General features: G+C 36.1%; 1 protein-coding gene, 1 long non-coding RNA gene and 1 pseudogene across 2 annotated transcripts; 1 reads left to right on the plus strand and 2 right to left on the minus strand.

Annotated features, from left to right (window-relative positions):
• Positions 1-20,291: 20,291 nt before the first annotated feature.
• LOC101038793 (high mobility group protein B3 pseudogene) lies at positions 20,292-20,891 on the minus strand (annotated as a pseudogene).
• Positions 20,892-41,411: 20,520 nt separating this feature from the next.
• Positions 41,412-115,609, plus strand: LOC141580839 (uncharacterized). The gene is made up of 3 exons (XR_012513214.1): positions 41,412-41,705; positions 111,793-111,828; positions 112,723-115,609. It is a non-coding gene; the product is annotated as an uncharacterized LOC141580839 (long non-coding RNA).
• Positions 115,610-130,920: 15,311 nt separating this feature from the next.
• On the minus strand, positions 130,921-131,905 carry LOC101039098 (large ribosomal subunit protein uL30). The gene has a single exon (XM_039470325.2). It carries the CDS (start codon positions 131,795-131,797, stop codon positions 131,171-131,173), a length of 627 nt encoding a protein of 208 aa, XP_039326259.1. The 5' UTR covers positions 131,798-131,905; the 3' UTR covers positions 130,921-131,170.
• Between the last annotated feature and the right edge of the window lie 12,274 nt (positions 131,906-144,179).

The raw sequence follows: 144,179 nt of genomic DNA on the forward strand, positions 1-144,179 counted from the left end.
TTTCACTGAATAAGTATCTCAAATATAATTAATTTATTTATTTATCAACACTGGCCCAATAAAAAAAAACTTTGTATAATTTATTTGGAGATAAAACCTTCATGAAGACAATAATAGATGTAATATCATTGAAATTCAGAATCTGTGGACTTACTTCTTGTCAGGGTTAGATCTCTTGTATAGTAATAATAAAAGTGGACTTAGTCCTTGTTTTTAATTCAATGAGAATCATGAATTCTTGAAACTTGCAGGAATATAACAGTCTTTGGGAGAAACTCAAATAGTAGATTTTAGGCCTTAGTTTTAGAAAGTACATAGTTTGTACACAGTTGCTACGCAATATATATTGTTTTAGTGGATTGAGTTACCCTTGAAATACGTAATGTACATACAAAATTAAATTAGCATTGGCTGATATTGGGAAGCTGCAATTGAGGGTATTGAATGGTTGGTGGAATAGCTTGAAAACTGTTTAGAAGCTTTAAATATGACAAATTCTTGGCAAGTGGGTTTGAAATGGATGGAAGAAAAATAATCAGATAGGAATTCATCTTTGGGGTCTGTAATATATACCTTTTGAATGGTTTTAGTAGTGAAAATACCTAACAGCAAGGATATAGAAATTAATTGATAAATTGGCATTTACATTGTTTTATAAAGTAACTCTTATGACAGTTTGTAGGTATGTAGATTAATATAAAAATAAAACGTTTAGCTCTCCCTAAATAAAGTTAAAAATTGCTAAGTAGCTTAGATTTCCACACTGAAGACTCATACTCAATTGTAGTCTGAAATCTCAGTTTGCAGATATGACATGGGATTCCAGTGATTTAAACAAAACAGTACAAATACTGCACATATTTCTGCCAAATTTGTCTCAGATGGACTAGCTGCTAAGGAAGAACCCATAGCATGACTGAGCTAACAGAGAGTGTGTTACCTCTCCAATAGGTAATCCCTCCATTTGCATGCTGTGCTCAATGACAGGAGATAGGACTTGAATTTCTGTCATTTTTCTGGACTTCAGCTTTAAGGTTTATATTGTCAGTTCAAAATACATGAAGTGAACACTTTTTTTGTTAGCCAATAATTATTATTAAGATAAAATTATTTTCTTGGCCATTGAAGATGTTTTGGCTTTATTTATTAAAAGTTACTAGCTTTATTTATTTCATTAGAGATTGTCTAATTCCATTTTGCTTTTTCAAATTGCATTTTATACTCTAAGGAGCCCTTCTGCATAAAATACAGTTTGAAAAGAGAAAAATATTTATGCTTTTATCATTTTAAGTGATCAAATACTGTAGTGCAAGATTTTAGAATATCATGCGCATCACTACATTATTAACTTAATCTAATGCTCGGAGTCATTACCACATTCATGGGTGTCTTTCTGATATCTCTCCAGTCCACTGGATTTTGAAGTGTGATTATGTAAATTTTCTACTGATAAATAAATGACTATAATTGTACTTGAAATACCACTCAAATTCTTAAGACCATGGCATCTAAATAATATATTATGCATTCCTTAATTATTTATCAAGACTAATTCAAAATAACTGTAGGGCAAAGCATTTATTTTTAAATAGCCATCCCCTTCCCCAATTTTTTCTTTACCAGGTTAAAAAATATTCCAGATGGTGGAAAAATAGGGGATGAGAAAAGGGTTGATGAGTGCAGTGTGTAAGCAGCAAGTTTATCCTTCAAGTAAACATCTCTGGTTTGCCCAATAATACTGTTACCCTAATGCAATTTTTAAGGCATGTAATCTTAATGCCAGTTCGGTAAGAGTATCTGATGATAGAAAAAAAATTTTCAGTGTTAAACATTAGTCCAGAAAATTCTTCACCATTATTTGACAAGGAAAAAGAAACAGCAAACAAAACATTTTACACATGGTTATTTTTTTAAGTTCTTTTATAAATACTGTAGGGAAATTGTAAAATTTCAGTAAGGGTTATGCCGATCAAATACTAAGTTTAAAGTATGGCTTTCCTTCATTTAATTATAGATGTAAAAAAAATCACAATAATTGAATGGTGCCTTTTCATTGTTCAACAATTGCAAGGCTGTATTCAGAACTCTTGTTGCACTGTGCCTTTAAAGGAAGCACGTGTGTGTTTTACCTACATAAATTGTAATTGCAGAATCCACTCTAATCACCACGTAGAAATCATATGAAGCTTCATAAGCTCATGAGCTACACACTTTTCTTTTTTATTCTACAGACCACACCTTATCTGGTTGCTAATGAAATACAGGAGATTGATTGCAGAAAATCTTCAAGGGAATATTTGCTGTACCACGTATAGTAAGCTCCATTTGGTGCATTAGCATTTAGCCATTTTATGCAAATTTAGAGAAAATGACTCATGTATATGATTTAATATGCATCAGCGATAACTCATATCACCCTTATAAGAAAACAGAAATTAAAAATTCATTAGAAAACTAGACTAGTGTCACTACATGGTTAAAACATTATTAAAGCATATTTCAATGTTTTGCTTACACTAGTGTTCTCATCATGGTGCCACCATTTCATGACAAAGACCGTAGAGGAGAAAACATTCAACTTAAAATGTCTGCTGGCACACATCGCTGGATTTGTGTGTCACTAAACAATGAGCGAGCATAGCCTTGAATACCAACTATTTAATTAGCACTTTTGGAAGCCATGCATAGAAAATAGCTCATTTACATGCATCTGCTTAGCGATTAGTCCCATACAAAGCTACCATTTCTTTTTTTGTTGTTTAATATAGCGAGCATTTTACCATTCGGCCATGAAAAAAAAAATCAAAACATATGTTATTATTTTCAAATACTGAAATTCAGAGATTTAATTAAAATGGGCAAAAGTCTTCACATTTCTCTTCAAGGTATATTTAAATTATTTAATTTAACCTTAAGTGTACCATAAAAGGCTGGATACAAGTAATAATTAAGAACTTCAAAGGGCAACAGAAACCCTCTAACAGTCCTTCGTTTAATTAAAGGCTATTATTAGAAAGCTCTTGAATATACAGTTATATTTAATGACGAGTGATGACTAGTAAAAGCAGAATTTGAAAGTTATGAGTAGCTTATTTTAAATACTATTGATAGACTCTAGAAAGTATTGCTATCATTCTGTTTTGAAAATAATTGACATATATTTCTTGAAAAATCAAATCGATAACATTAAAAACTGTTTAAGATGTTTTGCCTTTCATTAATTCTCTAGTCTACACACACCTGTCATAATCATACATTAATTGTATGCTTTGTAAAAAGTGTTTCTGCCTATTTAAATGACTTTAAGAGAATATATTTTTCTAATACAGTGGAGTGTATATGAAGGCATGTATACAATGTATATGGATGCATTAACAATAAAATGGGGGTTTACTTGTGGCTTTTGAAATATAACATTTTTTGGAATGTAAATTGATATGTAATGTAACAGTAATAAATTTTTTTAGAACTTTCTATTATTTAACACATTTGTGTGAGTAGACAATTGATCAAAAACCCCAGGTGATTCTAAATAAATTTTGGAAGGTGTATAAACCATCTGTCAAACAGGAACAGACTATTTACGTAAAATTTGCTCTTCTATTATTAGTACTTATTGGACTATTTTGCTTTATTTACATTTATTTCTACAAGGAATTTGGCTGGAATTTCCATAGTTAAAATTCAGGCTAGATGAACGATTGGTATATATATACATTCTCAAGTGAAATTGAACAAATATTTAAAAAATTCATTTAGAACATATTACTAATTCTGCTTATTAATTATTTTTAGTAATTGGCTTATGTATATCTATAATAAAAAAGTTACCTACTATTAAGCATATACAATTTTACCTTTGTGAGTAATCTATCATTTTGAAAATGTGACGCTAATTCCTTTGTTCACATGGGATGTGTGATCTTGGAAAGATTGCTTGGATTAAATATGTGGATACAAATCTCTATCTATCTAGCTTATCCATTTAGTTAGCTAAATAATGTATTATATGTATATAGTTCACTAAGAAAAGTGTGCACCTGATGGGCTTTTTGTATAGCATGTCCTTTAACTTGAAATTGTTTTGACATCAAATTCTTGTTCTATCTGCCTTGCAACCAGTATTATTCTTTATTTGCCTATCATTTTCCCCTGCACCTCTTCCCAATGCTTAGACACTCATAAGGCTTGTAGAGCAGGGGACTTACCTGTCTCATTCACTGTTAAATATGCTATATCTAGAACAGTGTCAGACACATAGTAGATGCTTAATAAGTATTTGTGGATGAAAGAATGAATACATTTAAATGAGATATTAATCTTTCTGAGACAGCTATTACCCTCTAGATCTAAGGGCTTGATTTTGATAGACAGACTGTTTCTCCCAATATGGGAGTCCTTTTGATGCTGCCCTGCTTTGTTGAAGGAAGAGATTACCCTTCCTAGGTAGGGTAAGATCACTGATTTATTTGCAAGTGAGTATGCAACTGCAAGCAACCTCTAAGCTAGCTTTCAAGACCATTTGTAGGATATATATTTGAGATCCTATTCTGGATATGGGGAATAGTCAATAGCCATGGAACAGGGCCAAGTTAAATGGACACATGGGAACTAAATCCTAGAACATGGAAATATTAATGTATTCCAAACAAAAATATTTTGTAAGTAATTTTAATATTTTTATTTCACCTTGATTAAAATATCTAACTCATGGAAGCATGCTGCTTATAAATTGCCTAAAATACTTATAATTTTAACTAATGTTACAAAAACTAAGAGTCTTCCTGGCTTAAACTTCTCCTTGAAATTAGGACTATTTCTGAAAGCTCCATTAGTTCCAATTTTTGAAATCTTCTTATTTCATAAATCCCTTGGGAATTATGAATAAAGATACAGCTCATGTTACTAAACAGTATTCCTGTGACTTAAAAGTTAATCTCTCTAAATGTCTAACCTAAAATCTAAGAGTTACATGGAGAATTTATATCATTGGTTGCATTTTCAAGGAGAAATTAGAAATATGATATAGTAGAAACAGTGAAAGTTTGTCTTTTTCTCATTTCACACAACATGGGTTCAAAATAACAAATGTAAGATGGGCAACTCAAATGAAATGTTTTTTGGGTTCTTATTAAGTTCCCACCAATAAGATCCTAAGGTTCTTAAAAATAACCAAACAGTGAAATGTTGAGTTAATAAGCAACAAACAAATACATTCTTAAGACCAGGTGGTAGAAAAATGAGTCATCAAAACGTGCAGCCCTTTCCTATTTCTGTACATGGAGAGAGAATGTTCTTGATTTGGAAGTTGGGCTAAGCATTTGATTGACCTCATTAACTCTTTCAAGATTATTAAGATACTATTTTAGTCTATGAATGCATTTTTTGAAGCTACAGCGAATTATCTTTTGATGCAAAAAGTTACCAAATGATACCCTGGGACATACAATGGGCTTTGCAAGTCATGTGTAATGTTCACCAGGGTGAACATTGTAACTCACCCTGGACTCTGGTAAAATTTGAATCTACAGTGCCATCGTCAACAGACTTTATTATAAAGCAAAGCAGAAAATTCAGATTAAATACCTTATCTGGGTCACTTTCAGGCTTTTGTCTTTTAATTACAAAAGAAACCTCTAATGTACAAGTGGCCTTACTGCTTTTTACTACATTTAAGGTAGAGATAAATATGAGGAAATCAATTAAAATTTCTGAACCAATATTAAATCTACTAACCAGCAAGTATTTATTGATTACCTCCTATGAATATACAATTCTAGGGGCTATTTACATGTTTGGGAGTGTAAGCTTGAGAGACAGAAAGCCTTGGAGGAGGACTTAGAAAAAGTATAAGAATCTCATACCAGGTGTGGTGGCTCATGCCTGTAATCCCAGCACTTTGGGAGGCTGAGGGGGCAGATCTCTTGAGTCCAGGAGTTTGAGACCAGCCTTGCCAACATGGTGAAACCCTGTCTCTTCTGAAAATACAAAAATTAGCAGAGTGTGGTGGTGGGCGCTTGTAGTCCTAGCTACTTGGGAGGCTGAGGCAGGAGAATCACCTAAACCCAGGAGGCAGAGGTTGTTGCAGTGTGCTGAGATGGTGCCACTGCACTCCAGCCTGGGTGACAGAGTGAAACCATCTTTCAACAAATAAATAAAGAAAAGAAATGATGCTTACTTCAAGAAACCTAAGATCAGGTTGGAGTGATGAAATTAACTAATTGCGGGATACCTATTAAGGAGTATATTATTGAAATCCACAGTAAAGATAAGCCAGTATCCAATGAAGAATTATTTGGAGAAAGTCACTTTGGGTCAGAAAAACAAAATGCTCACTGCTGACCTGAATGCATGAAGTAGCCAGCATGTTTTTGAGCATGAGAAGGCAGACGTGTTTTATATTCAGTAATGATGACTAATATTTGTGGATAGGTGTGATAAGGCCAGATTATTTATATTCTTGAAACTTGGCCAGCAGAGAGACTTGATGATGGAAATTCTGGATAGTTATTTCAGATTTCTTTTTTCATATATTCAACAAATATTTATTGAACAGCTACTGTGTATGAAGTATTGCACCAAGCATGGGAGAACAGTGGTAAACCAAATCCAATTCATGCCCTATCTCATGAAATATTCTAGTGGTCAAGCTAGACTTTAAACAACCGTTACACAATTTATGAACGAATTATGGCTATGATACATTCTATAAAGGAGAAGTACAGGAAATTACGAGAGTGTATAACTAGTCTGGGACAGGGACTGGATTTAAGAAATTTTCCCTTAAGAAATAATATTTGACAGGGTGAACTAGAGGAGGAGTAGATGACTGAGCAAAGGGTAGGGGTTAGGCAGACCTTTATAGATAAGGAGACAGCACGTGTCAAGGCTCCGAGGCAGGAAGAAGGCTTTCATTTTGAGGAACTTTAAGATCAGTGTAATTCGAGTACAGAAAGACATGGAAATCAAGGTAGGATGGACTCTAAGATGAGGTTAGAGAGGTAGACAGACTTTGTGGGGTTTTGGTCTTTGGCCTAAGTATAGTGGAAAGTCACTAAATGATTGTAAGCAAGGGAGTGGAATGTTTGGATTTATTTACACTTTAAACAGATCATTCTGTCTGAAGTATGTAGAGCAAGCATGTCCAACCCATGGCCCATGGGCTACATGTGGCCCAGGATGACTTTGAATGCAACCCAACACAAATTTGTAAACTTTCTTAAAACACAATGAGATTTTTTTGGTGATTTTTTTAAAAGCTCATCAGCTATCATTAGTGTATTTTATGTGTGACTCAAGACAATTCTTCTTCCAATGTGGTCCAAAGAAGCCAAAAGATTGGACACCCTTGATGTAGAGTAAGAAAAGTGTGGCTGAGGGAAAAGTAGTTATGACGCAGAGATAATTGTTAAGAAAAGATTATAGTTTGGACTAGGGTAGTGGTAGTGAATTTTAAAGGTGTTTATGAAGGAAAATATGACCAAAATAAACAAAAGGAGGTAAGCAGCATTTAAAGAAGGGTTCATTGTAATCAATATTCAGGTGAGCCACAGTGGGCCTAGTAGGGAATTAGGGAAACAGCTGGAGACTGTTGAAATAATCTGGGAAGGTGATGAAACCTGCAGTTGGGAACAAAGAAGAGAACACATGTGATAGAGACGTTTTAAAAAGAAGAACATATAGATTTTTCGATCCGAAGTTTTGTCTTAGTGACTGTAGTGGCCTTGGTGTCAAGAAGAAGAAGGGTGGGAAGAAAAACAATCAACTCCTTTCAGAAGTGTTGAGTTTGCAGAATCATGCAGCTAATCAGAAAGTCCAGATATAGGAGTCTGATCTATTTGGAAGGCCTAATAGACATTTGTGATTAGACTAGAATAATAAAATGTGTGGAGTTTGCCAAAGAAAGTATAAAGAGAAGAGAGTAACAAGCCAAAGTATGGACACTGAAACTGGGCGAAGGAAGAAGCAGGTGTCACCCATGGATTAGTTTACATCTGCAAATGGTCACTCTTTGCAATTCCCTTTCAAGGACACCTGAAATTCTAGCTGTTTAGTGTGTGTTCAGTTACTAAACTAGTAACTGAACAACTAGTCCTCCCAAAATATCTGCAGTTTGCCACATTTAAGAATATGTTACTGGCCGGGCGCGGTGGCTCAAGCCTGTAATCCCAGGACTTTGGGAGGCCGAGGCGGGTGGATCACGAGGTCGAGAGATCGAGACCATCCTGGTCAACATGGTGAAACCCCGTCTCTACTAAAAAAATACAAAAAATTAGCTGGGCATGGTGGCACATGCCTGTAATCCCAGCTACTCAGGAGACTGAGGCAGGAGAATTGCCTGAACCCAGGAGGCGGAGGTTGCGGTGAGCCGAGATCGCGCCATTGCACTCCAGCCTGGGTAACAAGAGCGAAACTCCGTCTCAAAAAAAAAAAAAAAAAAAAAAAAAAAAAAAAAAGAATATGTTATGTTGAAAGAATGAAAGGGAATAGAGACTAGTTGAAGAGTGTTCATATAATTCTAGAAATAATTGGAATTTAAGTAACACTTCATAAATACTTAAAAACGACTGTCAACTTATCCATTATATGCTCAAGTTCATAGGAATTCCTTTTAAAAAAAATACAAGCTTATTTCTTCATTCAAAAAGTCATTATTGAGAACCTGGTATTATTTTTGGTCCTACTGATTTCTGATTATGGAACCTAATTTTAAAGAGGAAAGATAGTCAATAAACAAGTAAATAAAATGAAATATCACATAGTTATCAGTGTTATGATAAACAAAAGATAAAGGGGGACTAACTTCAGAATGGGTGGTCAGGCAAGACTTACTTGAGGAAGTAATGTTTAAAGTGACACCTTACATGAAAGCATAATGATTACATTTAAAAAACCTACAAAGATATATATATATATATATATATATATATATATCTGTCCATCAATTTACATTAGATTGATGAACCTATTTGGGTTTAATAGGAGCAAAAAATCTTGACTTGATTTCTTTCGGTTCTCTATTCAGGACTATAAAAGACAGATGGGTAGAGAGCAAAACACTGTGATATGAATGTGATCCTTTACATGCTTCACTTCCATAATTATACGTCCAAGTTCAAAGAGAAAGCTACAGAAAATAATTTCTTTTCTTTTTTAAAAAATTTCAATAGGTTTTGGCCGGGCGCGGTGGCTCATGCCTGGACTTTGGGAGGCCAAGGCGGGTGGATCAAATTTGAGGTCAGGAGTTCAAGACAAGCCTGGCCAATATGGTGAAACTACATCTCTATTAAAATTATAAAAATTAGCCAGGCATGGTGGCAGGGGCCTGTAATCCCAGCTACTCAGGAGACTGAGGCAGGAGAATTGCCTGAACCCAGGAGGTGGAGGTTGCAGTGAGCCAAGATGGTGCCACCACACTCTAGCCTGGGCAGCAGAGCAAGACTCCATCTCAAAAACAAACAAACAAAACAAATATTCAATAGGTTTTGGGGGAACACGTGGTGTTTGGTTACATGAATAAGTTCTTTAATGGTGATTTCTGAATTTTGGTGTGCCCATAACCCAAACAGTGTACACTGTATCCTATGTATAGTTTTTTATCTTTTGCCCCCCAAACCTTTCCCCAAGTCCCCCAAGTCCCTTGTATCATTCTGATGCCCTCACATTCTCATAGCTTAGCTCCCACTTATGAGTGAGAACATAAAATGTTTAGTTTTCCATTCCTAAATTACTTCATTCCAGGAGAATTGGTCTTCAATTCCACCCAGGTTGCTGTGAATGCCATTATACAGGAAATAATTTCTTACCTGCATATTTGGCTTATGTTTTAGTAGTTTTTGTAGAGACGGGGGTCTGGTTCTGTTGTCCAGGCTGGCCTCCCAAAATGCAGGATTACAGGTGCAAACTTTTAGAAAACATTTCCTGAATAGGCACTGACTGACTGTCATGTGGCCATAATCCCACCTACATGGGAGGCTGAGGCGGGATGATCACTTGAGCTGAGGAGTTAGTGTCTAGTCTGGGTAACATAGTGCGACCCTGTCTCTAAAACATAAAATTTCCTTTGAAATTTTATTGATTTTTAAGAGTCCCTTAAAAATGTCCATTTTACTACAAATAGCATTAGGCATGAATATAGAAATTTATATTTTTGAATTACTATCACAAGTATTGATTGATAGAGTTATTCAACAGTAATGATTGGAACTGGGGCCAAGAAATTTTAGGTTTACCATTAAGAAGGTAATAAACAAGAAAGGGAGGGCTTGAGATATCAATTCACTGTTCTAATTTCTTGTTATGTGCTAACTACAACTCTATAGAGATTGACAGGGTAGTTCCTTTCACAGCTTATGGTGTTTTAATTTCATTGTATTATAAAATTTTTAACCTATCAAGTAAAATTTGCTTTTTCTTAATTGCTTATATCATATAGTTTTGAGAAATATTGGTATTTGAGAGTCATATATCCTTAATGTAGTTTTGAGAACTCACATTAAGTCTTGAAATTATTGTTTAACAATGACAACAAAACTTTTTTTCAGACAGAGTCTCACTGTGTTGCCCAAGTTGGTCTTCAACTCCTGGGCTCAAGAAATCCTCCTGAGTAGCTGGGAGAGGCTGGGATTAAGGCATGTGCCACTTGTTTAACAATTTTAATTAACTAAAAAATAGTCACACATGGACATGTTTGGATTTTTTTGAAATTTTATGTTTTAGAGACAGGTTCTCACTATGTTGCCCAGACTGGACTCTAACTCTTGGGCTCAAGTGATCCTCCCACCTCAGCCTCCCGTGTAGCTGGGATTAAAGGCTAATAGTAGTAACAGTCAGTGCCTGTTCAGGACATGTTTTTTTTTTATAAGCTTTCACCTGTAATCTCAGCAGTTTGGGAGGTCAGACTGGACAGCAAAGCCAGACCCCGTCTCTACAAATACTACCGAAATATTACCTGGATGCTTTGGCAAGCACCTGTAGTCTGTTACTTGGAAGACTAAGCTGGGAGGATTGCTTGAGCCTGGAATTCCAGGTCACAATGAGCTGTAGTCACCATTACAGCAAACTGACACAAGAACAGAAAATCAAACATCGCATGTTCTCGCTCATAGGCAGGTGCTGAACAATGAGAACACATGGACACAGGGAGGGGAGCACTACACACTGGGGTCTGTTGGGGGGAAATAGGGTAGAGACAGCAGGGGGTGGGGAGTTGGGGAGAGAGAGCATGGGGAGAAATGCCAGATATAGGTGATGGGGAGGAAGGGAGCACATCACACTGCCACGTGTGTACCTATGCAACAATCTTGCATGTTCTTCACATGTACCCCAAAACCTAAAATGCAATAAGAAAAATGCTAAAATGGAAAAAAAAAATCCAGTCTGGTTGACAGAGTGAGAGGCTGTCTCAAAGAAAACAAACAAACAAAATCAAAAAACAATAACAGTTTCACAGAGACTGAATGATAAAAAGTAAACTTCTTGCTCTTCTGTGTTACTCTCTCCAGAGATAACCAGCAGTTTCTTGAAGGTTGCAAACTGTTTTAAAATTAAAATTAAAATTAGTTTGCTTTTGTGAAAGTTTTCCAAATTACAGTTATATTGGGCTTGGGAGCATTTTCTACTATTTTACAATTTTCTGAAAATACAATGTCAAAGGTATGTAAAAATTGGATTAAACATAAATCATTAAGTATTTTGGAACTTTTGAGATTATCTTTGGCCAAAAACCAAGCTCAGTAAATTAATATTGTTTATTGTTTGTGAAATATTTACTTGGGGGACTTACAGGAAAGTAATGGACACTTTTCCTCCAAAGGGTATTTATTTTTGCCTCAAAGGATTTAATGAACTTTGTTGTGAAGACAGAGTTCACGATTATGCTTTACTTTACAAACTCTCTCACAACCTCATGTACTTGACCAACTTTCAAATATGTGGTTCCCCACTCAACAAATTAGCCAGTCTCTAAACTGTAGCTTGAACCAGCAATAAGCTTCTTGTCAATTTCCAAATATTTTGAATCAGTTAAAACTTCAGGCAAGAATGTGCTCATGGAATTAGAAGATGCTGCCTAATCCTTAACTACTGTCCAATGAGCTCCTGCAACTACAACAAGAACAGCAACAACAGTAGCCTAATGATCAGTCAGTTATTCTGTTAAGAGAAAGATTAGTAATTGCTGCCTATTCTGAAATCCCTGTCATCCTTGCTGTTTATCCTCGTCAGAATTTATGTTAAATCACACATTCTGTGAAGCTGTCAAGTTCTTTCTACTTCCAAAGCTAGCCCTTCAGTTTTATCATCCGTCTTGGAGCAACTGTGGCTGCTAAAGGAAAATTTTACAGCAGCTTAACCATGAAGTGTCTCCTGGTAACATGAAGATGGAACATTATGCAGTTAGGTAAGTGAGTCTTTGGTTTCCTCAATAGCATATAATGAAGAAAACTCTTAACATCAAATATTTTGTTAACCAGTACCAAACTGGGAAATGAATCAGAGGTGTGATTGAGCAAACATTTTTATCATCCATTAAAATTGTTCTGTTCTAGAACTGACAAGAAAATGAGAGGTAAGAAGAAAAGAAATTATTGAAACTAAATGAAACCACTGTGCTGGAAGCTTTGCAGACATCATCTCATTTAATCCTCATGAAAACTCTGTCGTTTATGTTAGCCTCATGTTTTCGAGGCAGAAACTAGACTTGGAGAAATTACTTAAAACAAGTAAAGAAAAGAAGGGACAAAAGGAGAAATGCTTAGATATCAGAGAATCAGGATCAGAATAAGCTTATATTTAAACAAACAAAAACTCCAATTAAAGAACATTATGATTTATTTGTCTATCTCAATAATTAAGATGGGGGAAAACACATCCTAATGTCTCCAAAATGAATTGATTTCATTTTGCATTCAGTTGCTATGGTATATGTAGGCACAATTTATAAATATGCATACCTGCTGCTTCAAATTTTACACATTTAAAAATTATATCTACATTTATGATGTTTTCAATATTTGAATTTCTTGACAAAAATACCGATTTTTATGTGTGAAATTTTACCTTTAATTTTATGGAAAGAAAATTTGCATTGAAATTCTGTTCACTATATGTGATATTGTAACTATCTAAACATATTACCCCTAATGTTATATATGTGACAACTTTGCTTTACCTTAAGTCTAAATGTGTGGGAAGAGGTGTCTTTGGTGAAAAGAAAATTAAAATAACATAACTCAAATTTAGCACTCAACCTTGCTTCAATTAAATATATGCTAACTTTTTTTAAGCCTCTGAGTTTAAGAACAAAAATGAATTAATGGTTCTGTGTGCTCTGCAGAAGAATTGAGCAGGCTGTGTTGCTGCAATTTCACATTGCCCAGTTGCATGAATGGCAAATTGATAGTGCGCGAAGTTGTGAAGGGAGGGACATTTATATCTTGTATTTTAGTATTAGACCTTTTTGTTCTGAGCCTTTTACCTTCACAGTTGTTTTCCTTTTTTTACACCCTTTTTCCTTTTAGAAGATACCTAATTTTTTCTTGTCCTCTCCGATTTGGCCGTATTTATCCTTGCTCTAGGGATAGGATTAAAAGATACTAATCCCCAAAGTGAAAATTAGAGTTTAATGTCTGTCTTAGTCCATTCCTGCTGCTATTATAAAATAGCTTAATCTGTGTAATGTATAAACAATAGAAATTTGTTTCTCACACTTTTGGAGGCTGGGAAGTCCAAGATCACAGTGCCAATGATTTGGTTCCTGGTGAGGGCTTGTCTTATCTATGGCCCTTCTTGAGGGTGTCCTCACATAGCAAAAAAGGCAGAAGAGGAAAAGGTATGGAATGACAGGCACCTCTCTGAAGCCTCTTTTATAAGCGCATTAATCCTATTCCTGAAGGAGGAGCCCTCCTAATTTAATCACTTCCCAAAAGGCTTCAGGTTTTGATACTAGTGTGTGGGGGACTAAGTTTCAATATATAAATTTTTCAGGGACATATGCATTCAAGCCATAGCTATGTCATATTTCTTATAATATACTGTAGGTTGAAGGAATGAAAATTGTGTTAACATTCACTCACTATTTTGTGTGTTTTATAAACATTAACTCATTTAACCCCTCATGATAACCTATGAGGTAGGTTTTTAATTGTGGAAGTTCAGGTAATCAATCAAGAAGGGGAAAGCTCAAGCCGGGCGCGGTGGCTTAAGCCTGTAATCCCAGCATTTGGGAGGTCGAGGCGGGTGGATCACGAGGTCAAGAAATCGAGACCATCCTGGTGAAACCCCGTCTCTACTAAAAATACAAAAAAATTAGCTGGGCATGGTGGCGTGTGCCTGTCATCCCAGCTACTCAGGAGGCTGAGGCAGGAGAATTGCCTGAACCCAGGAGGTGGAGGTTGCGGTGAGCCGAGATCGTGCCATTGCACTCCAGCCTGGGTAACAAGACCGAAACTCTGTCTCAAAATAAATAAATAAATAAATAAATAAATAAATAAATAAATAAATAAAAGTTGGTGGGGGGGAGCTCAAGAAGCAATTGATCCTTTTATCTTTGAAATCATATCATAAAACAAAATTCTGTCTGTATGGCTGTATGGCCAGGCCATTTGTTACTCCCATGACAGCAATCCTGAGCCAAGGCCAATCAGGCATAAAATAATCTTGTGGTCAGTGTGATGTGGGGCACTGATGATAGGACTTAAGGTAAGATTCCATTAGAACCTCAGGACAGGGGATTTTATTGACTTATACTACAAGCAGAAAGGCTCACATCTAAGTTTAAAGAATTTTTAAGGAGATATGCCAATTCTTGAATTTTTACTGTAATTATAGTTGAAATGTTATATTTTGTTATAAGTAATGTCATAAACATTTTATATCTAATATTTTGATATGTTAATATTAAAAGTTAATTTTTTAACTTTTGGAATATCACAGTGATTTTAACTTTAAAATAAGTTATCCATAAATAATAGTTGCTTTCAGTTTTTAGAAGTATACTTCTTAGAGAAGCCTTTCTTCATAAAAATAAGATTCAGTTCTATTCATTCTTTGTTACAGAGCTATAGAGTGGTATTATTATTTTTCTAGGATATCATACATTGCTTTTATTTTATTTAAGTCTGTTTAATGTGTGACAGTATTTAAATGTGAAAACATAGTCTCTTTAACTACTAATACTTTATCAGGATTCTCTAAAAATCTCCTATAAATATATAAATGAAATAGAGGATTATATATTTTAGTTAAATTTCTATCTTACTTTTTAGAGTATACGAAAGAAATACTAAGAAAAAAATGTAAACAGTAAAAACAACAAAGAAAAAAGTGCTAATGAGATTGATTTTAATTAAGTATAAAATTTTAACAGCAAAAATTGTTTAATATTTTTCAAATCTTACATGAAAAATTGACTGATAGGAAATATGTCACTCTGAAGCTGATTATTATACAGTAGTTCAACTTATCCTGTGATTTCTCAACTGATAATTTCTTAAAGAAATCTTTGAGAAAATAGTATAATTTTTTGATTAAGGTCAATACAGATGTCTGTATTGCAGTAGTTCTCAACCTCAGTTGAGAAACTTTTAGAAACTACCAATATTGGAGCTCAACTCTTAAATTTTCTAATTTAGGTGGGGCCTCATCATTTAAAAAAATAATAATTCCCAATATGAATTTAATATGCAGCCAGAGAATTAACTACTGGATTACACAATTTTTATACAATTATTTATACCACATAATTCTGTTTTCTGAATGGATTCTTTGCCCTTAAATGTAGAAATTTTAATATTTTGTAATGCCTCAGTTATGCTACTGTAGTCAATATCAATTTGATTTAACATACTTGAAATGTTTAATGAAATATACTAAACCTTTTACAACATAAGTTGATATAATAAAATAGTCAATTTACAAATTAGAGATTATTCATTGTTTTCTACTATTGTGATGGTTGAAGTAGAGCAAAAAAAAATTTGTATAACTTGATACATTATTACTTACTTAAATGGCTGAGTCATATTCTATGAAACATTTTTTTTGACACTGTGACATTCATGACTCTCAGGGAACTGGATCTATCCAATATCTAAGTTCCAGAACAAAACCTACAGATTTGTAAGAGTTAAGGTTTCTTTTATGAACATTGTTTAAATTTAGAAAAGCATCTGTCTTGCAAACCCACTTTGTGCTTAAGAGATACAGTTCTAGAACTAATTTTTGTGATTTGTGTTTTGTTTTAGTTCTAGAAGTAGTATTGATGCTTGCAAACTTACTATTTAGTAAAAGTTGAATTCTAGAGAATTCTTTTTCTTTTACCTATCACAAGGAATTAGAAAGAAGGGAAATAAAAAAAAAATCCATTTACTGTAATGCGATAGCTAGGGAAAAGATGATAGGCCTTGTTCTTTTCTCCCAAATAGCTGTAAATTTAGGACAGTAAAAAATAATTTATACAAAATCAAAGTGGAAATTAAAATGCTCTTTTTTTATCTAAAATCAGAATAGAGTCAATCTGTGGCTTAGCTACATACAAATTCCTTGAAAGGCAGCATATACTTGTTGGTTTGAAATAAGCATGAGATTTATCACTTAAATGTTAGTTCTCAGTCACTATACTGGACTTATTACAATGTCAGAAAGATGCTTTTTCAGTGATTCACATGAGAGTTTATCACATTTCAAAACATTTTTGCGCCGGGCGCGGTGGCTCAAGCCTGTAATCCCAGCACTTTGGGAGGCTGAAGCGGGTGGATCACGAGGTCAAGAGATCGAGACCATCCTGGTCAACATGGTGAAACCCCGTCTCTATTAAAAATACAAAAATCAGCTGGGCATGGTGGCGCGTGCCTGTAATCCCAGCTACTTAGGAGGCTGAGGCAGGAGAATTGCCTGAACCCAGGAGGCGGAGGTTGCGGTGAGCCGAGATCGTGCCATTGCACTCCAGCCTGGGTAACAAGAGCAAAACTCTATCTCAAAAAAAGAAAAAACATTTTTGCAATTTATTACTAGTCATCCTTTATTATACAATTATTGGTATCAATCACATTTTACAGATTAGGAAATAAGTTGGATATATACTAAATAAAGTGGAATGATTTTCAGGGCATTTTATAAAAATGGGATTTGGGGTTGGTTTGGACATGTCCTTAGGCTTGAATAAAATGATGAACTTTGTAACAATAGGATATGAAATACTAGCAATCCATGGTGTGTTGTAGCATCAAAATTAATTAAATTATCACCTATGGTTGACTGTAATTAAGTATGTTCTGAAACAAGCATTTTGAGAGACTAAGCATATGCCACTCTTGGCCACTATGGCTATGTTAATAACTAAAAGGATCTTGGCAGGGGATGGATTCTTTTGAATAACCTGGAACATTTATAGAAAGCAAATGAGAAGCACAGGTTTCTAACTCTTGGTTTAAAACATGGCGAGAGAACCTGAGAACTTCTATGTTAGCCTTAAAATAACCTTATTTCCTGTTGCCTTTTCATGTCTAAGAGTAGGCATCTCCTGATTGAAAATCCTCTGATAACCCTACCCAGGGCAATTGTTTTGCAAGGGAATGACCTTTCTTTTCAAGACCCACCCAATCATTCTTTGTTGTCACTAGACTCATTGCTAGGGTCATATCTCAGTATGTTCCAGGAATACAAGTCTGAAGTTTCACCAAGGAGGAAATAGCACATACACCAAGAGAACTGCAGAATTTTGCTAATATATCTTGGAAGAAATCTGGGAAATACAGGCAGGAATGAATTCTTAAGGGTATTGGACCAAGGAGGAAGCACTATAACATTGGGTTAGGCCACACTTATTGGTATGGATACTCGTACCAGAGATTCTGAATTTAATACATTAGCTTGTGCAGCTGGAAGTGACTCTAACAATTTATTTGGTTGACTAAAACTTAGACTCAATGGTGGCATATATATAATGATGAAAATATGCCAGAATTTATTTGGAATAGTAGAAGTCAAAGGTTTATGGATATAGGAATATTGGAGTGGACTTACCATGCCTGTTGTGCATAGCTATTACCTATCTACCTCACCTCAGACAGCCCAGAGGACACACACTTTACGAAGGCTTAGAGAAGTGCATTAAGGAAAGGAGTACCTGCATCCTTGAACAGCTTTCTGGTGATTGTCTTTTCTAGGTCAAATGGCAGGACTTAATTTCCAAAAACAGGGCACATTTGTTGCAAAGGGCTGCAGCAACATAGTGGTAATTAGAATGTTTTGATCTACAGGAATATTTGATGAAAGGCAATCTTTCTAGTGGGTCGAATTTCAAGCTGTCCATTTAGCTATCCATTTTGTCTGACTTGAGAGATTAGTAGAAGTACATTGATGTAGTTTACTAAGGCTGCCATAATGAAGTACTGGAGACTGGGTAGCTTAAACAGTAGAAATTTATTTCCTCACAATTCTGCAGACTAGAAGTCCGGGATGGAGGTGTCAATAGCATTGGTTTCTTCAAGGTCTCTCTCCATGGCTGACAGATGGCTATCTTCTCCCCGTATATTTATATGGTCTTTCCTTTGTGTTTGTCTTTTTCCTAATCTCCTCGTCTTATAACCACACCAGTAATATTGGGTTAGAGCCCACTCATATGACCTTAGTTTACCTTAATTATATCTTTAAGGGCACTATCTCCAAATGCAGTTACATTCTGAGGTACTGGGGCTTAGGGCTTCAACATAACGAATTTTGAGGGAACACAATTGCACCTGTAGGATACATATCCACATGAATTTATGAGCAGTTGAAAATGGTTTGATCAGATGATCAGAGACTCAGAAAGAACTGGACAAGGCAGTCTGGGGAAATGGTACCTTTCAGAATAGTTACAGGATATAAAGATATTTATGTCCCACATGAATGCTCATAAAAAGTTATCCACTGCAGAGAACACTCAGTAATCAAATAGATAGATTTACTCCTTTATTGTTTGGATGTCAGACAGCCTCTTTCCCTAGTCATCCTGGTTCTTACTCAATCAGTTGATACTCTAAGTGGCCATGGGTGGCAGGAATGGAAGCTCAGCATGGACTCAACAACTTCCTTTCTCTAAGGCTGATCTTGTTACCACTACTGCTGATTGCTTAATACTGTATGCTAGCATCAGATGTAAGTAACAGTCACCAGTCAGAACCAGGATGGCTGGTTCTCCCCAAGGACTCAGTTTTATTTCTAATTTTGTCCTCACTGGAATAAGAAATGCATTCTAGGTATAGATTTAGTTTCCCTGCCAGCACCATCAAACCTGGTCTTGGAGAAAGCCTTCATGGTATTCATGGTCATGGTGTCCTCTACAACATTCTTCCTATCAGAAAGAAATCATTTCATGGTATTATAATTGCAGGGATGCCCAAGGATTCAATGGTCTTACTATATATCCCATCATCTAAAAACAGTTGGCCCAATAAAAGTAGAATTGCCTGCTGAAGACTACATTAGATTTCAGATGAGAGATAACACCCTGAAGGATGGGGCTTTACCTTAGGGAATGCGGTATGTGCTTTGAATCAAAGATCAAAATATGATACTTTGCCTTCATAGCCAGGATATATGGGTCTGAGAATTCAGGGTTGGAAGTAGTGGTGTCTCCTCTAAAATTACATTTAAAACGCACTTCCAGAATTTTTGCTTTCTGTTTCCACAAACAGAAAGCAAAACTTGAATTTGGAGTCCATGCTTCCTAAGGAAGGAAGGTCTTCCTCAGAGGAACCATATGGTTTCATTAAATTAAAAGATGAAAATTTCACCTATTTTGGGCTTCTCAATTTGCTGAACCAATGGGCTACAGTGATAATTTCCAAAGTATCAAACAAAGAAAAAAAATGTGCAGAGCCAATTTGCTTTAATTTCTGTAACTGGTCAGAGACAGTAGCTGATAGTTATAACTTCCTTCTCTCATTATCTACTCCATGTTTCCTTTGCCCTTTCTCAGCCAGGACCTCAGCTGGTCAAAGTCCTTTACCCAGATTTTCATTTGTGATGGGTCTGATTTCTGCCCTTTTCCAATTGTAGCTTTTTATTAACTTTTACTACTGGACATGTTAGCCCTAAGAAGTGCCCAAAGAATCCCCTGCGTTCCAGACATGGTCTCCTGACCTTGTTGGATAGTTTCAACACAGTCACAATTAAGAAAATGAACATATTTGTAACTCCAAAGAATTTCCTTTTGCCCCTTTATAATTCTGCCCTCCTGCCTCTCCCTGTCTTCTACAAGTTACTCAGGTAACTTTTTTTTTTTTTTTTTCAGATAAACAGTTTTTTTACTCCTCCTCCTCCTCCTCCTCCTCCTCATCTTCCTCCTCATCTTCTTCATCTTCCTCTTCCACCTTTTTCTGGGCAACTTTAGCGGGACCCTTTGCATCATCAAACTTTCCTTTCAACTTATAGTCAGCAACGTCCTTCTCGTACTTACCTTTCAGCTCTGCCGCCTTAGTGATGGAAGGCTGCTCTTCGCTGCCATTTAGGTTCTTCCACATCTCACCCAGCTTTTTTGGCCACACCTCCAACAGAGATGCCAGGGTTTGTGGATTTGATCTTGGGGCGGAATTCTGAGCAGAACAGGAAGAAGCCAGACAGTGGTCTTTTGGGGGCATTAGGATCCTTCTTCTTGCCTCCCTGAGCTGGTCCATCATCCTTCATTTCCCGATCATAGCACACTTTATCCACCTTTGCCATTTCATCAAATTTAGATTTTTCTTTCCCGGACATTGTCTTCCACCTCTCAGAGCATTTCTTGGAAAATTCTGCAAGATTGACAGGGTCCTCTGGGTTTTTCTTCTTATGTCCTTCTCTGCACATCTGCACAAAGAAGGCATAAGCATAATCTTGCCCTTTGGTTTCTTGGGGTCACCTTTAGCCATCCTGACTGTATTTTTTGCTAGTCTCGTTACTCAGGTAACTTCTAATCTTCCTAAGTATAGGTTAGTTTGTGTTTTCTAGAATTCTATGTAAATTTGATCACACAATATGTACTTTTTGTTTGTGTTTGGTCTAGCTTCTTTCGCTCAGCAGACTTATTTTATAATTCATCTATGCTGTTCAGTGCGTCAGTAGTTCAGTCCTTTTCATTTCTGAGTAGCTTTACAATGTATAGATCTACCATAATTTGTTTATCCATTCACTTATTGATGGAGATTTGGATTATTTCCAGTTTTTAACAATTAAAGTCTCTATAAACATTTGTATGAACATAGGCTTTCATTTCTCCTGGGTAAATATCTAGGAGTGAAAAGTTTGGATTATATGGTAGTTGTATGTTTAACTTTTAAGAAACCACCAAACATTTTTAAAAGTTGTACTGTATTATATGAGACCTCTAGGTTCACATCCTCAGTACCACAGTTTGTCCAGTCTTTTAATTTAATTTAACTTTGTTTTGTTTTTGTGAGACAGGGTCTCACTTTGCTGTCCAGCCCGGAGTGCAGTGGCGCAATCTTGGCTCACTGCAACCACCGCCTCCTGGAGGTTCATGTGATTCTCCTGCTTCAGTCACCGGAGTAGCTGGGATTACAGGTCTGAGCCACAACACCTGGCTAATTTTTGTATTTTTAGAAGAGATGGGGTTTTGCAGCGTTGGTCAGGCTGGTCTTGAACTCCTGGCCTCAAAAAATCTGCCCACCTCAGCCTCTCAAAGTGCTGGGATTATAGGTGTAAGCCACTGGTCCTGGCCCTTTTTAAGTTTAGACATTCTAGTAGGTATGTAGTGGTATCTCGCCATGGTTTTCATTTGCATTTTCCTAATGATTGAGGAAGTCATCATCACAATCAAGGTCATCAATATATCTATCACTTTAGAAAATTTTCTTTGTATGTGCTTTAGTGCCATTTATATATCATCTTTGGTAAAGTGATTGTTCAAATCTTTTGCACATTTAAAAAGATAGATTGTTGGTTATAATGTTAAGGAGTTTTGGTTTTTGACTTATTTATTTTGGGTACAAGTTCTTTGTCAAATACATGTGATTTGCCAATATTCTCTCCTAGCCTGTAGCTTTTTTTTTTTTTTTTGTATTCTCTTGAACATATCTTTTGAAGAGTAAAAGTCTTTAACTTTGATGAAGTACTAATTTTTTCTTTAATACATCACTTTTGTATCTATGAAATCTTTGCCTAACCTAAGTTTACAAATATTTTCTCTGTTTTCTTCTAGAATTTTTATAGTTTTAGGTTTTCCTTTTTGGTCTATCCTTCATTTTGTTTTTGCATTTGCTTGCAGTGTTAGCCATGAATCAATTTATTTTTTGTACATGGATATCCAGTAGTTCCATACCATCTGTTGATAGCTAACGGTTCTTCATATTAAATTTTTTTTTCAAGTAACTGATGTGGACTCTGTCTTATGATTGGACGCTGACTGACACAAACTGTTTCTTGAATTGTGATCTGGATTTCTAAAGTATTTTAAAATTTTTGCCCAGATATTCACAGCCTGATATATAAATAGTGTTCAAATGGGATCTTCAAGACAGACTTGTTGGCAATAGTATTTATTTTGTTGTGAAAAAATTTAAAAGATCTGGTTACCCAGTTCCTCATGATAAAATATTTTAGGGGAAAATGAGTGGTTTTCTTAGTCAGTGCTCTTACATATTAAAATTGGACTCAGATGCATCCAGGGGCTTGAATTTGAGTGACTATTTCATTAAACATTAATATAACACTTAAGTATTGAAAATAAATGGCTATAAATTTGTTTTTCTGACGAACAACTCTGAGCATCTGGTCTGAGTTGAGTAATTTGGGCTGGAGGAAACTATCCAACAAACCAACTAACCAACCAACCAATAAACAAACTGATGCCCAAACCCCAAATCAAAACAATAGAATCAGAGTAAAAGGGCATATCTAAAATGAATGTATAAGAGAGTTTTGTACCTTCATGGCAACTTATTCATTTTCTTGTTTTGTGTGTGTTTTTTTTTAAACCATAATGTAGATAGAAAAAAGAATAAATGTAAAGGCGTAAACAATTTAGAATCTCTTGATTGTTTGAAGTTTCTTGTCATTTAAGCCAGATTTTGTTTTAGTTACTGATTGGCAGCAGAATGTGGAGATTGTGAAGCACCAAGTTTGTACCTTTTTTTTTTTTTTTTTTGAGACAGAGTTTTGCTCTTGTTACCCAGGCTGGAGTGAAATGGCACAATCTCAGGTCACTGTAACCGCTGCCTCCCAGGTACAAGTGATTCTCCTGTCTCAGCCTCCCAAGTAGCTCAGATTATAGGCATGTGCTACCATGCCCGGCTATTGTTTTTGTATTTAGTAGAGACGGCGGGGTTTTATTATGTGAGTCAAGCCGGTTGTGAACTCCTGGCCTCAGGTGATCCACCCACCTTGGCCTCCCAAAGTGCTGGGATTACAGGCATGCACCACTGTGCCTGGCCTTCAAGTTTGTACTTTTAAACCAACTGCACTCTGTGCATTCACCTTTACAACAATCCCAGGTTTAGGATAAGTTGTGAATTAATGAGTATCTGTATGGTTATGACCCAGCTTATTACTTTATATAGAAAGGGTATTCTTTTCAAATGAATGGTTTGAAAATACACATACCATAAAAGTGAATCTTAAATTTTGAACCTAAATAAATAGCCAGTTACACCGTCTCTTCTGCAACTGGATTAGCATTCATTTGCTATTGTACAATGAGGAGGAAAAGGGGTTTGTAATATTGAGAGACTTTGTAATGAGACCCCAAGGAGCCAGAATATATTTAAAATACTGACAATGAATCCCATACCAGTTTTTAGACCAAAGAATAAAGGAAGGGCTTGGCTGATAAACTACTCAAAAATAGAAACTGAGTTAAAGGTGATGTTTTGGCTGTTAGGCTTTCTTCAGGCCATAATATATAAAATTAATATTTTTATATTTCTTCTTCTGCCCAAGGAAGACCTCAAAGACAGATGTGGTGTTTAACCTTATTGTAAATTCCACAGAGCATTTTAAGAACTGGAAAAGTATTGCTGGAGCAAAAATGATTGGAGTGTTGAAAGATCAGAAAAACTCTATCATAATATAAAAAAATAAGCAGACACTGAGAACTTCATCCACAACATTATTCTGAATTCGGTGCTCTATCCTGGGCCTTTTGGTAAATAAATAAGACTAACTTAGAGTTCACTGTATTTTTGTATCTGAGTGTTACTTTCTTCTAGATAGTTTTACTGGAAACTTTATCTACTTTTCTATAGTAGTATTAATTAACTTTAAGTCAAGCATTGAATTGTAAGATGATTTTAATTGACAACTCGTTCAATGCATTTTACTTATATATCCCTTCCTAATAGCTTACAAATATTGTTCAATTATATGAAGGTATCTTCTAGAAGTTATTAAAGTCATAATATTTTATTAAATTTATCATTAAATTTTGTTTATACAATTTTTTGAAATAAATGAGTTAATAGGTTGTAAAAAATAGAAATGATAGAAATCAAAGCACTAATTCCAAAAACTACTAACAGGTTGGTCTTAATTTTTTTTTTTTCCTAATGAACAAACAAACATGATCTGAAGAAAATTTGTATCTTTGACAGATATGCCACGTTCATGCATAGATTGTGATATTCACCCAAGACTGTATGACATTGTTCTAAAAATATAAGTGTCTGCCAAAACCATCAACTGTGTTGGTTAGCTGTTAATATCTTTTTTTTTTTTTTTTTTTTTTTTTGAGACGGAGTTTCGCTCTTGTTACCCAGGCTGGAGTGCAATGGCGCGATCTCGGCTCACCGCAACCTCCGCCTCCTGGGCTCAGGCAATTCTCCTGCCTCAGCCTCCTAAGGGTTAGCTGTTAATATCTAAAAAAATGGAATAAACATCCATGCAGCATAAAGAAAGAGAGTTGCAAATGAGATACACACTGTTGATTGCCAGAGGCTGACTCCAAATCAAGTATTTTGCACATATTATCTTATTTAATCCTCACAGTAACCTCATAGAGATAAAGCAATTTGCCCATTATCATACTATTAGAAAGTTGTCATATCTAGCACTGATGTGCTTGCTCTCAAAGCAGTTCTTTCCACTACATAGTGCTACTTTACTTCTTAAATATACACCACGTCATAGTCATTCATTAATTTGGTGGAAATCAACAACTGTATAACCAGATAGTGTTCTATGTAATACTATGAAATGTATTACTCATGAAAAGTTATATATATTTAGTATAAACTTCTATATATTCTATAAAAACATGTAGATTTCATACTATTTCTTATTACATCTATATTAGACATTTTTAAAAATTCACATTTCATGTCAAACTTTACTTTTGGCTTCATTTTTATAATTTTCAGTGCCAATATTTTATAATATTGATGTACTCCATTTATCATATTTTTTTCTGAGAGAAAATGGATTAGTGTAGCTCAAATGACTAAGTAAAATAACAAGAAGTTCTTATGCAATAAAAATTCAGAAGCGAAATGATTTGCTGTCACTTTCAAATATTCATGGCAATTATAGTCTTTTGTTAATTTGCTTTTCATTCTCTTTAGTATTTAGTGAAGTCCTTTTTGAAAATTGTCACAGAAATGGTTTTTGTTTTGTTTTGTTTTGTTTGAGACCTCGTCTTGCGCTCTTGCCCAGGCTAGAGTGCAATGGTTCGATCTCTGCTCACTGTAACCTGTGACTCCCGGGTTCACGTGATTCTCCTGCCTCAGCCTCCCAAGTAGTTGAGATTACAGGCACACACCACCACACCTGGTTAAGTTTTTGTATTTTTAGTAGATACAGATTTCACTATGTGGCCAGACTGGTCTTGAACTCCTGACCTTGTGATTCGCCCGCCTTGGCCTCCCAAAGTGCTGGGATTACAGGCGTGAGCCATTGTGCCTCACCCCAAATGGTCATATTTTATGTTTTATTAACTAATAGTATTAAAGTAAACCATAGTGAGTGGACTAGAATTCAAGAAAGATTTTCAAATGGATTGTGATGGTTCTTAAAACTGGGAATCTTGTGCTATTTTTCACTACCATAGTTTCTAAAGGACAGCACAAATCTCGGGGACAAATTTCAACACAATTTTAGCAGCACATATATGAGGAATATATGACTTTGGAGTTCACTCCTCATATCATCTATAGGTGATTTACTGATAAAACCTACCAGAGCATGGCAAATATTTTCCTACTACTTCAGTTTAGAGCACTTGTTGAGATTTACTACTTCAACATAGCTGCAGGACACTCTGCTAAGAATTTGTGGCCTATAATATCAACTTCTGTTATCTCTCTGGGAAAATTTGTGCAATGGGCACCTTGAAGGATAGACAGTCTGTTTTAACTGTTTCTCTTGATGGGACCAAAGTGAAGAGTCATTTTCATTTTCAGTGAAGTTTGATGAAGAGATCACTAGATATATTTTCAACTGTTTGGGTCCGAGCTAAGTGACCAACACAAAGGGTTAATATTCAGAACTCCTCATCTGTCCAGTTCCTTCTAGTACAAGCAATTCTTGGAGTAGTGGTACTCAAACTCTTTAGAGCTACAGCACTCTACCTTTGTGGTCACAGTCCACAGCTAAATGAGCCATATTTTTTTTTTTCTTAGAATGAACAAAAATTTTGTTTTGAAAATGTAAAAAATTTTCATGGTACCAACTCACTTGGGAATATTCCAAAGAGTTCAAAAATAAAGGATAGGAATAAGTCACTTAAAGCTACACTGACAAAATAAATTATAATAAATTATTTCTTCGTGATGAATTCTGAATATGAAAATTCTGATATTTTTGTTTGTGACTTAATGGATCAAAAGGCTGTAAGTGATTACTAAAAGAAATATGAAGCTAACTTTGTAAAAAACCTAAATGTTTGCTCTAGCCACCAATGTTAGAGTAAGTGCAGTAGTATTTGCAGAAGACAAAAATGTACTTGTCAGTATGCTCAAACACTTTTTAATTGGAAGAAAAAATTTTATTAAATTGATACTACTTTTAAATACTTCTGTACTGAATTTAGTATTGTTTCTGTAAAATTAGTTTTTGGCAAATGCTTGTTTTCAATCATCCCTTTGATAAACTACTGATAGTTTTGGAACTTGGTAAAAGAAGAGAAATGTAGTATGTTGCATGTACTAAACTCCCTTGTCTGATTTATTTCCAAAATATTTGTTGTCCTCTCTAGGAAATACTTCAATTCATGATTATTGAACAAGTACTGAAGAATTAATTCTTAAGTGTAGACTTCCAGGGTCAAGTTAGATTGTCATCTGAATTAACATCATTATTTAGCACAAATTGAGCTGCTAATTTGCCAATCTATACTTCAGTATTTTTTTTTCTGCAGAGACAGTCTAAGCCCTTTATATTTGCATCTTGACATTTTTGTTGTATGTATTTTTTAAGTTAGAGAATTCCCTATTTTTCTTCATTTCATTAGACAAAATAAGATTTATAAGCAAAATTGAAGCCAAAAATGGCTTGGCTGAATAAGTATTTATTTTCCAAAAACAAAATAAAACAAAAAAAACTAACAATGCTGAGACATTGTGACAAATATCTGCTCCTCAAGATGTACTCCCAGATCCTCCAACCCAATCTTTAGTGACCCTGTGAACCTGTGGAAGCCAGGTAGAAGTGGGACTGAGGATATTTTATTTGAAGAACAAATTAAGAAGGTCTAAACAGTAAAGCAATGCTCTCAGGAATTGGTGATGGCTTTTGCATGAAGAAGCAGCAAGGAAAAAATAGGAAATGCATAAAAACTCTGCACAGCAGTTTTAAAGCTTTGATAAAATATAAAATGTCTTTAACCCCTTTGCTGTTCTTGCAAACGCCTGCAATTCAAGAATTTTATTATTCTGGGGCTAACGTATTTTAAACCTCAATAACTGAATGTTTCCTTTGGGATACCTTCAGGCAAACTATATATTGATTTTCTCAGAATGCACTGTATTTTTCATTAGTATCAGGTTTGGTGGATATCTAGTCATTTGTTCACCAAATTCCTCTGAAAATTAAAATGGACTACTCCATTTTGGCTGTGGAGCCTTTGGAGCATGGGCATTAATTTTTTCCTTTTAAACACTCTGCCAAGGTACACTATTTTGACATTCATCTTGTTCAGGACATATGATACCAAATCACCACTTTAGCTTGGTCTGCCATTTTCTTCTAAATACCATTCCATATTTGACACTTGGGTTTGTTGACGCATTTGACATAGATAAGATCAGAATGTTTTCCTGATTTATCTTTTTAAACTATAGAGCTATAGATTTGCCTATATAATGCAAACAAAGTAGAATCTTCTCTGATCATACTTCCATTTGAATTAGGAAATTTAGTTATTTTAAAAGGCAAATAATATTGACTTTGCTCAATATTCATTGTTTTATTTATTGGTAGAAACTTAGTCCGTGATGTAGATAATGTGGTTTTCATAGATGGAAGTAGAATTACTCAAGTAATTTTGGTGTGCTTTCCATTCTCATCTTTTATGAACCACTTCTACTTTCCTGAGTAAGGACAGATTCAGCTTTTCTTCAAGGCTACATTGCTCACCAAGCTGGGTATACATTAAGAAATCATGTATTTGGAAGCTTACCACTTATTTTGTCATACTTTGTTGTTGTTTTTAAATGAGAGTCTTGCTCTGTCGCCCAGGCTGGAGTGCAGTGACGTGATCACAGCTCATTGTAACCCCAAACTCCTGGGCTTATGCAATTTCCCTGCCTCGGTCTCCCAAGTAGCTGGGACTACAGGTGCATGCCACTATGCCTGGCTAATTTCTTAATTTTTAATTTTTGGTTGAGATGTTGCCCAGGCCAGTCTTGAACTCCTGGCCTCAAGCCATCCTCCCACTTCAGCTTCCCAAAGTGCTGGGATTACAGGTGTGAGCCATTGTGACTAACCTATCTTACACTTCTTGGTAACCAGCACAGTTTTGATTCTACCAGCCATTACTCCCAACCCCACCCAAAATGCATGATTTAAAATAGTAGTTGATTCCTTATATTTTTATAAGCTGTTGCCCAGGTTGTAGTACAGTGGCACAATCTTAGCTTACCATTGCCTCAACCTCCTGGGCTCAAGCAATCCTTCTGCCTCAGCCCCTGAGTAGCTGGTACTACAGACATTCGCCACCGTGCCCAGCTAATTTTCGTATTTGTGGTAGAGACAGGGTCTCCTCATGTTTCCCAGACTGGTTTTGAACTCCTGGGCTCAACTGATCTGTCCAACTTGGCCTCCCACAGTGTTGGGATTATAGGCTTGAGCCACCGCACCTGGCCTTAGTAGATACCTTTTTTTGCATAGACATTTAAATTATGCGGTTTGCCAGTGAGTAAGCAACTGAGCCCTCTGCATCCACAGAACATGGATTTGATGTTCTTCCTTAATTTTCATGACAACCTTCTGAAGTAGGTGCATAGTAGTGTAACAGTTTTACAATTGAGGAAGCTGATGAAATCGTATGCTATGGTCTGACTGTTAATTCAGTGATTTTGAAGGAAGTTGGGTGTATCCTTTGGAAATGTAAAATATTTACCATGACAGGAATAATTCAAGGAGCCAAGGAAGGAATTAATGCAGACGTGTACTTGCTGTTTTATATTTACTATGTGCATTCTCAGATTTTTTTAATGCCATCTGTGAATACAACACTCAGTATTTTAGGCATGGGAGATTCAAAATGAACCATACAGAAAAGGCCTCCACTGTTATAGAATTTACCTCCAACCAGGGAAGAAGGAGAGAGAGTCAATATAAAAGGAACCAAATAAATAAACAAGATAATTTCAGGTAATGAATAAAGGCTTTGAAAATAGTAAGTCAGGGTTACATAACAAGAAAGACCAGAAAGGGTAGAAGTTGGCTGGGAGTGTTGAGAGCTATTTTAAATTGGTTAGTAATTTCACTAAGGAAGTGATGTTTGTGTTCAGGCCTGAATCATATAGAGGCACTAGCCATGTGGAGGTCTTGGAACAAGGGAAAACAAATGAAACGACCCTATGCTGGTGATGACCTAGCTTGGTGATAACCTAGCTTCCAAGAGCCTGGAAGAAGGCAAGTGTGGCCAGAGAATAGAGTGAAGTGGCAGCATCACTTAGTATGAAATGAGGTCTTTACCCTGGATTAACCAAATTTGTAATTTGGCTATAAAGACGTGACTTCAGGGTTCAGAATTTAGAAATCTTAGGTGAAGGTTAGTGTTAATTTACAATGTATTATCATAGGATTTTGGATCCAGTGTTCTTTAAAAAGAATTCATGTGAGAATATCTAAAATGCAATCTATAGTAGCAGGGAAAAAAAAAACAATTTAATGAAGTATTGAGCATGTCTATGTATCAGACCCTGAACTAGGTAGAAGCAGATGAATAAGATATGATCATACATGATCCTGCCATTAACAACGTCTCTGACAGGTAAAATGCAGGTGAAAACTATTACCTATCAGATGTATGAAAGAAAAGTCAACCGACTTCAGAAGGTATACTCTTGTCTGAAATTGGACAAAATTACCTTCTCAGTTACAACTGGAATTTCTTGTCCAGTGTCCATTGTGTTTAACTGAAATCCAGTTTAAATTTAAGCAAAGTAAATTATACATAATGGGTGCTTCTTAATGGTTGATTTATTCATTTTATTAGCAACACTTGAAAGATTCAATGTATATAATTTATATAAACAATTAGTACATCAATGCTATAATCATAACAAATGAATAAGATATAAATGCAGATGTTTAATCCACTTCTTCAAACTGTTTCCACATGTCTTATCAGTTACAATAGTATATACATCTTACTTTCTAAATCTGACCAGTTATTTTATTCTAAATTTTCATCTGAATTTCTAAAAGTAATTCATTTTAGAAAAAATGTGGGCTGACAAATTAGTAGAGCCCCTTATTTTCCCTCCTATTATGTTTATTAAAAGCAAAACAAAAGCAATGCATGCTTATTGAAAAGAAAAAAACAAACAATATGAAGATTCATAAAGTAAAAATTCAAAATCTTAATATACTGCCTCTCCCAACTCTGATCTCAGAATCCAAAAGGCAGCCATAATAAATAATTTGGTGTATATCTTGCAGATGTCTCTTCATACTGACGCCGTTCCTTCCCTACATGTTTGATTTTTTTGTTTATGTGAATTGATCATACTCTATATGTTCTGTGACTTGCTTAGCAACCTATCATTGATATAATTTCAAGTTAATTGCACATAGATTTACATCATTCTTTTAGAGTGATGTAAAATTTCATAGACTCAGTACATCACAATCATTTTTTTTTTACTTTTTAAGAGTATTCATATTACAAAATATTCAACATCCAGACAAGAGTAGAGAATAAAGAGATGAAAATGTGGGTACCATATTTAGTATTTGGGCAGTGAGTAAGTACACTAGAAACCCAGTCCCCACCAGTATCCCGTATACCCATGTAACAAACAAGCACATGTATCTCCTGAATCTAAAATTTAAAAAAAGTAATGAAAATAATAGAAACCTGTGTCCACAGCATGCAACTTCATCATATATTTAACAAGTTCCTTATTGATGGGTCTTTGTTATTGCTAGTTTTTCAGTATTAAAAAAATATTGCAACAAAAACATCTTTGTACACCTAACAGTATGCACATGTGCAAATTAGTTATGAAAGACCAAATTAGAGGTGGAATTGTTGGAACAAAATGCATGTGAATTTGAAAAGTTGAGAGTCCCAGTAAAATTGTCTTCCAGAATGGTTGTGCTTATACTGCCATCAATAATAGATGCACATGAAGCCTCTTACTGGAACATAGTACACTTGCAGAATGAAGAATGAAAAGTAAAAAGATCTTAATATGAAAGCACAATTTTTAGAAAAATAAAATTAAACCTCCAAAATTATATTATCAAACATAGAACTACCGAATTCTCGTACCTTTATTAATTTCATTATCTGTTTTCAGTACCTAAAGTTGCTGTCTGTTTGCTCATATGCTCAAATTAAAAAATATATATAGAAGTATTTCTGAAAAGAGCAAATAAACTTCATTTCAAAGAGGTGCTACTGATATTTTTATTTGCATACTGTTTGCACCTACTATTGTATTTCCACTGTCTGAAGTATTCTTATGTGGTATTACCACCCAATACAAGAGATATCAATCAGGTTTTTTTCTTGAACTATTATAATTGGAATAACTCCAATATTGCCTTTTCATCTTGAAGAACTAGGTGAAAGATATTTTCCTTGGTTATAATTGCTTTTTCAGAAATTTCAGCATTTATTTCATTTACCTAATCACTTGGAAATGCTGAATTTAATCAAAGTTACAAACCTATAGTTTAAACACAGCAAATTCTAATCAGATTTCACCTAATTTTAACATAAATTTTGCTTACTGAAGAATGGTCTGAAAATCAGGTACATGCCACTCTTTATGAGGTTAATTTAATGTGGTGATTTAAGTGGGCCAAGGGATGCCCAGATAGCTAGTAAAACGTTATTTCTGGGTGTTTTTATAAGGAGTTTTGGGAGGAGATTCACATTTGAATCTCACATAGACTGAGTGCAAATGATCCTTCCTCACCAATGCAGGTAGGCATCATTGAATTCATTGAGGGCCCAAATAAAACAAAAAGGCAGAGAAAGAGTGGATTCGCTGTCTTGTATTGATCTAGAACATCCACATTCTCCTGCCCTCAGACATTGGTGCTCCTAGTTCTTGGGCTTTTGGACTCAAACTTGGACTTCTACCATTGGCTCCCCTGGTTCTCAGTCTTTTGAGTTTGGACTGACACTATACCTTTCCTGAGCCTCCAGCTTACAGATAGCAGATGATGGGACTTCTCAAAGCTCCAGAACCTCATGAGCTGATACCACACACACAAAAAATCTCTTTTTATATATCTATATCTCCTACTTGTTCTGTTTCTCTGGAGAACCCTGGCTATATACTCATGTACCGTGGAAAAAATACCACACACAAAATAAATAAATAAATAAAAAATAACTTTTTATTCATACACTTATTTCAGGACTCTAGGAGTCTTTTAAAATTAAGGGGACCCTATAGTAAACTTATTTTAAGAACTTTCTTGAACCATTTTCAAGGACAACAGAATAGTTAAGAATTTATAAAATGAATTTATGATGTCAAGTCAACAATTACTTATTGAGCTCTGCTGTGTACACAGTACTATGTTAGATACTGTGGAATTCAACAATAAAGGAGACAGGCTCCCTGAAATTCAAAGAGCTTGTACTTCTGTCAAAGGTGGACTTTGAACTCTATTCTAGGTGGACAGTAGTTGCACATTCTTTGCACTTTTCTAACTAAGACAGTAAGTTTTAAAGTTGATTGAACCAATACTTAATACTATATAAAAATAAACTACTCATTGTTCCTGTTTTATACTTTCCAGTGAAAATCTTCTGTTGAAATAAGGATTAGGAAACTTTGCTTTCAAGGTAGCCAGGGGTCTAGACTAAGATGGGTTGTTCACTGAACAACACTCTTACAGGTTTTAATACTTTTGACTATGAGGAAGTGGCTTAATGCTAAAAAAAAAATGGGCCTTGGGAGGCCAAGGTGGGTGCATCTCTTGAGGTCAGGAGTTCAAGACCAGCCTGGCCAACATGATGAAACCCTGTCTCTACTAAAAATACAAAAATTAACCAGCCGTGGTGGTGTATGCCTGTAGTCCCAGCTAACGTGGGAGTCTGAGGCAGGAGAATCACTTGACAATGATTCTTAGTTTAATGCTAAGAAAAAACATGAGAACAGAAATTAGCCATAGTCTGGTGAATTATCAGATAGATAATTCAATGAATCACTATGATATTTGGGGTTTATGATTTTCAGTCTCCCATTGTTAAAACAGGTATATTCATCCTCACCTACTTACAAAATTTGTGTTAGAATTGGTTTCAAAAACAAAAGCCAGTCTCCAAAACCGGCACTCTTTAGATAAACTTGAGTCTATAGGATGCTTCAGTTGTAAATAGACTAAATAATCTTATGTTCACAGAATACATTTGTATGAATTAAACATGTTTTTATGAGTCCCAGGTATCATTTATGATAATATCATTACTTGCTAAAAGCATATAAAAAGAATAAGATGAAACAAGGCCGAGCACAGTGTCTCACACCTGTAATCCCAGCACTTTTGCAAGCCAAAGGAGGAAGATCCCTTGACTCTGGAAGTTCCAGACCAGCTTTAGTGACATAGTGAGATTGGTACCATAGTCTACAAAAAATGAAAAAAGGGAAATTAGGCAGGTGTGGTAGTATGCACCTGTAGTCCTAGCTACTCAGAACGCTGAGGCAGGAGGATGGCTTGAACTCAGGAGCTTGAGGCTGCAGAGCTATCATCTTGCCATTGCACTCCCAGTCTGGGTGAGACCCTGTCTCAAAAAAAGAATAAAGTAAAACAAAGTCCAAGAGTAACTATAATGTTTTTTAGAAACAGCAAGTTCTAATCAAATTTCAACTAATTTTAACATAAATTTTGCTTCGTAGGTATGGCCCATGAGTGCTATGCTCAATAAAAATGCTCACAGTGGCCAGGTGTGATGGCTCATGCCTGTAATCCCAGCACTTTGGGAGGCCAAGGTGGGTGGATCGTTTGAGGTCAGGAGTTTGAGACCAGCCTGGCCAACATGATGAAACCCTGTCTCTACCTAAAATACAAAAATTAGCCAGCTGTGGTGGTGTGTGTCTGTAGGTCCACCTACATGGGAGGCTGAGGCAGGAAAATCACTGGAACCTGAGAAGTGGAGGTTGCAGTGAGCCAAGATCACACCACTGCACTCCAGACTGGGGGACAGAGCAAGATCCTATCTCAAAAAAAAAAAAAAAAAAAAAAAAAAAAATGCTCACAGCTATCAACCCAATCATACTTTTTGCTCCGTCCAACTCTGTACCCTAAAATTAAGCCATTAAGCCATTCAAATTAAACCATTTCAGGCATAATATTTTTTAGTCACAATGTTAGAATAGATGAATTCAAGTAAACTTTTTGGCTGAATTACAGTATACTGAAATTAGAACTAAATATTTTAAGTTTTTATGTCAAATCTTGTAAAAATTACTTTTCCTTATCTACGTGGTTTAGTTCCATTGTGAGTTCAAAGTAAAATGCCCTTTTTTATCTTTGTGAGCTTAAATTAACCTCAAATTAACCTTTATTATTATTATTATTTTTTATGCTCCTAAAATTACAGAACATGTTTGAGTATTTATCGCTTTCAGGACGCCGAATGAGATCCTGATCATCTGAGAGAGTTATATGTCTTGTGTAAACAAACATTTCTTTTCCTAGAGAGTTGATCACAACTCACTATAGCAGCAGTTCTGCACAGTTGTACGTAAGATTACCTGAGGAGCTTATTAAGAATTCAGATTGCCAGGCCTCTTCCCCTGTGATTCAGATTCAGTAGGTCAGGAGTGGCCTTCAGGAATCTTTATTTTTCTGTCATCCTTGCCATTCTGATGTAAGAGGTTGGGCTAAAGCTTGCACTTTAAGAACACTGCTAGAGGCCAAAGTCTAAAATAGATTTAATGAAATATTCGTAGTAAAACATAAATATTTCTTTCCTTTCTTTCCTGCTTTCTTTTCATGATTTTTTACTACCCCAAACTTAATGTATCACTTTCCCCATTGTCTTCTTTGCTCTCAAATCCACAATTAAGCTACGTGTCTGGTATCTTCCTAACAGCCTATGCTTTTCATGTGGAAAATATTACTTTATTCATTTTATAATCTTCTGGAAAAGTTTGTGCAGACACAACCGGTAGTCTTTATGACTAGAGATGGGGCTTTGTATGTTGTGTTTTTCTTCTGAATGTTTTCTCTCCGTTTTTCTGCCTAAGAAAGTGATAAAGAATTTATAACCTTATTAATAACCCTGCTTTGTAAAGAGCCAATTTTGAGATGATTGTGATTTTTCAGCAGGATGATATTGTTATTATTGTAAGGCTCTTTGGTTTCGTGGACATACCCTCTTGGCTTTTCCTTCTGGGTGTCTTTTTGGGAGTTGTAGTTTTCTGTTTCCTCTTTAGTACAAGCATGATTAAAATTAATATTCATTGTGTATTGTACAAATAGTAATTCAGTGTCTATTAAATGCCAAGCATTTTCCTGGGCCCTCGGGATACCACTGTGAGCAAAATGAAACTGCTCTTTGTCCTCAGGGAGGCTTCAGTCTAAATTATGGTCTGAAATATTTGGTAGTATTATGAGGTGGCTCAGGCTGCTAAAGTGAACTAAAGTTGACAGAAACAGTGAAACGTGGTTGCTGAAGATTTATAGAACTGAATGTGCCTTTAAAGATTATTTATTTTAGTCTTCTGAGTTTAAAGCTGACAAAATTGAGATTACAGGAGGTCAAGAGGCTTTTGCTAAAATGTAGTCGGGTGGTGAAACAGATCTTGAATTGAGCTCTGATAAAAATGCTGGAATTTTAGGTCTGGGCCTTGGAGATCATCTATTAAACTCTTCATTTTTAGGTTGAAGATACTGATCCAGACCCCAAAGCTATGTGGCTACTTTGTGGCTCAGTCACAAGCTGTAGCTGAGTGTTCTTTATGACAAGCAGAATCCTTGAAATAAGATCTTGGTGTTAACTATGAGTTCAGAAGTTTTCCATCTACATCTTCCTGTCTGTCTCACGGACAGAGTATTTGGCTGAAATTGCTAATACTTTTTAAAATAAACTTTAGATTTTAGAATGGTCATAGATTTACAGAAAAATTGGGACAGTAGTACTGAGAGTTCCCATATACTCCACACATGATTTCCCCTATTATTAACATTTATATTTATGTGGCCTATTAGTCAAAATTAATGAACCAATTATGACACGTTATTATTAACTAAAGTCTATACCTTGGTTAGATTTTCCTAGTTTTAACCTTATGTCCTTTATCTGTTCTAGGAACCCCTCCAGGACACCATATTACATTTAGTCACAATGTTTTCTTAGGATCTTCTTGGCTGTGACAGGTTTTCAGACTTTTCTTGTTTTGAAGACTTTGACATTTTTGAAAAGTACTGGTCAGGTATTTTGTGGTATGTGCCTCAGTTGGCTTTGTTCTGATGTTTCTCTCATTATTAGGCTGTGGGTATGAGTTTTGGGAAAGAAGACCACAGAGGTAAAGTGCCCTTCTCATCACATCATATCGAGGATACATATTATTAACATGACCTATCATTGTTAATTTTAACTTTAATTAGTTGCCTAAGGTAGTATTTGTCGGATTTCTTCACTGTAAAATTAAGCTTTCCTTCACCTTTCTGTATTGTATTATTTGCAAGACAGACACAATGTATACTCTACACTTAAAGAGTGAGGAATTATGCACCACCTCTTGAGGGTGGAGTATTTACATATATGATTTGAAATGTTTTCTCATGAAAACTTTATTCGTCCGATTTATTTATTTATTCATTAAGTTTTAATAATTTATATCAGTATGGTATGATAATTCAATAGTACTTAATTTTGTTGCTCAAATTGTTCCAGCTTTGGCCACTAAGCTCTTTCATTTGGCTCTTGTGTCCCTTTGACATAGTCCCATTAGTGTGTGCGTATGTGAGAGAGTGTGTGTGTGTAAAACTTTTTACAATCCAGAATGCAAGATGCTCCAGGCTCATCTTATTTATTTCCTAAGTTCTAGGATCAACCATTCCCCCAAGGAGCTTTGGTTCCTTTTATTGGAAATGGTATTAGAAACCAACATCTGCATACTAGGTGTGCTCGTCACTACTGGGATGTCATTGCTTTTAAACCCTCTCACCTGAAACAGCAAGGAAATATATGCATGTATGCTAACTCTTATTAATACACATACCTATGAATATTTCTGTGTATATCCAATCGGTGTCTATATTAAGCTAAATGAAAATTTATACTAATGTTTTTAATTTTCATCCACTGTTTATGGATCATTTTAGCCTTCTCCCTTTGCTTATCTGTAATTTCTCACTTCAGCAGTGAGAAACCTGGCTTCTACTCTTCGCCATCAGTTTATTTAATGTTTAAATTGCAGTATACATATATAATGGTTTAAACAACTTTATCAACTAGAGTACAGTGCTTGCATATACTTCCTTTTGCCTTTAGTGTTACAGACTCCAAAGTTAATTCAGTCAGCAACTTTTTCTTCCACTCCCTTCAGTAAAGTTGTTTTATACATTTGTAATATGATTTGATTATTTTGTCAGAGCCTGCATTCCTTCAAATGATTTTTTAAGTTCATTCTTTGTGATCTAAAGTTCCATTGGTTTTGACAATGCATAATATCATGTGTTCACCATCACAATAGTATCACTGCTCTAAAATAAATTCCCTGTTTTTCACCTAATAAACTCTCCTCATAGCCCCAAATCCCTGAGAACTATTGATCTATTAATCATTTCTATAGTTTTGCTTTTCCCATAGTGTCATCTAAATGGAATCATGCTGCCTGTAGGCTTTTCAAACTGACTTCTTTTACTTAGCAATATGCATTAAAGATCCATTCATATCTTTGGGTGGTATTAATTAATTTGTAATCAAATCAGATATTAAAATGTATTTACTTCACTGTTTGTGGCACTAATTGTGTTGGAATTAGTATTAACTATAATAATAATAATAGCAATAAGTAAAGAATACAATACTAATACATGAAAGCAATTCACTCTGTTGAGAAAGGTTAGGAAAAGTTTCACCAAGGAGGAAGAAAAACTTGGATTAGGCTTTCTATTTTAATAGTATTCATTGTAAAGGCAATGTTACAGACACACACACACACACACACACACACACACACACACACACAATCTTGCTACCTTAACAGAAAAGGTGCATTTATTTTGGTATATAGATTTCAGTACACATGCACTGTTAGTAAAATTTTATGTTTTTAACTTACTAATATTACTGAAATATTTTTCATGGTTACTGCTCTTCACAATTATAGTCTTGTATATGCTTTAAGCATATTTTAAATTTTTATAAAAATTTTACATGCCAACTGTAGTTAATTAAGTAAATACAAAAAAGTATGAAAAAGAAAACATGTATAATCTCATTACTCATCTGTAAGGCAACATTTTAGTGTATCTCCTATCAGACTTTAAATGGTTATATGTTTATTTTACCTAACATTATCATATTTGGTTATTTATGATGTTTACAATCATAAATTTAATGGCTGCATAACAGTAATCATTTGCATATTCCCCTATGCTCATTTTTTTTCCTTTTTTTTTTTTTTTTCCTGAGACAAAGTCTCACTCTGTCACAAGGCTGGAGTGCAATAGCATGATCTCAGCTCACTGCAACATCTGCCTCTTGGGTTCAATTGATCTCCCACCTCAGCCTCTCGAGGAGCTGGGATTATGGGCACACACCATCATGCCTGGCTAATTTTTGTATTTTTGTAGAGATGGGGTTTCACCATGTTGGCCAGGCTGGTCTTGAACTCTTGACCTCAGGTGATCTGCCTGCTTTGGCCTTCCGTAGTATTGGGATTACAGGTGTAAGCCATGGTGGTCAGCCATGATCATATGTTTCTATTCCATTATTGTAAAAAATTGTGATAATGCTGTAACAAACATCTTTGTAAATACATTTTCTTCTGTGGTGGTGTTTTTTTTTTGAGACGGAGTCTTGCTCTGTCACCCAGGCTGGAGTGCAGTGGCATGATCTTGACTCACTACAACCTCTGCCTCCTGGTCAAGTGATTCTCCTGCCTCAGCCTCCCAAGAAGCTGGGATTACAGGTGCCTGCCATCACTCCCAGCTAATTTTTGTATTTTCAGTAGAGACAGGGTTGCACCATATTGGCCAGGCTGGTCTTGAACTCCTGACCCCAGGTGGTCTGCCTGTGTTGGCATCCCAAAGAGTTGGGATTATAGGGCATGAGCCACTGTGTCCAACCTGTGAATAAATTTTCTATATATTTAAATTAATTTTCTCCAGAAAGACTCCTACAAAGAAAAATAAATTCCAAATCCCTTATCAGTTGGGGGTAATTTCAGCTGTGACAATAACTCTTAACTGAAAAAGCATAAACATTAAGAAATCTATTATAGCATATAAAAAGAAAACCAAAGTTAGATTCATGGTTGCTTCATTCACTGATAATAATGGTGCAATCAGGAATCCCTTTGTTCTTCTTTAAGCTCTTTCATTCTCAGGATTTTGGTTTTGGTTGCAAGCTTAGACCTTCATTGCTGTAATATGGTTACTGTGGTTTTAGGTATTATGCCATTACCCAAATGCCACCAGGAGAGATGAGGGCAAGACACCAGATACTAACTACCATGGTGAGGGCTTCGGATTTTCTTTCTGCTTGATAAACTTCCTTTAGCCATTCTTATAGAGCAGTTCTGCTAGTGAAAAATTCTTCATTTTCCTTACTCTGAGAATGCCTTTATTTCATCTTCATGAAGAAAACTTTAGCTAGTTATAGAATTATGGATTGATACTTCTTTTATTTCCTCATGAAAAAAAAATTTGTGCCATTTCCCCATGGTTTCTAATGAGAAATGCTTTGTTATTCTAAGAATTTTTCTAGTAAAAAGGAACATTTTTCTTTGACTGCCTTTAAGATTTTTTCTTAGTGTTTAGTTTTCAAAAATCTGATTATAATGTATTTGAGCCTGGGTTTTTAAAAATTTTATTGTGTTAGAGATTTGCTCAATTTCTTGAATCTGCAGTTTATGTCTCTTGTTAAATTTAGGAGGATTTTAACCATTATTTCTACAAATATTTTTTCAGCTCTGTACTCTTTCTTCTCTCCTTCTGGAAATCAGATGGCACAAACATTCTATTTTTTGTTATCATTCAGTAGGTTTTTGAGGCTCTGTTCATTTTTTGAAAAATCTTTTTTTCCCTGTTTTCAGATTGAATAATTTTTATCAATGTATTTTCAAATTCACCAATTTTTAACTCTGTCATATTCATTTTGCTCTTCAGTCAATTAGGCAAGTATTCAATTTCATTCTCAGTATTTTTCAGTTCTAAAATTTCCATGTAGGTCTTCCTGATATCTTCTGTTTCTTTGCTGAGACTGTGTGTTTCTTCGTTTGTTTCAAGAGAATTCAAAAACACTCATTGAAACATTTTAAGACGGCTTCTTCAAAATCCTTGTCAGATAATTTCAACATCTGTGTTTTCTCAGTGTAGGTGTCTTTTGATTGCTTTTTCTCATTCAAATTGAGATTTTCATGGTTTTTGCCATAATGGGTAATTTTATATTGTATCCTGAACATTATGAATACTAAGTATAAGACTCTGGTTTCTATTTAAATCTTCTGTTTTAGCAAGAATTCAACCTTTTTATATGAAGAATATACTTCCTAGCCTACTTTTGTGGGCTGTGATTCAAATGCAATTTAGATTTTAAAGCCTTTGCAGTGTTATTCCGGTCTGCCCCAGTTGTGTGCTTCCCAGAGACTAACTTGAATTCTGGGCAGTGTTTCAGAAGAGTGTTCAATTTTCAAACCTTTTGCTATGTTGTTTTTGGGGTTGCATCATAGGCTTCTGAGAAGTCTTCCCAAGATTTCAATAGCTCCTTTCTTTCTTTGGAAGGAGGAGTAACACCGCTTCATTATTGTATGGCAGAGATAGAAGATAAGGCTCTGCCCACAGTCTCCAGGCTGCAGCAACTGGTGAGAAAGGAAAGGTGTATGGCTGTGTTGCTTTTCTCTTGCTGTTCACCTGGAATAGGGCAGGTATGGTTGAAATGTTTATGTCCTCCTGCTGGGCTTCCTTTTTCCTCCATCCTTTGGATAGGGCTTTTTGTCCTTTTGGGATTTGTGTATGTGTGTGCATGCATGTGTGTGTATGTTCTTGCTGGTGTTTTAGGTTGTATATCCTTTCCAAGACTAGGATTTACAGGAGGCAAACAAAACAGAAAAAAAGAAACTAGGAGATTCATAGCTATGCCATTTTTCAAGTCCTGGGGTCCCTAACCAGTCTGCTTTCTTTTCTCCAGTTTTGTCTTCTTTCACTTATGTTATGAATATTGTCCAGGGCTGGTTTGTTTTGTAAGTAGTGGGAAGAATAGGGTGAATGAAATGTGTTTACTTTATCTTGTTCAAACTGAAAACTCAGGACTTTGGATTCTTTGGGCAATGGGATACATTTGGATGTTTTTGAGTAAGGAAGGGACATCATCCGAGTTACATTTTAGAAGTGATATGCTGCTTGTTGTTTAGGGAACTTGCTGGTGCAGGGGTACATGTGGAGAGGATGGTGCATTGGACTAGAGAGTAATGTGAGGGATTTGCAGAATTTTTACCGAATTTGCTGATAAGAGAAAGAGGAATCAGTTTTTCCAAGTTTTTTGGCTTGAGAAACTCAGGGAATGATTGGATCATTGACTAAGATAGGGAATTCCAGGGCAGAAGCAGAGTTGGGGTTAGACATGGAACTCAAGAATCCAAATTTTAGATGTGTTCAGCTCAAGATGCTTGCTAGGTACCCAAATAGAGATGTTGAGTAGGAGTTGGCCATTCAAGTGAAGAGTTTAGGGGAGAGTCAGGGCTGCTTATATATACATTTGTAAGCCATGAGTCAGAAGATGATACTTAAAACCAAAAGAATGGTTAGATTACTCAGTAGTGAGTGTAAACACAAAGGAGAAAAGGTCTAAAACATTGAGCTCTGTGTCTCCCTAACATAGTATCTGCATTGACACCTCAGTGGAATTTGTTGTAGCTCACTATTTCCTTGTTCTAAAATACCCTTGTCTCCTCATTTCATTGACATCACTTGCTCTCTAGGTTTTTCTCCAGTTTTTTAGGATGTCCCTTCTCCTCTTTATTGGCAGGTCTTCTCTCTGCCTTCCGGTAGTATCCCTTAAAAATTGTTTAATTTGGGGCTGGGTGCAGTGGCTCATGCCTGTAATCCCAGCCCTTTGGGAGGCAGAGGCAGGCAGATCACAGGGTCAGGAGTTCGAGATCAGCCTGGCCAACATGGTGAAACACAGTCTCTACTAAAAATACAAAAATTAGCCGAGTGTGGTGGTATGTGCCAGTTATCTCAGCTACCTGGGAGGCTGATGCAGGAGAATTGCTTGAACCCAGGCGGCAGAGGTTACAGTGAGCCAGGATCATACCACTGCATTCCAGCTTGCGTGACAGAGTAAGACTTCATCTTGGAAAAAAGAAGTTTTATTTTCTTTTGTTTTGCTTTGCTTTTTCTCCTATAGATTGTAGTCTCTAAATGCCATTTTCCACTGGGGCTTACCAAAATGGCTGATTCCAGGTCTGAGGCAGGAAATATATATAATACAAACCAGGTTTATCTTTCATGCTAATAGATAGGAAAGTTACTGATGATCACTTGGGTTATGTCAAAGGGACACAGCGTCTAGCTGGAAAGAACTCTCACTAGACATATTTGGGACAAGTTGAACATCAAAAATAATAATTACAATAGATTAAAATACATCAGGTATATTAAAATCTATGTGTGGATGATAGTACCAAAAAAAGGTCATCTTTCAGGGATGCCAGGAAATTGACTCATTCTGAAAACTGGTAAATAAAAGGGAAGAGTCATATATATTTTGTCTTTTATATAAGAACTGTACCTCTGGGTACTTAAAGATTTAATATGGAAAAATTCTTCTTTGTAGAAAAATTCCAGCTAATAAATGTGGAGGGAATAATACAATAGCACCATTTTACAAACCCTAATGAAATAATGGATTCAGGCAATGATAATAAATGGTTGATTAAAGATCAAGTTGACTATATCTGAATTCACTGACTAATTTAATACCATAAAAAGAAAGACAACAAGATATTATGTGTCTCTTGATAGGCACTAGCCACATGTGGCTATTGAGCATCTGAAATGTGGCTAATCGAACTCATGTGCTATAAGTGTAAAATAAACACTAGATTTTTAAGACTTGATTTGAAAAAAGTGAAACGTCTCATTAATGTTTTAAAATATTGATTAAATGTCAAAATGTTAAAATTTGGATATATTGGGATAAATAAAATATGTAATTAAAATTATTTTCACCCATTTTGTTTTGCCTTTTTAAGATGTCTTTTAGAAAATTTAAAATTACGTACATGGCTTGAAATTATATTTCTGATTTGTTCACAGTGAAATTTTCAGTGGCCAGTACAGAGCCTGACACAATTGTATAAATAAATGAAGTTGCCAATAGTTAAAATTATTTAATTATTTATGTGATTTCATCTGCTAGAAACTCAGCCCCAAACTGAGCAGTGGGGAATGAGAGTGGCGGAAAGTGTATCAGATTATAGCGAGATTTTAGGGAAAAGTAGGGGATATGCACCTGTAGATGTTCTGAAGTGGGAGACTGTAAGACTATAAAAATGCTTGTGTATTGTATTGGTTCATTCTCATACTGCTGTAAAGAACTTCCTGAGACTGGGTACTTTATGAAGAAAAGAGATTTAATTGACTCACAGTACTGCCGACCTAATCAGAAGCATAAATGGGAGGCCTCAGGAATTACAATCATGGATGAAGGTGAAGGGGAAGCAGGCATATCTCACCATGGCAGAGCAGGAGAGAGAGAGAGAGGGAGAGAGAGAGAGAGAGAGAGAGAGAGAGAGAGAGAGAGAGAGAGAGAGAAAGGGGAAATGCCACACACTGTCAAACTATCAGATCTTGCGAGAACACACTCACTATCGCAAGAACAGCAAAGGGGAAATCTGCCCCCGTGATCAAAACAGATAAAAACAGGCTAGGAGATTCATAGCTATGCCATTCTTCACGTCCCACTAGGTTTCTCCATTCACATGTGGGGATTACAATTTAACATGAGATTTGGGCGGGGCACATGAGCCAAATCATATCGTGTACAAACCAGGTCTGTCTCAACTCTCTTTCCCCACCTTCACTTTAGTTTACGTCTCTACCTTTCTTAGGTTTCTCACTTTTTCTTCACATCCTGTAATCTTCTGTGGGTTTTGTTGTTTGTTTGTTTTCTTTTTTATTTTAAAAAATCTGTTGAGCCACTAAGAATAAAGCATATAGCTTGAAATAAAAAGAAGCCTTATAACGAAAAGAGGTCGTGGAATTTTAGGCAATTTTTCTTTACCTATCCCTCTTTGTTTTAGTTTATTCCAGCTGCTGTAAGAAACTATCATGGATGGGGTGGCTTATAAGCAACAGACATTTAGTTCTCACAATTCTAGAGTCTGGGAAATCCTAGATCAAAGTGCCAACAGAGTCCATGTCTGGAGAGCACCCACTTCCTTAATTATAGGCAACCATCTTCTCACTGTGTCCTCACATGGTAGAAGGGGCAGGGGAGCTCTCTGGAGTCTCTTTTTAAGAGCACAACTCCATTTATGAAGACTCTGCCCTCATGACCTAATCATTTCCCAAAGGCCCCACTGTCTAATCACATTGGGAGTTAGGATTTCAACTTAGGAATTTGAGAGGGACACATTCAGTCTATAGCACGCTCCTTACCCTAAATTAAGAGGTTGGCCATTATGTTTTTTCCTGGTGCTTATTTTTGAATTAATGCTGTAATTGGCCAGAGTAGCTTGTGTGTGCATTTAATGACACTACCTAGCTACCTTTTCATACATATGAAATCAAAAGCCTATTAAAAGACTTTAACCTCCAATACTTGAAAACCTCCCTTCGTTTATTGATAATACGAGTAATATATGATATCATGATGGTAGCATTAAACATGTTTTAGGCTGATTAAAAAAATAGATATAAGTAATAATCTCAGGGGCATGGAGGTGGAAGCCACAAAATGGTTTGGGAAAGAAGCCACAAGGTGAGGAATGTGTGGGTGAATCATCTATCACCGAACCTGCACATTCTCACATTCAGTAAATATTAATCCACCTCTATGAGTCTTTCATGGTGTGACTTTATTAATGATTTGAAAAGTTTAGAATTCATAACATAGAATATAGCTTTTCACATATAAATATAAAATCATATTACAACAAATTTTGCAATATCCATTCTTTCAACCTCATTTAGAACTTATAACTTTCCCTTTCCTTTCTTACATGGTAATTCTTCCAAGCTTTGCTGGAAAACCAGCTGGATAATTAGTTGACCCTCAAATGTTGATGAGTATATTACATACTGAGGAAACTAATTTTTATTTTAGCAGGAGTCTTTAAACGCAGTTTTTTTTTGTGAAACAACACATTAATACCAAATTATTATTGGTAAGAGAGGTATTTTTGGACTGCTTTACATTTTGCCCACAATATTTAAAGGCACTGGTGTTCGGACTGTCCCATATTTACTGTCCCAGGCCTGACTTTATCTGATTAGGCCAGGTTCGTATGCAAGAAAACAACTATGTCTGCATAAAGAAAATGGGACTTTGAGTCCAAATGTTATAATGAGTTCTGTCACAGAAACTATGTGTAAGTAGAATATCCTGGTTCTGAGATCTAACAGTCTGGATTTGAATCTGGGGCACGTTACTTACTCTTTGTGTGACATTGGGCAAATTACTTGTGTCTTCTATAAAACTTGTAAAATCTTAACATCTGTCTCAAAAGATCATTGTTGAAATTCAATGAGTTAACACCTATCAAGTGTTTAGGATAGTTCCTGGCCTTTGGTGAGTGTTTAGTATCGGCTATTATTATATGAGAGTTACCAATAGGATATGTATAGATTTCTTATGTGGCTAGTCTCAGGTCTAATTCATTTATTTGTTCCTGCCACATTACAGTCAATTTAGAAGCAGTTTAAAACTTGACTCACATTAGGTATTATTCACACTATAAATGTTGGTTAGACATTTAGTTATAGTTTTCCAAATTATGCTTATGAAATTGAAATATTGGCTAGGGTATCTGGGTTATGATAATATAATGGTATTATAAATGGTTGAAATATACATTTTGGTATGAATTTCCCAGTGAATTTTAGAACTAAGGGTATGAAATCACATTACATGAAAAAAAGCAGCCCTCGATATTTCTGAAATAAAAATGATTATGAATAAATTAAAGTAAAACATTCGTTTTACACAATTATCTTTTTATATGAGTCAAAATATTTAGTATTGTTCCACCTTCTTTAGTTTCTTGCCTCATATGTAGCTGGGTTACTAGATAAGAATTTAATTACATGAGTCAGGACTCTTGGTTTGCCAGAAACCAAAACACAAGTCAAAATGGCTTAATTCAAAGATAAATGATTTATTTATTCATGCAACTCAGAAATCCAAGGGACTGGCTTCAGGTATGGTTGTTGCAATCTTTCAATTCTTTTTTCCTCTATACAGAATTCATACTGAAGTATATTCTCCTCAGGTTATGATTATATTCTCATGCCTAAAAAGTCATCGCTAAAAGTTCTTCTGAAAGTTCACTGAAATGATTTACTTTCAGCAGACTGACTTACCTCACATACCTATCTTTGAAAATTCACTATGGCCAGTGGATGGATTATGCTGATTTCAGTCCTAGGGTGTTTTGTCTTTGGAGTAGGAAAGTGTGAGATGGTGGGGATAGCACAGAGAGGTGTTTTTCCAAGGTAAAATCAGGGCCTTGGTATCAGAAAAGGGAGTACTGGTCAGGCAGACCCAACAGAGTCTTCTCTTACTAGGAGGTGGTAGATCCCTGGCACTTTCTCCATCATTGTTTCCTTCTGCATCCTTAGAAGACATCCTAAATTGGTCATGATTTTTTTTTACAAATCAGCAGACTTACCCTTGCAATCATTTTCAAGATGATACTCCAAGCGTATCTAACCTGTATATGTAAACTTACATTCTCATTGAAATCTGTTTGCCAGACCTAGTTTAGAAAAAGCAATGAATCAAGCTCTAAGTCTTAATATTTGATTTAATGGGCTTGTATTGCTTGCTGCCTTAGGCTGGGTTTCCTAGACAAAGATCCTGAAAGGAAGATTTGCATGCAGTATATTTATTGGGAGTCATCTTGGGAGGCAACTGTCCTTGTCGCAGGGCAATCCCAGATGGAGGGACACACTGTGAGCCCCCAGCAGCCAATACTGCAGGCAGTTGGGATTCTAAGCACAGCTGACTAGTAGAGATGAATGGGACTAGTTACATGGATTTAAGAATAATTATAAATTAAGATCTTTAGTGCTTTAATGAAGATATTATTTACCTCAACAATCAATGACTTTTTATTTTATTTTCTTTTAACCCAATAAATCAATTATATGATTTATAATCAGGCAATTTGAATAGAGATGACTTTGTCAGCAAATCCTCTGAAGTATGTTCCCACAAATGGTAATGTTAGATATTCTGTAGGCACCCATATTCCTTTGAGGAATTAAAAGTTATCAATCTCTTGTGAAAAGGTTGTTTAAGACTGAATAGACAATATGTACAAGTACTGTAATATTGGGGTTCAGGGTGCCCTCAGCTCCCCTGAGAGGATGTTTCTCCAGGTACTTGGCCTCCTGCCCTCTCAAGAATGAGAGAGGGGACCACGGCGCAGTGCACAGGAAATGCCAGACTCAAAAGTGTTTGTAGAAAGTGATTTATTTAAAGGAAGAGAAACAGGAGAAAGAGAGAGAAAGAAACAGCTAACTCTCACACTGAGAGAATCCAGAAAGATGGAATCCAGGAGAGGAAAGCAGCTTCCACCCTGAGTGGAAAGGAATAGAGAGAAAGATGGAATTTAGGAGGGGAAGACAGGCTTCCACGAGAGAGTGTTTGAAGGGGACTCCACGGGAAAATCCAGGATAGAGAAAAACAGCTTCCACGAAGGGAGTGTTCGTGGAAGGGGATTCAAACATGGAGTCCGAAGGGGTGTGAAAGAAGGGGACTTTTAACCTGGTAGGAACCCCCACCTTCTCTAAGACCCCAGGCCAATGAAAGGAGTTCCTTCCGCTAGAGTGATTGACTCTTAGTTTCTTCCTGTGAAATTTAAACATAAACTGTTCAATCTTCCAGACGGAGAGAGATGGGAGGGGGGCATGGTGCTAGGAAGTTCTTGTGCTTAAAACTACACCCCTTTGCTGACCCTGGAAAGAGAACACCTTCCCTCAGTACTACATAATAATAATATTGAAGGCAATCAGAATTACTGGGTTAGAAGGAGAGAATCAGGCATTTTTGATAAGAAAGCAGTAAAATTTTATGCAAGAAAAGATAAGAACAGTAAGAAAGAGGTTAAAAAAAGAAAAGAAAGAATCAAGATAAGTGGGATTGCTAAAGTCTAATTGCGTAGGGGGTGCCATGATACATAGTCAAAAGCTGCTATAGGTGTAACACTAAGTGTTGAACGAGATAAGTAAGTCTCACTATTATCCTAAATCTAAAAGCCAGTTAGGACTTTAGTCATCAAGAGTGATAGCTGCAAGACAGATGAAAATATTTAAAAGATTCTTCCCAAAACATTCCTAATGTGTCTCAAAGCAAGATTTTGTTTGACTAAGGAACAGCAAAACTCATCAGCTCATTACTAACAACAAACACCATTTTGTGTTAACAGAAAATGGCTATAAGTTAAATAGCATTTGTAAATTATAATACAAATAAATGATAGGTTTAAAAACAGAAGCATCCAGGAGCATGGATGACAAGTTTGATAGACTCTGATGGCATAAACAAAATAGTAACTTACAGTAGCATTTAGAGTTATACATTTTAGACTGTTAGGGCTGGAAATGGTCCCAGAGATCAACCAGTTCAACACTGCTGGTTTTTTAGCTGAAGAGAGGGAGAAAACAGGTCTAGAGATGTTAGATGACTTAAGATCACTAGTGGGAAAATCTGGACAAGGAAACTGATCACAGCTTGTCACTGTGCACTGTATAAAAGCAAAAGTGTACGCTACCTTTCCTGTCCTGGAGGAGCCTGAAATCAAGCTTGATCCTTGCCAGACAAACATGTATATTCATCTCAGGTTATGTGTCTCAAAAATTGAAGGAATGGCAAATTTGGAGGTGGGACAGTTATGAAATTATCTGTAGCCTTTTTATAAAAAATAGTTTAATGTATTTTCCTATCAAACTTACAGGAACAGCACAGATGACAGGCAACATTAAAAACATGTACTTGCCTTAGAAACGTTTGGTGAATGGATGGAATCTACTGTATGACAAAAACGCTACAAACACCATTTAGTTGCCATCAGTAAGAAATTTACTTGTTTTTTTAAAAAAATCCAAATATGGCATTGTCCAGAAAAATTTAACATGTTTATTTATAATTATTATAAAGTTGAACCATTGAAACTTGTTCACTGAAACGTTTTCATTTGCATTAATGCTTTGTGTCCCTGAATTTATATTAAAAATTCACATACAAAAATGGAGAAACTGCCAATCCCTGATTTCTGTCCCCTCTTCTTCCACTTGCAGTCATAAATTTAGGTACCTTCTCACCTCATGGGGGGAAAAAAATCTAACATTCAGAACTAATAAGAAGAAGAAGAAGAGAATTTTTTTGAGAATGAAATGTTTCCCATCATCATGGATTCTTAAGCATGTTCTCCACGTTGGCGATGTGTTAGCTGGATGTCTTTTGGCATAATTGTTACACGTTTGGCATGGATAGCACACAGGTGGATGTCTTCAAAAAGGCCAACCAGTTAGGCCTCACTTGCCTCCTGCAAAGCACCAATAGCTGTGCTCTGGAAGCACAGATCTGTTTTAAAATCCTGAGCAATTTCTTGCAGCAGGCTGGAAGGGAAGTTTGCGAATCAGAAGTTCAGTGAACTTCTGCTAAAGTCTAATTTCACTGAGTACCTCAGTACCAAGCCTGTTAACAATGAGGTTTATTCACCCATCCAATAGAGAGCTCACTCTCACGAATGGCTTTTGTAGTCAGTTGCTTCCCGGGTGCTTTACCACCTTACCACCAGTGGATTTGCTTGCAGTTCGCTTTGTAGGAGCCACAGTACAAAGACCTCCTTACCTAACACCCTTTTCGACTGGAGCTCCGCGAAGCGAGAGGCGGGGCTGACATTAGAAGGTGATGGTGGCGCTGTGGCGGCATTTGTAGTCTCTTAAGGTAAAAAGTGTTCTTTATAAACTCTCTTTCTGAACTGGGCACAGGAATAAAATTTGATTACCTGCAAAGTATTGGGAATTGATGGATATACATGGAATTTTGAATGTTTAAATATTTTTTTCCTTTCTTTCTGGATTCTTAGAACTCAGCATTCACCCAAAACCAGTCTCCCAAATTGGAATTTTCAAGAAATTCCAATTTCAATCTCTTGCTTGAGAAACATAGTGCCTTCAAGCTATCTTAATGCTTGTTCATGGTCAGTGAATTCTTAAAGTGGGAATGTGGGAGGAAGGATCATCTAAAAATATACCTGAGGAAAGAGAAGAGGTCTTTGATTTGTGAAAGAAAAAAGTCAGTAATTTATTTGAAGTGTTTGCATATAAGAATATTTTAGGTGCTTTGAAAATCAATTTTTTAAAGTTTGTTCATTCATTTATTTATAAACATTTAATAAGGAAAACATTTTTCTAGATATCAAGAACACAGCAGTGAACCAAATAGACATCGGTATCTTCCCTTGGTAAGCTTATATTCTAGTTGGGATGAGAGACACAATAAACAAATAAAGAAGTTATACATATAGTATGTTGAATGGTAACAAGTGCTATGTAATGAAGGGGATCAGGGCTTTGGAGGAGGGATTGCTATTTTAAATCTTGCATGAGAGGAATCTTTGCTGAGATGATGACATTTAAAGAAAATTAAAAGAGGTAGGGAAGCAAGCTGTGTAGCTCTCTGGGAGAGACAGCATCCTTGGAAGAAGAGTACTGCTGGCAGAGGAAACAGCATGTTCAAAGCTCCAAACAGAGCATGCTTAAAGTGTTTGAAGGGGCCAGTGTAGGTGGTGCAGAATGAGCAGGAGATAACATCAGAGGAAAATGGAGCATCATGTTCTGCAGGACCTTGAAAGTCATTTAAGGACTCTGGCTTTCACTTTTTTTTTTTTTTTTGGAGACAGAATTTCACTCTTGTCACCCACGCTGGAGTGCAGTGGTGCAATCTCGGCTCACTGCAACCTCTGCCTCCTGGGTTCAAGCGATTTTCCTGCCTCAGCCTCCCGAGTTGGTTTTTACTTTGATTGAGATAGTAAATCATTGGATAGTTTTGAGCTATAAAAATCACTGGAGAGGAATGATGTGGTCTGATCTTTATATGAAAAAGAACACTATGGGCTGTTGTGTTGACAATATCCTGTCCCAGTTTGGGGCAGAATCTGGAGACCAGCTAGGAGGCTACTACAGTAAGAGAGGTAACAGTGGCTTGAAGTCAACTGGTAGCAATTGGGATGGTGAGAAGCTGTCAGAGACCTGGACATATTCTGTAAATAGAGCTGACCTGTTTTGTTAATGGATTAGATGAGAGAAGTGAGAAAGGGAGAGGAGCCCAAGATAGTTCTAAGATTTTTGTCTTGAACAGTTATGAGATTGGAGTTACTACTTGCTGAGATGGGGGCTGGGAGAAGCAGTTTGAGAAGGTGGAAGGCTAGAAATTTGGTTTCCAAATTTGTTTTCACTTTGTCCTGAACTCAACAATGCTGAAAACCAAATTTCTCTTGTCTTGCTTTGCAATTAAAAGTAATTGAGAAAACCGCACTTACTTTTTCACCAACCTACCTAATATTTGTTGTTAGTGTGGCTTGTGATTTGCTGTGTGTGTGACTATGTGGAAAAACAGCAATCTTAACAACTTGAAATAAATTAACTTCATATCATTTTGACCAAAACACCTGTCAGAGGCTTTTATTTATTTATTCTTTTCCATTTGATTTTTAAATGGATATTTACACTGGATATAAAATTCTGAGTTGACAGAATTCCTCCAACACCCATCTGCCATGCTTATCAGTATTGTAAAGACATTTTCATTGTAAAAGCTTTTATTTATTTATATTTTAATCTGTAGAGTGTAATAAAAGATTTGGGAAACATTTCTTTACAATATTTAGTATTTACATTTAAATGAAAAGATTTATAATATATGCAAATCAAGGTCTTTAAAAAGACTCAGAATGCGAGGAAAAAATTTAAAATGTACAGTTATTAATGGTAAGATAGAAATAATAGAATAAGTTAAATGTCAAAGGGTTTAATGATAGATTAATTTTTATTGTATGATTTCAAAGTAAATCCCATATAGTATATCTTTCCACTCATAAATGCTTCTGTGAAAATGTTTATGTCTGAAGAACATGTTTTATTCACTTATTTATCTAGCTACACTTTTTAGATACTATCCGTGTACTACCACTTAGAAGGTTTTGTCTGTCTACAATGTAGGTATAAGAGATTCTTAAAGCAACACTTAAGAATTGCTCTAAGTCAGGGGTTCCCAATTCCTAGGACACAGACTGGTATACCCACCCCTCTCCACCTTCCCTGCCCCAGTCACCATCTGTGGAAAAATTGTCTACTATGAAACAAGTTTCTGGTGCCAAAAAGGTTGGGGACCACTGCTCTAAGTGACAACAATAAAGTTAAATAAAAATTCTTCAGTGAGGTTACACTATACATATTAAAATAAAAAGTTTCCTCATTCAGTCTTGTGTGAAGTATTTGAGTTTATGGGAACATTTATGTAAATGTAAGTTATATACATCTTTGAAAAAGTATAGCTTCTGCACAACTAATTGAAATGCAGCTCAGCCTATGTCTGCAAATGAACTGAACTGAGAACTTTCCTGGGAGATTAAAAATATTTTAATATTCTGTTTAAGAAAGCAAGAAATTTTAAGTGATCCAAAGAGAGATTTCTAGATCAGAGATATTTTAAAAATATTTAAGTGGAAGTGAACTTTTAGCTATTATACAACTTTGGAAAATTAAGAGATTACTTAAAAAATATTTTGCCTAATAGATTGATTAATGTGTATTTATCTTTCAGCTGCCTACAGAATTCAATTGCATAGATTATCATCACATTTATAAGACCTATAAGAGAAATTTGTTTTAGTCAAGAATATTCCAAAAGATATTGAAAGAAGGGCATAGATTTCAGTTATTCTCAGATACTTCAAACTGATCTTTGTGGTACATCAAGGATTTATTTTGGAAAGGATATCATAGGCTTGCAGGTCTAGAAGTGCCCATAAGAGTTCATCTGGTTCATCATGTCAGTCTAAGGATTATTAAAATTGCCAGATGCAAAACCAGTTATAATAGGCTGGTTTTCCAACCTGTGAACTCTAGAGAACTCTTCTAAAGGCAGAATCTCCTTTTCAAAGATATTAAAAATAGGGCTTTTCCTCATTTCACTTTTGCTGAGTCCCCAACAGTGGTGGTATGTTTTAAAGGGTCTCCTCACAATACTTTAAACCCTTAAAAGAGTTTAGAACTTAAACTTCAAATAATCTTCTCTTTGTCAATGTCTTTTGGCGTTCTTCAAATAATAGTCCTTTGTTTAAGAAAATCAGACTTAAACTTGTGCATTAAGTGATTAAAGTAAAAGCTCATTATTATGTTTTCCCTGTTACTTCACCTCTGATCTTTCAACTATGACCTCTGCTTTTGATCCATTTCCAAAGTGTTAAAATAGAACCATTATAAAGAACTAGTCTTTATAGTAGCACCATCACCAACATGTCCTTTGGCTATTTCCAATTATTCAGGCCTTGTTCTTCAGTTTTGAGACTACCTATAATTTTTTTGGTTCACTTCATGTCAGTGATTTCTCAACTTTCTCTCTCAAGGGACTCTTTCAGCATCTAATTACTTTGAATGTTAAAATCATTAAAACATTCAAAACATTCTGATTTTTACAGCTATACTTAGAAAATAAGCAAAAAAATAAAAGAGAAAACTGTGTAGAGGATAAGTGATTATTTCTAAAATATTCTTGAATATTGTTGCAATGTCAGCAGTCACAAATAAGTATATAAATGTATGTAAAATACTACAATGAATTAAAAATATCACACATGTTAAAATCTCAATGATTTTTAAAAGCATCCTCATTAGTCACTCTTGGGAACAAAGTTATTGTTCTGAAAACTGATCAAAAAAGGCAAAGAATTTTTAAAAATATATTTCTTAAATTAGAGAAATTTAAAAATGCCCTCTGTCAGTTTCCACCAAATACCAAAAATAAATTCCGTTTTCTTCATCTTTAGCATTCCACATGTGTTTTATATATGCCACAATTGTACTGTGCTGGGGCCCCAGGGTCTTATAAAATCAATTTTGGAACATTTAGGGACTTATTAAGAAACATTCTTATTAGTAATGTATTTCAATAAAACATTAGTGGTGCTACTTTTAAACAGAAAAAAAAGAAATGGTTTTCCTTAAAGGATATGTATCCATGGATTAAAAAAAAAGTAGGGCCAAATGTGGGAGAGTAAAGATTACACTGGTGTTTTCTTCCAGTGCTCACTAGACTCTTGAAAGGTAGTTTTCATTCCTTGAAGCCTAGTACCATCTCAAAATATCTCAAAATTTTCTTAGCGTCTTGAGGAGGAATGCATTTTAGCTTAAATTTGTAACAAATTCTAAGACATTAAATTACCAGGAGCTTTGGACTATGCACTCCATGGCATCATGGCATTTCTATACATTTTTTTTTTCTTTGTAGACGGGTAATGTTGCCGTGTCCTACTCCAAATCAAATCTACATTATGATGAATCCTGATGCAAGACATGTCTCTGTCTTAATCCACTCAGCTGCCTATACTTCCTCTTACTGTTCTCCTTGCTGGTTTTAGCTCTTATCTCAGTAGGAATTCTGTGGTAAACATCTTGCAGAACACATTTCTTCTTTAAAAAGAAAAAGACAAGCTCCTACTCTATTTTTCCCTGTCCTTGACTGTAAACACATTCACTTACATTCAACCAGCATATTCATTTAAAATATTTATGTCTGCAAACCTTCAGATGCAGCTAAAATACTGCTGTCTTCAAGGAGTCATCATCTAACTCCTTAGGTAGAGTTAGCTGCTCCATTCTCTTGTACAATCATGGAACTTGGTTTATAACTTTATTGCAGCATTTACTGTGCTCTTTAGTCACTTATTCACCTTATGGTGTACATCTCATTGGATGTGAGCTCTTCAAGAGCAGAGGTCATGTCTTATTTATCTTTTTCTGTAGCATAATTCTAACCCTTGGTAAATATTCAATAAACATTTGTTGAAGGAATGAAAGAATTAATGGATGGATAAATAAATAAATAAATGGCCTTGTATCCTTTGGTTGCCAAATAATTTCTTACTTATTGTCATGGCATTTTTGTTTGCTTGTTTTTATGGGTACTATGCTTTTACATTTATTAAGTAGAAACTGGTTTTTAGTCTAAATAAGTAGCCCATACTATGCATTTACATTTATTAAGTAGAAATTGGTTTTTAGTCTAAATAAGTAGCCCTAGTTCTTTTGTTGTTGTTGTTGTTGTTGTTGTTATACTTTAAGTTCTGGGGTACATGTGCAGAACGTGCAGGTTTGTTACACAGGTATATATGTGACTTGGTGGTTTGCTGCATTCACCAACCCATCATCTATGTTAGATATTTCTCTTAATGCTATCCCTCCTCGCCGGCCCCCACCCGCCACAGGCCCCAGAGTGTGATCGTTCCCTCCTTGTGGCCCTGTGTTCTCATTGTTCAACTTCCCCTTATGAGTGAGAACATGTGGTGTTTGGTTTTCTGTTCTTGTGTTAGTTTGCTGAGAATGACGGTTCCCAGCTTCATACATGTCCCTGCAAAGGACATGAAGTCATCTTTTTCTCATGGCTGCATAGTATTCCACAAGTAGCCCTCGTTCTTAATTTCCCTTTAAATTCTGCTTGAGTAACCTGTGCTTTACTAAAGCACTGTAGGAACATAATTTTATGTTTGTTTACACTAGAAAATTCTGACTGAATTGCTACAAAAAGGCAAAAATTAGGGTTGGTCAAGGAAATCACTGAATCATTGGGTATGTTTTATTAGAGTTTGCCATCCATACAAACATTTGATTTCTAGTTTACTTGCAGTAGTTTTTTCCCTCTCTTAGTAGATGTCTTGTGATCAGAAGGAAAGCAGCAATCTCTTAAGTAATATAAATGTGGAAATATTTTCCACCAACTTGATAGTTGGGGAGTCTGGGGCCAAATGGTGGTACTTACTTTTTGACAACTTCAACTCTACTCTGCCTCTCCTTTCCTACTGTCCTGGCCAGGCTTTCTCTAGCCCTCCTTTCCCCTTTCACTTCAAAGGATCTCATTTTGGTTTAGTGGATGGTGTGGGTTAGGAGATCTGGCTTTGTGAGTCATAGTTTCCTCATCTTTAAAGAGGGTTAGTAGATCCAGATGCTTATGAAGATCTATTACATAATGCACAAGAAAATTCTCTTAAGGATTACTATTTTAAATTTATTAGAGGCATCACCTGTAGAATCAAAATTCAGTAACTTCTATTTGTGTCTTTGTGTGTCCTTATAATAGTAACTAAGTGATGTAATAATCTGGTCTTGTCATAATAAGGATGTGTTTAGGTCATGCTCTTGGGGCATTTTAGCAATAGTCACTTGAAGAGGGTATCTCTTTCTCTGTTGTCTAACCCTGAAGAGCCAGGCTTACTGGCATGCAGAACAGTGGAATGAGAATGACTGTGGAGCAGGGAAGGACAGTCAGTTGAGGGCATGTGGAAACACAGGTAGAAAGCCACAGCATACACCTACACCCTAAGATGGCCCTATGATCAAAGTACCATGGCAGTCATTCGACGGTTTTCTTTTAAACAAAATTAATGTATACAGATTAAAATGGAAATTTATGTTGTAAAACTGAGCCATTTACAAAGTTTAAATTATTAGATTAGAAAAACACCTCAAATTAATAGAAGCTTTGTTAATAGAATTCCAGACCTTACAATTGAAAGGAGATGCCTTCAGCTGTAAGTAGGTAAATTGAAAGTAGGTTACCTTTCAAGACTATTCATGGAAAGCCAAGAGTGAAATCTAATATTCTAAGTGGGTTACCTACCAGAGTGCATACTGTGCTGTCTTCACTTTTAGGTGAGAAACTATATGATTAAAGAAAGATGTTAAAGAGATCCATGCCACACACACGCACACACTCACTGCACACACATGTACTCACATATATGACATTTCTTAAAAAATGGGAATAACTGAAATTTGTGAGAAACCATATGATTAAAGAAAGTCGTTAAAGAGACCCCTGACACACACCTGTGTACATGTATGTACTCACATATATAAGGCACTTGTTAAAAGATGGGAATGATTGAAATTTTATGTTAATTAAGCTCAACTTTCATGTTCTTCCAGACGATCTTAATTATTTATGTACTATAAAATTCATAATATTTCTATTGTTAACTTTCAAACAAATGTTTTGGAAAAAGTTCATTTGGGGTGATTGCAGAATATCATGGAAAATATATTCCTTAAACTTCAGTACACCAGACATTTCAAGACAGGTGAAAAATAAGTGATAAGACTGATAAAAACAAATAGAGAAGCAGAGAACCCTGATCCTTAATCTTTGCTATTTTGTCAAGAAACTGTCTTTATCTTTAGAAATGTCCTCTGGGCTAGTTCATGAATGTGGTACGCATTATATTTTCCAACACATTTATTTAGCTTTACACTCCTCAAAAATGAGTACTATATAAAGAATATTAGAAATACATGGTTTGAATAAATTAAAAGGAAGTGGAAAATGGGAAGAATCACTTAAATAAATCTCCTGCCTCCTAGGTGAGGTGGGGGAAAATTCGCTTATTCCAGTGTCATTCTTTAATGTTATGGCATTGCAGTTCATTGTCTTGTGAGTCATTTTGCTTCTAGACTCTAACTCTTGAGTGATGAATGATCAGTTATTATTTATCAGTTTATTTGCCACTTTTTATCCTTAGCATTTTGCTTAATGCATGGTAGATGCTCCATTAATGAATTTTAAATGAATGAATTAATAAATAATCTTGTATATATTTATACCAATTTTATGCACATTGTGTCAGTTTTTCTTACCTCACTTTGTATGTGTGATTATCATCCCACTTTTGAAATGGTGAAATTAATTTTGTGGTTTTTTCAGGGTATCCTGGTCTGACATGGGAGTTCTGACTATGATCACTTCAGATTAAGCCCAGAGTAGATTATTGTTTAGTCGCAGAGGAGGCAGACACATCTGCTGGTGGCCATTTTGGCCCCTTTCCCTCCCTCCCTCCTTGAAATCCTGTCCCTTGCCTCCCATGAGCTCTCTGATCTCACCTTCTACCAGTATCCCTCTTGCTCACTCCACTCCAGCTCCACTGGCCTCCCAGCTGTTCTTAAAACACTCCAAGTATGCTCTGTATTAAGGCTTATGTAAGTTCCTTATATGGATGGGCAGGAGACAGATCATAGAGGGCTTCTGAATGCCATACCATACCAAGGAGTTTGAATTGGTGGTGTGCAGTCCATTGAAGGGTTTTATGCAGGAGAATGGCAGAAACAGATTGATTGTATTTACATTTTAGCAATGTCACCGTGACTGTGATGTAGATGCTAGGAAGACTCGTGGAGAAAGTAAAAGACTGTTGAAATGGTCCAGGTAGGAGATGATGACAGCCAGAACTAAGGCAAAATCAGTGGGAAGTCAAAGGAAGGGACAGTGACATATTAACTAGGTGGAAGGCTCTAGAAGTTTTAAAGTGGAAGTTTGGGCTTTTAATATTATTATTATTCTAATGAGTATGTGAGTCTTTATTCTATTTATCCAAACAGGTAAACAGGAGGAAGACATTCTATTGCATTGAAGTGACTATAAAACTTCAGTAAGCAAAAACCCACTAAGTCATTGAATGCATAGGCCTGGATCTGTAGATTTTGGGAGTCGTTAACCCATAAAGGTAGTTGAAGCCATGGATGTAGGATGAGAAGTAGGCTGCCGAAGGAAGAACCCTACAAAATCACATGTTGGGAGTAAAAAGAGAAAAGATAAACATGGTTAGAAAAAGAGATAGCACAATCGAAGGTGAAGAAGGAGAACCAGAGGAAATGGGTCTGTGAAAGCGAAGGGAGGAGGGAATGTCAAGGGCTCAACATGTAGCCTTATTGTATCATTTGAAGTTGGGCAGCATGATGCCTCCCGCTTTTGTTCTTTTGGCTTAGGATTGTTCTTGGCTAGGAAAGCAGCTGCTGGATTTGACTTGTGGGAGTTCACCGGGGCTTTCAGGGAGAGTAGCATTGCTCTACTTACCCAAGTAAGGAAGTTCTCAAGTCTTGCCTCAGTGACCTTGGGCTCTTTGAGGGAGTAAAAGAACCCAGAGTGACTTGCTCAGGATCACACAGCTGATTTGTGACAGACTTGAGCTGAAATCCCCTCTGCGTTTCTTGTTTTATTCTTTGCCTGAGGACTAAGTTGTTAGATATTTGAAAGGATTCATACACCAGGCCTAATAGATTTAGTAATAGGGCATGTCCTTGTTTCCTTTCTTCCTCACTCCCACTCTGACCCTACCACATTTAATTCACCTGTAAATTCTGTTGACCATTCCTCCAAAAAATATGTCCTTTCTAATCAGTTAACTCTCTCTACTTCCACCACCGCAACTCAATTTTCTCTTGCCCATATTATTGCAGTAGCCTCCTGACTTGTCTCAATGCTTCCACGATGCCCCTTGTATTGTCCATCTTCTCTTCCATGATTAGATCATGTCACTATCTTGCTTAAACATTCTACAGGATTTCCCATAACATGCAGAATGAAACCAAACTCTTTAAATGTCCTACAGGGTCCCAGGTACTGTAACTGTTGCCCACATTTTGGACTGTACCACTTTCCACTCTCTGCCTCATTATTGTTCCCTTCTTTCGCTTTCTTTCCTTCCTTCCTTCTTTTCTTTCCCTTTATCTCTCTCTCTCTCTCTCTCTCTCTCTCTCTCTCTCTCTCTTTCTTTCTTTCTTTCTTTCTTTCGGATGGAGTCTCGCTCTGTTGCCCAGGCTGGAGTGCAGTAACGTGACCTTGGCTCACTACAATCTCCACTTTCCAGGTCTAAGCGATTCTCCTGCCTCAGCCTCCTAAGCAGCTGGGATTACAGGTGCACCCTACCATGCCCACTAGTTTTTCTATTAGTTGGGATAGGGTTTCACGATGTTGGTCAGGCTGGTCTCAAACTCCTGACCTGGGGATCCGCCCTCCGTGGCCTCCCAAAGTGCTGGGATTACAGGTGTGAGCCACCGTGCCTGGCCTTTCTTTCTATTTCTTAAACAAGGCAGTGCAGTGCATTTCTGCCTCATGGCCTTTGCACTTCTGTGTCCTCTACCTGAGTCCTCTTTCCCCAGATTTTCGTTTGGCTGCTTTTTTTCCTCATTCAGCTCTCAGATTAAATGCTATCACTGTAGAGAGGTCTTCCTCTCCATCCTAATCCATTCGGTCTTATTACCACAAAATCTGTAGCACTTCTTACCACTTTTTGAAATTACATTGCATATTTGTTTGTTTTTATTTTTATTTTTACTTTATTTTTTTCCTTCAACTTTTATTTTAAGTTTAGGGTTACATGTGCCAGGTATGCAGGTTTGTTATATATGTAAATGTGTGCCATGTTGGTTTGCTGCAGAGATCATCCTATCACTTAGGTATTAAGCCCAGCAATTCTCCAATAGCTATTCTTCCTGATGCTCTTCATCTCCCAAACCCCCTCCAAGAGGCCCCAGTGTGTATTTTTCCCCGTCATGTTTCCATGTGTCTTCATCATTCAGCTACCACTTATAAGTGAGAACATGCAGTGTTTGATTTTCTGTTTCTGTGTTAGTTTGCTGAGGATAATGGCTTCCAACTCCAACTATGTTCCTACAAAGGACATGATCTCATTTCTTTTAATGCATGTATAGTATTCCACTATATATATATATATATATATATATATATATATATATATATATATATATAACATTTTCTTTATCCAGTCTATAATTGATGAGCATTTAGGTTGATTCCATGTCTTCACTATTGTGAATAGTGCTGCAATGAACACACACGTGCACTTATCTTTATAATAGAATGATTTATTTGCCTTTGGGTATATACCTAGTAATGGGATGGCTCGGTCAAATGATATTTCTGCCTTTAGGTCTTTGAGGAATCATCACACTATCTTCCACAGAACTAATTTATGCTTCTACCAACAGTGTAAAAGCATTCCTTTTTCTTTGCAACCTTGTCAGCATCTGTAGCTTTTTGGCTTTTTAGTAATAGCCATTCTGACTGGCCTGAGATGGTATCTCATTGTGGTTTTGATTTTCATTTCTCTAATGATCAGTGATGTCGAGCCTTTTTTTCTTATGTTTGTTGGCTGCATGTATGTCTTCTTTTGAGAAGTGTCCACTCCTATCCTTTGCCCACTTTTTAATGGGGTTATTTGTTTTTCTCTGACAAATTTAAGTTCCTTGTACATTATGGATACTAGACATCTAATAGATGTCTATTACGTAGACATCTCCATGTTTGTCAGATGGATAGATTGCAAAAATTTTCTCTCATTCTATAGGTTGTCTGTTCACTCTGATGATAGTTTCTTTTGCTATGCAGTTCTTTAGTTTAATTAGATCCCATTTGTCAATTTTTGGTTTTGTTGCAATTACTTTTGACATTGTCAGCATAAAATCTTTGCCCATGCCTGTGTCCTGAATACCACTGCCTAGATTTTCTTCTAGGGTGTTTTTTTTTGGTTTGTTTGTTTTTGTTTTTTTGTTTTTTTGTTTTTTTTGTTTTTTTGAGATGGAGTTTTGCTCTTGTTACCCAGGCTGGAGTGCAATGGCGCAATCTCGGCTCACCACAACCTCCGCCTCCTGGGTTCAGGCAATTCTCCTGCCTCAGCCTCCTGAGTAGCTGGGATTACAGGCACACGCCACCATGCCCAGCTAATGTTTTGTATTTTTAGTAGGGATGGGGTTTCACCATGTTGACCAGGATGGTCTCGATCTCTTGACCTCGTGATCCACCCGCCTCAGCCTCCCAAAGTGCTGGGATTACAGGCTTGAGCCACCGCAGCCGGCTCTTCTAGGGTTTTTATAGTTTTGGGTTTTACATTTTAAGTCTTTAATCCACCTCGAGTTAATTTTTGTATAAGGTGTAAGGTAGGGGTCCAGTTTCAATTTTCTTCATATGGCTAGCCAGTTTTTCCAACCCCATTTATTAAATTGGAAATCTGTTCCCCATTGCTTGTTTTTGTCAGGTTTGTTGAAGATCAGATGTTTTCAGGTGTGTGGTCTTATTTCTGAGTTTTCTATTGTCTTCCACTGGTCTGTGTGTCTGTTCTTACTGTTTTGGTTATTGTAGGCTTGTAACATAGTTTGAAGTTGGGTAGCATGATGGCTCCAGCTTTATTCTTTTTCTTAGAATGGTTCTTGATTATTCATGCTATTTTTTGGTCCCATATGAATTTTAAAGTAGTTTTTTTCCAAATCAGTGAAGAATGTCATTGGTAGTTTAACGGGAATAGTATTGAATCTATAAACTACTTTGGGAGGTATGGCTATTTTCATGGTATTGATTCTTCCTATCTATGAGCATGGAATGTAGTTTCATTCATGTCTCCTCTGATTTATTTGAGCAGTGATTTGTAGTTTTTCTTGAGGAGCTCCTTCACTTTCTTTGTTGGTTGTATTCCTAGATATTTTATTATTTGTGCAGCAATTGTGAATAGAAGTTTATTCATGATTTGGCTCTCTGCTTGCCTGTTGTTGGCGTACAGGAATGCTAGCGGTTTTTGCACATTGACTTTGTATCCTGAGACTTTTCTGAAGTTGCTTATCAACTTAAGAAGCTTTTGGGCTGAGATGATGAGGTTTTCTAGATATAGGATAATGTCATCTGCAAACAAAGATAATTTGACTTCCTCTCTCCCTATTGAAATCCCTTTATTTCCATCTCTTGCCTGATTGCCCTGGCCAGAACTTCCAATACTATGTTGAACAGAAGCGTTGACAGAGGGCATCCTTGTCTTGTGCTGTTTTTCAAGGGGAATGCTTTCAGCTTTCTCCTGTTCAGTATGATATTGGTTTGGGTTTGTCATACATGGCTGTTACTATTTTGTGGTACGTTTCTTCGATACCTAGTTTATTGAGTTTTTAACATGAAGGAATGTTGAATTTTATCAAAGTCCTTTCTTGTGTCTATTGAGATAATCATGTGGTTTTTGTCTTTAGTTCTGTTTATGTGATGAATCACATTTAATTGCATTTATTGATTTGCTTATGTTCAACCAACCTTGCATCCCAGGGATGAAGCCAACTTGATTGTGGTGGGTAAGCTTTTTGAGGTGCTGCTGGGTTCAGTTTGCCAACATTTTATTGAGGATTTTTACACTGGCATTCATCAAGGATATTGACTTGAAGTTTTCTTTTGTTTTTGTATCTTTGTCAGGTTTTGCTGTCAGAATGATGCTGGCCTCTTAGAATGAGTTAGGTAGGAGTCTTTCCTTTTCAATTTTTTAGACTACTTTCAGTGGAAATGGTACCAGCTCTTATTTGTACCTGTGGTAGAATTCAACTGTGAATACGTCTGGTCTTGGACTTTTTTTTGGTTGGTAAGCTATTAATTACTGCCTCAATTTCAGAACTTGTTATTGGTCTATCAGGGATTCAGTTTCTTCCTGGTTCAGTCTCAGGAGGGTGTATGTGTACAGGGATTTATTCATTTCTTCTAGATTTTCTAGTTTATGTGCATAGAGGTGTTTATAGTATTCCCTGATGGTTGTTTGTATTTCCATGGGGTCAGTGGTAATAACCTCGTTATCATTTCTGATTGTGTTTATTTGATTCATCTCTCTTTTCTTCTTTATTGGTCTAGCTAGTGGTCCATCTGTTTTATCAAGTTTCTCAAAAAACCAGCTCCTGGATTTGTTGATTGTTTTTGAAGGGTTTTTTGAGTCTGTCTCTCTCTTTCAATTCAGCTCTGATACTGGTTATTTCTCATTTTCTGCTAGCTTTGGGGTTTGTTGGCTCTTGGTTCTCTAGCTCTTTCAGTTGAGATGTTCAGTTGTTAACTTGAGATCTTTCTAGCTTTTTCATGTGGTAGTTTAGTATTATAAATTTAATACTGCTTTATCTGTGTCCCTGAGATTCTGGTATGTTGTCTCTTTATTATCATTAGTTTCAAAGAACTTCTGGATTTTGGCCTTAATTTCATTATTTACCCAAGAGTCATTCAGGAGCAGATTGTTCAATTTCCATGAAGCTGTTTGGTTTTGAGTGAATTTCTTAATCTTGAGTTTTAATTTGATTGTGCTATGGTCTGAGAGACTATTTGTAATGATTTCAGTTTTGTTTTGTTTTGTTTTGTTTTTTGCATTTGATGAGGAGTATTTTACTTTCAATGATGTGATTAATTTTAGAATAAGTGCCATGTGGTGATGAGAAGAATGCATATTTTATTGTTTTTGGAAGGAGAGTTCTGTAGATGCTTATCAAGTCCACTTGATCCAGAGCTGAGTTCAAGTCCTGAATATCTTTGTTAATTTTCTGTCCCAGTGATTTCTGATTGACAGAGAGGTGCTGAAGTCTCCAATTATTCTTGTGTGGGATTCTAAGTCTTTTTGTAGGTCTCTAGGAATTTGCTTTATGAATTGGGTGCTCCTGTATTGGGTGGGCATATATTAAGATTAGTTAGCTCTTCTTGTTGAATCGAACCCTTTATCATTATGTAGTCCCTTTCTTGGTCTTTTTGATCTTGGTTGGTTTAAAGTCTGTTTTGTCAGAAATTAGGATTGCAACCCCTGCTTTTTTCTGTTTTTCATTTGCTTGGTAAATTTTTCTCCATCTTTATTTTGAGCCTATGTGTGTCTTTGGACATGAGGTGGGTCTCTTGAAGACAGCATACTGATGGGGTTCTTGGCTCTTTATCAGGTTTGCCATTCCATGTCTTTTAAACGGGGAATTTAGCCCATTTTACATTTAGGGTCAGTATTGTTATGTGTGAATTTGATCCTGTCATCATGATGCTAGCTGATTATTTTACAGACTTGTTTATGCAGTTGCTTTTATTGTCATTGGTCTGGGTACTTTAATGTGTTTTTGCAGTGGCTGGTAATGGGTTTTCCTTTCCATATTTAGTGCTTCCTCAAGAACTCTTGCAAGGCAGGCCTAGTGGTGATGAATTCCCTCGGCATTTGCTTGCCTGAAAAGGATCTTACTTCTCCTTCACTTAATAAGCTTAATTTGGCTGGATATGAAACTCTGTGTTGGAAATTCTTTTCTTTAAGAATGTCATGATGGGTAGTCCACTATGAGGTAAGCCACCACACATCTGCAAAAACAAAAACAAGAACAGAAACAAAAAGAAGAAAAAAAATGTTGAATATTGTTCCCTAGTCTCTTCTACTTGGAGGGTTTCCACTAAGAGGTCTGTTGTTAGTCTGAGGGACTTCCCTTTTTAGATGACCTGATCTTTCTCTCTGGCTGCCTTTAAAAATTTTTCTTGCATTTCAACCTTGGAGAATCTGGTGATTAAGTGTGTTGGGGTTGATCTTCTTACTGAGTTTCTTACTGGGGTTCTCTGCAGTTCCTGAATTTGGATGTTGGCCTGTCTTGCTAGTTTGGGGAAGTTCTCCTGGACAATGTCCTGAAGTATGTTTTCCAGTGTGATTCCATTCTCTCCCTCCCTTTCAGGTACTCCAATCAGTTTTAGGTTTGGTCTCTTTACATAATCCTGTATTTCTTGGATGAAAAAAAATTCCTTTTCATTCCTTTTTCTCTATTCTTGTCTGTCTGTCTTATTTCAAAAAGATAGTCTTCAAGCTCTGAGATTCTTTCCTCTGCTTGCTCTATTCTGCTGTTGATACTTGTGATTGCATTGTGAAGTTGTCATGTTGTGTTTTTTAGCTCCATCAGGTTTGTCATTGTCCTCTATAAAGTGGTAGTTCCTGCTTTCAGCTCCTATACTGTTTTATCACAATTCTTGGTTTCTTTGCATTGGGTTACAATATGCTTCTTTAGCTCAGCGAAGTCTGTTATGACCTACCTTCTGAAGCCTACTTCTTCTTCTGTCAGCTCAGTCATCTCAACCTCAGCCCAGTTCTGTGCTCTTGCTGGAGAGATGTTGTGGTCTTTTGAAGCAGAAAAGACACTTTAGCTTTTTGAGTTTTTGCATTGATTCTTTCTCATCTTTATGGGCTGCTGACCTTTGAATGGGGTTTCTGTGGGGTCTTTTTTGTTGATGTTGATGATGTTGTTGTTTTCTGTTTGTTTGTTTGTTTGTTTGTTTAACAGGCCACTTTTCCATAAGGCTGCAATGGTTTGCTAGGGATCTGTTCCAATTGCAGTTGTCTCGATTTTTCCCATTGTCAGAGGTACTGCCAGTGAAGGCTGCAAGACAGCAATGATGGCAGCCTGCTCCTTCCTCTGGAAGCTCTGTCCCTGGGTGGCACTGACCTGTTGCCAGCCTGAACATGCCTGTAGGATGTGGCTGGAGACCGCTGCTGGGAGGTCTCATCTAGTCAGCAGAAATGAGATCGGGGACCCACCCAAAGAAGCCATCTGGCTGCCCTTTGATAGAGCAAGTGCACTGCATTGAAGGGACGCTGCTTCTTCCTATCTGTTCTCCAAAGGCAGAGGCTGGAATGGCTGAGTCTACCAACACACTCATAGGCTGAGTCTCTCTCCTTGTCCCAGGGAGAGATCAGAGCCTTGTCTGTAGAACCCTTGCTGGAGTGGCTGAGACCCCACAGGGAGGTCTCACCCAGTGAGGAGGAATGGATTGGCGTCCTGCTTAAAGAGGCAATCTGGCCACAATCTGGCAAGGCAACTGTGCTCTGCTGTGAGGGACCCTTTCTTATCCAGACCACCTGTATACTTCAAAGCCGGCGGGCTGAAATGATTAAGTCTACCAATCCACAGAGTTGGCAGTTCCCCTAGGGAACTCGATCCCAACTCTGGCAGACTTCAGCCTGCTGCCATAGGCCAAGTGGAATTCTAAGCCAGCAGGTCTCAACCTACCAGCCACTGTGGAAATGGGGCCCACAGAATTATGCCATTTGACTCCCTGAACTCAGTGACATGCCTGGCCGGAATATGCAAAATTTTGTGGTCTCTGTGTGTGCCTGGGTGGCCACTCTGCTGACTCAGCATAACTCCATGTATTGGACCCAAGGCCCTGGTGGAATGGGCTCACAAGGGGATCTCCTAATCTGCAAGTTACAAAGATCTGTGGGAGAAGTGTGGTTTCCTGGGTGGGGGTCCCATAATCACTCTGGGGATGAGGGTTCCCTTGGTTCCATCCCACCCCTGGGTGGGCCATTGCCCAATGCTGCTTCTCCTTGCTCTCCTTGGGTCTAGCTGTTTGTCTCATCAGTCCCAGTGTGAGAACCCAGACACCTCAGTTGAAAGTGTTGAATTCACTTGCTCCTTTCATTCCTTTCTGTGGGTGCTGTGGACCATAGCTGCTTCCAATCGGCTATCTTGGCTTCTGCTCTGCTGCTTATTTATTTGTTTCCTCATCTAATCTGTTTTGGTTGTGAGACCAGGGACTATAGCCATCTTGTTCACTTCGATATTCCCAGGGTCTAGAATCATGCTTGAATTATAAAATAATAACCAGCTCTTAAATTATGTTTGCCCCTTGTGTGACACTGGTCTCTGTACCCTACAGATGATAACACATTTAATCATCATATTATTGCTATGAGATAGGTACAGTTCAAACCTGCATTTACGGGTGAGGAAAACTAGGCACTGAGTTAGGTCATCAAGGACTTTGCCTAAGCCAGTAAGTGGCAATGTCAAACTTCAGCACCCATCAGAATCACCCTGGGGCCTTGATAAAACAGAGGTTGCTGGTCCCCTACCTTGGCATTTCTATTAGTAGATCTAGGGTGAGTTCCAAGAATTATCATTTCTGGCCGGACACAGTGTCTTACACCTGTAATCCCAACACTTTGGGAGGCCGAGGTGGGTGGATCATGAGCTCAGGAGATTGAGACCATCCTGGCTAACATGGTGAAACCCTGTCTCTACTAAAAATACAAAAAATCAGCTGGGCATGGTGGCACGCATCTGTAGTCCCAGCTACTCAGGAGGCTGAGGCAGGAGAATCACTTGAACCCAGGAGGCGGAAGTTGCAGTGAGCCAAGATCATGCCACTGCACTCCAGACTGGGCATCAGAGCAAGACTCCATCTCAAAAAAAAAAGAAAAAAGAAAGAAAAAGAATTTTCGTTTCTAACTTGTTCCCAAAAGATACTGATGCTGATGATCTAAGGACTACCCCTTGAGAACCAATGCAATAAAGTTCACAGAATATTTTCTCACATTAGCTGTATTAATACTCACATCCCCATGATCAATTATTGCACCCATTTTATAGATGGAGGAAACTGAAGCTCTGAGAAGTTAATTAGCTTTCCCTCCAGAGTGGAAATATATAGAAAAGCTGCTTGGACCCAAGTCTTCTGGCTCTAAGTCAAGTTCTCTCAGCACTGCCCTAAGAGTTCTTTATATAGTACTGAATTTTTCAGAGTGCTGTTCCAATAGATAAATTGTGAAGTCTTTGTGAATTTGATAGGTAAATGAAGGAAACTTCTGGGAACAAGAGAACTTACATCTTCTATCCTGTTTCCACTTAATTAATTTCGGTGACAAAGATGGTTTCTAGACAAGCTGACATGATTGAAATTTATTTATATTATAATTTAGACATGCCATAAATGTAATCCAAAAACTTTCCCCTGTGTTTAATAATACTATTTTAGTCATATGGTAGCATTGCAGGTGAGGTTTATCTAGCTTGTACTATTATTAAAGAACCTTGCTTGCAAAACACAAGGAGAAATTCAGGAGTATTTACTGAAAATTTACAGTATCTTAATATCTATCACTTCATTTTCAAATTAACAAAACACTTGATTAAAAGGGGTTTTTAAAATGACATGTAATAAATGAGACAATTTTCACTGAAATTTCTGAAGAAGCATTTAAATTTTTTTTTTCTTAGCTAACAATCCTAGACACCAGAGACTTAAAGCTACAAAACTTTGTTTTCCTTAGGTTCTTTCAGGCATTAACATTCTGATGCCAAAGACTAATTAGAAGAGAAAATGGCACACCCTGAATCTATTTTAGTGATGAAGATAGGAGCAGGAAATGGTAAAAACCTACCTTGTTCTCATTACTACCATACTAAAACTGTCATCAATTACAGTCATTCACTGTATTCCTAACACGAGACTGTTGGTAACTTCTCTTCAATGCAAACTCAAGTCTCCTTAAATTCAGTTTGTACCTGAAATATATATGGAAAGATATTGATAGTGCTTACACTGATAGCATTTTCTTCACTTACAAAAGCATGTGTTGAAAAGAAGTGATGTCAGTACATAATAGCAAAGTTTCTGTAAGATGGTTATTTCTGTTTTATTACCCATCATCTTATGGCAAAGTAGAAAATGTTCCAAGCATTTACTTTGACCCATATTTTATAGTCATAGTTATCTATGTAGCATGTTATTTTCTTTGCCCAGTGTGCAGAAGCATCAGTACTCTTCCTCCTACGTTTACCCTTGGCCTTATGTTCACTTTTGTTCAGTTTGACTTATTTGTTTCTTTTTTAGTTTACTAGCTTTTCTTCCTTCTCTTTCTTCTCCCTCTCTTTTTCTTTTTTCGACAAATAACTATTGGGTCCATGATATTCTAGATTCAGAAAGTAAGACCCTTAGATTTGTGCTAGAGAAGAAAACATGAATGTATTAAAAAGTCCCGCCGGGCGCGGTGGCTCAAGCCTGTAATCCCAGCACTTTGGGAGACCAAGGTGGGTGGATCACGAGGTCGAGAGATCAAGACCATCCTGGTCAACATGGTGAAACCCCGTCTCTACTAAAAATACAAAAAATTAGTTGGGCATGGTGGCGCGTGCCTGTAATCCCAGCTACTTAGGAGGCTGAGGCAGGAGAATTGCCTGAGCCCAGGAGGCGGAGGTTGCGGTGAGCCGAGATCACACCATTGCACTCCAGCCTGGGTAACAAGAGCGAAACTCCGTCTCAAAAAAATAAATAAATAAATAAATAAAAATTAAAAAAAAGTCCCATGGTTGAAGATGATACATTATATGATGAAGAAACAAGCAAAAAGTCCAGAGAAGGTGCAATAAGCATTTGATTGGGGCAGAGGTCCCTTTGGAATTGATGTTTTTAGGTTGGCTCCATAAAAAACATTTCAGGTATTTATTGCTGCTTACTAACCACCCCAAAATATAGTAATTTAAAACCGTAACTACGTACTATTTGTCTTAATCCTACCACCTGGGTTGAACTCAGCTGTCTTCTACTTCACCGGTTGTTTGCTGTGTTGGAATGGCCATGATAACTTCTTCACCAGTATGTCTGGCACCTCCTCTAAATGGCTGGAACAGGTGGCTAGCTGACTGGGCTTCTTTCTCTCTCCAAAAATCTCCTCAGGTGAGTAGCATGACCTCTGCATGGTAGTCCAAGGCTCCATGAGAGAGCATTTCAAGAGGGCATAAGCTGCAATGTGCAAGTATTTATCAAGACTTCACTTGCTCATGTCCCATTGGCCAAAGCAAGTCAGTGTGGGAGGTATGAATACTGGGGGCCAGGGCTCATGGGGCCCATCAATCCAAAGGAAACATTTTGAGGGCCTGACCACATGTGGGGTATGAGAAAGGAAGTCACACATGGAGAATTTCAGCTTGAGTGACTAGAAAACTTGTGGGATTATTCGTTAGGAGAGTAAAAGTTACATGTGGGAGGTAATTTTAGATGTTAAGTTTGAGACAATTAAAAGGTCTACTAAGCAGAGAAAATATATTGCAACATGCATGTGAGCTGAGGACTGAAGTACTAAACTTTGGAGTCATATGTAGAAAATAAACAGTTAAAGCCATGTGACTGAGTATGTTCTGAGAAAGACTGAGATTCTACCAACAAACTTTGATCTATGTTTACAGTTGGAAGTTGGGAGGAGGCAAAGAGCCCGATTAGGAGACAAAGATACCACACATTCCTCTCATATTTTGTGACACTGTTAGAATTTCTGTATTTCTAGTTAAATTTGGTTCTGATTTATCAGTGGGTAGAATTTAATTGAGAAATAATTTAGTTTTGTTTTTTTTTTTTTACCAACTTTTACTATGGAACATTTCTAGTGTCTTGGGTTACTGACTTTTAAATGTTTATTTATGAATAATAGCTAATATCTTTGAGACTTTCTCATGGTTCTCAAAGGGTAGAATCATAGTATGAAAACTAAAGTTAATGATATTGCTTGGCAGAATTAAGTTTTACTTTGTTTATTAATCTTTCTACATGCTGTCCTGCTTCTGGGAACATCCATGAAATTGTACAAAAGCTTGGTTTCAGTTATGAGTCCATTTTCTTCTTATTAAATGGACTTAGTATTACGGCTGGATCAACCCAAGCACAGAAAATTAAAAGTTGAGTGAATAAATATTTTCTTGGTGTCAACTAACAAAGTCAAGTCAATTTTGAAAGGTAATTCATAGTTTTCTCTGAACCCATTGCACACATAAATGAGAACTGCTGATTGAGGCACTGCTTTCACAGATTCTTTGGGGAGATGTCAGGAAGTTTTGCATTTGAAAACTTATGTGAGCAGTGTCTTGTTTCATTGAGCTACTCATGTAGGCCTTACATAGGTCTTCTAGTTACGTGACCCACTCAATTCAATGTGACACTCAGACACAAACAACTGTGGGCAGGCCATGAAGACCTCTCACACTCCACACAGAGAGGATAGGATAAACCACAGACACCATTTGGAATATATTATTTTTACTCAATGCTTTGCTTTTAGAGAAATATGGGGAGGCTAAGAATTCAGTTCAAACCGAAATTAAATATTTCTGTCTTGAATTACTCAATGGCATCACTGATTTTCCCTTTGTCTTTCACTCTTAAATCATTTTGTGACGATTGTATGGAAAATACCTATGCATACTTGCTTATCTGCAAGAATATAATGGCAGTGACATAAAATGTGGTTGTAATGTTATAAGTACTGCTTAACAATTGTAAGTGTGTTACTTGGTTCCCTCCACTTTAGAAAATTTTAAGGGTGATGTAGGTATGTGTTATATAGGCCATGTCTTCATTAATGGGCTGCATTGTGACTTAATAAAAAGAGATAATGTTTATGGAGTTCCTGCTATGTGATGAGTGCTTTAAATGTAGGATTTCATTTGCTCCTCACAACATTCTTATGAGTTAGGTACAGCTAATAATCTGCAAATTATTATCCTTAATTTGCAAGTAGGAAACTGAGACACAGAGATGTCATGTAACCTGTCCAAGGTAACACAGCTAGTAAGTAACAGAGCAGGATTTAAACAAACATCTCTGAATTTACAGTCAGAATGTTTAACTACTGTCCAGGCACCAGAAGTTTTGTGAACCTTCTCTTACTGTGTTCAATTCCTTTATTATCTACGTTTTAAAATCTTGACCTGTGAAACTGAAGACAATTCGACCAGTGGAGCAAGGGGCATTCACTATGATATTTCCTTGCTATTCTCTCACTATATGATAAGGGGCCACATCTGTAATCAGGTAGTCATTAGCAATAATGAATGCATAGCATGTCAGTACTGTTGTTTGAAGTGAATTTCATATTTTAGTTCCTTTAAGTCTCATAACATCCCTATGAGATCGGCATTCTTATCTCCCTTTGCACATAAGAAAACAATACAGATAAGAAACAAGCCCAAGATCATCCAGCTGTTATATTAAGTAACACAGTCAGGGTTCAAATCCAGGCAGTTTAACTCCAGAGTTCATGTGTTTAATCACTCCACATACTGCCTTTTGAGTTTCAATTTGTTTTCTTAAAAGCTACATCCTTACATAACAATTTTGATAACAAATTCAAAATTAGTTTAGTTTACATAAAGACTAAGATCTGTTTCATTCCTCTTACCTCAATTTGTTTTACAAGCTTCAGTGATTTAATAAATAAATAAATAAATAATTTTTGAGACGGAGTCTCACACTGTCACCCAGGCTGGAATGCAGTGGCGTGATCTTGGCTTACTGCAACCTCCATTGCAGTTCTCCTGCCTCAGCCTCCTTAGTAGCTGGTATTATAGGCATGTACCACCAGACCCAGCTAACTTTTTTGTATTTTTAGTAGAGATGAGTTTTCACCATGTTGGCCGGGCCAGTCTTGAACTCCTGACCTCAAATGATCCACCCACCTCGGCCTCCCAAAGTGCTGGGATTACAGGCATGAGCCATTGTGCCTGGTCCTGCTTGGATGATTTAGATTGGGATAATAAAGTTATTCATTGTATTAAATGATTTTGTGCTTTCTCTTACCCCTCATGAAATCATTTTGCTTATTAGGTACCTATTTGTCAACTATATACTGGATAAAAATACGTGAGTTCTTACTTGCCATAGGCACAGAGGCATATTTAAATTTAGCTTAAATATTGTTTAAATAAAATCCACTCCCGATTCCATTTGAACCAATTCTAAAGTTAGGATATTCCATGTATCTTCTGCCTTACAAACATAGAAATATTGTTATCCCTTGATCCATGCATACCATTCTGTACTAGTGGGTTGCTGTAAGTTCCACAGAAGCTTTCCTCATAAAATTTTGTGATCACAAACGAATTCAATGATGTCATATACGCAATGCTAAAAAAAAAAAAAAAAAAAAAAAAAAAAAAAAAAACACTTAAAACTAGATTTTAGAGAGCAAATAGTTTATTGACTTTTATTCTAGAAAAACAATTACCAAAATGATTTTTGGGAATAATCTAGAAATTAGATCAGGAGGTCTTTTCTGCAAAGCTATGGTGACATTGTCAAAATTGGAGAAAGTGTCCATGAAATAAGTCTGGACTAATCTGTGTTGATGGTGTCCACCTAGCAAAAATGCCATTCCCAGAAGCCCGGAGTCAGAGGATGGGTAAGACTGGGACTACCGTCTGTCTTTTAGACGTGGTAGACACCAACATTTTAAAAGGAATCTTAGTCAATGAAACCAGAAGTGATATACACAAGTTTTACTTCCCCTTAGGACCTCCTGTGACAAACAGAATTTATTGATGATTGAACGGGATTGCTGTCATACTGAGAGTTCTCCTTAATGTTAAAATGCAAAGGAAATAAAGTGGGTTATCTAACAAATTATGTGAAGTTTATACTTATGATGCTGTACTATTGGATCATCTTTTTTCTGTTTCTTATGTTATTTAGATTTGGAAACCTTTCCGTTTTTGAAATTAATCCTTATAATATTATTTTATGATCAGCAAAATGGAGACTCACATGTAAAAGTTTATCTTAAAGCCATTGAAATATTCTTTAAATCTATACAATTTGAAAATATAGCAGAATATGCTAGCGTCACTTAGGGTATTTGTTAATGATTATAAAATTTCCCTCAGTCTTTATTTATATATGTATTTATTGTTTGTTCGTTTGCCTTTCCTGCCTGAAAATTCTCCAGTCTTTAAGTAAATTGGAACTCCTGATGAACTTTTTACATGAAAATAACTTTCATTGACTGCTTCCCTGATTTTAGCATTTTAAATGACTTTCATTTAAAAAGCATTCAGAATTAAGTATATAGAAAAACTGTTAGATATACAGTGACTACATATACGATTCTAATAATTTTCAGGATGCAAAAGTAATTATATATATTATACTGGTGGATTTATTTCCTCATTGTAAGAGGAGTCATAATACAGACAGCTTTAATTTATCATAACCTTGAGAATTCTTTGGGATGTATGCAATACATGAACTAATGAATAACTAAATATACTCTAGTCATAGTCTTTCATTCAGTGAACACAGAGTTTAGGAAACATTCTATGTAGGAATATGAATCACAAAGCAGAAAGATTTTTTGCTAGCTACTTGTATCCTCATGGTTATAGTAGGTATTAAGCTGAAGCTAGAAGGGGATTCCATACTTTCATATGGTCTTCAAATAATTTTAAACCAACTAAATTCTTTTCAGGCTTGAATTTCATGTGTTCCAATAACCCTAGTCTCTTTTTTGAATCTTGTTATCACAGGATATGTGATTTTAGAAATGTTTTTATTTAAGTCATAAAATAAAATGTACCCCTGCTATAGCATGTATATTTCATGACTTTGGATTTAACATGAGCCAGTCTTCTCTCAGCTAACACCATTGTTAGGATGGGGTTCTTGCAGAATCACAAAAGGTGAGAGCTATATTTTATACAAAATCTGTTACTCTTTCTAGAAGAAATGGTTTGCTAGTTAATAGTAAATTTCAGGAAAGTAGGATCTATTAGATCCCATTAACTCTGATTTAGTGATCAGTGATAAACTGGCAGGTTATTCATAGACTTGAAATTGTAGGCTGTGCCTGTACTAAAAAACAAAGTCAGGCTTATTTGAAGATTTGATACATACAAGTACAGTTCTATTTTGAGTTAATGACTCAGGTTTCCATTTAAGTTGGTAAGCATGTCAGTTTGGTGTATATGTAATCTTTTTTTAATAAGATTAATAGCAATATTCCATCAATACTAGTTAACTCATTTTACTAGAATGACCACAAAGGGTTGGAATAAAATTGAATGTAAATATATTCATTCGTTAATCTACTCTCTCAATCCTTCATTCATTTATTTATGAACAAACATTTACTGCTTTCTTAGTATGCGTTAAGCCCTGTGCTACTCTCTAAAACACATTCGTTGGTAAAAAATAAAAAAATAAAAAAAACTAAATAAACATGTTTGATTCTTGCTCCCATGAAGCTTCAGACAAGTGGAGGAGCCAAGCATTCATCATATCATTATACTCATGAAAGAATAATTATAAACAGATATGTTTTTATGGAAAGCTATTTGCTACTCATTATAACAGAGTAATCAGGCTTTGTCTAGGGGTGAGGTAGGGGTGCTAGGGAAGACTCTGCAAAAGGTTGAGTATGGAGGTGTATGAGGGAGTTTCCCAATTGTAGAAGAAAAAGCCTTGGGAACTGTCCCAGGTGGGAGGAAGATGCTGAGGGGAGAAACAGAAATAAAGGAAGAGTTGAAGTTGTTTAGACAGGTATGGGGAAAGAAGGACAAGACGAATCAAGAGCCAAACCACTCAAGGATTTTTTAGACCATTTATTAACATTGATATTTATCCTAAGCAAAAGTGGCAATTGTGGAAATATCTTGAGAAAAGAAGTGTAGTAGGTTTAATGGTGGCTCCCATAAAGCTATGTCCGTGTCCTAACCCTTGGAACCTGTGAAAACACACTTGGGAAAAGTGTGTTTTTAGAAATAATTAAGTGAAGGATCTTGTGATGGAGTTATTCTGTATTATCCCAGTGGCCCCTAAATCCAATGGCATGTCCCTCTAAGAGACAAAAGAGAAGTAGCCCAAAGGAGAGGGCCATGTGAAGATGGAGGCACAGATGGGAGTGAGTAGCCACAGTCAAGGAATGGTGACAGCCATCAGGGGATGAGAGGAAAGGAACAGATTGTCTCCTAGAGCCTCTGGAAGAAACACAACGCTGCAGACATCTTTATTTCAGACTCTGACCTCCAGAACTATAAGAAAGTAAATTCTTGTTGTCTTAAGCTATCGAGTTTGTGGTAATTTGTTATGCTGGCCTTAAGAAATGAAAAAGGGTGGTGACCCAAACAGCCTTATGCTATCATGGGCCTTTCAGCTGCAGCCTTTGGAGACCTGATCATGTCAAGTCCGAAAGGACTCAGAGGGGCCAGGGAATAGATTTTTCACTGTAGTTGAGACAAGAGCTTGGTAACTTGCTTAAACTAGAGGGATGGTAGTGGAAATAGACTGAAGAACTAGTTAGGAAAGTTTAGAGGACTTGTTGATGGACTGTTTGCCCAGGTAGAGTAAAGAGGCAAATGTCAGTTTTAAGATTCTACTTTTCTTATTTTTGACAGAAAAGTTGGCATTGTATTCATTCAAGGAGTATTTATTATCTTCCTAATATGTGTTTGGCACTGTCTTAGTTATGTTGACAGTGGCAAATAAAACAGAGAGGGTCATGTCTTTTCAGAGATTATAGTAAAGAAAGAAATGAGGATAAGTTGTTATTTGTGGATGCACATATGCAACCAAATAGAAAAAGTTAGTAATAATGACATTGGCTTAGTTTACGCTGGACCCAGAGTAGTCATCACATCACGCTTATGCCATATATAGCCGACCAGAAAGATGTCATGAGACAAAGGATATATTGTAATGTAATGGCTTTTTAAAAAAGTAAAAAGTAATCCCCAACACAATCTTCTTATGTTGAGATGAAATGAGAACATTTATAGTGAGATGTCATGGTAATACTCTTATATCTAAACAAAATACCAATAATTGTTTTTTTCCTCTGTTTAAATGAGGGGATTAGACAAAACAATTCCCTAAAGTCCCTTTTAGCTAAAAAACAAACAAACAAAACAAAGAGGAAAAAAATCCCAACTATTTATTTTTACCACGTTATTCTTTTTTACCATAAGTTCGTTGTCAAGATTTAATGTTTAAAAATAATTTATTAGGTGTAATTTAAGGATAAGCAACAAATTTATAAATAGATCTTAATTTAAAGAAGGTGTAAATGTTCATGTTTTTCAGAAATGTCTCCTAGATATGAATGAAAATTTTTCCTCTTGAGATATTGTCATTCCATGGGTTGGGGATTACAATGTGTTTCTGGTCTTTACTTTAGATTTTGTGTATTCTTTGTGCCATTTTAGCATTTTGGAGAAAGAGAGGAGTAGTGAACATTGAATTGTAATTTGTAGGGATCTGAGTCTAGTTTCAGGTGTCATCTCTCATGACTTCATTTCTTTAATCTCATTCCATCAATCCCTGGTTGGATAGCTTTCAATTGGTTTTTTAAACTTGAGCCAAATTAAAAAGTTGAGCTGACTTGGCCACATTCTATAGGATTTTCCTGAACAGTATCAGGACCTGAATGTAGGTATTCACTCTGTGAAGTGTGTGAGATTCTAACACTGGAGGAATCCACAGGATGTAGAGGGGAGCTCATCACTGGAGGCTGATGACCTTAGATGTGAATCCTCTTCTGCTACTCACACATTATTATCTGACATCTGCTTTTTCTGTTTTTTTTTTTTTTTAATCTGTAAAATACATATTTTGTAGACTCACTTTAGGGTTAGCAAATCTGTTTATAAAGTATTTATCATAGTTCTTATACTGTAGTAGGGGGTATAAATTACTATTGTTATTGCAAAAGTGTTAGAAAGTCATCTGATGTCTCTGTAAAACAGTTGCCATTGTATAGCCACTTTAATTAAATGCTCCGGATTGAGACTGGGTAGCTCACTTCATTCGAGGAGACAGACTGTAGCTGCTCCAAAGGAGAATGTGAAAAATTTAAGAGAATGTATAAAGGTGAAGATCTTCAGGATTTTCAAATAGGTTAACTTGGCTCCATTCAAATATGCTTAGGGAATGGAAAATCATATTGTGCTTAGAATAGCACATTACTAAAACATCTGTATGCCATCATACGTATCTGTTAACTTTACGATGCTTATTTCAAATCTAGTTTCATTGTAATTTCCTATATAAGGGAACAACATATTCACTCAAGCTATTGACTTCCTATATGTTCTGTGGGTGCTTTTGAAAGCTGCATTTAATGCTTTCCATTCATAAGAGTATGACTTAATAAAGTATTATTTACTTACCGAATGACTAAACACTAACTTAGCACAATTGAAGAAAAACCTTACCAGATTTCTCCAGAATGACCATGTAGTTCAGTAAAAGATCCATTTATTTTAAACTGTGTTTGAAAAACACCTAGTTTCATATTTTCTCATATTTTATCTGAGAAGTGCACAGTGTTTATTTGTAAAGTGGAAATGAATTTTAATATTGCACCTCTTACTGCTGTGGGGTTTAGAGTTGACTTCATATCATTAAATGCATGGATGAATTAGTGTATTTATTTGCATGTATGATATATCTGTATTTCAAAGCAAACATTTCAAAGGATCACTAAAATATGTATGTAAAGTTTGTATTTGCCTCCTAGTAATGTTCATAGAGAGGGTATGCACTACACAGATCTAGTTTTATAAGAAAAAATTGGACTGTTTGGAACTCCATTACTCAATTTTCATGGGCATATATGGAGGTGGACTTACATATGCAAATTTTGCAAGTATTTATGACATAATTTTAAAATCTGACCATAAATAGGTAAAATCCAATTCTACCCACAGGTGACTTAATATTGGCCAAAACAGTGTTTTTGCTCTTCTTATTTATAACACAGAACCAAGACACACAGGGCCAAGCATAGTTTGTCAGACAGTTACACACATTTCATTTTAAAATAAGGGTGCTTTACAGTAAATAACTTGAAACTGAGGACATATTGGAAATAGTGCCAGAGGGTGGTATGCCATTTTAGTTATTCACAAATGTAAACTCCTTTAATTATGCACAACATGGCTTCATATTTTTTACACTGTTTTCCCCAGATTTTCGTTCTTACTTTTAATTTTATTACAAATAGATTTTAATCAGTTTTAAACATACAAAAGCCTCGTTTCACTTTGATATATGTATATCTGATTCCCATGGAAGTTAATGGGGGTTATGAATACATACAGAGGGGAGTACACCCGTAGCCTCCAAAACAAATTTAGAACAATTTAAAATGCCCTGGAGTAATAAAGAGCTAGTTGGAGGGGTCAAGAAGAGGGTAAATATATGTTTTAAAGATGATTTTCTTGAAAACTCTTGTGGCTTTTTCCAAGCCCAAGGGAGGGATAGATGGGTGTGAACAGAAAAAAAGAATAAACTAACAATTATGCCTAGGGTAAAAGTGTAAATTACAGCTTACCTTGGCAGAAAGCATGTGCACGATAACATTTTTTATGAGTGCTATTTGTAGTTCCAAGAGCTATGTAACCACTGTTTACTCCTTAGAATGCCCTTGTGAGGTGTGCATTTTCTACAGTCAGTCTCATGTGACCATAACATGGAGACACGTTCATCATTCGGTTTTCAGGAACTGATATTTTAAGTGATCTACCAAGCTACCATCAATATGCCCTGTGCAAATGAGAAAACCTCTAGCTAATGTGGATTAGGAACTTTCTTCAAATACTGGAGACACAGCATTTGGATTGGATTTTGTGAGGAATCATTCTCTTGCAGTATCTAAGAGACATGGAACATATTTGTTGCCATGTACCATGCCTGCCTCCCCATTTTTCTACCTCCTTCCCTTCTTTCCCACAGTCAGCCTTGTTATTAGTTATCAAGGTGCCAGGAAAATACATGCTTAGAACCCAAGTCTTGAATGCTATTTAAATGTTAGCCATCTTACCCGCTCCTTAAAAACTATTAGAAAATATTAATTCAACTGGTGAAACAAAATACAAACTCTTACCCGACTCCTCTGAGGCACCATAACAAAAGTAACCTAATGCCAACACCAGTTGGGCAATATAATATACCACCTATGCGACTTGGCAATAAAAACCATTGAAGTAAAATCACAACACCTAGCTTCCAGTTCAGTGCTTCTCAACTCCAACTGCCTAGTAGAAATATCTGGTGAGCTTTCAAAACATACGGACGCCAGAGATACCTTCTTTCCCCAGAAGCCTAATTTATCTGTTTTGAGGTAAGGATCAGGCATCAGTATTTTCACAAACTCTTCAGATGAGTCCACTGTTCTACTTTCCGTTTTGCAACTTCTAATTTTTGTGAATTTCTTTTAAGAACTCAAACTCTCTTAAGCTTCTATTCTTGCATCTCTGAAATTGGGGTAATATATACCTAGCCTGTTCGTCTCATACCATCTTGAAAATCAAATGGAGAGTTGATTTTAAAACTTGTGAAAACTATGGCATGATGTACAAACGTGAGATATGCTTGTGATGGTCAGGTTAGCTTTCTTATAATATAAAGGAGTAAAATTTGAAGGAAAATTCTTGGAAAGAAATATCAAGTTTTCCTTGACTTTCCACAGTGGTTTCTTAGTATAACTTCAGTCTGTTTTTACCTCAAGTATATATTGTGCACCTGTTATGTGTCATGTATGCTAAGGGATATCTGCCAACTCAGTGGTTAGACTAGATAGTAGGAAGTGGTGTGTGTGTGTGTGTGTGTGTGTGTGTGTGTGTGTGTGTGTGTGCATAAAAGTTAGTCCTTATATGGGATATCTGGGAAAACAGGTATCTGGAAAAACTCTAGATAGATGTAAAGAATGGATTGTGAGAAACAGCTATAAAAAGGTGATTGGCCAAAGCATATCATAGTTTATTCATTCACCCAAGAAAGGCTTTTTTGAGGGTGTGCCAGCCCTTCTGCCAAGACATAGAAATAGATTACATTGTCAATGTCCTCAAAGAATCTCCACAGACAATTTATAATGACAGACAAATAAACCAACACTTAAAATACAGAGACATGCAGGCTGCAGTTGAAGGTCTTTCAGTATCATGAAGAAGTCTGTAGGAGAGAAGTTAGGAGAGAGGTGAAGAGCCTGGGAATGTGGTCAGGTGAGGCTTACAAGAAGACACAAAATGTGAATGAACTGAGTCTTGAGGGACACTTGGAAGGAGGTTAGACTGAGGACGAGTATGGGACTTCCAGAAAAAAAAAAAAAAAAAAAAAAAAAAGTGCTAGAAAAGAAACGAGAGAATGTGGTCCATTCAGGAAAGCGTATAAAACACATGTGAGGGTACATTTGGGAACTGGTAGTGGATGAGGGAGGAGAGAGGTAGCCAGTGGGCAAACACAAATGGATTTGTAATTTATTCTGAAGGCCATGAGGATACATTTTATTTTATATAGGGGAGGAGCAGATTGGCTTGCTTTTAGGGAAATTCACTCCCATAACCGTGCTGGAGGAAGGAGTATGGACTAGGTGAGAGACCCAAACAGCTCACCACTGATACAGTGATGAGCTGTTTCAGTAAAATGAAAAAAGACTGAACAAAGACAGTGGCAGAAAGGAGTTATTGACTGTTTGGAGCCACTTAGGAGAGTTGAGTAAATTAAAATTAAGTGACAGACTAATAATAATCACATTAAACTTTTTCTAAATAAAGCCAACACATGGAAAACAGGATGTTAGAATGGGACTGTGATGGGCTCAATAATGTCTATGTCCCAATCTCTGGAACCTGTGAATATGTGACCTTATATGGTAAAAGTGACTTCACAAATATGATACATTAATTATCCTGGATTATCTGGTGGCTCCAGTGTAATCATAAGTGTTCTTATAAGAGACCAACAAGAGGGTCAGAGTCATTGGTATTTGAGACAATGGAAGCAAGAATTTGAAGTGATGTGAAGAAGGAGTCCAAGCTAAGAAATGTGAGTGGCTGCTTCTAGAAACTGAAAAAGGTAAAAGGTAGGAAGACAGATTCTACCTGTATTCAAAACCTCCAAAAGAAAAATACCCTTACCAACAGCGTGTCATTTTCTTCCAGCATCAGTAATGAGGTGCCATTCTCATTTATATTTCTTTTAAACTTCTATTCTTTCATACTGGACATTTTTACAAAACCATCTTGAAATCTTGGTGTTCAGAAATTTTGGAAAAAATGTCCAGTTGTAGACCCTTTTAAAACTCATTCTGCTTATCGTGTTGTGGTACATTTGATCTAGAGATGACCCTTCTCCACCTCTGAATATTTTGTTCTACTTGTTTCTTGATTATTTCTCTTCCTTTCTTTAAAAAAATTATTTTCAGACTTACTTAGTTGTATGAATATTAGACCTCCTAAAGTAACTCTCCGTATTTCTTAAGTTTTTCTTATGTTTATCATCTATTTTTTATTGTTCTTTTTGTGGTGTATTCTCAACTTGGTTCTGTTTTTTAAATTAAGTTCTTTATTTCAAATATCGTACTATAAATTTCTAACACTTCTTTATGTTTCTTCTCATCTTTTTCATAGTTGCATGTTTTTGTTTTATACATGTGTTATCTCAATCTCCCCATTTAGCAAATATTGTCTTATTCCAGATTAGCATGCAGGAGCCTTATTAGGAAGTATCCTTGGGATCAACACCTGAGGAAGGGAGGAGAAGGAAAGGATTCATGATTGAGCAGAGGGAAAAGTTGAGTTGCAATGACATCTCAGTGGAGTTTTCATCCAAACTTTGGGGAGTTCTGAAGCTGGCATTGTGAAGCAGGTTCACTGTGCTCTGATTACCAATTTGTCTCTGTCCGGTGACAGAGAACACATTCATGTGCAGCAAGTTACATGAAGCAAGTTTATTATTTACAGATAGGCAGCAAGAGACAACAGAAGCCTAGGATTCATTATGAGTTGGTCCCCCAAAGCTCAGAAAGCTACTTGGGACGCAAGGAGATCCCCTGCATCATAGCTCAGGGACCCTGGGAAGCAGCCCACCCTAGGTCTCAGGATCACATGATCACTGGGCTAAAGTGTTGAAGGACATCCTGTTCTAGTAGAAGATCGGGACAGAACCCAGGCTGTTCTGGACAGCTTCTCTCCACACCCATCTCAGGATGTTGCATTCCAGCACATTCTATAGGTACTCTTAAGCAAGAAATAGGGGAGAACAGAGTTCATCCACAGCCACCTAGAGAACTATCCTGCAGGGATGACTCTTCAGTGTTTCTCCACATTGGAATAAAGAGGCCAGGACATTATATATCCATGTTTATCAATCACTGGATATGGTAGCCATCAGGAAGGAGTACGATCTTGGATGAGGTGGCTATCTTCAGCCAATGCAATTCCCTTATGGCTTTCTGGAGACAGCTCTCCCAGCAACTGGAGAATAAGTCAGTTTCTGAAGAGGGTTCTGGGTGGTTCATGTCAGCAGCCATCACATCTCTGCTTTTTGTTTTGTAAAGTTTGTTAGATTCTACTTCAGTTTTTTCTCTCTTTGATGCTATAATTTTTTCTTCAAATATTTGGTGAGTTTAGGTTTTCATTTACATGTATTCCTGAAGGTCTGGGGAATTAATATGACCAACTCCCTATTTGTTTTCCCTAATAAGGCTCTTTCCTGAGTGGAAGGAGATCCCCTGCATGCCCCATTTGCATCACAGCTCAGGGACCCTGGGAAGCAGCCCACCCTAGGTCTGTGTGTGGTTGGGCACACAGACTGGCAGGACTCACTTTCAGTTGCTCAGGCAGGAAAGAATCTGACATTCCCAAAGGCCATAATGTGGACAGCCTTATCGGGGGTGCTACTATCTCTATTAGTTATCCCAGATGATTTCAATATCTCTTTGGAAGTTAATTATCTGATTTAAAGCACAGAATGTGGGGTAAATTCCAATTCTGTATGCCATATCAATCTGTGTGGGAGAGGCGGGAACGGGGTTCCTGAACATGGAGCTGTCCATATTCCAATATTTCCCAAACTTGTTTGCTGTAAAAATCACATGGGACCCTTGCTAAAAATCCAGCTTCCTGGGTCATATTGCCAGACTCACTGAAGGAGAGTCCTCAGGGATAAGTTAAGAGATTCTCTCTGTTTAACAAGAACTCCAGGTTAATCTTGTGATCAGCTGCAGTTTGTAACAATGCCTGTGGACAGTCTTTCAATCAGTCACCTCCTTATCCACCCCCAATCTTTGTACCTGTTCCTTTGGCATCTCTCTGTGGCTTCACAGCCAGGAACAGTGCTTTTCTTTCTGTTAGCGCTTTCTCCAATGTTTGTTTGAAATGGAGGCTCCCACTTTTGTTTGCCTATTAATACGATAGTTTCTACCTGCTGCTCATGTTACAGAAAGTCATCAGGCTCTCTGGTCTTCTTGTTCTCAGCACTGTTATAAATCTATTCCCTTTTGTATTTCTTTTTCAGTGAGTTTTTAGTAAAGAGGGAAGGTAAACATGTGCAGTCAAAATACCCTCTTGAATCAAAACTCAATAATCACACTTTGGAAAAACCTCCTGAGCTAGGCTATTGCTAATGTGCAATATAACAGATTGGATATGGGGATAAGGGAGGCAGGGCAGCCTTGGATAATCCTCAACTGTCTGGCTTTAAAAATTGGGCAAATTTTTATGTATTTCACTAAAAAGAACAGAGAGGGGAAGGAACCATTTCGCTGGGGAAAGATAAGGAATTTAGTTTTTCACAAGTCCAGTTTGATATGAAGGCTTAGGGAAAAGATCTGATCAGGAAGCCTATCTCCGTGAGTTGTTCATTCATTCATTTATCCATCAATTGACATTAGTAAAGCACCTATTGATGAAGCATATATTAAATGCCATAACATGGAACCGAAAATAGCTTATAGAGGATAGAAACAAATAACCAAGCAAGTAAAATAAAATGTGATACATGAAATGATACAGGAGGTTCAGATGCTATGGGAACTCACAGGAGAGGCACCAAACCTAGACCTGGTGATCTGGGAGGGAGCTGATATCTAGGCTGAGACTTACAAGATGAACTGGATGATTCTGGCAAAGGAATATACACAGGAAAGTTATTTTAGGAAGATTGAAGAGTCAGTAGGAAAGCTGAGATCCAAAACAGAATACTGTTAGAAATTTCTGTACAATTGGTTTGTAGTAGAAAGGAAGGCAAGAGAGGAGGCCAGAAAGGAAAGTAAGGATGAGGTGATGTAGGACCTTATGCAATAGGAAGCCACTGGAGAGTTTTCTATAATCATTCTAAATGTGAATTTGAAACCTTGGCAATGGATGATGTCACCCAGTGATTCTCTAGCTTTGGTCTGTATTAGAATCACCAAGAAACTTGTTAAAAATGCACCTACTATGTATAGCATTGTGTAAAGCCCTTTACATATGTTATCTCTTAAACCTCACCATCTCAGAAAGTGGGTGACGTTTATTTCCCAGGGTCACAAAGTTATTAAATACCAAAACTGAAATATGAACCCCAGCAATCTGGCTGTAAAGTTTCTGCCCTTTCTCCTGTACCATGTTGCCTCAAATACAAGCATTATATAAAATAGACCCTGCATTCACAGAGAACACATAACGAGGCCTTTGAGAATTCTCGGGTTCACAGTGCCACCACAGGAAACAATTTACTCTCTTCCATACCTAGAGATTTTAACTCAGGAGAGTGGAAATGGGCCTAGGAGTCTGGATTTTAACAAGCAGTCTGGATTTTAACAAGCATTAAAGATGTTGTTTTGTTGCAAATGGTCCCCTGACCTTGCTTGCAGTCACTTGAGAATGGAGTAGAGGTTGAGGATGAAAACTTAGAAGAGAATAATCCATGAAAATGAGAAGAAATGGCTGAAGAAATAGGAGGTAAACTTCAAGAGTATTGCTGTGGAATAGGAGAGAATTTGAAGAAAGATCAATAATATAACATGCAATAGGCAAGACAAACTAGATCAGAGCTACAAAGTGCCATTGGACATGATTATCAGTTCACTGGTAAGACTGAGAACTTTCTCTCCATAATTTCCACTTAAGAAGATCTACCACTTCTTATTGTTGGTACTTCATGTGACTATGTCTAGAGATATTTACATTTTCCTCATATTTCTCCCTGTCTCATAGCAACAGTTAAGTAATTGATTTTGAGAAGGTCATTTTGGTCATGCATAGTGGCTCACGCTGGTAATCCCATCACTTTGGGAGGCCAAGGTGAGTGAATCACTTGAGGTCAGGAGTTCAAAAGCAACCTGTTTCAGCATGAAACCCATCTCTACTAAAAATACAAAAATTAGCTGGGCATGGTGGTGTGCACCTGCAGTCCCAGCTACTCAGGAGGCTGAGGCAGGAGAATTGCTTGTTTTTGGGAGGCAGAAGTTGCCTGAGCTGAGATCAGATCACTGCACTTCAGCCTGTTTGACAAAGTGAGACTCTATCTCAAAAAAAAAAAAAAAAAAAAAGTCATTTCTCCATAGCTTACCTTCATAGGCATTGAATTTAAAACACAGGATGGCTATGAATGGCAGACTCACTTAAATTTCTTAGAAATGCTCGATATACTCTAGGATTTGACCCTTTAAATATGGAAAGCTTAATTTGTTTCAACAAAATGCTGCTCATTGATAAAGTCAATAAAATACTTTGTACTGAGAATGGCTGCCACCCATAATTGAACTTGAAAAGAAGAATTGAACTACAACTTAAGAAAACCTCTGTGTCTATCTTTACATGTAAGCAAACAAAATTCTCAAAGTTCTGGTTTAAGCTGGAGGTAGTTAATTCATTGTCGTGGATTATTTAAATGCTTTCAAAATAAAAATAAACAGATTCTGCTTTGAAGTTATGCTGGCTATGCAGGCACCAATGGTAAGTGATATCTCTTCTTTTCAACATTCTGAAATGTACGTATCTGATTCCTGATGGCTTTTACTGAGTTTGAGTCTCACAGCACAGAAGCTTAATCAAAACTAGTGCTAAAATCGTCACATAACTGACTGTCAATTATAGATGTTTATATTGTAATCTCTAGCAGCTCCAATTTCTTCCTGTAATGTAACGCTTTTCTTCTAAATTGAATTTTAAACCTAATTAACTCTTCTTCAGACATTGTCTTATTCTTATATTAACTAATGTATTTATCTTAAATTAGAGGTCCAGTTTGACAGTCCTAGAGATCACTTAGAAATTTTATGATAATAAAAATAAATAACAATTGAGCATCTATGTTTGGCTTTGTGTTAAGGTCTTTACATATACTGTCTTCTTTAAGCCTTATAATTTTGGAAAGTGAGTGATATTTATATTCTCAAGGTCATATAACTGGTAAGTGCCAAGACTGAGACTTGAACTGAATCTGGCTATAAAGTCCCTGCCCTCACTCCTGCACTATGCTGTGTCCATAAAGAAGCGTTGTATAAGATAAGCCCTTAAATTTCACCAAAGCTGGAGAAGAGGTCTTTGAGAAGTCTAAGATTCACAATAGAAAACTATTTACCCAAGTTGTTTCCTAAGCTAATTCAATAACTTGCTGACTCTCCTGCAGACCAACCTCACCTTCCACTAAATTCAAATCTATACCTGGCATTGTAGGCTGCACATTGTAGGCCATTGAGTTCATTCTCTGTTATCTGCTTAATTCATTCAACAAATGTTGAGCATCTGATCAATAAGACAAGATCCTTGTCTTTATGAAGTCTTTAGTGGGGGAAAACTGTGAATGATAAATGTGTAACTATCAAGAGTCTAGTAGGATTCTTTGCGGTTTTCATATACATGTAAATGTGGCTGAGGTTATACAGGTCACTCAAACAAGTAAGACATCTTTTAGGATGTGAAAATGGGTTAATGTAGGAGGTTCCTAGACTAAGAGACTTCTTGGGAAGGCCCAAGAGCAGCCATCCCAAACACATGGAAGGACCAGGGGAAAGTGTTGTTGAAAGAAATGAAGTCATGTCAAGGAAATATTGTACTATGAATTTTGAGATACTGAGAAAATAACATTTGTACTGCTAGATTTCTTTGATTTATATATTCCTGCCAGATAAGCATTAGAGTACCCTGACAATCACTGGACATGTGTAGTAACTTGAGGTATGATTTCAAACCTCTCAAGGAACAGGGTGAGTAATAGCAGTTCTGGAATGCTGCTTTGTCTAACCTGCCTGTCCTCATCACCCAGTACCATTCTGGCTTTCTGAACTCTTGTAAAGAGTTTGAGTGTTTACCACTTTTTATATGAAATTTTGCAAAGAAGGAGGGAAATGTATACTTTTATGATTATTGCTATTAAAAACCAAGCAAAAATAATTATTTTTAATAGATTGCTTTTATTACTCATGGTATAGAGCTTAATGTTTGCTTTTAACTTTAAATTACTCTGCACTCTAGATTAGGGGTAGAGATTTTAAACTGATTTTTAAGAGAATTTTTATGAGAAACAAACTCTAGTTAACTATTCACCAGAGGCTTAAAACCGAGGTGTTGGACTGATGGGTACAGCAAACTGCCATGGCACACGTATACCTATATAACAAACCTGCACATCCTGCACATGTGTCCCAGAACTTAAAGTATATTAAAAAAATTCACAAGAAAATCCAAATGAAAGGCTCATTAATTATTTATTATAATAACTGCTGAAAATACAAATGGATTAACTATTTTATTAAAAATCACTACCACCCAACCTGCTAGAAATCTTAAGTGTTACCATAACACTCCTTTTTTTTTTTAATTTAAAGAAGTATCTCTAGGTTATTTCCAAGGCAATCTACTTTAGTTAACACTTAGACTTTGTTCAAATTTATAAATGGATTTTTTTTATAAAGGAAAATTCAATTAAGGGACACAATAAAGAATGAAATGAAAAATAAACATTTTGAAGTTCAGAAAGAGTGATTTTCCTCAGGAATATCTGTAAAAATTCCAATTGCCTATATTTACACTAGAAATAGTCACCTATGCTCTCATTCTCTCAAGCTGTGGAAAAACAATTAGTTTGTCTGTATAATACAATTTGGAAGTCATTTTAGGGAAATAATACTGTCATCTTCATTAGAAGAATAGCAATAAACCTTTCTATCAGGTTCATATCTTAACAGTTTAAAAAGTACTGTGACTCTGGAATTGATTCTGGATTTGCATTTGCTTTCCATTACTAGATACGTGTTCTTGGACACATCTCTTCCCTTGGCAGTGCTTTTGCTTTAAAATAGGGTTAAGCGTAATAATTATCTTACAAGTTAGTTGAGAAGATCAGATGGGATAATGTATACAGCTTAGATAATGTCTATAAACTAGCAAATCCAATACAAATTGTATATATAAACACATACTCATAAAAGTTTTTTTTTAAATTGGTTCCTCTAAATAGAAAAGGTGTTTTTCCACAAATTCTACATGGATTTCTACAAAATCTGGTGACTTGATAACTATAGAAGAAATATTTTATGATTTAAGGTAATAAACCCCTTTAGGAGTTTCTACAACTGGATAATATACAAAGGAGGAATATATTTGAATGAAAATTTCCCTGAAGGGGAGTTGAGATAGAGCAGAGCCCATCCAGGAATTATGTGGGATAGAGGACACACATCTAGCACACATGTCCTTCAATAGCACACATGTCCTTCAATAGGACATGTGTGCTACATGTGTTCTATTTATTTTTGCCTTAAATGACCGTTTGATGTTTCATAGAATATTGATTTTATAGTGATAGGTATATTTAAGTTAACAGGAAAAATAAACTTCCCCTCACTAACCAGTTATTTATTTTATTACCTGCCAAGAGATCTCAAGTTAAAAGATGTTATCTCGTTTTACTTAATCTGCTGGCATTTATGGAGTCCCAGGCTCACATGGAGCACTAGGTGAAGTCACTGGGTGGGAACAGGGGCAAGTTCAATAGAAGGTATTATTGTTACTCTTAAGGAGCTTATGATCCAGTTGAAGGAATGCACATCAACAATTGAAACAAGGGAAAACCCATTTATGAACCACGATGCCAGTAAGAGTAAATTGATATAGAAATTGCTGGCCTGGAAGGGAGATAATGGGCTCACATATTTTAAATTCAGATTTTCTGCTTTGGGATGGTGTGTTACACTCAGGATGTGTGTGGATATCAAAAGTGTGATTTGAAACTTTCTCATCTTACAAGACCTCCTTTTACCTTTTCCCTATAAAGTGGACACATTGTACATGAGTAGGCTGACTTATAGTTTAGCTTATATACGTTCATACTTACTGCAATAAATTGCATTTACTCTCTTTTACAGAATAAAGAGGAAAATAAACTCAGTCAAACTCTACCAAAGAGATGGTTGACTAGATCTGGACCAATTATTATAGTAGTTTTATTGGGAACCAACCAGTCTTTTGTTACATAGCATGAAAAGTTACATACCATCTCATTCTGTTAAGTAACTAAATCATATTATTGGCTCTAACTATACTTTTAAAGTTATAGTTTTCTATCTAGAGAGCTCCACAAATAACAGGGCTCCTAGGGAAACTCACTACATCAGCCAGAATAGGACAGGTCAACAATTCTCAGACTTCTGGGTTTTGGATTCTTTACTTTAAAAATTATTGAGGACTTCTAAAGAGTTTTTGTTGATATTGGTTATATGCATTGAATTTTTTCATATTTGAAATTAAACTTAAGAACATTTGAAAACATTCATTAATTAAAAATGACAATAATAAATCTATTATATGTTAACTTTTTTTTGTAAAATACAAAAGTTTACAAAACAAAATAAAAATTTAATGAAGAAAGTGGTATCATTACACATTTTTGCAAATCCCTAACTGCTTGTCCTAGTTAGTTCAGGCTGCTATTACAAACTTCTAGGACTGGGTTACTTAAACAACATTTATTTATCACAGGTCTGGAGGCTGGAAGTCCAGTATCAGGCTGCCAGCATGGTTGGGTTCTTGGTGAGGACCTTCTTCCTGGTTTACAAATGGCTGCCTTCTGTCTGTGTCCTCACGTGGAGGAGAGGGAGTGGACTCTGGGCTCTTCATCTTCTCATATGGGCACTAATCCCATCATAGGGGCTCCACCAAAATGATCTTATCTAAACCTAATTACCTTCTAAAAACCCCATTTCCAAATACCACCACACTGGGGATTAGGGCTTCAACATACGGATTTGCGGAGGACACAAACATTCAGTGTGTATTACTTTTCTGGATTCTTATATCAGCTTCTGCATTCAGTCTATTGTGATATCACACACGATTTAGCCTTTGGAAAACTCTACACTACATTTGTGAGAGAATAAGAGCAAAAGTGGAAATAGCATCTTCATATTATTACGAAAATAAGTTTGACCTCATAGACCTCTTGAAAGGGTTTCAGTAACCCCAGGGGTCTCCAAAACACATTCTGAAAATAACTGGGCTAAGTTATAATATGCTAATATTTAATTTTCAAATCCTGGTGACTTTAGCAGTAAAGTTTTTTCCCCTCCTTCTTCTTTCTCATTCAGTATGCATTATGTAACAGTTGGATATTTTGTTCCATGTCATTACAGCCCTTACTCTGGGACGTAGTTTGGTGGAGCAGAAACTTTCTAGAACATTGATGGTAACTGTGGCAAAGAGAAAAGAAGGAATGGAAGAATATGGACTGATTCTTACAGCTTTCTCTTGCAAGGCACCTATGACTTATTTCCTTAGCCAAAGCAATTCACATATTTAGTCTGACTTCATGAAGGGGGGAGGTATAAGCCTTCTGTAGGGAGAGAAGGCTTCTGTATATTAGTTAACACTAACACTGTCTATCATACCCACTAATATTTTTAAAGCACATTTGTGTGTCAAGTCATTAGATGCCTTATAGACTTTGATCCCAGTCAGAGTTTGGTGAGGTTATCTTTATAAAATAATATATAGCATTATCACTTCAACTGAATCATCTGTTAAATAATGAAGTTGAGTTTAGTGAGGTCAGAGTTCAGTGAGGTTATCTTTATCTTTACCACCCAAACTGCTCCTTTGTTAGTTGGAAGAATTTAACAAATGCCTAGTATATACTGAGTATTTAATAAACATTCATCATATAAAGGGACAAAAATGGAGTAATTAATAAAATATTTAAATTTTGGCATGTGCCTAAAATTCTCAGAATGTCCAAATACTGGCCAGGTTCATTTTGGATCTTGGAAGGGTCTCGTTGATAATCTGCATCAACCCCATTATTTAACAGATGATTCGGTTGAAGTGTTAATAAATAAAATAATGCTATTTTAATCATAGGTATGAAAATAGAATTAATTGTATCCAGTTTGTATTTTGGAAATGGTGTTGAGTTTGGGATGTCTTTTAGATAAGTCTGGATAAATGCTCAAATGATGCCATCTTATAGATTTCTGCCTTGGAGATAGATATTGTTTATTATGCAAAATTTCTGGGTCTCAACAAAAAATTTAAGATAGTTTCAAAGTAACTACAGATATAAAATTTACTTTATTTCTCTTGTGGTTCCATTGGGGTAGGAATTCTTTGCCTAATTTCTAGCTCTCCTACAAGCTTGAAGTCATTTTGAATGCTACTGTGTTGATGATTTCTACTGCAGAAGCCATTTTCTAAAACCAGTTATGCTCATAGAAACATCTTGCAGCTGATATAAGATTACATAATATAAATTGCCAAGATGTGGGTGACTGCTCCCACCTCTAAAAATATCTAATTAAGCATTTGGATTTTATTTTTATTAACTCCAGAATCAAAAGTTCCAATCTTAAGAAAAAGAGATTGACTGAGTACAGGCAAATCTACAACACTGCATTCCCTACCATATAGTAAAAATGATAATGAATGAAAAAAAATGAAAACTTGCATTCATAAGATACTTTTAGTCTAGGAGCAATATTTTTTATTCTAATTAAACTTCACAATAACTTAATAGGGGTAGGTAATGGACAAACATTCCCTTTTAATAGATTAAAAAATCAAGGCACAAGCAGGTTAGGGGAGAAGCCAGCCAAAGTTGACACAATGAGTCATTAACAGAACCAGGAAGACATGATGCTTTTTTCTTCCAAGATGGTGCCCTAGACGTGTAGCCACTGTCACTGTGATTATACATTTTGATAAATGACAAAAATTAGAAAAGCATCTTAGTCAAAATATCTGAAATGAAACCCACATTGTATTTGTGGCAATTGTCTTGGCAGGGAACAAGAAATTGCTTGCATTTTCAAAAAGCAAGCTCCCCAATATTTTATTTTTTCCATTTTCTTTGTGTTCAGAAATATCTATTGTTCAATGTCAAATAAATGCAAATATTAACTGTGATACAAAGTAGCATTTGTGCCACTAGCCACTAGTACCATTAAAAACTCACATGTGTGAATGGGTGTTTAATTAGGCTGTATTAGATTAATTCCATGTCTCCATTGGTTGTAACAAATGAAAAGATAGTGTGCACTGTCATGGGGATAGACATTTAAAGCTCAATGTAACTTTCATATTTTTCTATGTGATCGGTCAGCTAGGACCTCCTTTTAATTTAATGAAAATTTGGTTTGTAAATCAGATAACCTTTTTAATTGCAAGAAATGCAAAGCAGGAATATCACACTCTTTTTTTTTTTTTTTCAAGGATTGGCATTACCTTTGTTGTTTGATACATTAAAACAAGACCCATAAGGGACAGCTCTAAACAACGAACTTCATATAAAATAGATAAAAGCTTGCTCCTTGGGCCTACATAGAAATTCAGACAGAGGCTTAGAAAGAACAGCCTAATACTGCTAATATGATAATATTGCCTAGGTAGCAGTAGAGTATTTGTTATAAAAGGTCTTAAATGTCATTTCCTAATGACATTTTGAGGAAATTTTAACTACTCTTAAAATAATTGCATGTCGATTATAGTTATTGTATAAGAAAAGACTTACCTCCAATTTAAACAATATTGGGAAGTTAAATGTAAATTTAAGTAGTGAAACTTAATTTTTAAAACAGAAAAATATTCCAGCCAACACGTAAGTTTTGCTTTGTCACTGTACTGTATTCTGTTCAGTAGAACAAAGACCGATGCATAATGAGCCAATGTAAATGAAGTCAAATCAGCAAAAGCATAGTGGGGGAGGGGAAGGTGTAAAATATGACAGTCGATATAATGACCAGGGAGTAGAGAATTTAAATGTTTAATGCCTACACATTCAGATTCATTTTTCTGTCATCGCTTTGAATGGGTAGACTGAGGAGCTTGAAAGTCCAGAATGAAAACATCATCCTGTGGACCAAAAGAATTATTAATATTATTTAATGGCACGGATATGATCTGCACTTACAATCATCCTTTTTCTATCACTCCCTACTTCCCTCCTCCACCTGGGGTGGGTTGGGGGAACAAAAGGTGGCCATAATAAGAGATAATTATAAAATGCTCTAAGTATTTATTTGGGGCTTTCTGTCTTACCCTCCTGCACTGCATGCCAGCTTCCCATCTCCCAGCCATGATGGAAGCTCAGAACACAATAGAAACACAGCAACGATATGAATTGCAAATACATGTATATCTTTTCGCACAACCTATCTTATTGACTGTTAATAAAATGAGTATCTTCTAAAAAATTTCTTGAGCTGTAAATTGCTTTACTATCGATGATGGGCTTTGGAAAAATACTACACATGCCTTACAATCAACTAGACAGAGTTGTGTTAAACAGAATTGCTTAGCTCTTGTCTGTAAATTACTCCCCTCCCTCTCCAATAAAGGAATGAATCTTGCTTAATAATCTATGCTGCTTAGCATGTGTTGCAACTATACATGTGCAAATCTGAGGATTTTATATATCCTACACTTTAGGACTATAACAAGCCTTTATCGTAATGTTCTCATATTTAACATTTTCCTACATAGAATGTGAATTTTCAAGAATACTGGCATAAAGATCATTTAGTGCAGGGTCCCCTGCCATCCTATTTTCTCTCATATGCAGGTCCAAAATATTGCTGTCTTGAAAGATATTCATAAAATTCATTTCACTGTTTAGCCAACTTAACACATAGTAATTAAACTGGAGCTATAAACAACAAACATACATAGACGTCTTTGATTTCAATGTTACATTATACTAGTGAATATTAATCCCTAAAAATAAATAATAATATAAAGGTAGAATTCTATGTGGGGAAGATGAGTGGGCAGGTGGGAGATAATTAGATAATTATTGTAAAGTAAGTTAAATTTCTAGTTTTGGTGTTAATTATTTAGAAGACTTTGTTTTTGCAGCTTGAAAAAAAGGAAAAAAAGATTTATTTGGCCGTGGCAATGGTCACTTAAAAACTGCTCTTAAACTGGCTGCACATATGGGAGGGGTATATATGTTGAGGGCTGGGGGAACACAGGGACCTGAATACTTGCTTTGTAAATATTTAAGCTTTTTGCAGGCTAGCATCTAAAGAAGAAATAAAATGCTAGCCTCTTACCTTTGAACCCTTTTGTAAAATATCCTAATGTTACCAAATGTGAATATAGTGAACTTAATCAGTAAATTTGACTGAGATTTATGAACTTTTTTATTCTAAATGCATTTACATATACACAAGCACATATATGTTCATAAATTTATTTTATTACATCCATTTTGCACAAACTGAACCTTAAGCAGTAGAAGTACTAAAAAAGCCAATCAAAATACTCTTCATATATCCTTAAGTCCATAAACCTCTTTAAATTGTCTCTTTTAAAAAAACAGCTAAATTATGGAAATACAGACTGCATTACAGAAAATTTGCCAGTTATATCTTGATTCTTATTTGAAATTCCCACAAGAATATAGGCATGACCGTAATATAAACCATAGAAACAGGCAAAAAAAAGTGGAACACAGGGACTTGTAAATAAATCCATGAATATCAAGAAGCACAGATGCTAAGATTATGCATTTTTACCAGTACAGTTCTGTGCTTGTAAACTATAAGACCAGACATTTGTAAGATGCCGTGTAGAAGGCCCTGCTGAGGGCGGGAGAGGCTGGAGAGACTCTGAGAAAGGTGGGGTGGAGGGAAGAAGGGAGGGAAAATGAGTGAGAGGCAGAGAGAGAGAGAGAGAGAGAGAGAGAGAGAGAGAGAGAGAATAAGGAGGGGGACACATAGCCAGACACAATAACGCATAATAATGTTAACATTCCTGCATGTCTAATGGCTTAAATATGCTGAGTGCCTTACTCCAGCCCCACACCACAGATGATGTCAAAGAACCATTTAATATTTTATCAACAGTCCTTCTTTGAACCAAAAAATTTTTTTCCTTTAAAAGAGATTCAGGGGTTTCCAAGCATGAAAAAAATTAAATCCCTTGAATGGCAAAATTTTAAGACACAACAATATTTGTCAATACCTCATGTTCAGCAAGATTCACACCATTCTCCAATGCATCTACATTATTTACATCTTAGCGATGTCAACATGTCTTATTTACTACGGAAACATAAAATCATATTTTTATCTTCTTTTTTTAAACATTAGTAATGTATGGCTTTTTAAAAAATGTAAAAGAAACCCATTGATTGAATTATTATTATAATATCAGTTGGACTTTAAGGGTTTTTTTTTTTTTTTTGGTGGAAAATATTGTTTTCTTGTTTGACGGGTACTATGCCTGTAACAAAGAATAACTGAATTGTCTTAACAAAGAAGATGAAGGCTGTATGTGTTAGTTACAATAGAATAACCACCTTCCAGATCTCTTAAATCCACAATATATGTAGTGTGGGTCCTGAGTGGCTTTTGTTTTCAATGTCTTTTGTAAGCTTTTAGGTTTTTTTCTGCATCAAATGTCAAGTTAATTTACAGGGCGCTATTACTGATATGTTTCCTTGGTTTGTGGTTTTCTGTGAAAGGCAGGCAGCTGAGACCAAGTCTTAGGCTTGGGGGGAGGGGCAGCAGGCGAGCCCATAACACATACACAGTGCCAGGGTCTGTAAATTGGCTGCCTGTATGACAGCGGGCCCAGGGAAACCTCTAGTCTTCATTTGCATGCTGAAGAATATCCAGGATTAAACCGGACTGATTTTCATACAGGATTTAGACCTGACATTTATTATTCGGTTCACAGACCTCTTGAAGGAAAGTTTGTTTTCCACTCATAGATGAAAAATCTGCTAAGATAAATAAAGTCTGGCTTAGCAGTAACAGTAAATAAATATCTTTCCTGTATTTCTTATGAATTTATCATATATGATTGCCAGAGAGATGTTTGCCACCAAATTATTATATTTTGCTCTTTAGCAATTCTAAAGAAAAATATCTATCAAGCCCCACACAGTATTTATAAAATGTATTCACTTAATTCTGGAAGTTGATTTTTCATAAATAAAATTCAGAGACAGACACTTGATTTTTAGAACAAATTAAAACAATATTGGAGCAGTAAAATACTCTGAAATGCTTAATTTTGCATCTGCTTTGTGTGTTTTTATGAGGACAGAGAAGATTTTGGTTATACTGTAAGCATCAATTATGTACTTTTATATAAAACATGAAAATTATAAATGAATGCTACACATGAGCCCTATCTACCAAATTTATAACATAGATAGTTCATATTCCTTGCCAAATAGGTCCATAAAGTATTCTGGTGTCTTTTAACATTTAGGTATTAATTGTTTGTCCAGACAAACACTTATAATCCAATACTTTGGCAATATTTTAACTAAACCAAGATTTAATTCTCAAGTTCAAACAAAATATATTTTGACATACTACCAATAGGAAGAAACATGGTAGAGTGGCTTTATGTTTTCTGAAATGCATTTTCAATGTGGACCAGAATAAAGACTTCAAATTGTGATTAAGCAAGCCCAGAAGAAATTTAGGATTCCTCATGTATTAATAAACAGTATATATTTTAAAATGCATTGAAAATATACTTTATATATTTAATAAACATAAAGTTAAAAATAATACAAGTGTCAGTAATTAAATATATTATTGTTTCTGTCAGTGCATATGGAAAAAACACTGTAAAATCTGCTATATATTTGAATTTTTAATGTGTCAATGGAACTTTTGAAAATGTGTTCTGGTATATGATTTCTTTATGAATATCAACTTATTCATAACAAATCTTAAATATGTACAATGTAAGATATATTTCTTGGAAATTTTTCTGTTTTAATGTTGCATTTTATTATAAACGTACATATGAATCACATTTACTTCCTCAAATCAATTTATGATCATACTCAGTAGAAAGTATATATTGTTGAAGTTTTAAATAAAATATATCAATGAACCTTTTTATGGTGAGATATCAGTATCATATATACAAACAGTTTATTAACCAAGCATTTAATAAATGAACATAATGAGTCTGTCTAGTTTTGCCCTGATTCAATTACCATATAGAACATGCACACGAATGATCTGACTCTACCAAAAATTAGGGACAACCAAAGAGTAGAAATTATTGTGAAAAGATTTTGGTCATCTTGTGTGTAGAGATATTTCTGCCTTATATGTATGTAAATTGCAAATGTTGACATAAATAATACCGTAAAATGTGTCTACACATGCAAAGAGAAGAGAATCAAGTCAATTATTTGAACAATTTAGGATAAACCCCTCACTTTTGCTTGCAATAGATAATTGAGGCAAAAGTGTTTTTCCCTTGAATTATCTGGATGATTGCATTAATTCTTCACTTGCTTTATACATGTATATAGACATGGCAATTGTGTGTCTTCAGAAAGTGTCACTATAAAAAACATGCAAATACAGAACACATTCATTTAGACATCGCTAACTTACAGGCTTAATACACCACTGAACTTGTTTGTTAATCAAATTGGGTTCTTAAAAGAGAAGAGGTGTTAAATATATTTTTCTGAGCAATTATTTCTAAAGCAACATACAGTGATATTTAGATGTAACATGCAATTATACATGCATCATGCAAACTAGGTTTCTCCAACCTACTCTGGCATACTAATGCTCCAGTATTCTTCATTATTATTTCTATTAGCAGTATACTTCCACAGTAGGCCCTGCTAATTGTATGAAGAGCATTCAGGATGGTGTGTTGCCAATATAGTACTGAGGAACATTTAATTGTGAAGGGTTGACCCTCAACCCGAAATCCTGAAAGTATATGCTTGAGAAAAAGGAATTCTGAATTCAGTTGTTTGGAATGAGGAAGGTCATTTTGAATCAAGCCAGTTTTTAATGACATTATTGTTAACACCCTTAAAAATATGGCTGATACAATGACTGGAGTGCACACAGTTATTTCGTCTTTCTTAGTGACTGAATGAGAAATAGGTATTAATTGCTCTGCCATTTAAAATTCTCGATACAATTCACATTTACTCACTTTAAACTCAAGATGTCTCTCAATCAAATTGTGGGGCTCTTTATATCTTCAATGTAATTAGTATTGTACAGTATTCATGACAAACATACTGAACAAGAAAGAGGATTCCTACTTGATAATCATTGTAAATATGAAATTGTCAAGCTAGTCCTAATTAGTCACTGAGATAAAGATAATATGCAAGTCTCTAAGAGGTGCAACAGACTTAGAACAAAATTCAAAAATACCACATTAGATTATTGTTTCAAATGCCTATGCATAATAAAGTTGGTGGACCATGTTTGCCAAATAATTTTGTCAGGCAAGCAGTCAGTTTAAAAGTAATTAAGCAATTCAGCCTCATTGTAAAATGGCACATGCAAATGTCCAGCTTTTATTGGTTTGGAAACGTGTAAGATGCTCAATAAAAAGGACTGCATAAGAAAAAATTCAGTATATGATACTTTTTAAGCTTCAACAGGTAGAAAATCATTTTTAAACTTGCCTTTAAAAAACATTCTAGTAAAGCATTTGATTGTTTAACATTTTTATTATTCAAGTTCTTACCATTTCACACTACTCCCTGGAGAGGGGCCAAGAAAATATTAAAAATACTATAGAAATATAAAGGATAAGATATTTGTCACTCTCGTTTAAATTGATGTATGCTGCTGTCCTACAAACGTCACATTGGATAACCCTGAAAAATTACCATGAATCTCCATAATTACGCATATTCATGATGGTGTTTTGCATAGTGCTAACAGCAGACTGCATGTGGGGTGGGACGTGAAGGGGGGTAGCAGTGATGTGACAGATTAAAATTATTACCAGTATCATTGAAATAGACATAGCAACAGTTCCATTTTGTTAGGTCTTAGAAAACAAAAGCATATCATAAAATCTCATAGTAATTAAATAACTAGAAATTTTTCTCCTACATATTTTATCATAAAAAGTTAACAGCGATAAACTGACTAGAAAGATCATTGTTACTTGAAATGTGCTTGCATTTATCATAGACTCCTAGGTACAGGGCCATGTCAACTGAAAGGAGACAGCTCTTTTTAACTTTTTTGAGGGAGAGCAGGAGAAGGGAGGGTAATGGTGAATTTTCAAGCCTTCCAAAGTATACCTGTGCAACTTACATGGTTAGCAAGCTCCTGATGAGTTGAGTGCAAATCACGTAGGTACATTTCTTCTAATAAATATGAGGACTGAGTCATACTCAGTAAACTGTTAAAAGGCTCTAAGAGATAGAAAAGTTGTCTGGTGTCTATCTCAATAGCTTTTTTGTGCTGAGGCAGAGAGCAGAGTTAATCAGGGACTCTAGAAGTAATTATCGACAGAGTTTGGGTAATACAAATGCTTGGGTAAACAGCGATTGTTCTTTCCACAAGATTGTGAGTAGAAACAACAATACTGGTATTGTCCTCCACTTCTCATTAAGGGGACTTGGGGAGGGAGCGCTGCACTGCGAGGCAGATGGGAAACTGACAGGCAAACTGTGCTGGGAACGACTCTCTCCTGATCCCACTACCACAAGCTCTGGCTTTTGGCATCAGGAGTGCCAGCTGCATCGGGAGAAGCCAAGCCTGTCATACCATCTTCACATCAAATCTTCAGGGTACAAGAGCTAGAGCATAGTTAGAGCTTAATGAAGAAACAAATACAAAAGGGAAGATTAGGCCTCGTTAACACTTGCATTCATTTGTTCTTATAGAAACCGCACTGGAAGGGTTGTTTTATAGAACTCATTCTTTTTCCTCTTAAGCAGAAAAGTTACATTGAGGATGCATTTTTTATATTGTAAATACCCAGGGAAAAAAATCTTTCAGTTCCCCTGTAACTATCAGCCAACAAATTGTTTTGTCAAAAATGCCATTTGAAATGGTGATGTCCATGACAACTGTCAAAATTGGTAAATAAATACTTTTCTCTTTTTTATATTAATAATATTTTACTAGTTGCCACATAAAGTGTTTCCTTGCATACTTAAGTGGTACCATTGCTTTCTTTCAAAAAATTGGGATGTGAAATTTTATCTATTGTTATGGGATAACAATCTCTTCTTTGGGGTGAAATATTTATGTTTCATGGCACCACATTACTTTTATCTTCAAATTAATTGCATATGTGAAAAAGGAACCATATTTTTGAAGTTCACTATAAACTATCCAGAAAGTTTGACAGCAGAATGCTACAATTATTTTTTATTGTTGTAAGCAATCAGTCATTTGTACAAAGGTGTATTGTGTACAGCTGCGATGTAAAACCTGTTTTTGTTTATGCTATCTGTCAAGCACTTAATATGCTAAGGTGCATTCTAAATGATATTATTCCAAAGGAAACAAGAACACTTTAATGGAATAATGTACTTTCTATTCTATACTTTGTGTGTGCAGGGCCTACCCAAGAAAGATTCATAATGTATCTGTGACTTTTAAACTTTAGCTCTATGTTGAAAGAAGACAGGCTAATGGTTTAAGCTACAAAGAGATGAATGTACAATACCTGTATTGGGACTGAAATATTTGATTTTTACAAATTATCACTCAGTTTAGAGGTAAGCTCAGTGGGGAGATCCTTGCCTATGCTGGAATCCATAGGAATATGGACAGCTAGGTATTATTTCAGATAGAAACTTTCTGGAAATTTCTTCCTGTAGACATATGAAAAGATATATTCCCAAGTATAATGCAGCCTAATTACTAAATGTATACTTTTTTTTAATGATAAAGGCACAAAAAATAAAGTGTACTATAGAAGTGGCTGAAAGCCAAGTCATTTTATATAAATTACATTAACCCAATGTAAATTTACACCTATAGTCATATAATGATGACAAAGAAAAACATTATAAACTAGGTTTTGTACTGTATAAGTAAAGCTTATCATTTCATACAAAGCAAGACTCCACATCCCAGATATAACTTCTATATTATCCCTTAATTTGTAAGGGATATTACTTGAATTTACATGGCCTAATATGAATGAGTCCTTCTTCGTCTTTTTTTTCTTTATATAGCCTAAAGAAAACCAGTGTTTTCAGTATGATAGAATTGAATCCCTTTTATTCTGTTGGTGTCTGAAGATACCACCAACCAAATCAGTGTTCTGTTCTGGAGTTCCACTGACTTTTTTACTCTTTGTGGTTACAATGTTTGTGTGACATTATTTGGTCCATGGTATGTACATATCCAAACAGCAGTGGCCCTGAAATACTAAGAAGCATTTGACATTTTCTAGCCAACATTCTTCTCAGCACTCTGAAATCATGGATGTCACCATTTTAAGATGAGTACATGACTACATCTTAAAATGTGGGGTCCTGTTGTAGGTAGATGACTTCATCACAAACAGTACTCAGATAATTTGTTACAATGAATTCATTGATTAATAATTTAAATTGATATTTATTAGTGACAATGCTCATGCTTTTAGAACAAGAGCAGTTAAATACTGTACATTGCAATATTTATTTGTTAATTTTACTAGCAGTCTCCTCAGTAGTGTACAATTAGACATGACAGGTAGATTTGCATGGTGTCTCCAAATGTGCTTAGCTATGCAATAGTATTAATATAACTTTGTGATAACAAGTAAAATGAAACTGCATTTTTCTTTCTGGACAACAGAACTCCTTTTTAGGATTTTATTAATAATTACTTCAGTTTTAATGTGACTAAACTATACCATACATTTCTAAAACTGTCCACCCAATGTTAGTGAATGTCAGTTGTGTACTAGCGGAACACAACATGCTGCTAGAGTATTTACAAGAGAATCTTCACCTCTGGAATAACTTGTATCTTGAGTATAACACTGTAAAATATACATGTTTATATTGTTTTACTGGATTATTTTAAAATGACAGTATAATTGAAGAGAGTAAAATAAATTCACATTGAGAAGAAAAATTCCCCAAGCAAAATTTGACAAAAACATTTATTGTATTGGAACACATGTAAATATGATATATGTTCTTCTGACAAAATGAATGCAAGTAAATTTTCTGTTTGAAACTATATTGCTGGATTGGAAGTATAGAGTTTAGGTGAGAGTAGATAGAGCTATGGATATTAATATCACATGGATTTAATTGACAATCCCTATTTTGGGTTATATTAATTTACACAAATTTATAACTTCAGTGAACAAAAATAAAAATATACTTTTATTTAGAAAGTATTCACCACCAATTTAATTAAATTTTCTTTTAAAATAATTTGATATTGTATAAAATATCAGCTACAATACAAAGAGTGAACTTTTCTTTAAGTGTTGAAAAATTTTTTTAGATGATGGAAAAATTTAAATGTGACTAAAAAAACTTGAAAATCTAATAATATTGAATATTTGGGCACAGAATATATTGCTTTTGAATTGTTCTTTATTTTTTCAAAAGAAATGACATTGTTGATCAGGACTCTAAGGAGAAAGAACTTGTTTGACTGCTCGTACCTACCCCTTGATCTCTAGCAGTGTAGAACTGATATATAGAGGGGAAGGGAGCATACGTAAGAATGGAACCATGGCTAGGCCAAATAGCAACCCAGTTTCTGCTATAGCAACATAACCTCAAGCTTCGCTAAAATTCGAGGCACAATCCACCAAGAATCACTCCTGGTCTCCACTATTATGGAAGCAATGAAAAGCTTTCTTGGAGGGAAAATTGAAAGTGGAAAATTCTTTTAGTTTGAGCCCATCCTTGCAGGTACTGGATGTGTATATCTTTGCTTATTCTCTTTTCCATAGGTTTCTACATATAGGTTAAAACAATCTTTTCAGGCAATTTCCAGTTTGGCTAATATTTTTACTCAATATCGATAATGCTAGACATACAGGATCCCTGAGAGGGCTGGCTATGGAGTAAAGAGATCTGAATTAGAATTACAGCTTCTCCTTATATGGAGTTAATCATCTCATCTTATTGAGTCTCAGATATTTCTTCCTTACACAGAGACTCTAAAGATTACATAAAATATCGTATGAAAAAAATTGCTGGTACTGTGTCCTGAAAAATGAGAGATTCCCCAGATTAGTGACTGAATCTAAATTTTCATGTGTAGGTAGAGTCTGGGACAGATTAAGAGCTAAGTGGTTCTTTAAGAAAGTTTGTTTGACCCTGAGAGGTGGTGCATGGGGGCAGGGGCACAGAGCCCCTTCATCATCTGTGAAAAGTGACGAGGCCCTGTGTTGGGCTTCTGCTTGGTTCTGTGACCAGGGTTCCACATTTAGCCAAACCACTTGAAGCTGGTTTGAGTCTTTCCTCATAGATGCAACTTAGGGAAGACTTGGAAAAATTCGGTGTTTAAAAACAGAAAGAATGAAAAATAACACAGAAATCCATTGTTATTTTCCATTTGTAACACAGAACCTTGCATGTAATAAACTAAATACATATTTGCTGAATGAATACACAAATATACCGTAAATATACAAATAAATTAAATATATGTCACTGAAATTTGAAAATAAGTAATTCTGAGTTCACCCTTATCCTTTTATTATTATTTTTTTTTAAATAAAAATTTAGGAGACTTTAAGAGTGAAGGATAGTCTAAAATGATTGATCGATCTTTATCGTCATGTGTTGAAGAAGAGCTACTTGACATACATTTTTATGGAATGTACCTAAAAGCAGATCAATACATGCTTCTTGCACAACTGTATCAATACACGCTTCTTGCACAACTTTTTGTACCACAAATTCTATCATAGTCACACATTTATTCATAGAATGGTCTCTCATTTCTTAATTAATAAAAACATTTATTCAGAATATTTTCTTAAATAGCATAGCCAGATGTTTACTAAATATACTTTTAAAGTATTTCATGAAGAAGAATATATTTTCAGACATTACCACTTACATTAGATTTAATCAAGATTGCTAAAGTATGTAGGCCAACAAAAATGAGTGGCTCAGCTGTAGGCATTGTGTTGACCTGTTAACCTGAATTTCATTCCTGACTACTTTTGTATTTAAACTTAAATTCCATAACCCATATATGCACAGAGGATTAATTGCGAATTACCATCCTACTTAAGAATAACCATAACAGCAAAATAGTTGTTCATTCCAACCATCAACTTTTTCAAGATTTAGAGCTTGTCTCCTTGAAAGTTCTTCCATACAGCAGAGTGAAGAGGCCACTTAAAGTAAGATACCAACAGGATTTTGCAGAGATGCCACTTCATAATGAATGACAGTCTCTGTGGAGGTTCTTTATTCTCTGGTATTCATAAAAACTATCTTCTATATGTATTTTAAGTGCCAATACAAATATGAAAATTTTCTAAATTACATTTTTCTAGTAAACATAATTCACATAAATCTCAGTGATTCAAAATAAAACCCGGTAATGCTAATTCTTTTCTGGTAGAAAACCTGTAGATTGAAAAAATTATCATGTGGTCACCTTAAACTAAAAATAAACATATAAAGCAAATAATTTTTATAGCTGCCAACAGATGCTATCAGCCGTCTTATAAGTGATAATGCTAATGTAGAAAGTATACATTGAATGTTCAAATTTGCAAATGCATCTATAAAGATTAGAAAGAAGTATATTTGAATCTACTAATCAAAGAATTTTCTTTCTATAAAACGTAGACATAAAAATTCATTCAAGAAAATATTTTTATTTCACCCTTTATTTTCCTCATTGCACTTTGATTTTAAGGACTCTAAGAATCTTATTATATACTAAATTTAATTTTGTCTATTTTTTTTCTAAGAAAGTTGATGATGTTAGGTCATTATTTGAATATCTGTTTTAGTGCTCACTGGGTTATTTTTTGGTAGTTTAATAATCTTTTCAACATGATTTTTACATAATAAATATTTTAACTGAAATGTGAAATCCTGATAATATATCTTTATCTATATGCATAGTCTGATAAAATCCACTTAGAGTAATTGTTATACTAAATAAATAGTAAAGTTTATGTCCAGTATTTTCTGGACAATAAGTATTTCTCTGAGTGGCATGTTTATATTTAAGAAAGTTTCTCATATTTTGAAACATGTGACCTTATCTTTTTAGAAACATGGTAAAATCTTTGCCACCATTCAGCCGTTTTAAGTAAGAAGCACAGATATACCCTTCAGACATTTTTTTCTCTTCTGTATGTTTTAAAGGACATGTGAGAACAAATTCAATCTTATTTATTATATGAAAACAAGATAACAGAAACAAGAGGATAATAGTGTGCAACTTTTATCTACTTCAAAAAATAATATACCACACAGAAGATTTTATTGATGATTAGGACTCACAGATGTGTTTGTTAAATGAAGTGCCTATATCATACCTCTTATCAATCCACAATGACATTGCAATAACAAATTTGCATTTGTAAATTTCATAATTACAAAGTTATTTTTCTTTATATAGCTCATTTTTAAGCAAATGCTACATTTTTCTTAGAATGAATTGTAATCAGCTTATAGTGCTTTAATTGTAATAACATTTTAACACCAAAATTCTTCCTATAATACCTGCATGCCAATATTCAGTGTTTCTGCTCTTTTCTGCATAACCATGGTTAGATGTTTTTCATCAACCAAATTCCTTTCTCTTTTTTTCTCTATCTCTCTGCCTTTCTCTATCTTCCTTTTCTTTCTCTATTTTCTTTTTTATCTCCCCCCTCCACCCAGTTCCCTTCCTTCCCTGCCTTCAGTTCCTCACTGCAGAGTACACTGAACATATTAAGAACATTCAGTTGTGGTTGGGCTTCTAACCTTGCTCAACTCCAGCATTAGCAAAGGGATTCAGTTTCTTGAATTCATTAATAGTGTTTTGCCACAAAAGGCTTTGTAGTTCTCTCCTGAATATTGAGCCTAGCTTAATAACATTCCATTTATGTTAAAGACACATTTAATCTGTAAATGTGACCTTTAGAAGAATTCTCTTGTTTTTCATTAAAGAAACACTGCATTACAAATATTAATTATTCCTTGATGCCATATTTTAATTAACTAATCATGTGCTATTTGCAGCAATAAAGAGTGTAGTAATGTATGTGCAGTAATGTTATGCAATGTAAGATTGATATCAAAGAATTCAGTGCTGTAGAAAAGACATGTTTTGGGTATCTTCTCTGAAGTAGTTTGCTTATATAAAACATTTAGTCTAGAATGATGCCTTGTTTTGCTTTGTGTTTTGTTTTTTTAAATGCCAATGCAAGTCTGATTAAAATGCTGAACATATCGTTAGCCCCATCACTAATAAGTGAACGTTCACTGATGCATATTAGCAGGGTCTAGCAATGTGGTGAAATTGTCACTTAAGTGCTTGGAATCTGAACACAGAAAATGACAGGCAATGCCGAAGGTCCGGCTCCAGTGCATGTCTTCACTGTAGCTAGAGTCACTGGAATGGTGAAACCAGTTTAGGTTCAAGGTCGCTGCTGACATTCAGCTGTCATGGCTTCATTGTCTGCAGGCCTTCTCTCCATTGACACATTCAAGAGTACTTTATGGCAACCACAAAGAGCCAGTCAATTGATACCATTACACTTCATGCACACACAAACCACAAGCCTGTTCAGGACTGTTGATACAGTCTAACATTTATTCATTAAGGGATCTATTGAAAATGCAACTTGCCCAGCCCCACTCTTAACAACATAGACTTACTTGTTTAGTCCAAACATTTAGCTACGTCTTTTTCAAGTTTTGCACAGCATTCTCTAATTGAGGTAACATTATCTGCATTTTAATGCTACACCATTTATGTCCAATGAAAGATTACCTGAAGAACCCTGCCATTACCACACTAGTTTAAATACGGGCAGTCGTATAGAAAAAATATACACAAAAGATGTAAGCAGGGAGAAAAGGGAGATATTTATTTGTTCTGGGAGTGCCACGGAAATCCAATTGCTCAAAACTGAAATAAGAGTCTGAAGTGAAAGGACGGAAAACCTAAGCTTGGGTCAGGGAAGAGGCAGTGATTAGCTCCATTGTTAGGAGCTCTTTGAGCTTCGTTGGTTGTTAAGAAAAACCCACTAATGAATCTATTGAAGCTTGCCAGAACTTTGTGTGGAAGACAACTTAAGTTATGGTGCTTATCTAAAAAATGATACTAAAGTGTGCAGATACACAAAACATAGCAAATACATCTCTTTGTTAACAGCTTGCTCATAAAAATAAAAAAAATTGTTTAAAGATGCTGTGATGCACAAATGACTGATTTAACATGGATATGCTTAATTCAATATTTACAGGTCTTAAAAAAAATCACCTAACTGATGATAAGATACAAGAAAGTATGCCCTATTATAGTTTAAAGATGGGGAAATAGGCAGAAATAGAATATAGCTAGTCTCTTCTTGGTTTTCTACCAGTATTTGCAAAGAAAGGTGGGTTTAAAAGTCAAGTCAGAAGACTGTTTCATGTTTTGCATATTTTAAGTATTCATAAAACATTTCATTAAGAAATGTAATCAACTAGCATTAAAAATAACAGACTTTGTATAAAAGAACCAATATGCCTGTGTACTATACCTAGTAAAACATGTTCATCATTCTTCCATTCTACCTAGTTTCCAACATAGAGTTGAGTGTTTTCTTGCAGCCAGATACAATATCTAATCACATATATATATTTAATTCTATGAAATACATTTCACTGTCTAAAATATGGTTATCATTAATGTAAGAATTCAATTAGGTAGCCATATACTAGAAAAAATAATTTTGGCCAATCACTTGGTCAAGATCATTGCTAGTAGCTGGAAAATGTATGCTATATAATAAGTAGAGGTAGAACATATTCTGAATGTTTTGTCATAAGTTAAGTTTTGCCAAATACTTTCAAGTGTTATTTTGGTAAAGACAAGTTCAATGACCAAATGAGAAGAGGTCATTCCCGACTATCACACTTATCCATGGGTCCATGACTTTTTCACAAGGATGAAGCTTATTACTTCGGAAACATTATTCTCTACCTCTGAAGACTTGTCTTTTATAGATAAATGAGTGTTATGTCAATGAATTCGCTCATTTTTTCATGACCAAGTAGGCATTATCCCTCCAAAACATACTATTTTGGGGCAACAGGACTAACTGATAAGCAGAATTCTTCTTTTATAATGTCAAAGATCTCTTTACTTTTGACATCCCAGATTTCCAACTAAGGCCCTAGGAAAGTTTTTGTGGAGATTATTGGGTAGTTATCATGAAGTTACCTCTTTAGACTCATGTCTACATAAGGGAAGATATTGTTGCCACAGTAAGAACAACTGTTCTTCAGGTCTTCATTAATTTGCTTCAGTGATCAGACTAGCATGAGCAAAGGCTAAACACAACCACATAAAAAACTAGTTATGTGGTTGTAGTTTATGTCAGGTCCAAACCATCCAGAATCCATTCTGATAAGGTATGTTACCAACAATGTCTCTTTTTCTCTGAGATTTTATGTCAGGAGATTTGACTTAATTTTGACCAACAGAGAAATCTGAGGATGAGAATTGCAAGAGGTATATCAAAATATTGAGGAAGTAAAGGAAGTTAATATTGAAAGGATACATTCCAGTTGTGTCAAGCACTTTACTTACGTTGTTTTGTCTCTGCAACAACCCTGTATACTTTGAGATTATTATTGCCCAATTCTATTGGTGGACAAAGAGGAGCTTCTGGATCTTTAAATTTTTACCTGAGGCCGTAAAGCAAGTAACTGGTAATGCTGCAAGTTAAACTGAACACCATATTTGCCTGAAGCCCATAATGTCCTGAATACCGGTTTCAGCCAAAGGACTTAAAAGACCTTGGTAAAATTTAGCTAACATTGCTGATGCCATTTATGGTGATAGTACCTTCTCTCTCTTTAATCTTTATGTTGCCTCACTTTTAAAAGTCACTCCCTGTAATAAGCTTCTATTTTGTCTTTCTTTCTCTTCCTCTTGCCTTTGCTCCTAGAGAACATTGAAGATCTATCATCTTCCATATCAAACTTCATCCGTATCAGACATCTTTCACATCAGTTTTAATAAAAGTAGCTCCACTAATGAGTAACAGTGATCTACCAATTCACAGTAGTTTCTACTGTATTTTTTTCCTCAAGGAGTAGGAATATAAATTTGTCAGTCCAAAATTCAGGGTCTCTGTAAATGTTCTGTAAAATCCTTATGATATGTTATATAATCCTTCAAGCTTTCTTTCAAAACTCTTTTATATCTTTTCATTAATTTAACAATTTTTTTCTAGGAAATTCCTTTTGCGATGAGGAAACAGACTTTTATGGTAAGTTACCCTGTATTTCTACTGGAGATTCTAGATCAAGAGATATATGCTAAGATTTATAGCCTGTACCATACCAACCTAGAGCACATGTGCTGTGTGTTTGCGCATGGGTGTATGACCTTCCAGGTGCACCCTTCCAGACTAACAGCTCACCATCCTCTGTTCACATTACTTTTGCATAGAGAAATTTTTTGTATGCTTCTGATATATTTCTTCAAGAAAAAATAAAGACTGTTTAAGTGCATATTATCAGTTAAATAGCTTGGTCAATTTTTGGAGTATTCACTCATTTGAATGGCAAAGAAATTATCCCATCTGAAAAGTAGAAAGGATATAGTGCTTTTGTCACAGACACATTTACAGTCTCTCATAAGGCAATTTTTCTTTGTCCAGCTGTATTTTCAAGAATGATTTTAAATGAGAACTTTATATAATGCCTTACTAAGAATGACACCAAATAATATTCAAATAATAACAGAAGGAGAGAGATGACCAAGGCAAACAAATGACTTCCCTTCTAAAACTTTGCTGTAACTAGATACAGATTTCTCCTTTTAATGCTGTAATTTGAATAAAAATATTTTGCAATTATATTAAATTTTATAAGATAAAATTGTCTTGGAGAAATTCTCTCCATGGTATAATTTTTATTTTATTTTATTTTTTTACTATTCTCCACTAGTACACAATTAAAGCAAATATTATTTGACAGGGTTGGCAAAAAAATTTTAATACAAATAGCTTACAGAAAGATAATAAACTCTTTTAGGAAAGTGAAATATGCTTTTAAGGTATACTTTCAGTTAATTTATAATCTAGAAGGAGGCTTATTTGATGATTGTTCCCTATAATTAGTGAGATCGTAATCAAGACAACTGTGATTTATTTTACCAGGGCACCTAAGAGACTGAAGACATCTGGCCTGGACTACTCCGATGGTAAAATTGAAAGTACACAGAAATTTGCTTTGTTACAGGATTCTCTTCAGAGGACAAGAGAAGACATTATAGTCTCTGCAGGAGGACAATTCTGCAGCATCAACATTGAATAATACTTGTTTTCTGGCAGCAGAATTTTGTATCATATTTCCAAAGACAGTAAGCACTTGGGTGGAAGTCAATAAATACTAAACGCTAATTGATCTGATACAGCCATATGCACATACACAGATATACATGGTAGCTTATAATGGCTGAAAAGTTACAGTGTGGTTCTATTAAAAGATCTGTCACTTTTAGGTCAGAGTGGGATTTTGGAGGGGTAGTCTCCCACAATAGAAAACTATCTTGACAACAGTGGTGTTTTGGGGTTGTTTGTTGTTTAGCTTGTTGATGATGCTTAGCTAAGGAGACACTTCCTTTCAGATTCTGTCTTCCAAACCCCAGGGCTCTGTTCTGGGCAGTTCAGCCTAATGGAATTAAGCCTGACATGTTTCAACTCTATTTCTTGATAAAATAAACGTAAAACAATGGTTTAGATTTCGAATAAAACTCTTGAAGCATGGGGGACTCTAACGTTCCCTGTTCTTTACACATCTGTAAATAAAGTGTATAAAAGAGGAACACAACAGGATAAATCAACATAAATTTGAAATTCACTGCAGCATATTAAATGGTGCAGTCTCAGTCAAAGAGAGGCTGACCCCGAGGCTTCGTGCAGTTTGAAGCTAATTGTTTTCGTCAGGATGGGAACGTCTGGAAGTCCATGGCTGTATCCCACCAGTAAGGCTCCAGTAACTGAGCCGGCCCACAGAGAATGGGCCCACTTTGTAGCGACACAGCGGGCTCAGACACCACCTATTCTGCTCTCCAAACTGTCATGCATAACAACTTTATTGTGCTAAATTGAACTTGAAAGCAACCAAAGGCTATGAGAAGGAGAGGCTATGAGAAAAGCGTGCTGTCAGCGCTGGCAAAGGCTGACCTGGAAAGTAGGCTCAGAGACAGGGGAATAAAAGACCAGGCCCCATGAACACAGCATATTGTTTCATTTTAAAGTATGATTCCCATACCAGAGAAAGTAGCAAATGTGATGTAAATTTATTTAAATAGATTCTACCGCTTAAAAGTTTGCCAGCCGCTCTTATCCAACTTTCCCAGCTCTCTGATTCGTTACTTACAGTGGGAATATAATGACATATAGTCATCATTGTAACAGCTTCTTTGCAGGGGCACAATGATGATTAATAGCCAGCAGCAAATTTTCACATGGGCTCTGAAGCACTATGGCATTAAGCAGCCAAACAGTCCCAAATCCCCCTTTTCTGTTCTGCTGAAAAGTCCCCTCCTTGTACCTTCCAGATAGGAACAAAGCCTATCTTAATTCCAATCAGCTTTTCGTCATTCAAAGGGACCTTCTCTTTTTCATAATTGATTCATGTGCATTTTTTAGTGTTCCACTGAGCTGAAGCCACTTTTCTCTGTTCTGTCCCCACACCCTCACCCCCTTTTTTTGAGGGGGTGAGTGGGAAACATTTCAACAACAACAAAAACAACAGTAAAAACCGTGTGGTAGTTTTCCCCAAAAATATTTGCTAAATAGATTTCTCAATTAGTATTAGCTTTACACTTAAAGGGCTTAAAACAAAAATTAACTCCTGGGCTTCTCTTTTGTTGGAAGTGGTTTTGGTTATAAAAATATGAGCTTGCTGAAATAGCTCTGGTGGGAGCCCCACAATCATGTTCTGTTCCATTGGGAGACTTTGAGTAGCTTTCCTTCCCATGAGAGACACAGCTGGAGTGAGGACGGAGTCTCTTGCTCCAGAATGATTCTTTTTCCTCCTCTGTGCTGGTAGCCATCAAAAAAGGAACAAATGACCAAAATGAAAGGCAGCAAATGCACACCTCCTAACCTGCTCTGTCCTTCTCAATTATCATTTTTCCCCATGGTAATCTTACATTATAATTACTAGCAGAAGCTCCTGTGTTATTTGTGGAAGTTGTCTCTCTCATCTATAGTTTTCACCTCCTGTGATAATGACACAATGACATTAACCAGTGCTGTCTTGGAAAAAGATTTCCACCCGCAAATTCATTTGTGTTTCTATGACGATATAATGGCCATAGAGCACAGTTTTGGTAGATATACTTTGCATATTTGTTTACATTCCTTACAACCCTGACCTCATTTTTCTATATGAGCAGGGTGACCACATGCTTCTTTTTTCTCAGGACAAGGCTCATTTATGCCTTTTGTTCTTACATAGTCATTAACAGTGCTTCCTTTTACCCTCGAAAGTATCCTAATTTGAACAATTTGAAAAACTCACGCCTTTTGCTATTTAAATGGCCCCGAATGACTTATACATACCCAAAGGGCGGGCTGTCTCTTACCCAGGTGGCTGGGGACTGCTTCATACCATCCCAGTTTAGGGGAAAGAATCAAACTTGGAAACCCTGCTGCCGATGTAGCCAGCACCGACTTTTGTCTCGCCCACTTTGAAGAGGTCAGTTGACCCTATGCAGCTTCTTTGATATGTGACAGAAAGGAGGTCATTTGCTGAAATGAAAGACACATTACAAACCAGATTTTAAGTGTGATTCTTTCCTTCAGCTGGGTCGCGGTTCTTACTTTGAGCCAGCGCAACACACTTTACTGGTCAGATAAAAATACTCTGCCGTATTTTAGAATAAGAGTCTTTCTCATGCTTTGGTGTCTCCAAATGGTTAAATGAAGACTATATCCAACTGATAGGAGGAATTCTGTTCATCATTTTTACTCTAGTGCTTATATCTTCTCATAAAAAGCAACATGTGAAAATGGCATCATATATCTCTATTGTATTTTTCACTCAAAAATCTCAAACAGGTGAGTGTAATCCAGTCTTTGGGTTATAGGACCAGAGACTCTCAAAAAGTGTTACAACCTCCCAGGCAATAGTCCTAAGGGCTGGATTTTGCATATTAACTGAGAGATATGTAATATCATCTCCAAATTAACTGGGAGATGTGTAATATCATCTGTAGTCAGAGAACTCCCTACTCCCTATATGGAGGGAACCAAGGACATTCACATGTGTTGTTCATTCTTGAAAGTATACGGGACAAATGGGCTCCTGATGTGCTAGTTTCAGAATAACTATAGCAGGACCTCAAAATTTTCCACTGTTCATAAGACCATAGCTCACATTCAATTACTGGAAGGACGCATGTAAGACTTTTGGCTGCCTTATAGCTGTTTTAGAGGAGCATAGGCCCTTGATGAAGCCCTTGCTCTAAGCCAAATCTGGACCTATCTAACCTTTATTCACGCATTTTATCCCCTTTCTTAGATCATTCTTTCAGAAATGAAATGAGTGGGGTACATGAAAGATATTTTCTGATGCAATATTTTTTAAATAAAAAACTTTTTATGGTTGTGCATTTATTTGTGAAGTGAGTGTTTAGACAACTTTAAAGCCAGTTCTGCCATGTGGTTCCTCTTTGATGGTGATAGTCAGCTGTCCTGTTTAATAGGATGATGGAACTGGTTACCACTAAAGTCCAACACTTAGAAATCACTCTGTATTTTTAGGCCCTAGCTGTTTACAAGTCTATGGGAATCTAACAAGGAGAACTGGTTTCCGCTAACAGTTCTTCCTGTCTTCTTGCATGTGGCTGTGTCTATTCTCAAAACTTTCGGCTCATCTTACTAGATCTTTAACAAAGATGCTGATGTTTCTTGAAAGATTAGGGACTTTGTGCCTGATGTGCTGGAATAGGTCTGAGTTCTGTTAAATCTGATTTAAACATGTTAAATCAAATCTTTTCTGATTTATTCTTATGCCCTCATTTTCATGTAATGTTACTACTATGAAGAAGTGTAATTAAGACTTTGATATGAGCCTTCACACTCTAAAGAGTGCTTCAGTGACAACAGTTTTATTAGATTATGGTGATGGGTCTGGCTGAGAAATTCCCACATTCATGAAGGACTCTGCTTTTTACTGGCTAAAATGGGATTTTAAAATGCAGTGACCTTTGGGACTCTCAGGTAAGTTGCCTCTTCAACCCTGAGGTTATTTTATGGATTACTAGGGACACACAGAAGAATGGATCAATGAATGCTATGCTCATCTTGTCTACTGGCACCATTGGAGGGACTGAAGATCAAGGTGCCTCTTTAGACTTTTGTTAGAGATTACAATGTTACCCCTTGTTTTGCCCTACTAACTCCATCCTCTCTACTCCATCACTCTGTATTATCTCTAGAATGCCATAAAGCACTTACAGTTGTTTTTCCTCACAGTGGAAAATCTCTTTACGCAAACTATATAAACTGAGGCCCACTATCCTTACACAGGCAGAGCCAACCCTTTCCCACCAAAGACTAAATCTGCCTGGATGCCCAGGTTAGTTATTTTATATGCATATACACTATCTGAACCCTAATCCCAAGCCAGCTAAATATATGTGTCAAACCCGAGGTGATTTTTTTCTTTTTTATTACATGATGCATACATTGAAGTATAAAATCTCTTAATTGGTTCCTGTCCTGTTTTTTTAATATACTCAACCTTTTCATATCTTTATTTTGATTTTTCATATTTTTCTTTTTTTACTTGTTAACAGAACACTGGTTTCTTTTCAGATACCATGCAAAAAATAGACTCAGAGAAGGTACACATATGCCCATGAGTCATAATTGGTCTAACTCTTTCATCATGATTCCATTCTCTTTAGCCAGGGATTGGTTTAAGGACAGGCATGTGACTCATTCACCAAATGAACATAAAAATAAATCTGTTGGGAAAGATTTTTTCTTTTGTAAAAAAAGAAGAGACAAATTCATGAGGAAAATCTCACGCTCCTTTATGTTTTTAAATCTTATTTCATGAGGACGGGGGCTTGGAGTTTTGGCTACAATAACAGAGAAGCCAAGAGAATTCTAAAAAAGCTGACCCAGAGATGTAACATTGGTGAGATATTAATTAACCAACTTGGAAACTGTCACTTCTAGACTTCTTGTCATATAAAATAATAAAACCCTATTATTCGAGTCATGCCTTATTGGGAATTCTGTTACTCGCAACCCAAAGCACAGTAACTAAATTCCATAACGTCTCTTTTCCTGGTTCTTTCTTTTTAGTACACATATCTTTTCTAGCTTCTCTCGGTCAACTTGGTAGGATAATAGAACTCAGACTATTGTAGTTGGCAGCACAATGGATCACCTCATTTAATCAAATTTAATATACTTAATTTACTGTAGAGGAAACGAACCTAGGAAGCAACAAAAATTAATCTGAGGTCATATAGGCAGCCTACTCTCAACAGAATTAGACTACTATTCTGGTTTTCTGAATAGGAGTTAAGTCTCTCTATAACAATTTGGTCCAATTACCACTATTGCTCTGCACTCTCTGATTCTAACCACAGTTCATTAAAAATTGACATGCTGTACCTCTTATATATGAAGTACATAAGATAGGCTGAGCTCAGTGGTTCCTGCCTGTAATATCAGCACTTTGGGAGGCTGAGGTGAGTGGATCACTTGAGGTCAGGAGTTTAAGACCAGTCTGACCAACATGGTGAAACCCCATCTTTACTAAAAATACAAAAATTATCTGGGCCTGGTAGTGCATGGTTGTAGTCTCAGTTACTCAGGAGGCTGAGACAGGAGAGTCACTTGAACCTGGGAGGCAGAGCTGCAGGGAGCTGAGATTGTGCCACTGCACTTCAGCCTGGGTGACAGACTGAGACTCCATTTCAAAAATAAAAAATAAAAAATAATAATAAAGTTCATAAGATAAATCTTATCTACAAAATAATGGATAAAGTATACATCCATCCATACATCCAATTTGTCAAAGGAATTTAGTCATAAAAGGACATTTTCATGGACTCCTGGGGGATCACTATGTCACACTTTCCCCAGAACTAAGATGTTTTTATTTAAATATTATTTGGTAATTTCCACATCATTTTGTGTGTTTTGCATATTGAATTTGTAAGGTCCTAATTTCATGTATATAAAACATATACAGTGTACTGATACTATATTCAAATCTGATATCTGGGAAAAATGCACAAGTGTTGTTCAAATCTGAACACATTATTCATTCTAAAATTTGGAGATATGATGCTGAATCCCAGGTCAGTTAACTATACACAAGTGTTATGCTTACTTTCACATTGTGGTGAGCAATGAGGGAGAAGTGATAGACAAGAGAGCAAGAGATGGGCTGCTCTTTAGCCCTTGTGTTTTGGGATCAGACAGGTTCTGGGTCATTTCTCATTGCTCTTTCCTCACAGTTCCAGCATAACACTGATTTTTTTTTTTTTTAATGTGAGGTGTTCATACAGAAATTCCTCTTGATATCTATCACAGTAAATTCCAGCAGCCAGTGTAATCAACACAAAGTGAGATGGGCTGTTTAATCAATTAAATGTAGTTTAATCTGCAGAAGAGTTCATATTTTAAAATTATTTTTTAAAATTGTGGTAATATATACAAAACATATTGTTTAATTTCATTATTTTTAAGTGTACTATTCAGTGGCATTAAGTATATTCATACTTTGCATCCCTCACCACCATCCATCCACAGAACTTTTTTCATCTTACAGAACTGAAACTCTGTACCCATTAAACAATAATTCTCCATTAACCCCTCCCACCAACCCCAGGTACTTACCATTTGAATATGTTTCTGTTATATACTGTTTGTCCTTTTGTGACTGGCTTATTTCACTTAGCATAAAGTCTTCAAGTATGTATCAGAATTTTCTTTCCTTTTAATGCTGAATAATATTTCATTGTATGTATACACCTCATTTTGTTTATCTGTTCCTCCATCAATGGACACTTGAGTTGCTTCCACCTTTTCATTATTGAGCATAATGCTGCTATAAGCATGAGTAATATGGTCTGGTTCTGTGCCCCCATCTAAATGTAATCTTGCATTGTAATCTGAGTATGTTGAGGGAGGGACCTCGGAGAGGTGATCAAATCATGGAGACAGTGCCCCCATGCTGTTCTCATGATAGTGAATGAGTTCTCATGAGATCTGATGGTTTTATAAGGAGATTTTCCCCCTTTGCTTGGCACTTTTCCTTCCTACTGTGCTGTGAAAAAGGATGTGTTTGCTTTGCCTTTTACTATGATTATAAGTTTCCTGAGGATTCCCCAACTATGCTGAACTGTGAGTCAGTTAAATTTCTTTCTTTTATAAATTACTCAGTCTCTGGTATGTCTTTACTAGCATCTTGAGAATGGACTAACACAATGAGTATACAAATATCTCATTGTGTCCCTGATTTCAGTTATTTTGGGTACATACTCAGAAATATTATTGCTGGATCATATGGTAATTCTACTTTTGTTGTTTTCCATAGCAGCTATAGCATTTTGCATTCCCACAGGTAGTGCACAAGAGTTCCGATTTCTCCACATTCTTGTCAACATGTGTTTTTATTTTTATTTTTATAAGAGTCATCCTCCTGGGTGTGAAATTGTATATCATTGAGGTTTTGATTTGCATTCCCCTAATGATTAGTGATTTTGAAGATCTTTTAATGTGTTTATTGGCCATCTGTGTATCTTTGGGAAAATATCTATTCACTTCTTTTCTATTTTTTGAATTAGGTTGTTTGGGGTTTTTGGGTTGTGTTTTAGAAATTTTCTGTCAAATTCCTTATCAGATATTTGATTTGCAAATATTTCCCCCCATCTGGTGGGTTGCCTTTTTACTCTGGTTGTTTAAAAGTTAGTACACAAATTTTATGACACATTTTCCATCAAGAGGTAGAACTGTTCTGCTTGTGACCAAGATGCAATAACAAGGACTAGATTTTCCTTCCCATCTGAAATAATAGTAATGAAAAAAGGAAATCAAAAATTTTGAAACAACAGTTTATGACACTGGACATCAGGTAATGAAGGTCAGATATCCCCTAGAGATGGGGAAAATAAATGAGATGAGCCCAAGGATTGTTCCAGCTTAATGACTTAAAAGAGTTTATAAGCTACGCCATAAAAAGGAAAAACCAAGGCAGAGCCCACTGAACTCCTTGTGTTGAAGAGATATAGTTGAGAGTCTAGGGAGATCAAGGTAACAGGTACGACAGGGTGGGGCACCAAAAAGGAGAGAGCTACACAGAGAAAGAAATCCAGAGATCTACAGAGTGTGTGCTTCAAGTATTCAGCCAAGTACTGAACAGTAAGTACATGCATGGAAACTACCTAAAGCCAAGGGAAAAGCATCCCAAAAGACTAGAAGATACAGTGCTTGGCACTCTCACAGGGCAAGGAATAGTACCTATTCCCACCAACCAGACTAGACAACTGTAGAATTTAAAAGCCTTGGGTATGGTACTTAGAATGGTCTTGTGTCTGGAGTGAGGAATAGTTGGCCCTAGACTAAATGTTGCTCTGGGCTGATATAAAGAAGTTCAAAAGCAAGATCTAACAGAATCAACTGTTTCCAAGGACTTTGACTGCATCCAAGAACAAAGCTCAAGAACTAAAAAATATCCAGCATCCAACAAAGGAAAATTCACAATGTCTAGTAGTCAATCCAAAATTATCACATGTATCCAAAAGGGTGGAGTATAACTCGTAACAAAGATAAAAAAAATAACCAACTGAAAGTAACCTGAAATTAACAGAAATGTTAGAGTTGGCAGACAAGGACATCAGAACTGTTTCTATAACTGTATTCCAGGTGTTCCAAGAGTTAGTTAGAGAAAAGGAAGATAAAATTTTTTTAAAAAACAAAACATTCAAAGATTAAAAACCTATAATATCTGACATAGAAAATACACTGATGGACTTGATGGCAGATTAGGCATTGAAGAAAATGATATTGATAAACTTGAAAACATGCAATAGAAACTATTGAAATGAAACACATGGAAAAAAGCACTGTTTTTTTTTTTTTTAAAGTGCATCAGTGATCTGTGTCTTAACTTCCAAAGACTTAATATATGTGTAGAGTCCCTCAAGAAGGGGAAGAATCAAATAAATACTTGACAAAATACAGGTGGGACACTTTCTAAATTTGACAAAAACTATCAAAAAATCTAAATGAACCCCAAGCACGAGAAACATGAAGAAAACCACGCTAATCAAATTGTTCAAAACCAGTGATGAAAAATTTCTTAAAAGCAGTCAGAGGAAAAAGGCACCTTTTACTGAGGAAAAAAGGAAGGATGACAGTAGATTCCTCTTTGGGACAAAGCAAATGAGAAGACAATGTAGCAACATCTTTATGGTATTGAAAGAAAAAAAGCTACCTAATATTCTACACCCAGCAAAAATAGCTTTCAAACATCAAGATGTTTCATACAAGCAATAGCTGAATTTATCACCCACAAACCTGTGCTTCAAAAAAGTTAAAGAAATTACTTAAGGAAGAAGGAAAGTGAGACCAGATGTAAATGAAAAGTACTGGAAATGGCTATTTCATGACTCATTTTTGTTATTATTTAAATCTCTTAAAGATATTTGATCTGACAATTGACTTGTGTATAGTACATAAAGAACTTTCAAAACTCAGCAGTAAGAAAAACACAATTAGAAAATGTGCAAAATACATGAATAGTCATTTTACTGAAGAGGATATAAGCAAATAGTCACATGAAAAAAATGTTTAACACCATTAGCCATTAGGAAAATGCAAATTAAAACCATAATGAGCAAATCAGAATGGATAAAAACAGCACCAAATGCTGATGAGAATACAGAGAAATTAGATTACTCATACATTTCTTGTAGAAATGTAGAATGGCAAACCTTTCTGAAAAATAGTGTAAAAGTTTCTCAAAAACTAAACAATCACTTACCATGCAATCCAGCAATTACACCCCTGGACATTTATCACAGAGAAATGAAAATGTGCATTCACACTACAACCTTTACACAATGCCCATAGCAGCTTTGTTTATAATAGTTTCAAACTGGAAACAACAATATTTTCCTTCAGTAAATGAGTGGTTAAATCAATTGTGGTATATTCATATCATGGTATACTAACATTAAAAAATGAAAGTACTACAGATACACATCACAATTTTCATGGTTCAGGGAATTATGGTTAGTGGAAAAAAAGCCAACCTTAAAAAGTCACATACTGTATAACAACTCTACAAACAACAAAATTATGAAAATGGAGAACAGCTTCATGGTTGCCAGAGGTTAGGAATGGTGGGGGATAAAGGTGGGTGTGACTATCAAGGGGTAGTGCAACAAGAAATTTATTTGTGATGTTTGAATGGTTCCATATCTTGACTGTGGCTGAGGTTAAATGAATCTACACATTTGATAATATGACAGAGAACTATGCACCAATGTCAAGTTTCTGGTTTTGATCATTTACTATAGCTATATAAGATGTAACCATTGGAGGAGAGTGGGAAAAAGATACACAAGAACTGTGTGCTATTTTTAGAACTTCCTATGAATCTACAATTATTTCAAAATTAAAAGTAAAAAAGAAACCACTACTATGAGAATGAAAATCCAAGCCACACATTGAAAGAAAATCTTTGCAAAGCCTATACTTGATAAAAGACTTGCATCCAGAATATACATAGATTTCTCAAACCTCAATAATAAGAAAAAATACCTTACTAAAAATAGGCAAGATTCAAACACACTTCTTCAAAGAAGATATATTGATGACACTAATGCACATGGAAAGATGCTTAACATTATTAGTCATGTGGGAAATGTAAATCAACAGTACAATGCAATCCAGTACTCACTTATTATTAAAAACCTTCTCATAGCAAGTGTTGGTGAGGAGTGAAACTCTAATATATTGGTGGTAATGAAAAATGGAGTGACCACTTTGGAAAAGAGTTTGGCAGTTTCTTAAGAAGTTAAACATACACTTCCCATATGATTTAGCCAATGCACTCGGTAAAATGAAGCCCAAGAGAAATGAAAGCATATAGTCTTCAAAGGATTGTTCATGAATGTTGATGGCAGCTTTATTTGTAGCAGCCCCAAACTGGAAATGCTCCAAATACTCATAACATTTTAATGGATAAACAAATTGTGAAATATCTATGCAAAAGAATAATACTCCATAACAACACAGAATTAACTACTGGTGTGAACAACATGAATAAATCTTAAAAATAATTTTGCCGAAGGAAAGAAGCCAAAGAGTACATCTTGTAGGATTCAATTTAGTTAAAATCTAGAAAATGTAAGCATCAATATTGACAGGAAGTAGATCAGTAGTTGCCTAGAGTTGGGGAACAAGTAAAGGAGAGAGTATTAAAAAGGAATATGAGAAAATTTGGGGAGCAATTCCTAAGTTCGTTATCTTGGTTGTGCTGATTGTTCCATGGATTTATACATTTGTCAAAACAAATCAAATAGTTCACCTCAATTTAATATTGTACAGTATTTTTTAAATTTAAAAAAGGTGGACCAGGTGTGGTATCTCATGCCTGTATTGGAGGATTGCTTGAGGCAAAGAGATCAAGACCAACCTGGAAAACACAGTGAGACTCTATCTCTAAGAAAAATTTAAAAGAATTAGCTGAGTGTGGTGGTGCACACCTGCAGTCCTAGACAGTCATAAGGCTGAGACAGGAGGATCAATTTGGCCTAGGAGTTTAAAGCTGCAGTGAGCTATAATTGCACCAATGCGTTCCAGCCTTGGTGGCAGAGTGAGACCCTGTCTTCTAAAAGCAAAACAAAACAAACAAAAGCCAAAAAACCCAACATTAAAACAATTGAGATGGAATTTATTTCCCTCTTGTTTGAGACTACCTCAACTATTAGAGCAAAAGTAATTGCTTAAAGGTAATGGCAAATAATAAAAGAATATGGCAGAATCGAAGTTGTGTGATCTCTTACATTAGCTGAGGAAAGTCCTTGCAGCTTCCCCAGCTAATTTTAGGGCAGTCATCTCTGGAGCTGTCAGCCACCATGTAAAAAGTACGGCTACCCTGAGTTCATTCTGCTGGAGAGACCTCTTGGCAAAACTACGTACAGAAACACTGATACTAGGAAGGGATAAAAAATGCTCAAGGGTTGGAGGTGGTGGCTCATGCCTGTATCTCAGTGCTTTGGGAGGCTAAGGCAGGAGAGTGCACTATTGCACTCAGCCTGGGTGACCTCAAGATCCTGTCTTAAAAAAAAAAAAGAAAGAAAGAAAGAAAGAAAGATGGCTGTATAGCTTCCTACTGACAAGCTGTCTGAGGTCATCATCTGACTAACTTCATGACTGAGATCCCACACCAGAACTATCCACCTGAACCCTGGAAGCTGTTTTATGCCATGAAGTCTTGGGATGATCTGTTACACAGAAAAAAAAAATGACTAGAAGCTACCAATTCTGTATTTTCATGTTCATAGTATCACTTTTATTCTTTTCAGGAACGACAATGTGTTAACAAATGACTAGATGTAATTTGTGTTTTAAATATTGTTACAACTTTCCATATAAGCGAATTTGCAAATTAGAAAAAATGATTTGTCATTATATATGCCTTAGCCTCAAGTTTAGAATAGAGCAGCTCTATCTATGGATTAAGAAAATCACTGGCTTCAGTCTAAAACCTTCAAATTTAGCTGAAGTCAATCAATCAATCGAGAAAGTACTGAATGTTTGACTTTGTGGAGTATGCAGAAGATGTCTGGTCTGCCTTGTCCTCTAAGGGTTTATCACCTGGGTGGTGAAACAAGGAATTTTTGCAGCAAGATGTTGTGGAAAGCCTGCATGAAAGGGAAAGAATTTGAACTATAAATGACAAATTATCAATTTCAGTTATTTGAATGATTTTAACCTACTTTTTTCATTTTGTCTGAAAGGAAAAGTTTTGTGCATGATTATCCCATTAATATTAAATCTCAGGAAATACAATCTAAGAACTCTTATTTGCTAACCAGACAATTTTCCTCCCAGTATTTATCCACTTCCTTCAACTAAGGATATTCCTGAGTGTATATTTTTCAAACACTTTGTCAGCTTTAATTTAAAATAATCTTAGCAATGGGACCATTGCCGTCCAGCTAAGGGGAGGATGAACAGGGGTGCTGCTTCACATAATCATGTTGGGAGGTGACGAATTTGATGTAAATGGTGGTTAATGGCATTAACCTGTGTTAGGTCTTGAAAATGAGATCCAGTGTTTTAACATTCAAAATTTATACAGGGGTGATATATCTAAATTTGGACTTACACAACCCATAGCCACTGCAGGAAGCAAAGCCCTGAAATGTGTATTTTGAAACCTGTTATGTACTGTGTAATGCTTTAAAAAAGTTTCTGTCCAATAAACCGAGTGTTAACAGTGGTGTGTTGGAGACCGCCTGAACTGGCTTGCATAGGCAAAGTTATACTTCTTCCTGATGCCATAGTCAGTGACATCACATGGGAAGCTTAAAACTAGTCATGGTGGGAGTATTTACACCACAGAAAAGGCAAACGCTCCAAGTTGGGCCTCTCCCTCACCCCTCCTTCCACCCCAGAACATATTATTAAATGTATACCAGTACAACCCTTGATATATCTCCAATTCTTTAGATACATATAAATTTCAGTAGATTTCTCTGAGTTGGGACTGGTTTGAAAGGTGACAAATTTCATTTGTTTGTAAGGCCAGTGCTAAATGGGTGGGGGTAAGAGTGAATTCTTGGAGAGAAAAAGGATCAGGTAGTTTTCAAGATAGTATTGACCATACGCACGTGCTCGTGGGCACACACGCATGCACACTTTTCCAGTCTCTGCCAGTCCTCATGGGACAAAATGCTGACCTCCTAATGTCTCCAAGACAAAACAGTAGTAAGTAATGTCCAGTTGGGCAGTGAGAGTTAGCACTGCTGGCTCCCAGAGCACAGCAGAAGCAAACCTAAATCTTCTGAATTGGGAAGTTTGTACAGACGAGAGGTTGGGCAAGCAAAATCCCAAAGGCAGGAGTGTGCCTATCATGGGGGGTCCTAACATCAGGAAAAGTTCCAGGTGGTTAGGTGTGAAGATAGAACCAGGAAGTATTAAATTAAAATGAAGAAAGGAGTTGATAGAGAAAGAACATTAATTGTAATTAGGTACTAATGGATCTTTACATTTTCCTTTAATTTAATATCCTTTTAAAATATAGAATTCACATTAGTAAACATTTATGTATACATATCACCATTTTAGAAAAAAAAAAAAGTGGTTTTTTGTAGAGGAAAACATTATGGGAAAATAGTTCTCCTCTGAATCCCTGTGTTGGGCCACAATGGGTTGTGGGGTGTTCTAATACTGCCTCCTAGGAAATAAATGGCCTCAGGGATTAACCCAGATCCATACAGAGTAACACCTGATGAGGGAATTACATTCTCACTATGTCATGGCTTGAGAATAACTATTTTGTGAGAGAAATGGACTGAAAGAATGTGAGGATTGGGAAGAACTAGAACAATGTGAGGCTTTCTCTAGTTGGGTGGTAGGGATTTGGGATTTTAAAAGTAGATTCTAACCCATGACCAGAGATAAGCACCTCTCAATCATAACCATGTTTGGATTTTTAAAATATAGAATGCAATGATACCCATTGCATTGCTCTCCAAGTCTCTTTTAATTGATTCTCTGTTATTATTTCTGCTTGATTCCTACTTAAATAAAGGTATCTGTTGCATGATTGGAATCTGTAAGTTCTTTAAATAGAAGATTGTATCAGAAGATTACAGATCTTGTCCATGAAAGTATACACAATGCAATAATATGTGTACAAGAGTACGTGTGCAATTTGCAAACCTTTAGCTCTAGTTTTCCATTTGATAGGCCCAGGAGACAACATTAGTTCTTCATATCTGCTGTGTATTTTTCAAGTAGAGTTTCTCTGGGCTATTGCCTCCTGATATGTGCCACTTCCCTACACCTCTGCACTGTTTCCTCCTCTCATTGGCATTTACAAGTCCCAGGTTTGTATCACTTATGAATTTCATTCATGTGCCATTTACCTTTTTTTCCAAATAATTAAGCTCAAAATTACATTAGAGCTTGCTCAAGCTGCTTGCCACTCGGATAAATTATACAACATGACGTCTCCAGTCAATCACCGTCTAGGATTTCCAGCGTTCTGTAAGTCACTTCGCTTTATGTGTTGTCTTCTCTGGCAGCCCTCAGAGGATGAGGCTACCCAGGAATTACAATGAGGAAAACATACAGTAGTTGATTTTTGTTTTAACATTTCAACTTGCATATTCTTCCAATGCCTCTTTTGTGGAAAAGAATATTATTATCCTCTTATATGACTGGTCAGCACTATTATTTTGGAAATCAGCAAGATGGAAAATATTTCCACTAATATGTCACTAAGGTTTAATTTATGTAAATAAATATGGAAATAATTTGCTTGTATACTGCACTTTTGTGAACAGTTCCATTTAAAAAATTCGAGTAAATAATAATTCTGTTAGTTGTCTTACTTTGTTTCTTTTTGTGACAGAGTCTCACTCTGTTAACCAGACTGGAGTGCAGTGATGCAAAGGGCTCACTTTAGCCTCGACTTTCTGTGCTCATGCAGTCCTCCCACCTCAGCCTCCTGAGTAGGTGGGACTGCAGGCATGCACCACCACACTCAGCTAATTTGTTTTTATTTTTATTTTTGTTGAGAAGAGGACTAATTGTGCTACTCAGGCTGATCTCCAACCTCTGGGCTCAACCAATCATACTGTCTCGGCCTCCCAAAGTACTGGAATTATAGGCATGAGCCACGTGCCTGACATAGTTATCTTTGTTTTTGTTTGTTTGTTTTTTCGAACTTGTCTAAATTTTGGTAAATATATGAGTATTTGTTAACGATTATATCCCCACTACATATACATACATATATATATATATATACCTATCCCCATTATATACCTAGAACATTGTCTAACATAGTAAGCACTCCATATATATTTGTTGAATGAATATTAAGAAAATTATTGGATCAGCTGCAGTGGCTCACACCTGTAACCCCAGCACTTTGGGAGGCTGAGGTGGACAGATCACCTGAGGTCAGGAGTTGGAGACCAGCCTAGCCAAAATTGCAAAATCCTATCTCTACCAAACAATGCAAAAATTAGCTGGGCATGGCGGTATTCACCTGTAATCCCAGCTACTCGGGAGGCTGAGACAGGAGAAAAGCTTGAACCCAGGAGATGGAGGTTGCAGTGTGCCAAGACTGTGCCACTGTACTCCAGCCTGGGTAACAGAGCAAGACCCTATCTCAAAAACAAAACAAAACAAAACAAAACAAAAAAAAAAAACAAATTAATAAACTTAGTCTCTGATGATAAAAACTAGAATATAAGTTTTTTGACATAGAAACCCTGTCTATATTGCCTACTAATGTCCACTACTTAGCAAGTTGCCTTGGCAATATAGTATGTGTGCAATAAATAGTGTCTTCAGTTTTCTAGAAGAAGTCATCTAAATAAAGCAGTGTGTCAATCTTAGTGTGAGCTCCCCAGAATTTTTTTTTTCTTTTTTTAAGACGGAGTCTCGCTCTGTCACCCAGACCTGAGTGCAGTGGCAGAGTCTTGGCTCACTACAACCTCCACCTCTCCTGTTCAAGCAATTCTCCCTGCCTCAGCCTCCCAAGTAACTGGGATTACAGGCACCTGCCACCACTCCCGGTTGATTTTTGTGTGTGTTTTTTTTTTTCACTGGAGAGGGTTTTCATGACGTTGGCCAGACTGGTCTTGAATTCCTGACCTCAGGTGATTTGCCCGCCTCAGCCTCCCAAAGTGCTGGGATCACAGGCCTGAGCCACGCACCCGGCCAGCTCCCTAGCAATTTACATGACCAGTTACCTGGATCTCTGTCCTTTCTCAAGATAATCACTCAGGAAGACAATAGTAAATAAATACTGTGAGTTTCTAGAAGTCTAGCCCAAAGTAACTCTAAGAGTCCTAATTTTTTTTAAAGTTCCCTCTTTTTTTTCTTGAACATACATGCAAATGTTGCTTTAAATTTCATGACATGTTTCTTATTACCTTAATGTAAAATTGATATTTTAGTTACTTACTTGCTACTTATTTAAATCTTCCCCACAACCCCAAGTATTCCACTGTATTTGATATTAAGGAAAGATGTGCAACGTGCCCAATGGTGTCAATACCCATGCACCTTCAATTCCAGAAAACCTAAGTTTGAAAACCATAATTTTTAAGTGCAGTACTCTTAATTAATCTTATAAAAATGTTTTTTTCTTATTATAAAGTAATATGTATTTATCTTAGAAAACTTATGAATCAGTGATAAGTAAAAAGAAAAAAATCACTCACATTTTCACCATGAAAAATAGACTGTTAAAATTTTGGTATATATCCTTCTGATTATATGTGTAATGTATGTATTTATAGATATTATTACTGTATTACATATGATTTTGAAATTTACTTATTCTCCACTTAATTTACCACAGACGTTTTACCATGTTTAAAATGCTCTTCACAAAATTATTTTAGTGGCCTGGAATCCTCTCTCCCAAGGTCACTGAATCACTGGTTTCTTCTTACTTGTCAGGTCTCCATCTTTTGGGCTCCTTAGTAAGGTTTTCCTTGATTACTGCACAGAGAGGCTGCCACTCCCCACCCCCAGCTTTTTCCTATCCCATAACGCTTTTGCTACTTTTTTTTTTTTTTTGACCACAAAACATTTTTACTTTTATTGTATGTACTTCGTGTTACACTCTATACATTGTTCACTAGTCTGAGATGATACATGACATATAGAGGAATGTTATTTATAAAATACCCAAAACCTTTCAAGTTTTGCTCATTAATTTCACCATGTGCTCAGAAATAATTTACATCCCTGGGCACAAATTTCATTTCTTCCTTCATAATAACCAGAATATGAAACAATTATTAGTAACTAATTATTGCAAAAGATGCAAAAGAACACAAAAATGGAATGCAAGAGGAAAACAACCCATTTACACAGTAGTTTATAAACAAGCTAAGGCCTGAGAAATGAATTTTAGAACTAAATTCAATTTTTTCCATAAACCAAAGTTATATTATCTTACCTACAAATCATGTACAAATACTTGTGAAACAGGCTTAGAATAAACCCATTTTGAATCACTCAGCACAGTTCAAAGACAAAAAGCTAAAATCTTTTGTAGAGAAAAGCGTTCTTAAAACATTTCATTTTTTTGCAGGGCTACCCCATAGCCTGTGCGCCCTGAGTATCTGAGAAAAGCCTTTTAAAAACCCAAGAGATGTCCTTCACACAAACTAAACCCTGATTTTGCATGTAATGGGCTGTTGATTTGGCTTAATTTTATCACACACAGGACTTGCCACCATAGTGAAGGGAAGACAAAGGCTAACAAAAGAAATCACAAATACAACAATACATTTCAATTGAGAGCAGGTACTGTTTATTAACTGACCAGCTTAGAAAAATAATCATGGGAGACATCTTAGTTCATTCTTCTAATAAGCCTGTTGATCTGATCCTCCCTGTTGCCTGCATCTCCACCTTCTACAAAATGGGTCGTCTTTTTCTTCATTCCGCCCCGTGGAGAAGATAATTTAAAGGGCCACAGGAAGTTATTTGCTTCTTTGAAGCGTTTTCCAACAGTATAGATCTCATGAATCAAATCCTCCATGCAGATGATGCCATATTTTCCAAGAGATCGAGCAATCAGAGCATTATCTGTCAAAGAAATTCGCTTCTTTTTGATTTTGCCATAACCACGTTTGTAGATTAGTTTATTTACTGACTTCAGATTTGGGTACCCCCATGCAATATATGACTCTACAATCCTCAGCATGTTAATTGAAGCCTTGTTGAGCTTCACAAAGGTTCCATTGAAGATTTGACGAAGGCGAAGAAGCTGCAACACCTTTCGGACCTTTGGGCTCACGCCATTGATACCTCTGATCCTGATGACAAACGCCAGTTTGGGTTCTGCAGGTACATAGAAGTTGCCAGCTTTCCTTGCCATCCTCGCCATTCGAATTTCAGTTCTGTACATCTGCCTATATTCCTTGTGATAATGCTTCGCTTTTTCATAGATAAGCTTCCTCCTTGCCTTTCGAAGCATCTTTTGGGCAAACTTCTTTCTCAGGCGCTTGATCTTCAGCTCTGCGAAATTCCTCCGCTTTTTCTTAAGGGTTTCCGGCACAGCAGGAACCTTCTTCTCTTCTACGCCCTCCACGGTTCCAGCCGGATAAAGAGCTTGCTACTTATTTTTTTGTTTCTGTTAGATGCTCCTTGAAGCAGAGAAAGTGTCTGTATTCATTGTTTTATTCCCAGTGCCTGAAACTTAGTAGGAACTCAGTAAATATATTTGAAAAAAATGAGTGCATTAATGAATAAAAGGAAGAATAAGATTCCATTATAAATGCACCACTGTGACTTAATGCCCCTATTTTTAAACATTTAGGTTGTTTATATCTCTTTTGTTGTTGTAAAAATTATTTTCATACATATATTTCTCTGTAAAAATCTTTGTGCACATCCATGATGTTTTTCTTTTTTAAGTTTACATTCTTGGAAATAAATTGTTGGGTCTAAGGATAGGTAAAAATATTAAAGATTTTTCACATGTATTACTAGAAATTTTGTACACTTTATACCCTTGTCAACAGTAGTTCAGATGGCTGCTTTACTCAAGTCAGTAATAGATTTTTGTCATTTTAAAACAGTGATAGATGAAAAATTTCATCCCATTTTAAGTGAAATATTTTGATTTTGAAATATATATTATCATATAGGCAGGCATGTAATTATTTTCATAAGCTTATTGTCATTGTCTTTCTTTTTTGTGTGAATTGTTTATGTTCTTGGCCAGTTTAACCTTTTTAATTGATTTATGATTTCTTTTTTTTTTTTTTATTGCATTTTAGGTTTTGGGGTACATGTGATGAACATGCAAGATTGTTGCATAGGTACACACATGGCAGTGTGCTTTGCTGCCTTCCGTCCCCTCACCTGTATCTGTCATTTCTCCCCATGCTATCTCTTCCCACCTCCCCACCCCCCGCCCCTCCCCCATTTCCCCCCAACAGACCCCAGTGTGTAGTGCTCCCCTCCCTGTGTCCATGTGTTCTCATTGTTCAACACCCGCCTATGAGCGAGAATATACGGTGTTTGATTTTCTGCTCTTGTGTCAGTTTGCTGAGAATGATGGTTTCCAGGTTCATCCATGTCCCTATAAAGGACGTGAACTCATCGTTTTTGATGGCTGCATAATATTCCATGGTGTATATGTACCACATTTTCCCTATCCAGTCTATCATTGTTGGGCATTTGGGTTGGTTCCAGGTCTTTGCTATTGTAAACAGTGCTGCAATGAACATTCGTGTGCACGTGTCCTTGTAGTAGAATGATTTATATTCCTTTGGATATATACCCAGTAATGGGATTGCTGGGTCAAATGGGATTTCTATTTTTAGGTCCTTGAGGAATCGCCACACTGTCTTCCACAATGGTTGAATTAATTTACATTCCCACCAACAGTGTAAAAGTGTTCCTATTTCTCCACATCCTCTCCAGCATCTGTTGTTTCCCGATTTTTTAATGATCGCCATTCTAACTGGTGTGAGATGGTATCTCAATGTGGTTTTGATTTGCATTTCTCTGATGACCAGTGATGATGAGCATTTTTTCATATGTTTGTTGGCCTCCTGTATGTCTTCTTTTGTAAAGTATCTGTTCATATCCTTTGCCCATTTTTGAATGGGCTTGTTTGTTTTTTTCTTGTAGATCTGCTTTAGTTCTTTGTAAATTCTGGATATCAGCCCCTTGTCAGATGGGTAGACTGCAAAAATTTTTTCCCATTCTGTTGGTTGCCGATTCACTCTACTGACTGTTTCTTTTGCCGTGCAGAAGCTGTGGAGTTTGATTAGGTCCCATTTGTCTATTTTGGCTTTTGTTGCCATTGTTTTTGGCGTTTTGGTCATGAAGTCCTTGCCTACACCTATGTCCTGAATGGTTTTGCCTAGATTTTCTTCTAAGGTTTTTATGGTATTAGGTCTGATGTTTAAGTCTTTAATCCATCTGGAGTTAATTTTGGTGTAAGGTGTCAGGAAGGGGTCCTGTTTCTGCTTTCTGCACATGGCTAGCCAGTTTTCCCAACACCATTTATTAAACAGGGAGTCCTTTCCCCATTGCTTGTTTTTGTCAGGTTTGTCGAAGATCAGATGGTTGTGGGTATGTTGTATTTCCTGTGAGGCTTCTGTTCTGTTCCATTGGTCTATATCTCTGTTTTGGTACCAGTACCATGCTGTTTTGATTACTGTAGCCTTGTAGTATAGTTTGAAGTCCGGTAGTGTGATGCCTCCTGCTTTGTTCTTTTTGCTTAGAATTGACTTGGCTATGCGGGCTCTCTTTTGGTTCCATATGAAGTTTAAGGTGTTTTTTTCCAGTTCTGTGAAGAAGGTCATTGGTAGCTTGATGGGAATAGTGTTGAATTTGTAAATTACTTTGGGCAGTATGGCCATTTTCACGATGTTGATTCTTCCTAACCATGAACATGGAATGTTTCTCCATCTGTTTGTATCCTCTCTTATTTCGTTGAGCAATGGCTTGTAGTTCTCCTTGAAGAGGTCCTTTACGTTCCTTGTTAGTTGTATTCCTAGGTACTTTATTCTCTTTGTAGCAATTGTGAATGGCAGTTCGTTCTTGATTTGGCTCTCTTGAAGTCTATTACTGGTGTATAGGAATGCTTGTGATTTTTGCACGTTGATTTTGTATCCTGAGACCTTGCTGAAGTTGTTTATCAGTTTCAGGAGACTTTGGGCTGAGATGATGGGGTCTTCCAGATATACAATCATGTCATCTGCAAATAGAGACAATTTGATTTCCTCCTTTCCAATTTGGATACCCTTTATTTCTTTTTCTTGCCTGATTGCTCTGGCTAGAACTTCCAGTACTATATTGAATAGGAGTGGTGAGAGAGGGCATCCTTGTCTAGTGCCAGATTTCAAAGGGAATGCTTCCAGTTTTTGCCCATTCAGTATGATATTGGCTGTTGGTTTGTCGTAAATAGCTTTTATTGTTTTGAGATACGTTCCGTCAATACCTAGTTTATTGAGGGTTTTTAGCATAAAGGGTTATTGAATTTTGTCAAAAGCCTTCTCTGCATCAATCGAGATAATCATGTGGTTTTTGTCTTTGGTTCTGTTTATGTGGTGAATTACGTTTATGGACTTGCGTATGTTGAACCAGCCTTGCATCCCCGGGATGAATCCTACTTGATCATGGTGGATGAGCTTTTTGATATGCTGTTGCAATCGGTTTGCCAGTATTTTATTGAAGATTTTTGCATCTATGTTCATCATGGATATTGGCCTGAAATTTTCTTTTCTTGTTGAGTCTCTGCCGGGTTTTGGTATCAGGATGATGTTTGTCTCGTAAAATGATTTGGGAAGGATTCCCTCTTTTTGGATTGTCTGGAATAGTTTCAGAAGGAATGGTATCAGCTCCTCCTTGTATGTCTGGTAGAATTCAGCTGTGAACCCATCTGGACCTGGGCTTTTTTTGGGTGGTAGGCTCTTTATTGCTGCCTCGACTTCAGACCATGTTATTGGTCTATTCAGGGTTTCGGCTTCTTCCAGGTTTAGGCTTGGGAGGTTGCAGGTGTCCAGGAATTTATCCATTTCTTCCAGGTTTACTAGTTTATGTGCATAGAGTTGTTTGTAATAATCTCTGATGATGGTTTGGATTTCTGTGGAATCTGTGGTGATATCACCTTTACCGTTTTTTATTGCATCAATTTGGTTATTCTCTCTTTTCTTTTTTATTAATCTGGCTAGTGGTCTGTCTATTTTGTTGATCTTTTCAAAAAACCAGCTCCTGGATTTATTGATTTTTTGAAGAGTTTTTTGTGTCTCTATTTCCTTCAGTTCTACTCTGATCTTAGTTATTTCCTGTCTTCTGCTAGGTTTTGAGTTTTTTTGATCTTGCTCCTCTAGCTCTTTCAATTTTGATGATAGGGTGTCAATTTTAGATCTCTCCTTTCTTCTCATGTGGGCACTCATTGCTATATATTTTCCTCTAGAGACTGCTTTAAATGTGTCCCAGAGATTCTGGTATGTTGTGTCTTCGTTCTCATTGGTTTCGAAGAACATCTTTATTTCTGCCTTCATTTCATTGTTTATCCAGTCAACCTTCAAGAGCAAGTTGTTCAGTTTCCATGAAGCTGTGCGGTTCTGAGTTAGTTTCTGCATTCTGAGTTCTAACTCGATTGCACTGTGGTCTGAGAGACTGTTTGTTATGATTTCTGTTCTTTTGCATTTGCTGAGGAGTGATTTATTGCCAATTATGTGGTCAATTTTAGAGTAGGTGTGATGTGGTGCTGAGAAGAATGTATATTCTGTGGATTTGGGGTGGAGAGTTCTGTAAATGTCTATTAGGTTTGCTCGTTCCAGGTCTGTGTTCAGGTCCTGGATATCCTTGTTGATTTTCTGTCTGGTTGATCTGTCAAATATTGACAATGGGGTGTTAAAGTCTCCCACTATTATTGTGTGGGAGTCTAAGTCTCTTTGTAAGTCATTAAGAACTTGCCTTATGTATCTGGGTGCTCCTGTATTGGGTGCATATATATTTAGGATCGTTAGGTCTTCTTGTTGCAGTGATCCTTTTACCATTATGTAATGTCCTTCTTTGTCTCTTTTGATCTTTGTTGCTTTAAAGTCTATTTTATCAGAGATGAGAATTGCAACTCCTGCCTTTTTTTGCTCTCCATTTGCTTGGTAGATCTTCCTCCATCCCTTTATTTTGAGCCTTTGTGTATCCTTGCATGTAAGATGGGTTTCCTGGATACAGCACACTGATGGGTTTTGGCTTTTTATCCAATTTGCCAGTCTGTGTCTTTTGATTGGGGCATTTAGTCCATTGACATTTAGGGATAGTATTGTTATGTGTGAATTTGATGCTGTCATTTTGATGCTGCCTGGCTGTTTTGTTGGTTAGTTGATGCAGATTCTTGATTGTGTTGCTGCTTTTTTACCATTTGGTGTGTTTTTGGAGTGGCTGGTACTGGTTGTTCCTTTATATGTGTAGAGCCTCTTTCAGGAGTTCTTGTAGAGCAGGTTTGGTGGTGATGAAATCTCTGAGTGCTTGCTTGTTCACAAAGGATTTTATTTTTCCTTCACTTATAAAGCTTAGTTTGGCTGGATAGGAGATTCTGGGTTGAAAGTTCTTTTCTTTAAGGATGTTGAATATTGGCCCCCAATCTCTTCTGGCTTGTAGGGTTTCTGCTGAGAGATCTGCTGTGAGTCTAATGGGCTTCCCTTTGTGGGTAACCCAACCTTTCTCTCTGGCTGCCCTTAGCATTTTCTCTTTCATTTCAACCCTGGTGAATCTGACGATTATGTGCCTTGGGGTTGCTCTTCTTGAGGAATATCTCTGTGGTGTTCTCTGTATTTCCTGGATTTGAATATTGGTCTGCCTTGCTAGGTTGGGGAAGTTTTCCTGGATAATATCCTGAAGAGTATTTTCCAGCTTGGATTCATTCTCTTCATCACATTCAGGTACACCTATCAGACGTAGATTAGGTCTTTTCACATAGTCCCACATTTCTTGAAGATTTTGTTCATTCCTTTTTGCGCTTTTTTCTCTGTTCTTGCCTTCTCTTTTTATTTCATTGAGTTGGTCTTCGACCTCTGATATCCTTTCTTCTGCTTGGTCAATTCGGCTGTTGAAGCTTGTGCATGCTTCACGAAGTTCTCGTGTTGCGTTTTTCAGCTCCATCAATTCACTTATTCTCCTCTCTATGCTGTCCATTCTCGTCAGCAGTTCGTCCAATCTTTTTTCAAGGTTCCTATTTTCTTTACGATGGGTTAGAACATGTTCTTTTAGCTCATTGTAGTTTCTTACTACCCATCTTCTGAAGTCTGATTCTGTCATTTCATCACCCTCCTTCTCCATCTGGTCTGGTTCCCTTGCTGGTGAGGAGTTGTGATCACTTTTAGGAGGAGAGGTGTTCTGGTTTCGGGAGTTTTCCTCCTTTTTACGCTGGTTTCTACCCATTTTTGTGGGTTTATCCACCTGTTGTCTGTCTCTGTCCCAGGGAGTTGGAGCTTTATGAGTTTCCATTGCACTACTGCCTTTTTTGATTTTTTTTTTTTCAGGTCGGACCCGCCCAGCTAGCAGCAGGCCTAGCCTCTGCCTGCCCACAGGGGCTTTGCTGAGCTGCTGTGGGCTCCGCCCAGCTGCCCTGAGCTCTTCCCTGTAGTCCTTTTTATATGGGCATAGTTAGAACTGTCTGGGCACTGGTGGCCCCGCCTCTGTTATGGCGGACTCTCTCTGTTGTGGCAGGTTGCCTCGGCAACGGCGGGTTGCCTCGGCAACGGCAGCCTGCCTCCGTAGCGGTGGAGAGTCTCAGTAATGGCGGAAGCCCCTCCCCCACGGAGCTGGACCGTCCCGGTTCAGCTGTGCTTGGTTTGAAGGGCTCAACCCAGAGGGTTTCCAATTACTGTTTTTGTTTTCGTTGTTGTTGGGGGTGGAGGGGTGGGACCAACCGAGCCTGATCACCTGGCTCCCTGACTCAGAGTCTTTTCTTTTAAGTTGAACGACCCCGCGTTCCGGTCGCTTGTTGAAAAGGCGCCGGGATCTCCCGTGCTGCGACTCACGGAGTCGGCTCGAACCGCGGCGCCGGCTCCTGGCGGATTTTTTGCCTAGGAATCTCCTGGCCTGACTCGCTATTTCAGATGAATGGGCTATTCTGCCATCTCAAGGCTCTGCTCGCCAGCTAAGAGGGCTCCCAGACCAGTGGTTTTTGTACGGAGAACCGCAGCAACAGGGAGTGGTCACAGCAGCCGCGCGGGCGGAATCAGCCCCGCGGGGGCCAAAACAGCCGCACCGGCTGGGACTGTGGCGCTGGCGACCCCTCTGCCTGGGTATCTCCTGGTCTGTGGGCAATAAGAGTTCGTCTGGAAATGCGGCGTCCACTCACCCTCTGCACTTTCACTGGGAGCTGAAGTCCTGAGCTGTTCTTAGGCGGCCATCTTCGATTTATGATTTCTTTATATGATAAGGTTCTATTTAACTTTCTATTATTCTTTTGCAATTTTTTTCCCAGTTCATAATTTCTGTATCACTTTTGTTTATGGAATTAAAACTTTTATATTAAATGTTAAAACACAAAAGTAGCAATAACACACATAAACTCCATTTATTCATCATCCAGTTTCAATAATCATCAACTCATGCCGCATCTTGTTTTGCCTTCCTCCAATCCGTTCTCCTATTTTAGCTCCTCAACTTGTGATTACGCTGAAAAAAATCCCACACAGTGTGACATTTAATTAGTCAGCACTTGAACACAGATCTCTTAGAGACAAAAACTCTACTTTTTCAACATTGACTCAAGGCCAAATTTGTAAATAATGGTATAATATAGACAAAATCTAACATTTTTATAACTTCAATCTTTTCCTTTGTGGCATCTGCTTTTGTTATTCTTAGAAAATCCTTATTAACTCCATGATTTTATAAAAATTTGTTCATTTTGTTCAAATTATATAATTAATATACAAACTTTTTATAAAATTTTGAAAATACAAATGGTTTTAAAAAGAGTTAAGTTTCATAGTCCATACACTCTCAATACTATAGAGTAGATTATGTTCTGGAAATATTTTACAATTTATTTCTACAAAATTAGAATGATACCATTTTGTAACTTAGTACTTAATTTATTTTAAATGTCATTCCAAGTTAGCAAATGTTAACTGACATTATTATTTCTAAAGATCTATAGTTATTCTATTGTAAAACTATAACATAACTTATTTTGTTCAAAATCTTAATGTTAGATATTTAGTTGGAGTATAATTTTTGACAATATACATAATTAATTAAGCACATATTGAACTTCTATGCCAAACACTATATTTGGTGCCGAAGTTGTGAAGGTGAGGGGGAACAAAAACTAGAACAATGCATCTTTCTGTATATGGCTTAATATAATTATGAACATTTTTGTTTAGATAGGTTTGTACCACTTTCAACTGTTTCATTTGGATAAGATCCTAAAAGTGAAAAATATTTAAATAAATACTGTCAAATTCTCCTACAGAGTTGCTGTGATACCTTACATTTCTACCTGCACTCTCAGAATACTGAGATACTAGGTATCCTGGTTCTTTTCAATCATCGATAGACCAATGATTGGTGATGAAATGGTGTCACTGTTATTTTATTCAGTATTTTATTATTGCTAGTGTCATTAATTACTTGTTCACATGCTTACTAAACCCTTGTATTTCTTCTTTTGTAAATTGCCTGTTCATGTTCTTTGCACTTTTTTCTCATTGAGGTTTTTGCCTTCTTTTATAGTTCTGCTTTTAAATTCAAACACAGTGCATCACAATGGTGATTGTGTGTGGAGGTCTTATGTGTAAAACTTCCGAAAACTTTTGATTAATTAAAATTATTGTAAGGACTTAAATTTGAAGTCTGTCTACAATAATAGTATCACCCTAATTTGGAGAGTTTTTAAATTGCTCAACACTATGTAAATAATGGCTTATACTGAAAGACTAAATTTAAGGCACAAATGTATGAATAGATTAAATGCTTCTTTAGAGGTAAATGTAAAACAATTATAGCTTTGTATTGGAAGACATAAGAAATGGGCCTTTAGTGGTTGTGGAATTGCTAATGGGTTATGGAGTCTTCTGGCTCAAAATGGTAGTATTAGAAGTGACATAAAGCCATTGTATATCTGCTAGCTGTTAGATTATGCAAAATGATGTTGAGAACTCAGAGTAATTCTTAATGTGAATGTAACAAGAGTCACCAATGCAATTAGCACCCTTGTTGGCAATCTCAAGAGAAAAGCCAAGGATTGAATTATTGTAATATATAAAATACATTCTCACCTATGAGACAAATTGGTATGAAAATACAGACTTTCCTAGATTACATTCTCTTTAGTTGGTAAATAGAGAACTGATTTCAATTTCTAGGACCATTAATCTCCTACATTTTATGGATAGTAAATTATCTTTAAATTAAAACAAACAAATAGTATACCTGTCAGATTGTGTATCAGTTTGAACACAGCCTGTCAACAACTTGTAATTAGGACCTCTAACCTCATCTACCTAAATGGCTTTGACAAGTAGGGGAACATAAAACCAATTTTCTTTTTCAAAATGAAAAATAACTTTTAGTCAAAAATTTGAAATAAAATGACAACTTTTGCATTTTTTTCCTTTGACTATCATATTACATTGATTTTCTTTAATCACATTTTATGTACAAACAGAATGATATTTCTTGTGTTTATGCCACATGCTTTTTGTTTTAAATTATGTTTTAATTCTCATACTCAAGAATAGTGATTTGAAGGTAAAATTACTATCATCCTGTTTTTGAGCACATGTGAGGTCAGTAACACCACATTTCAAACCACATTAATTATCCACTTGAATGAGTAATGCCCTAAGAATATTCCACTTATCTTCTCTCCAGCATGGTCTGGCAGGAAGAACCACTAGCTGTGGGAAACCACTAACCACAAAATAGACAGCAAGAAGGAGTGGCAGAAACCATTGTAGCTGTTACAGAAAATGTACTAGATGTACTACTGGTGTCTTTCTGAATGTATGTATCGAATAGAGGGGAGATCATTTTAATTTTTCCTGTGATTTCATTTAAAAACTTAAGAAAATAAACAGATTCTATGGTAGGGAGTCAGTAAGGATCTTTTATGTAGCATGTGGTAGGAGGGAAAATCTGCTGTAAGCTTGAGTCATGTAACTGAAAATTCCAGAGGTATTCTAACTGCAGATATGACTTGATATAGGACTAAAACGGTTTCTTTTTTAAAAAATATGACATCTCTTTCACAGGCTTTAATCTATACATTCTCCTCTTTTAGCTCTATTCACAGGCAACCTCTACACTATTTTCTTTCAAAACTTCCAGCCATTGCTCTGACAGGACTTGGCTTAATTTAGATGCTTGTTATGGAATCAACACTGTGGTCAGGGAAATATTTGACTGAGCCTGGGCCACCAGAACAGAGCAGGGGAGAAAAGAGTCTCCAAATAATTGAATGTAGGAGGAAATGGAAATTGATGTTGTGGAGGCAAACCACAAATATGTACTCCTGGAGTATAGGTTTTTCTACCACTGGGCTCTCTTTCTTTTGTATTTTGGGTGCTCTTGAAACAGACATAGCCATAAGATTAAATTTAGAGGATCTTTCTTGTCATAAATTCACAAAGGTGGATACAGTCACTCTTTTTTGTTTTTCATGGTTTCCAAACTATGGAAACCATTACACCATTTATGCAAGAAAAACCTCAGGAGGAGGTCCTCAGGGTTACATCAGTTTTTTTACAAAATGGAGAATGACATTCTAAAAATTAGATTACTTTTGGTGTAGAGCTTCTGAGGCACTGATGTTATCTGCAGAGTGGTCTGGAACGGCCAGATATTTCAGTAAACCTCTGCTTGCTGCTATTGATTCAGATATTTCAGTTTCATGTAATTTTCAGGATGGGAGCTGCAAGGCTTTTAATTGATGAAGATAAAGAATGTCTGCTATGAGCAAGAGAAGTCAACTGGACATCCAATAGCTTAACAGAAAATTTGGGGGTTTTCTTCTATAATTATTTGTATTCTTAGAGTTTGGAGGAAAAAGGACAAATAGTTAAAGGACAGCTCTTTGAAAATGAATCCTTTGAAAAAGAGTTTGCAATTTTAGCAGTTTCATGAGCTACAAAGAGATCTGGGAAGTGAAGTAGATGTTTACGCATTTGCTGGTAGATGAGTTTAGATGGAGAGAGGAAAATGGAAAGATAAAAACACTTAATTCCTCTCACATTAAATAATTATTATAAAATAATTATTTCAGATAATCGAAAGTAAGTATTTTGACCACTAGTTGTACCAAAACTGTAATAAAATTTAAAATCATACTTCAAACAGGATTTTTCCTACCCTAGATAAAATGTATTACATCTTTTCAAGAGAAATGTATTAATTCCTTGTGGAAAACAGAATGGGTCTTGTGATGCATCAATGAGACTTAAAAATACAAATGTTACCTTAGCAGTTATTTTTATTTAACAAAAAAATGGGTAATAAAGTGACCAATTAATGCTCTAATCCATATTTTTACTCTTTTCTAGGATAGTGTAATATAATAACTTACTTGGATTGTCAATTTTTATAATAAACTCATATCGGTTAATTACTAACTCTGAGGACTTCTTCATGAAATTGATTATTGTGGTTTTCCTCAAATTGTTACATTAGAAAAGACAGGAGATATGTTTGAGGAACAATCAACCAGTCGGCCACATCAAGACGTTAATAATATAAAAAGTTAACATGAATAAAATATAAATTATATTATAAATAGGTGAATATATTCAAAAACTGTATTTGTATTTTATAATGGGTTATATTGTACAATTGGGCTGCTGGAAGAAGAGATGAATGTATTTGTAAAATGAGTACACCTTTATGGAAATTGATGTACCTGAGGAGGTTTGTAGAGGGGGAGTACAGAAAAGGTAGGTTGATATAGATGGGAGAATGAGGCTGCACTCTGGAGAATAGTCTGGGAATATCCTTGGAGTTAACTGGACCAGTCATATTTATGTGAATGAAGGGGTCAGAGAGCAGGGAGATACGAAGAAGATTAAATAAGCAGCAGTCAATTAGTTCTCATTCTAACTGGTCACTTGAAGTCGTAGTAATCATTTTGAAGCACATGAGGATGCCCTAGAATTGCTCAATCATTGGTGAAATTACAAGTGTTTACTCTGCATCCATGAGTAATTGCACATACAAAATATATCCATGCCAAAATTATACACACAGAGTGAGTTTTGCTAGGGAACTTTATAGCCTTTATCTTTTATGCAATTATAGCTCTCTGAACTATGTATACAAAACAATTATAGAATGGTGGTTAACTACTTCTTTTAACCCCTCATATGTCCTGAAACAGTGATTTAGGGAAAAGAATAAAGAAAACAATTAAAATTTCACCTACACAAGGTAGACAGTTCAATTTGTTGTTTCTCTGCAAGGTAATTTATCTACCATTTGCAATGTACTGAATGTTTATGTTTCCTCCAAATCCATAAATTGAAATCCTAGCTCCCAAGCGATAGTATTAAGAGGCAGGGCCTTTGGGAAGTGATTAGGTCATGAGGCCAGAGCCCTCATAAACACAATTAGTGCCTTATCAAAGACATTCCAGAGAGATCTCTTGCCCACTCCATACTTCGAGGTTACAGTGAGAAGAGAGCTGCCTACAAGGCATTGGGCCCTCAGACAATATGCTAGCACCCTGATCTTGGACTTCTCAGCCTCCAGAACTATGAAAAATGAATCTGTGTTATTTACAAGTCGCCCAGTCTATGGTATGTTTTATAGCAGCCAGAATAGACTAAGACACATCTATATGAAAAAAAAAACAAAAAAACAAACAAACAAACAAAAAAACCCTA

The sequence above is a fragment of the Saimiri boliviensis genome, chromosome 1 (assembly GCF_048565385.1).
Source record: "Saimiri boliviensis isolate mSaiBol1 chromosome 1, mSaiBol1.pri, whole genome shotgun sequence".
In the NCBI taxonomy this organism is placed as follows: domain Eukaryota; kingdom Metazoa; phylum Chordata; class Mammalia; order Primates; family Cebidae; genus Saimiri; species Saimiri boliviensis.

What these genes read in the sequence shown, in the direction of transcription:
- LOC101039098 (XM_039470325.2), bottom strand. Translation starts at nt 131,797, where the DNA reads ATGCTTCGAAAGGCAAGGAGGAAGCTTATCTATGAAAAAGCGAAGCAT.